General features: G+C 33.2%; 3 protein-coding genes across 3 annotated transcripts; 1 reads left to right on the forward strand and 2 right to left on the reverse strand.

The window, feature by feature from the left end:
• The first annotated feature begins 45,863 nt into the window (after positions 1–45,863).
• Positions 45,864–72,627, forward strand: LOC118185129 (lewis-type alpha-(1,3)-fucosyltransferase-like). Its single transcript, XM_085817092.1, has 2 exons — positions 45,864–45,964; positions 70,166–72,627. Exon 2 carries the CDS (start codon positions 70,198–70,200, stop codon positions 71,479–71,481), a length of 1,284 nt encoding a protein of 427 aa, XP_085673218.1. The 5' UTR covers positions 45,864–45,964; positions 70,166–70,197; the 3' UTR covers positions 71,482–72,627.
• On the reverse strand, positions 56,995–57,462 carry LOC118185132 (histone-lysine N-methyltransferase SETMAR-like). The gene has a single exon (XM_035354931.1). It carries the CDS (start codon positions 57,460–57,462, stop codon positions 56,995–56,997), a length of 468 nt encoding a protein of 155 aa, XP_035210822.1.
• Positions 72,628–73,776: 1,149 nt separating the features above from the next.
• Positions 73,777–116,846, reverse strand: Prp19 (pre-mRNA processing factor 19). Its single transcript, XM_085817091.1, has 13 exons — positions 116,690–116,846; positions 105,301–105,450; positions 102,499–102,575; positions 87,269–87,326; positions 87,072–87,155; positions 83,067–83,128; positions 82,898–82,975; positions 82,320–82,436; positions 81,976–82,161; positions 80,995–81,220; positions 78,257–78,513; positions 77,490–77,551; positions 73,777–74,121 (listed from the first exon to the last, which is right to left on the reverse strand). Exons 1-13 carry the CDS (start codon positions 116,706–116,708, stop codon positions 73,980–73,982), a joined length of 1,518 nt encoding a protein of 505 aa, XP_085673217.1. The 5' UTR covers positions 116,709–116,846; the 3' UTR covers positions 73,777–73,979.
• Between the last annotated feature and the right edge of the window lie 7,337 nt (positions 116,847–124,183).

A 124,183-nucleotide genomic window follows, 5' to 3' on the forward strand; every position in this document is an offset into this window, starting at 1 on the left:
AATAATCTCTCCCATAAAGCCTATGTGCGTATACAATATCTATAATGAACAAAAATTCTTCCTTATATAAGGGCTAACTGAAAGAGTAAATCTAATATGACAGAAAATAGAGGACGCATTAGTAACTAAAGATAAAATGGAAGATAAGAAATGTATCATTCGCCTTTCGAAAGAATTCTTAACTAGCTGATACGTCTATTACTTTAGGAAAATTCATTGTTATTTTTAACAGATAATTTAGAATATTAATTAAAGCCTTAGGTGTGAGAGAACAAAGTTGAGGAAAGAATCCCTAATCTTTGCTTTCATTTCTAAAACCTTAAATAATCTGAAATAATCCTCATTAACTTTACGCGGAATTCCTGAGCAGATTTTCAGAATTCTTTTCTGACAAGTTAAGCAAAGCATATCAAGGATGACAAGCCAAATCACAACAGTAGTGTGGTTGGAGGCAGAGGTAATCTGTATCCTTATAGGTGAAATTCAAGTCTTTATTCCTGTTATTATCTTTAATTACTTATTTATACGTTTCCTCTGTTAAAAATAAAATTTTACATGTGTAGAACGAATAGTGGTTTGAGACATGTGAGTAAAATAACATGTCAAAATCAAATAAGGGATATTATTTCAAAAGGAACGAAGACAAAATTAAGACATTTTTAAAAATAAAAATTCCCTTAGTAAGCATCGTATACTCATTTGAAACGTGTGAATAAGTAAAGGGGGCTGTTAAAGTGAAACATATTAATTCAAAGAGACCAAGATAAAATAAAAAATATATTCGAATTGCAATATCTTCAAAAAATTATGTCACTTACAATAATAATATTAATTTTGTAATTGAATGATGGTAAGAATCCTATTACAGCATGTTCCAAGGATGTGGTGAAGTTCTGAGAACTGTGAAAATTTAAATGACAGATAAGGTCACGATCGAGCGAGAGATGCAAGAGTTAATTGTATTTAAACAAGCAAATAAAATTAAGCGATAGTTTTAGAAGAATATATGTTACACATTTTATATTTATGAACTTCTTCGTGTCATTTGTAAAAGGCAAACAATGTGCAGTAGTTAAGGATTTCTTTGAATTCTGGTAGCAACTGATTTTTATTAATTAATTATGCTCTAGCTTTGCCTTCTAGCACATATTTTCCAATAATATTTTCTTATCTAACACAGAGAATATGTTAATGTTATTTGATAAATAATTCACACATTCTTTATTCATAGTATTTGCCACTGTTTCACATGGCAAAATGCTATTCTTTCTTGAAAATTCTAAAGAAAATGTAATAGAGTTGCCACCTCGCAAATCTTACTTTACTGCTTTATTTATAAGTGTGTAATAATTATCGCTCTATTAAAACATTCTAAAATTATCCTTCATTTTTTCTTTAGAGTTTGCCCTGCCAATGACATTACTGTTTCTGTCAGAAATCAGCCTCAGTGCCATTGTACTTGAAGTGAAGCGAAGAAGTGACAATTATTTTTTAACTGAACTTAATAGACAGTTTTGTTTATCATTCTGGAGACTAGCGTCTACATCCCAAAACGGCAGCCTATGAGAGAGGCGATTCTATTATTTTCATCGGGGAATAGGGGAGTTAGAATGGTTTACTGAGGAATGCAACGGCAGTGGACTATATGTTTGCTTACATTTGGAAGTTCAAAAAATTATTAAGGTGGATTGCCTTAGTTTCTATGGTTACTTACAGGGAAATATTAGGCAGTTTTTTCGGCTTGCTGATAGAGGGCAAATAGACAATTTACCTTTATAATCCGCGTTTGTCTATTTAAACTTCAGAAGATTCAAGATGAAGCGAATATATTTAACACAACAGAACGCAATCTTAAGACTTGTAAATCTTTTAAAAGACAACAGCAAATTTTTAAACATTACTGTAAAAAATACCTTCTCTTCAAATTATAATGAATAATGAGGTAATGCATGAATGAATGGTTAATTACTCGTATATGATAACTATGCATTTATAAAAAGTTTTTAATAATGAAGTATAAATAATATTTTTAATTATCGATGTATTGTTTTTTAAAATATTTACAAGTCTTAAGCTTTCGTTCTGTTGTGTTAAATATATTCGCTTCATCTTAAATCTTCTGAAGTTTAAATAGATAAACGCGGATTTATAAAGGTGAATTATCTATTTGCCCTCTACCAGCAAACCAAAAAAAAAACTGCCTAATAATTCCCTGGAAGTAACCGCAGATGCTAAAGCAATTCACCTTTGCAATTTTCTGAACTTCCTAATGTAAGCAAACATCGTGCACTGCCGTTGGCGTTCCATTCTAACTTTCCTACTCCCCGATGAAAATAATAGAATCGCCTCTCTCATAGGCTGCCGTTTTGGGATGTAGACGCTAGTCATTCTGGAGTGTGTGCGTGACTCTGTGACGCAGTAGCAATGCATGTAATCCGATCCAATGTATAATCCTTTCTTTTTGCTATCAATTAAATTTATTTATATTTAATGGATCTATTAGTGATCTTATATCACCATTCAAACAGTTGTTAAGCATCGGGTAGATGAGCGAGAGCCCCATTAGTTCTATCCCACATAGGATATATTACATTTTGCTGGCGCCCAATCTGTGGCGAATAGTTAACAACTGATTTTAAAGGATGGATGCTACGAAATTAATAACCAAGCGTAGGGGATTAAGGAAGAATTTGACTATGTGTTCCGATAAAATTAATACTGCACTTCCGAAAGAAAATTGAGATGTCAACGAACTTTCGGTTTTAGAATTGCAGCTCAAGGATAAGTTCCAACGACTGGCAAGCTGCCAAGATGAATTAGAAAACGCTACTTTGCAATCTGAGGAGTTTTCTGATCAGAGTTATGAAGATGATTTATCGAAATCCAAACAATATAGAGATACATATTATAAGCTGATTTCTAAAATAAAGAATGTACAATTGGAAACCAGGTTAAAGAATCGTGGACAGCGAGGGATGCTTCCGAGAAAAGAGTTTAAACTTCCAAAAGTCGAATTAAAGAAGTTTGGTATAGAAGCTAAAGATTTTCTCTCATTCTGGTCACAGTTTGAAAAAATACACACCGATGCAAGTTTGGCCGCAGAAGACAAGTTCCAGTACCTATTGCAGGTTGTAGTTCCGAAATCGAAAGCTGCAAGGGTTGTAGAAAGTTTTCCAGATACTACAGCAAATTATCCAAAGGCTGTCGAGCAATTACGGGACCGATATGGAGAAGACTTACTGGTTCAAATTTATGTTCGAAATCTCCTGAGTATGGTGATGAAGTATGCTACATCGACACGTTCTCAAATAAACCTTCCAGCATTATATGATAAGCTAGAAACGAAAGTTAGAGCGTTAGAATTGTTAGGAAAGACCCAAGAAAAATATGGTGAGTTCTTAACACCTCTTGTAGAATCGTGTCTACCTGAAAAAGTCCTTATTGCTTGGGAAAGGAGCAGAAATAGTGCTGATTCGTCGAAAACGGAAGGTATCTTTGAAGAGTTTAATGAGTTTTCTGAAACTGGAAGTGCAAAGAGAAGAGATAGTTTTACTCGCTCGTAGTGGTTTTGGAACTAATTCGAACGTTAAGAAAAAAAAAGCTTTAACAGAAAAGTATACTGGAACACCTTCTACTGCAGCACTGGTGAGCACAATGAATCAAATCAAAAGAAACTCAGTTAGGCGAAATTTTAATTGCTTATTTTGCGATAAAAGTCATTTAAGTCAAAAATGTTTTTTGGCTAAAAACTTGAGTCTTGAAGATAAAAAGAAGATTTTGATAAGAAAGGGTGCCTGTTTTGTTGTTTACGAACAGGTAACATGTCTAAAAATTGTAAATCAAAAAATAAGTGCATTCAATGTAATAGAAATCATGATATTCTTATGCGTCCTGAGAATTTTAGTTCCATAAAACAGAATGATTCTAAGTTGGATGTTTCCCTTCCTAATAACAGTAAAAACGAGAAAGTTTATTTGCAAACTTTATGTATTCTAATTATTAAAGTTAAGGATCGAGAGAGAAAAATTAAGATTCTCTTTGATTCAGGATTCCAACGATCCTACGTTCGGGAGAAAATTATGAAGCGAATGAAAGCTGATCCTATTTGACAGGAGAAGGCGATTCATGATTTGTTTGGGGGGAGGGAAATTGCGTCCGTAACCCATTCTGTTTTTGCTATTGACATAAGCAGTTTAGGTAAGAATTTTAGGTGTTGTTTTGAAGCCTTTTTCAGAAAAAAAGCTATGTGGATTTGTCCCGACAATTAAGGATTCACAGATTATAGAGAAATCGAAAAGCAAGAAAATTGAGGTCAGTAACACATTTTGCGAGGAAAATGAAATTAATTTATTGATGGCGCAGATGTCACTGGTGAATACCTGGAATTACCCTCTGGGTTAACTGCAGTTAAAACAAAACTGGGTTGGACGGTTATGAGCAAATAAAATTATACTGTGAGCGATAATGCCCTAAGAAGGCTTTCCCTACATATAAAAGATGCTTCTTTGAAATCTTTATAGGATTTTGATATTATTGGTATCGGGGATCCATATGAAAATACTAGTAAGAAATTAATGTTTTCCGATGCATTGTATCAATTCCAAAATAATTTGAATATTCTTCCTAATTGAAGGTATGAGGTATCGTTACCATTCAAAAATCAGACCCTTTTACCGAATAACAAAGAACAAACTTTGAAAAGACATAAGAAAATGTGGAAACGTGCCGCCAATGAAGGATATCTAGATAATTATATTTTTATATTTAAGGAATGGGAAATATTTATATTTAAGGAAATGGAATAAATAAATATATGGAATAAATGGAATAAATAAAAATTTTATATTTAAGGAATGGGAAAGGCTAGGAATCATTGCAAAGGTTCAATATGGGGGGTAAATGAATTCGGACACTATTTACCCGATCGCCCTGTAATTAAAGAAAAGAGCGTAACTTCAAAAATCCTACCAATTTTTGATGCCTCAGCGAAAGAAGCCAATCAGCGATCCTTAAACAATCTTTTGATTTAAGAACCAAACCTAATTGAGTTAATCCCCGATATAATAGATAGGTTTAAGTTGTATCCCATATGACTGTCGTCGGACATTGAAAAGTCCTTCTTACAATTAATCCACGACACAGGATCTTAGATTCTTTTTTCCTTCTGAAACTGAAGAAATTCATTATAGACACTGTAGAGTAGCGTTCGGGATTACAACAAGTCCTTTTCTCCTTATGGCATCTTTAAATCATGTGCTAGATAATGCCTCTGGAGAATATTCTGATGTCGCCTGTCGACTTCGTCATTCATTTTATGTCGATAACTGTGTCACTCGAGTGTTTAGTTTAGATGAATTAGAACAATTTGTCCCTCGAGCTCAACATTTACTGAAAAGTGCATGTTTGAACTTAAGAAACTGGGAAAGTAATATGCTTAGTTCGCATATCTGCAAATTTTCTGGCGATACTTCTCATTTGGGCATGATATGGAATTTGGATCGAGATACTCTGAGATGCTTGGTACCTACAACTGAATTTAAACCGAATCAGACAAAAAGAGACATTTTGTTTTTCGTACAGCAAATATTCGATCCACTCGGAATTCTCTGCCCTGCTACCTTATTGCCTAAGTTGTTGATGCAGCAGACAAGGAGAAACATACTAAATTGAATTGGGATAGCCCCTTAACTGTTAATAAGGAAAGTTCATTTCCAAATTGGTTGGTAAAACTGCCGATCTTGAATAATATCGAGGTTCCACGATATGTAGAAGTGAGTAAGACGTCTGAATTACACGTATGTGTAGATGCATTTAAAACATCGTATGGTGCTTGTGTGTTTATGCGCACAGAAGTTTCTCTTGGTGTCAAAATTCGTCTCTTATGAGCTAAATCTAGAATTGCACCACTCAAGGAACTGCCGATACCGAAATTAGAACTAATGTCATGTTGTATAGGAGCTAGATTAGCACAATCCGTTAGATTAGCTGTTGATCTTACTGAAGTAAAAGTTACGTTCTGGTGTAATTCCATGTTAGCGCTTTGGTGGATTTGAGAACGGGGAGAGTGGTCGATTTTTGTCTCAGACTGAGTAAAAAAGATCCACCAGCTGACCTCACTAGAAAATTGGCGACTTGTTCCTGGTGAAATTAATGTCGCTGATGTTATTTCTCTAGGATATTCACCTGAAAAGTTAATCAAAATTCAATGGAAGGTCCATCATGGCTCTTCGAGAATTCAGAGAGAATGCCATCTAATAAAATATTTTTTAAAAGGGAAGTAGATGAAGAAAACGGAAAGTTTCGCTGTTTTGTAGGTAATGCGCGCAGTGAACGTAAAGGTAGAAAATTTGGAGGACCTTTCATTGTCTGGAGTAGAACATTCAGAAAAAGTTCTAATTAAAAGGATCCAATCTGAATACTTCCCTGTGCCTAATAATGTATCTATCTGTAACGTATTTAAAGATGAAGAAAGACTCTTTAGAATTAAAACGTCAATAACCGAGCGTATAGATTCCCAATCTCTTATTTCGCCCATATTATTACCAGGAAAATGTTTTTTCATTTAAAGATTAATTTAACATTTTCATGAAATGAACTGTCATGCAGGAACACAGATTCTGTTAAGTATATTACGTAAAAAATTCTGGATTCTCAGAGGTAGGAGAGCTGTTCGTAATGTTATAAAAAACTGTATCAAATGTAAGTGTTATAATGTCAAAAGTCAGATTACAGAACCTGTTCCTTTACCAGCTGATCGAGTGAAAGACGCAAGAGTCTTCGAAGTTGTCGGGATGGATCTTGCTGGTCCCCTCTACATTAAACATGGAGATAAGTCATGGGTAGTTTTGTTCACCTGTGCCATTTATCAAGCCACTCACTTGGAACTAGTTACGCTGTTAAGCACCGACTCTTTTCTTCTTTCTCTGAGACATTTCGTTGCCACAAGAAGCCGTCCGAGGATTATATATTCTGATAATGAGAACAATTTCAGAGGTGCATTCAAAGATCTTTGTGAAATTTATTGGAATAAAGTCCATAAAGAAGCTGAGTTGTATCGAATTCAGTGGAGATTTAACCCGCCTACCACCACCTGGTGGGGAGTCTAGTGGGAGAGAATTGTTAGAATACTGAAAGCACTTTTGAGGAGAACCATGGGAAAAGCAGTTCTAACGTATGAAGAGCTAGAAACCATTTTATGTGACTGTGAGTCTGTGATCAACTCACGCCTTCTTACATATCTATCCGAGGATTCCAATGATTTGGTTCCTCTTACATCAGCGATGTTCCTTCTTGAAAACTCTGAAATTAAGGTGACTGATATTGACTTTATTCATGCCAATCATTACCGTAAACGTATCTGATATCGCATAAGCTCCTAAAAAAACTAAGAATGCGTTTTCGCAAAGAATATCTTGGCTTATTAATTCAACATCAAGGCAAGAAGCGTCATTATTTCAATGTGAAATAAGGTGATATAATTCTCGTTGGAGATGATTTTCAAAAGCGTCTTAACTGGCCTCTTGCCAAAATTATAGAACTCATACCGGGAAAAGACGGAAAAGAGCGGACTGTTAAACTGAAAACTCAATCTAATGTTTTAACCAGACCTATCCAGAGAATTTTTTGTTTGGAGATAACATCTAATGAATTTTTAGATTCTCTTTTACAGATTAAAGCTGTTCCAGAACAAACGGTGAATGCTTCTATTCCCTCTTCAGATGTCCAAAGTGAAGCTGTTCCAGAACCAACGGTGGTTGCTTCTAGGCCCTCTTCGGATGTCAAAACCATCCGGAAGAATTATTAAAGTACCTCATCGCCTTGATTTATTCAGTATCTCAGTAAAGTTTTGAGCCTCCTGCAGTAGACTTAAAAGGGGGGGGAGGATGTTGGAAATCAGCCTCAGTGCCATTGTACTTGAAGTAAAGTGAAGAAGTCACAATTATTTTTTAACTGAACTGAATAGACAGTTTTGTTTATCCTTCTAGGCTGTATGCGTGAGTCTGGGAAGCAGCCGTAATGCATGTAATCCGATCCAATGTATAATTCTTTTCTTTTTGCTATCAATTAAATTTGTTTATATTTAATGGATCTATTAATGATCTCATATCACGAATCGAACAGTTGTTAAGTATCGGGTAGATGCACGAGAGCCGTATTAGTTCGATCCCACATAGGATATATTACAGTTTCCACGGGAAAAAAGAAAAGAAAAAAAATTGTTACACTCCTTAATTTTTTTCAGAAAATGTAATAATTTAATTTTAAAGTAACTGATTACGTTACTTACAATTAATTAAAAAACAGGGAACTTCATGTTCCTATCCTTTTACGTTCTTTCGTGTTTCTTGTTCCTTCAGTGTTTCTTATGTATCAAAAAACACGGGCTGTTACTGTCATTTTCATTTTAGAAAAAGAATTTATATTAAAAGTCAAATTACGGAAAATTATTTAACTATTTCTCAAAGTGTAGCCATCCCAACAAATTTAACGACATATTGAAAACAAGTAACTGATCAATCACATTTCGACAACATGATCGACCTTCTCTCTTTCTCCAAATGAAGTAGTTTTCTTTGAAAGTAAGAGTACCCATAAAAGCGAAGAAGAAAAGTCTTGATTTCTCGGTTGGAATGTTTTTGCAAGCAGAAAAACGGAAATTCTTATTTGCTTTATTTGTGGGTGAAGATTTCTAAACAAATATTGAGGAGTCTCCCCCCCCCACAAGGAATAAAAGTTTGCTAGGCGCTCTCAGTTAGTTTACAGTAAACCCTTGCCAAACGCGGAAGTTACGTATTTAACACATTGCGCGTACAGTAAAATCGCGCTCCGTAAAGTTAAATTTCCATAGAAAAAACGGGTAAAGTATAGTTCAGATTAAGAAAAAAATGTATAATTTATACAAATCTAAATATTACAATAGTTAAAAGGACAAAATGAACAAATGTTAATTGAAAGGATTTCTGGACAATATCTGATGCAACTCATTAAACGTTTCTCGGTTTGAAAGAAACGTATTTTCTTCTTTTTTACATTTGAATTAATCTCCATTACAAATCAGATAGTTTATGTGCCATTTTTTAACAATTCGTTTAACTTCGTGTACGTTAAAAACTTTATATTTTCTTCACTGCCGCTGCTCTCACCGTCTGCTAGTGTCATAAGATTATCCAGCTCTTCATTTATCATTTCACTATCGTCATTCTGGACTAATTTTTCGATTTATCCTTCTTTCATACCTGAAAATCCGTCGCCGCTTGTTGCCTTTGCAATCGGGATAATTTCCAAGGCCACATTTTCGACTAATGGAAATCCTTTAAAATTCTTGACAACTTCTGGCCAGAGCTGATTTCAGCGAGGCTTCGTTTTGTTGATAAATTCGTTTGTTCCCATGCAAGTGAATGCAGAGTTGTATTTTGAATTGCGTCCGAAATCGTATATCGTCTAGTGCAGCGGTTCTCAACCTTTTGATTTACTCGCACCATCTAAACAAAAATTGAAAACCATTTAGTACCACCACTACAAAATATTACTACCACCACCACTCTTGAACAAAGTTCAGATCGCATAAATTTACGAGTCGCATAAATTTACGAGTGTTAACGATGCGATCTAACGATAAAAAACTATCTAACGATAAAAAATCTTTATCTAACGATAAAAAAAACTCAATCAGTATGTTGGGGTTTTAATTTTTGAATTTAATAGTTAAAAATACTTTGCTTCTTTGCGTACCACCTATTTTTCTCTTGCGTACCACCGGTTGAGAACCCCTGGTCAAGTGCTTAATTGACAGAGATGTAAACATGCCTGACATAGTAGGCTTTGAATGTTTTTATAATTCCTTGATCCATTGGTTAGATTAAGAAAGTGGTGTTCGAATAAAACCTTTACATTAAACGCAATATTTTGAAGGCTTCAACACCATATTCTGAAGTCTTATCGAGAATTAGAGTACTCTAAAACTCAGGTTTTGCTGTTCTTAACTATGTTTGATTTCAATGATGAATGAATTTTCAAACCAGTCATTAAAGAGGACTATCATAATTTAGCCGATGCTCTGCAGCGGGAAATTCTCACGTTGGACAAATTAAATGGAGACAACGCGTTCGCTAAGGGTCTACTGTGTATTTAAAGTAAGCAAATTAAACGCCTTATGCCATAAATATTGTAATAATAAGCTATAAAGAAAACTACTTGTCATATAAATCAAAGGTATTTGCTTCTTTCCTTGACACAATTTTTGATGTAAAAAAAATTCACAAGTATGTTGCACTTTTATAAAACGGGAAAAACTGCTATATCTCTCACTTTACTATATAATTTTAACAAAATTCGTATAATTAATATTCTCCAATAAATAAATGCCTTATAAAAACTACATAGGCATAAAATAAAATGAAAACATTATAAGAGAAGAGAGTGATTAATTGTTTATGGAAAGCCAACGAACAAAACTCAGTTAAATAATGAATCGAATTCAAAATTCGCTTTAAAACTCTGGCGTCATTAATCTTTTTTGTTTACCTTTAAATCGCATAAGCCTTTTACAAGAAGATGAATAGCGATTTTTTCCCCTGTGCATCTAAGTACGTTTTCTCACATTCTTTTTGCAATTCAAAACCTTTCAAAAAACTGAGAAGTCTTTTACATTTGCTAGCATTTCATTATTAATAATATAAGGTTACTGATAAGTAGCTCTTAAGTTAAATAAATTGCAAACAATGTAATGCGAGAATATGGGGTTTTATATCGCTAGTAATATTTGACACACCTCGAAAATTGTAGTGAGCCCTCTAAAATATTCCATTTTTTCGTTAAGTTTTCAATCTTTATAATTATATAAAGTTAAATTTCAAATTTATACTTTGTAGAGTCATTAGGATTTTTTGGAAGCCGGAGAGAGGAAAAATTAGCAAACGCCTTCGCTTGGAATCGAACCACGGACCTCTGAAATACTGGCTCAGAGTGCAGAACCACTACACCACGAAGGCACGCTAGGGAAGTGAGAGAAATACCTTATATACTCCCCTTTTTAAAGGGCGACTAGGGTTTTAGGGGACCTAGTCGCCAAATCCTGGGTGCGGAGAATCATCATCCACAACCCTTTTAGTTCGGACGCCACTTGTAGAGTCTTTAGGATTTTTTTTGGCAGCCAGAGAGATGAAAAATTAGCAAACGCCTTCGCCGGGAATCGAACCATGGACCTCTGAAATACCGGCTCAGTGTGCAGAACCACTACACCACGAAGGCACGCTAGGGAAGTGGGAGAAATACCTTATAACTTAAGGTCTGAGACTATTTCAAGTCCTTATCTTTCAGAGTTTCTTATTTTCGACATTTCTTTTTGATGCAAGAAATGACTACAGCAGCACATCTCAGCCGGGATTACCTGGAACTGTTATGTTCTGCGACAAACTGGGATGAGTTGGCTCATTATATAAAAACACAATTTCAAATCATTTTTGTTCTTAATTTCATTATCATAAGTTTACTACAAATTATTACATATTCTTATAAAACTCTTGGGATTTATAATAACTTGTCAGAGCATTTGAAGTACAAGGTGATTTTTATAGAACAGACTTGATTCGTTGGGCAGTAGCTTTGTTAAAAGCATCTGATTTTAATGCAGTTTGCTGCTAAAGATTCGAGAAGGATGAAAATTTAGAGGTTCGTCCCGTTTCTTGATGTGTAACGCAAAAAAATAAAAAATAAAAAAATAAATAAAAAAATAGAAGAAAGAACGAAAAAACGCGAAAAAAAGAACGCGAAAAACCGCGAAATTCCATACAAGAGGGACTGTATACTGTTGAAGTCAGAACAGTTTGACGTTTCGTGTCTATCGCAATAAACTACGGACACTGGACGAATTAAAGGCCAGCATTTCTAGGGAAATTGCAAATATCACTGCCGACACATTGCGGAGTGTTGCAGCCAACATGGAGCGGCGAGTTCAGTTATCCCTCCTACACCAGAAGGGTGATCATTTTCAACATCTGCTGCAGGGTTAAGTGATTACAAACTTTTATAACCTTTACAAACCTTTACTAGTCACGTTTGATATGCCACATGGCAATCAAAGTTTTTAACAACGTTTTATAGGCCCAAGCCATCCCTCCATGTATGGCATTTCGCAGCTTTCGTTATTTTTTATTTCTTCTTTTTTTCGGTGTTGCATATCAAAAACGGGACGGACCACTAAGCTTTCCTCCTTCCGGAATATTTTGCCGCAAACGCATTCAAATCGGATACTTTTGAACAAAACTACAGCTCAGTGAAATAGGTCACTTCTAAAAGAATCCCCTTGTATAATAACTGAAAAGAGCATTCAGCGACGATTACACAAGAATGATCTAAAAGTCCTGGGCCCCCCCGCAGTATTCTTTACACGTAAGTGCACTTCTTGTCTATGTTTCAATTTAAACGGTTGACGATGATTGATAGCTTATGGGATACGGACATTTCGTATCCTTTCAAATGGCAGGCACACTTCTACAGTAATCTAGTGACTTGTGGAAAGTCCCAAACTCTCATCACATGATGATAGATGAAACCACTCTGTTTTGATTTGGTAAATAGTATGTATCTTAATAAAAGTACAAAACAGCTGAAAAATTGAATGAAAATGTTAGAGACGTATTTGAGAATCACAAAAACCTTGCTTCGTAAATTTCGCTCAGAACATTACCGCTTATGCTATGTTTTACTCTGGATAGCTAAACATTAACATAAACTACCGCTAGTAACCATCAAATAATTTAAGCTATCTGAAGTAATACATGTACAGAAACATGAACTATATAACTAACTATATATCTGTACATAAAAGATGGAAGGTAACAATGTTTTTTTGACTACGAAGAGACTATCAGTGTCAAATATGTACTTATGTTTATCAGCTTTTAAAATTATTTATAGATATGGGATTATTTCTTGCATTAACGAAAATCTCAATGTTAAATCTTTTAAACAGGCATTTTTAATTCAATATTTTCTTCTTTTAATTTTTTTAATTTCATTAAACTTTCTGAAACGTTTGTCTTCTATTTAAACCATCTATCAGGAAAATTAATATGTCTTTTTTATGAACTTTAAAGCATAAAACAGAAAGAATAGTATTATTAATATTTAAATACAGTACAATCCTTGATGTAAGACACTGACCATAGACGACCACTTCTAGCCGTGGCTAGTATTTCTGAGCACATAAATAAATATCAACAGAAAATCATCGACAGTCGGTAGTCTTAGGAAGGTTTCATTAGGCAATAACTTTTACGAAAGTGGGTCTTCAAACAAATATTATTTCAAGGGTTCCGCAAGGGTAAATACGAGTAGTTTCTGAAATTCTCATGTAAAGCCTAGTCTTTTTATTTTTTTTTTTTGGGGGGGGGGGGTCACAGTAGGATATCAAATAACCGTCCAATCAGATCTTCCATACGACCTGGTTAATTGCTAATTCATGAGAAATTAATCAATTCGGCAGCGGTTTTGACGATTCTCAAACTGTGATAGCCTGAAACTTTTTCATTGAAGTGTCTTTTAAATGCTCTTTGTATTGTTACCTTCAACTAATAAAGTACTCCAAATATTTACTTAAACCAGATATTTCATACAGTTCCAGATTTTATTGCTTAATTTAGTTAACAGCATTTTCGCAAAGCGATGTGCTTGACCTTGAATTACCACAATACTAACGGTTTACTCGAAATACCCTTGAACTAACGCATTGAGTGAATTTCTGACCTTTTTGATGAGGTATGGTCGGATAAGAAACTGCCTTTTCTATTACTTACTTGGATGTTTCTCATCTAATAATTTTCCCTTTTCTCTTGTAGGGTTTATATTTATTTTAACTAACATTTATTTTAAGTTTAAACTATCTTTCCTGTTAAGTCTTACTTTCCCCTGGAATTGCCAATGCCAGAGTATGTAAATTTTAGTAGAAAGCGCAAAGTATTCAAATTGCCAGCGGAAGTAATTTGAGTTAAATAAAAGGGAAACGAGTTCGATAGTGTGCTTTCTTGCTTCACGAGCGTGGAGGTGGCTAGGTAGAAATTGAAGAACCGCGCGTTTCGGCCTGTGTGCTTGCCTCGGCAGATAGTTGAATCTTTCAACTTAATATTCAGAAGTTTGCTGAAATATCAGCTGTATCTCAGAACGCGGTTAGGTTAGTTACGTTTAGAGAGCCTTGTAGGTAGTAACTTGTTATTATTCATTTTTAGTTTCTTATTTTTTATTTTACCGCCGGGTCGGCGTAGTTTGTGAGCGTCAAGAGCACGCATCTGTAATTTCTAAAGTTGAATAAAAAGGGATTTAAACCCTTCTCAAGACTTTGTGTACTTTCCAGTTCATAGCAGTCACCACTATTGTTGCGTGCAGGTTGGGGCCGCGCAACATTATACTCTCTTCTAAGTTTCCTTGCTGCTTATCTTACTTTTCCAAGCTCTTTATAAAACTAAAAACAGTTCCTTCCGTTAATGAGAAAATACATACAAATGTTTATATGTTGGAGGAAAAAAAATTAAAAAAAGTTAAATTCTCTAAAAAAATTAAACTATACCTTGATAAAATGCTTAGATTGCTTTCATTCAATTTTCGAAAAATAAAAAATCAAGAAAACCGAAAATTCTTTTGAAATGAGCTTTACCAAAAAATTCTCTGTATTTAGAAAGCTATCAAAGATAACGTTTTACTGTAAAATTTAACTGTTTCCGGGCATGTACTGAGGTACTGTATATTCAACTAAGAATACGTGCATGCAGTTCATTCAAAAATGATATAAAGCATATCATTATGCATAAGGTAATGCAAATAACTTAGTACTACCTTTTTTTCTTCCATTTTAATTTTCTGCACCAAACTTTTTGCTTGTTTCATGTATTTATGCACTTTGATCTCAATGCTGGACATATTATTTGTTTGCAAATATTTTTTTAATTTTTATATTTGCTTATTCCTTACTTTAAGCTAAATATGTGTTGGATTTAAATATTTCTAATCTCTCAATATATTACCATTATATACTGCAACTTACAGCACGTATAATTAAATATAATAAAAGTCATATGCCCGTTTAATAAATTTCCCATACGCTACGATTTCCCACATTTAACATTTTAAAACGTAGTCGCGAAGAGGAAGCCGAAGTTTAACAGCATTATCCGTTATTCAATGCAGATGATATATTTGTGCCATCTTACTTAACTATTTACAAGGCATTATCCAAAGTTAACTAAATTCCACTGTGAAAATTCAAATCGTTACAAATGAACCAAAAGCGAGTACAAGGACTTTTCCTCGTACGAAGGTCATTTATTATCACATTATATTATCAACGCTTATTAAAATATTTTAGATATGAAAAATACGAATGTTGTCAGGTTCCTAAGAAAGCTTTCAAGGGATGATCTTTCAAACAGATGCATTTTTTCGTCCTTATAAAGGGGGCTGTCCATAGCTTCTCAGAAGAAAGAAGGAAACAATAGGGAAAAAAAATCATGCGCAAGACCAAACAGGAAGGAGCAATAATTCCCTCCGTCGGCTGTAAAAATGCGTCGAGGGACATAAGACTAATTTGACTCCTTTCTATTAGGAGCTGTGCTGTTCTTCGGGGCCGGAAAGAAATACGCGGTCTTTGGTCTGTGAATTAATGTCTTTATGTGCTTCTTGGCGTCACTAGCGGCGTAATGGTCACCATAAATTCTGCCTCCCGCATTGTGCTGTCCCTATGCCGCTCTAAATAAGTACGTCATACGGGCGACGAGAAATTCCTGCCGATGATTTGTAGTGTCGTGATCTGATTGCTGAGCTTCGGAATCAAACTAGTGTGAAAAACGATGGGAAAGAAGAGAGATGTAGTGGCGACATCTATCGGGGACTGCAGTCACTTTTCATAAAAGTTACCTTTAGGCATAAATCTCTTTGGATCGGGAAGACCTGAAAACTGTATCTTATCTTATATTTCGTTTTCTTGCTTAGAAGACAGAAATAAAGCAGTCAGAAAATAAGAAGGGTTTAAAAGAGATGCACCCTAGCATTCAGTTCGACGTAATAATTTTTTAAATGGTGTAACTGTGTGTTTTTTTAAATAATTAAACCTAAACGTAAGAACTATAGTTCGACATCATTCAAATGGAAAAACTACAAGGTATATTTAACTTATCTCGAATTTTACAAACTGGACGAGACAAAAAGAAGCTACTGCTCAGCGTGGAAGTTTTCTATGCTATGTTACGAACTACCAGAATCTACTTTCCTCACACAGGTCAGATATTAATGTATTAGCGGTAATGCAAATGATTTATATCAAATTCATCGTATTCTGGGTTAATTAATGGCAATTAGTCATGAGAAAGTAATTATTAGAGAGTGAATTAAAAATGCTTTTATTAGAAACTAAAGATGATCCTTAGGGCCATGAGAAAGACAAGACTAGAAATATTTAACATACAAAAATATCGAGCTAAATAGCCAGATGTTTTTGAAATACTGAATTCTTATATTTATATCTACGAATTTATTACAGGATAAGACAGTGTACCGAAGACTTTAAGCTTATAAAATAATAAGTAAGACAAATATGAAATAGGGTAAATGGATAGCTAATTATCGTGAATTGATGAAAAAAAATGGGAAGAAGAAGGGTTCAAAATCCATCCGCATAAAATCCATGGCTCGAACGAGGTTCTAGAAATGCTCTGAGAAATTAATCAACACAGTTTGAGAATAGACCCAAATTCTTTGATAGAATTTTTTTAGAATAAGCGAAATACTAAACCATTTTGCCTTGGAAACGACAGGAAAATATTTAACCACTTTGAGCTAGTAATTCCATTCAGTGTTAGATTGAAATTCTTACTACAAGAACTTTTTTTTTTCCTAGTGGCAGATGATTGTGAACAGTTACAGTGTAACCCAGTCCATTAATCTATACAAGGCCAGATGTGATGGTCTCTTTATCATGGAGGCACCTAATAGGTGGGCCATCATCGCCTCATTACAACCATGCCTTCTCCGGGATTCGAACGCAGGCCCTTCGATATCGCAATCAGGTTCCCTAGCCACTGTACCGACTGAGCGGCAACTACAATGACTTTGGGTTTAAAAATTGATGTCGAATGATAAACTTCATACATATATTACTCAAAAGTGGGCATAGTGGCGTTGTGAGTGTCCTCATATGAGAAAGATTACGGTTTCCAGATTTGTTCTGAACTCGACTTGATTCTAAAAAGATCCTTTGCTTCTCAGATGCAGTCAAAAGGCGCATGGTAAAGTTGTTTACGTAAAACTACTTAATAAAGAGCAAATTTCTTTAACTTCTGTTGTATCGAAATGCCTTTTGCACTCGTGAAAAAAGCCGTGTTGCACCCGTTACCTCGCCTTGAATTATTTAGGAGCATTACAAGCAATGCGTCTAGGTTCTGAGGTAAAAAATTTGTTTGATAAAAAGAAACGCTGGACAGTATTCTATCGTCTGGATTAAGAGTACCAGCAATAAGTGCAAATTCTTTATCGCCAACAGAGTTAACAGATTAGAAAGTTAGTAAGGTCGAAAGACTGGTTCTGTTGTTCATAAGCGATAATTCAGCAGATATTCTGACGCGTGATGTTCGAACTGACGTCCTTCTGAACAATTCAAATAGTAGTCGAGATGGATTTTCTAACACATCACATCAGGGAATTCACAACCGGGCTTGCCACTTGAACTTGCTGAAGAAGTTTGTCTACATTAACTTAAAAATAATAATGAACTTCAAAGCGATCCTTACTTAAGTTTAAGAACATGTGCATGATTGTATATTTTAATGATATTCTTTATTCGTCTACTAATTATACTAAACGTATTCGTAATGTAGGTTTCATTTTCAGATCAGTTGAAAGAATCTCAAAACAAGGAAGTAAGGAGCACTATCTTTAGACTACGTAAAAAGAGCTGAGGGATAGATTTTATTGAAGGTGCAGAAAAGTGACTTAAGAGAAGAAACAAAAAAACTAAGTTTTGAGTATAAGTTTATTTAGTTTGTTACTTGAACTTTAGTCCTACAAACCTATTAGACAAGTAGCGAGTTATCGCTATAATCGAAATAACATGACAGAGACTTGCGAAAATTTTACACAACCTTTATAACAAACTGAACGTTTTACAAAAGAAGCACAACTCGTGCTACCGATAAACAAAATAGAAATAACTTGTTCTACATATATAGATACTACTCGTACACTACATGTGGTGATATAAAAATAAGCAATAACAGACACTTAAATTTAAACATTGATAAAGTAATCTAAGACTACACAGGCAGTATAAATAAGCTATAAGGTGGCTCAGATAGTTTTACTATCGCGAAAATTTATAGTATAGTATCGTCTAAGAGAGAATACAAAAGCTAAGATAACTACATCTAAGATAGAGCTGGCAGAATCTAACAGTGTAGCGCGAGTGCCAGAAACCTATCTCTCTCTCTAAGATCCAAAAGCGCTTTAAATTTAATTCTTATTCTGGTGACGAATACAGATAGAAGAAGTTAAAATAAGGATCAAAATCATAACTAGTTACTTTAACATAAGAATCTTACAAGGAGTAATTGTCTTCATTCCAAAAGTAAATTAACGTCCCTGAATGTTTTTCTTGAAAAGGTGAGACTAATTAGAGCGAGCAAACAACTGTTCCATTCGGACCTACCCACTATTAGTAAATGCCTTATTATTTTACCAAATATACATCACTTTAGAGCATTTATATTTAAAGTACTTCCATTTAGGATCACAATCTCACATACCATCTTACCCATTTTATAAGGTAATTCTAGCGCCTTCTTGGCATGCCTTCGTGGTGTAGTGGTCAGCACGAGTATTCGAGAGGTTCGAGTCCCGGCGAGGGCACTGTACTTTTTTCATGTCTCCTGCTTCCAAATAACGTACTGTCTCTAAACTTTAACACCACTGGTGCTCATTTCTTGCGAACCATTGACCATAAAATTTAAGAGTTAACGTAAGGGAGTTTTTAACAAATTCTATGTTGTAGTGTAGCCAACCAGTGAGCATAAAAGCCATCAACTTTGGAACAGACCAAACTACCCAGTTCTTTATTACAAGCCTAACAGGCTTTTCCTCTAAAAGGGAAAAATAGCTAGAATAAGGGGTGATCATTTTAAAACTTTTCTTGGAAGTAATTTAAGAATCAAAATATTCTGAAAACTAGTTTAGCGGCCAGATGAGAATTTAAAAACGTTTTTGCTATTGAAGGAGTAAAGCTGAAATTCATTCTAGCGAGGTCACCGACTTTCGGTGGAATTTGTAAAGCCGGGTTAAATCTTTCAACGTTATTTGAAAAGAGTTGTTGGTAATTAGTGCTTAACTTTGAAAGAAATATTAATTATTTTAGCAGAAACTGAAGGCGTATTGAACTCAAGATCTCTCACTCCAACTTCAGATGACTTTAATAGCTTTAAAACTTTGATCCCAAGCCAATTTTTTGTTTGTAGATTTCTCAGAACTCTTATAGAACCACATTTATGCGACATAAAATAAAAATATACTTTCTAAAAATTGCAGAGAATTACTGAGTACACTCAAAAAAAAATCTAAAAACAATGAAAGCATGGTTATTTTAATAGTTTACAACAAAGTCATAAGTGAAAATTTTTTAAATACGACGTTCTTGTATTAATAAAAGATTAAAATTTACTCTCATTCAAATGTTTAGTGTGGAGATTAGCTGAGGTTTTTTATGGTAGGGATAACAGGATAAGAGTAGTAACTGCAAAATTGCCTAATCAAAACATTTTAAAACAAAATGTTCGAGATTTTTGTCTAGCAGCTGTAGAATGACTTTTGTATATCTATATTATAAACTAGGGAAAATTCATAGTTTCAGAAGGGAAATGCGGTTAGCCTGAGCACACTTGTCCTGGTGTGCCTTTAAGTTTAAATAAATACACATTATCTTTCAAGATTTGGAAAGGGAGGGGGGAGAAAATAATGATCTTGCAATGGTGAAAGGAGTGCATGGGGGAAAAAAGCTTGACAACCACTGTTATAAACACTTTTTAGAAGCTAAATTTTGAGTAGCTATTAACAGGTAATTTTTGAAGATCTGGGCTGTACGTGATTACGTGATTTAAGTGATTACCCAGTATTATAATTTGTTATTGTTAATATTTTATTGTAGGGAATTTATATTTACATCTTTTGTACTCATAACTTTGAAACTGTGAGTTTCAGAGGCGGGAGTGTTGTGTAACATATGTAACAGAAGAATATGTACTATCTAATTTTCGTAGCTATCATAAAATATAACTAGATCTGCTTAGGTGTTGTTCTTTGACAATTCTCTCACAGATGCGAGGATGAATACAACCAGGGAAAGGGTATACAAATTCCTTTGATTGGTCCCACACTTTTGAACAAATGGCACGGACTTAACATGCTTACAAACAATGCACCGACCACTTGCAGTGAGAACTTAAAGGATAATGTAATACTTACTATAAAAGCAAAGAGTAGTGCGAGACTACACAATTCAATTTAAACTAGCAGGTTGACTCAGAAAATCTACACCGGCGGGATGCTAACTTGATGTCAAGAGCAGTTGCTATTAACAGCTGTTAGAAACGAAAAACGTGCGTTCACAATAGCGAAATCACACTCTGCTTACCCTTTTCGCTCCAACGGTTTAAATACTCTTTTCCATTCTATTTAATTTACATCCTGGCGAGAAACGCAAGGGAAAATAAAAGAATTCAGGAAAGGTTCAAATAAAATAACTGTCAGTAAAAATAAACAGGAAAACCTACAAATATTGTCGCCACTTCGTCTCAGACAAAGGAGAACGTTGTAGAGCGGCACAGGGGCACTTAGTTGTAAGAGCCACTCAATCGTCTAAAAAATGTCCTTTTCATTTGTTTGATTTTTGCTATACTTCGTTTGAGTTTTATTGTGGTATTCGCATCGAGTGTGGGACGATGATTTCTGTAACTGGATCATAAGATATATTTTCTTGTGTGTTCTATTGTGTACGTAAGTGAGATGTTGAATACGCTTCGATAATGGCGCTATAGCGAAACCAAACATAAAATAAAAAGTAACGAGGATTACCTTTATTCTATAATGTGTATGTGTGCGTATTCACTTACGGAGCTGATTCAGACGCAAAGAAAAAATTTTGAAGTGGACAAAAGTCTTACCATATCTAACAAATATGGTGGTGACCAACCCAGATGGTGGTTCGGTCAAGGCAGTGAGTTAAATTAAGTTTGCATACTTTCCGTCGTGACAGTCAGTTAGCGTATGCTGCCGCAGTATTTGTAAGATGTGAATTCAAATATGGAATATCAGTACAATTACTACAGGCCCGACCAAGGATTACCCCCATGAAGTAGATTACAATACTAAGATTTAAACTGCTAGAAGCCACAACTGGAGCGGAGCTAGACCGCATAAGTCGGTAATGGAAGCTCTTAAATTGAAACGTAGAGGATATTTCTTTTGAACAGACTCGGACACGGTTCTTTCTTGAGCCAAGAACAGTGATCAGTTTTTCATCAATAGCAGAGTAAGAGAAATAAGACAACTGGCTTCCTCGGATATATGATCTGGAATTTTTTTTCAGGAAATACATACTTAAATGTTGAAACGTATGTTAACTTCTAGGAGTGGGAGAATGTCGACTATTGACAAGCCACATCTTTTGATGCCAATACTTAGTTTTGTACCGGATTAACAAGTGTACGTCCTTTTTTTTTTTTTTTTTTTTTTTTTTTTTTTTTTTTTTTTTTTTCTCGTAAGATAGCGGTACGTGAAACTGATAATGAACCTGCGATTTTCTATAAATAAATTTATCTTTTTATTACTCTTGTGAAGAGTATTCTTTCATACCACATAAGGTGACTCGGCAGAGTTTGTTTTCTTGAAAGTGAATGGTCGTAGTTTTCTAACAATACAGTATTAGAGAAAAGTACCCGAAGAAACTCTTTTCACATTAAGTTTATTCGCAGCTAATGAACAATAAATAAGTTTTGACAAAGCAAATTATTTACTATAACTAATGTAATAAATAAGACGAATGTCAGAATGAAATGAGTAATAATGCAAAATTCATGAAAATATAAATACAAATACATGCACATGAACGGTCAAATATAGAGAATGAGAAATATTGAGAGAACTATCATAGAGACAACTATAGAGAATACTGCAGATAATACTATATACAGCAACTATAGAGAATGAAAGGTTAACTATAGTCTATAATTTGCATGAATCACTTGCTAAAGTGATAGAGCTTATCCTAGTGCACATCGTTAAAGTTAGAATTGTACATTTCGAGACAGCTTTGTGTACATTGTTATGAAATAAATTAAGAATTGTTTGAGGTGGTTCGGGGTTGTTTCTCGTTTCCCTCAACAAACTTATTCTCAGTCTTGCCAAATTATCACTTTCCTTTCCATCAAAACGATGCTCTTTTTTCTTCATTAAGATGTTTGCTTAATATTTTAAAAAGTGACGTAAATGTAATGATTTTCTTTTCTGTAAAAAAGATGTTAAACATAAAAGTTTAGATTCATATTTACGATCACTTCTTATTTTTTAGTACTTTTATTAATGGGGGAACTTCCATTTCTGTTGCCAGCTACAGATATTGAAAATGCAACTTCGAGTTTTCGTAAAATTCCCTGTTAATTTTCTTTCTTTTTTCCAAACAGTGCCTGTTTTGTGTGAATTAGGCTTCAAATTTAGATCTTAAATCCTTTTCTTGTAGCAGGAGGTTCCAATTTACCAGATTTATTCTACTGAACAAAACAAAAAAAAGGGGGGAACAGTTACTGTTAATTTGCGCATGCTTTCTTAAATCCTATTTCAGAAAAACGTAATTTTCGTTGCATATATCGAACAAGTTACCTCGTTTGTATCAGGCTGTTCTTTTTTGTAACATAGTTATGTGAATGACATTTTTCATCAGTAATATATCAAAAGATAATTATTACATTACGTAAAATATGGATCCGTGACCTCCGCATGTACAATTGGACCACCATATATCACCATTTATGTCTTAGAATCATACCTCTCTGAACAAAGTATTTTAGAATTTGTAATCTATCAGTTCTAGAGTTATAAATAAAAACTTTAATTACTTTGTGGAATAAGAAATTTGAAACTTTGATATTTTTTCACCAGATTTTTATTTTATTTATTGTTTTTCAAAGGATTCTTGAAATATAAAAGTTTAAAATTTTTCTTTCGGGTTTTCAGGATATATATTTTTTCCATTTTAGAATTAATAATACCAATTACTAACGAGCGATAATGTCTGATTTATAGAAGTAAGTTATTCTTTAAAAAGTAGTATATAATTATTTCACGGGTTATTTAATAATTGCAAAATATTGTTAAAATCAATGAGAAAAATTTGAATTTGGGGCTATATTAAACTTTAATTCATGACCAAATGGTACAGTCTTAAAAAAATATTGCAGAATAGCTAGTACGTTAGATATTTCTATCTTAAGAGCTCCTAGTTACATGGTAAGAGCTTCAGCTTGGACGGTTTTCACGGGTTATTTAATAATTGCAAAATATTGTTAAAATCAATGAGAAAAATTTGAATTTGGGGCTATATTAAATTTTAATTCATGACCAAATGGTACAGTCTTAAAAAAATATTGCAGAATAGCTAGTACGTTAGATATTTCTATCTTAAGAGCTCCTAGTTACATGGTAAGAGCTTCAGCTTGGACGGTTTTCTAACAATTTTGAAGTCACTCGCAAAAGGATTTGTGACCATGGGGAGAAGTAAAAGCTTTCGAAAAGCTCTAAGATTCTGCAGTATAAAACATACCGACCCTCACACTCTCACTCTCTTTCTCTTCTCTCTCTCTCTCAGTAAAACAAACATGTATGTTTTATGTTCTTCTATAGGAGGTCTTAAAATGCATCAGCTAACGTTTCCCTTCAAGGAAGATATGGGAATGTGTGTGTTATATGAACTAATATAAAAGTGTATGATTCATAAATATTATAAATAACCTTCTTAGAATAATTTAAAACTGTAAACGTGCCATTCTATAACTTAACATAAAAATCCGAGTATTGATTAAGAAGTACTTAATTGTGCACTTTGAGGTCATAAATTAAACAAATGTCAAAATACGTGATAAAGAAAATTGAGTGAAACTATCGTAAAATGGAAGCTCTAAAATAACAGTGCATGATAAGTGGCTTTAGAAGAGCTTTTTTAGCTATATTAATATTCCAAATGTTAGTAATACTACTAAAAAGGAATAAATTCTAATTTTATTCATTCTATCGCAAAAGTTGTCCTACCTCTGTAACCGTAACAGTAACATTAAAAAGAATTCTAAATTTTGATTTCGAATTGATGCCGCGTAGAATTTCTGAGTGAGTAGTATATTTTGTAAAACCTGTAAAATGTGTTTGTAATTGCTTTATTAAATACTTTCAAAATATTAGAACGGAAAAAGAAAGCTTAAGGTAAGTATTCTCCGATTCTTTATTGAACATCTTTGGGAAAACATTCAGTTAGGAAGAAACAATCCACTTATAATTTCAAAGGTAAATCAAATAGTTCCTGCTGCGCAGAATGCACACAATTATCATAATTTGTAATTTCCAATTTGCGCAAATGATCCGAAAAGACAACGTAACATAACATGCTATGCTACGTTTTATGCCACATATTATGTCGCCTCAAAATTGGAAATGTCAATAAGTTTCATATTTTGCTAATAATACTACGCTGATGAGAGGCAGTTTGTATTTCCTTGATTTCAATGCATTTTTTAACCCTACAATGCATGAATTTTTGTTTTAGCACAAAAAATATATGCTATTAAAAAAGCTTGTCAAAAATATGGAAAATATTTTTTTAAATATTTCTTGCTTTGCGGGATTTAATAAGCTATTTACCGCTTGTTGATATTTGTCAACAACATGCATTCAATGTTAACTCATATCTCACTACTAGCACTTGTACAAACTGTAAACAAGTGGGAAATATAGCAAGAAAACGGATATATATATATTATGTTTCGTACATTTAAGTTCAGAATCTAAGTGGCTTAACGATGATTTCAGGAGGAATTTTAACTTTAGATGAAGTCAAGATAACAATATTTTAAGTTCTCTGAGGTAAAATGTAATGAAAATGCAAACCGTGAAATGCAATAAAGCAGTTATTGTTCTAATACTTTGTAATCTGCTAGAACCTGGTAGAATTATATAGCGACTATTCGCTAAGTTCTTGTGCGTAAATAGCAACTTCGAAGAAGGGTTAAAATAACCTTTTATTTGAAGTCAAGATGTTTACAGACGGCTCTTCTTGGGCGTACAGGAAGCTAACGCTTTTGTCTTGACCTTAAATTAGAAAATGTAAAATTAAACTAAATGAAAGCGAAATAGACTAAACAGCCTAAGTTGCACAGCGTTATTACCGCGTAATTGGCCCTTATCTAAAAATCACTGGCATAGACTAATAAGCAAGTAATAAGCATAGCCGTAACTAGCAAAGTTTAACTCGTACAACAACGCTGCCGAAAAGTGGAACACGCTCTCTCTTACTCTCACTAGCTCTCTAACTGAACTACCTCAAACAGTAGTTTCTCCCCTATTTCACATAAAACGTAAAACTGAAAACATTCTGGCAGGAAAGCGTAGGTAGGAAAATAAGGAAGTTATCAGAAAAATAAAGTAAAACCTTATAACTTCATTATTAACAGCGTCCTGATTTTAATGATAATGAAATAAGATTTAAATCAAACTTAAATGTAAATGTTCAATGTAATTATACACTATAGGGTATACCTGCAGACTTTGAAAAAAAATCGCATCTATTGCTCTAATTAAAGCAAAAATTTTCCTTCATTCGATAGTTTACAGTTCAGAATTAAAGTGTCTTAATGCTGATTTCGACATTGGATATATATAACTCCAGGTGAAAGACTTCGTCAATCGGCTAAGTGGAACGGAAGATATAGAACTGTAGCAGTTTTTTTTTTTTTTTCGCAGTGTGCATGAGTATGTCAGACAAATGAAAACAGTTATTGATCATTATTAACAGTTTCCTGACTTTAGTGATAATGAGATCAGATTTTGAGTCAAATGGAAATTTAAATTTTGAATGCAAATATATACTAAAGAGTAAATCTGAAGACTTTGAAAAAAAATTGCATCTATTACTCTAATTAAAAGGAATTATTGTCCTGCATTCAACGACAGAGATTATTATTTTATTCTCATTCTGTAAGTTAAAAACGTAATTACTTTCAGCTAACTGCTTAAGAAGTAAAACATAATTCTTTTAGCCGTACAAGATTCTGTGTCATATATGCAAAAAAATTATTTTCATAATATTAAATTTTTAGTATAGTTTATTACTGGTTGACGATGATAGTGTTGCGAGTTAAGGGATCGTTAATGTTTCTTTAAATTTCTAAAATTTCTTCTAATGAGTTCAAATAAGCAGAAAGAAATGAACAACTTATTATGGAAAATAAGCAAAATAAGCAGAACACGCAGCATAATAATGCCTGTAAATAACTGGAGGAGAGAGTGGGTATTTAGCAATTCCAACACACGAAATAAATCGTAAAGTTCCTCAAAATCACTCTCACTACTTACTAACCGCTAAAGTCTCACAGCTGATTTGCAACCGATTCATAATTAAAATCACTAGCTCTCAGACAATATTTATAATATGAAGCTGGGTTCTAGAAACTTCTGGAGGAATCGGTCATAGAAATTCGAAAATGTGTTTTCACAAATCTTCCAGAAAGTCATCAAGATGGCGAGAAATCGCCAACGGAGACAAAAATTGTCGCTGAGTCTTAGGCACAAAACTGTCCCTATCTCAAATTCTAATTAAGCTATATTTACAAAGTTATTTTACTCAGAATTAAAAGATCTATAATTCTATGAAACAAATAAGTACTTAAGTTAAAGCCTTGTGGCCACAAATTATATTAAATACAAAATAAATGTAAAGTTACGATTCTAAAAACAATAAATTAAACAATACAAAATATTACAACAATACCGGAAAAAAGAGAATCAATAAGTATTAAAGCCTTTACAAATATTTACAACGATAGTATTGCTTAGTTATTTAGGTAAGAAATTCATTTGGTGGAATAAGTAGGAAACAATCAGCCCCCTTATGGCGGATTAATTCACAGCGTTCTTTACAACTTTACTATCTCACGGAGAAAACAGCATGTACATTTTTCCATCTGACATTATTACTAAAGCGAAAACCATTCGACGAAAATATTGATTGTAGATGTCACTTGTGCTGCTTGACGCTCAGCCACTTTTTGCATTGGAACTTAACACGAGAACGGATTTTTTCTTGCATTCGCTGAGTGGTACGGTTTGCTTAACTACGCTGCCTATGTTCGCGGCGTGGTACAGTTTGCGTCAATGCACCTGGAGCTCTTTACCTTTACACAAGTAACCAACATCCTTGAACTTTCGACACCATCGTAGACTGCTGTGATGACTTGATATCTCTGTATCGTACTGACTTCGAAACGCACACTGCATAGTTAGTAACAATGGATAAATACAGTGAATGCTCTAAAACATAAAAAATATCTACTGTAACGGTGCTGTTTTAAAAAAAGAAGTGCTATCTGTTACATGGTGTATCACAAAAACTTAATTTATTTTGATTGTCACGTCATGAATTTAAAAATTTCTTTACTCGATAATCAAAAAGACATGCAATCCATAATTACAAGAATACTAAACCTCAGAAATCATTTGTAATAACCCTGTGTTTGCAATTGTATCATAAAATGTGTATTATATTTTTCAAATCTAATATGATTTTTTTCAGTTTTTTTTTACGTCTTTTAATTAAAAGTTGTTAATTATTTTTAATGGAAATTGTTTACGTTCTTATGCAGGACAAAGAAATTTTAGTATTCTAAAACTATGTTTGAAAATATTCCTCAAACTTTGAAAAATTTATGTTTTAACCAAAGAGGTAAATAATCAAATTTTAAAATAGGAAGTGGCATTTACTTTTAAAAAAATTATTTTTACATTCAAAAACAAATATATAGCATCACGCCATCACACTAGTTTAAGCCTTAGATCTTCCTCGTGAAGCAAATAAATTTCAGTTGAATTGTATTACCAAAGAAATACCTCGTGTATTTCTTTAGTAATACAATTCAATTGAAATTTTTTAAAGCTTCTTTTAATCTTCTTTGCTCTCTTCTAAGAATTACCTCTCCGAGTTACGTTTCTTTACTCTATTTTAAAAATGGCATTCAAACGATTTAAAGAAATACACATGAAATTTTAAATTTTAATAGTTAATTAATAAATTTTAAGCAGTTACAATTTAATATATTCCAAGGGTCTTTAATTATTGAAATATTCTACACTCGCCAGAAAATGCAGATTGATATAAAAGGAGAAAGAGGAACATTGTAACTGAATGAACTATTATTCCTGCTTTCTTGCTGTTGGACCTCACGGTGCTACACATCCGTTATGTTAGAATAATACATCTATAATAATGGATGATTACGTCTTAGACTAACGGATTAATACAGCTAGAATAGTGGATTAATACACAGGGTGTATCAGTACAGCGGTGGCAAACTTTTAGATGAGATTACACCTAGACGATGGGAAATCACATAGAAATGCATGGTCGGAAACGCTTTCCTGGAGCGGTAATGACAACACAAAGTCAAGAAAGAAAGGACACGAAAGAAGTCAAAAAACATGTTTGTTATTCGAAGTACAACGGAAAAGAAAAAAAAGTACATAAAGAGACAACGATCATCATCAAAGAAGGTGTTCGAAATTACGACCCGGTCCGTGATGCAGAAATGAACAATAAATAAGCTTAAATCTCTTACATAAAATTCAATAAATAAATGAAATACATAACAATACAAAAGTACGAAATAAGCAAATTACAAATAAATAAACACAGATATACAGATAACAACAATCTCCTCCTCAGACCCTTCCACAGAAAAGTTCCCATGTGCTAAGAAATAGGTTAATGTGTGTGTGTGTTGTTGTGACTTATCTCACTTGCCTGACAGTAGCATCAGAACAAGCCCACGAAATTCATTGTGGCAAGGAGGGCAAGATTGCGCCTGTCGTTGGCAAGAGCCTTGAACACCATACAGATGAATGTGACTTTGCTCAGTTTTGTCCCCAGTTTTGATGAAGAGCGTTCTTAGGGGACTGGCCTGAGGGTCTCCCACTCCTTTTTCCCTACGTTCGGCTCCCCGCATATTTAGAGAGTCCCCATGTCGAACAGACACTGTCCATGCCTTCTGCGAGGTGCGAACCCGGACCCTTCGGTACGGCAGACAGAGTCACTAATCATTATACTGGTTAAACGGCTGAATAAGACTTGAGCAGGAAAAACATATGGAATGTAACAGTAAATCGAGCATTTTTACATTTTCAGGACACTTCTATGTCTATATGGATTTTTATGTTTTCATTTTAACTTTGACTCGTGTATAACTAACAGCTGCAAGATAGGAGTGAAATGTAGTACTGTATTGTTAATTACATAATTTGTATTATTTTTATGTTATTCTAACATAAAATTATTCTTCTAGCCTTAGCAGTTCTCATTCCTTTACATCAGTATCTGCAAATGGATATGGATACATTTATAACTTTCAACACTACACAGAATCAAATAAATTGTTACAGATTATGTATGTAATTTCTCTTGTTCAAAAAATTAGTTAAATTATGCAAGCACCTCGAAAAATATCAAGCATTTACCTGACCCTTCCTCTCCAAATTTCTTGTGGCACATTTAATTTTCTTTTAGGAAACTTTTAGCAAATATTTTTAATGGAAGTTAAAAATAAATAATAAATAAAAAACTCTTTCCAAATTGAGGGTAACTACTGATGTATGCAAATTTGTAGAAAATGGTATGTGAAATTCTCTTAGGCGAGCTAATTGGGTTAATCAATTTTCGGCGCCATTTAATCTGGCTAGCTCATATCGTTAACTTTTAATCTCACCTAAGCTATTAAAATTAAGAGGTGCACGTGCGTCCGAGGAAGATTTTTCCCTTTATTTGTTTATTGGACGTCAATTTATTCTTTTTAAAGAAAGTGGTTCGGTTATCTGGGTTTTGCTTTCATTAGAATAGGATAACTCAATTTCCTCTAACTTTCTCCTGATGTTTGTTCAGAATAGCTGGCAAATTGTACAAATATTGGATCGAATTTTTTTAATGCTAATATTAAGGAAGCGTTTCAACTTATTGTATATGTACAAACGACTTGCAGCAGATTAATTAAATTTCGCCTTTTCTTCACTGCTAATACTTGGAAAAAAACTTTTCAAATATCATTGTTTTCACTTACAGAACATATACAGTATATAAGGACTAGTGCTAATCGACTTGGCTTTAGACTTTACATTTGTCTTCTAAATTATCACAATACATTAATTTTCGCATAAGAAAAGAAAGAATTTCAAAACAACGCTTTCCTCTCAAAATGTTTTGCTGTTTTGGGTGACAGCAGATTCTATTACCTTTCATGCCGCCAGCATTATTAATAAGCGTTTCTGTTTTACATATTATGATTATCTTCATTTTATTTCGCCGATGTGAAGTCCTTTGACCCGCTAACTATACGGAATTATTATCATTTAGATAGAACTTTATGTTAGCAATTAATTTCTTAGCTATATTACGTTTACAGACAATTATATGTCATACTAGGCTTATTTGTATTCATAACTCTACATGGCATAAATCTGTATGGTGTTTAATGTTACAGTTAAACAGTAGCAGTACCATGAATATTAAAAATACATTAAACTAAGGCACGTTATTGTAGATTATTACAATCATAGCATGGGTCAATTACGTAGCATTGGTTTCATCAACGGGAACTAGGTACGAAGAAAAATTGCCATTCTGTCTAAGACAAATACTCATAATCAGTGGGGATTGCCATCTTATGAAGTTGAACTCAATACTAATGTTTAATCTGTAGAGACATTTTTTTTTGGAAGCAGGAGACGTGAAAAATGAGCAACGCCCTCGCCGGCAATCGAACCACGGACCTCTGGAATACTCGCCCAGCAAGCCGACCACCACACTAGGAAGGCATGCTAAGAAGGCGGGAGAAATACCTTATAAATTATGTTCTCAGAAATAATGGCTAGTTTCAGAAGTAGGATGAATTTAATAATGCATAACATGGTCTGATAAATTTATGAAAATCGAATGACGAATGGAAATCAAAAATACTGACTTTTAATCGCGAAAATAAGCAACTCTTAATCGATTGATATCATACAGCTTAAACTACAAATTTAACTATTGCAAATATATATATATGCTCCCAGAAAAAATTGAGCCACAAGTACTAAGCGTAGCGAGATGTGTAAATGATTAAATTTGCAGCATTAATCAGTATTGTGCAGTGATATGACGCACGTCTGAAGTGCGTAGCTGGTAGAGTGTAAAAGGGCAGTTGCGGTGAGTGACGAGCATTTACAACCATGCTGACGGCATCGATACACGACATTGTAACGGTAGATGCCTTTAAGACGTATTCGACGGAGTTACGAACAGTTGTCAGACTTTGAGAGGGGTCGCATCATAGAGTTAAAAGAAACCATTAGTCGAACAGACGGATCGGCAGATATATTAGTTGAAGCGATATGGTCGTTGTACGTTGTTAGAATCAATGTCTCAACGAAGGCATAGTCAGCCACAGTAGTGACTCGAGACGTGCCCGGGCCAACAATGCGCAAGAGTATTCCGCGAGTAAAAGAGTTGTCACGTCCAAAAATTATGGTACCAACAATTATGGTATCATCAATTCAACGCCATTTGCCAAATCGCAGGGATCACGGAATATCCAGGCTCAGATCTTGACGCTTGCCATTGGTACTCACCATAAACAGCATCGTCTTGCATGGTGCCATTCTCACTCAAAGTCACTAGACAGTGTCCAGTTGGTGAAATGTTATCTTTAGCAACAGATCACGCTTTTCTCTCAATGCTGATGGCCGCCGCATACGTGTCTGGAGACGCAGAGGTGACCCGTTCAATGTACCATTTGTTACCGAGCGGCACATAACCAGAACACAGGGTGTGACAATCTGGGGAGCAAACAGCTGGAACAGCCATTTAACCATTAGTCGCGCTGCGAGGTACTCTGACTACTGGCAGATACGTTGACGACATTTTGCAGCAGATCATACTACCTATTCTGGCAGGCTGCCCAAATTATATTTTCAAGCGGGATAATGCTCGGCCACGTACAGCACGACTTTCCCAATAATGTCTTCGATGTGTTAATATCCTCGATTGACCTGCCAGGTCTTTTATCTGCCGCCTATCGAATATATAAATTCAGCCATGTACAAATACGTCCCAATTCGCTGACTATTTGGTCCATTTGTACCATAATCTACCGCAGAGGGACACAACTTAACTCCATGCCCGATTATCGGCTTGTATAGCTGCCAGCGATTGCTTTCCCACCTAATGATTTTCACATTCTTTGTACTGCTACTAGTAAATAAAACGTTGTTTTCGCTTTATTTTTTTCAATGTTTGTTTATCTACTCCAACACTATATTACTGCCGATTTTCGTAGTTGTGGCTCAGTTCTTTCCGGGTGTATATATTCTTTTGCAACAGGCTGTATTTATATCGAAAATAACACAAAACCAGCAAAACAGATCAATTCTCAGTGTGTATTGTTAATAAATTTGAAAGTGCATATTATTTTCCTTTGGAATGATGGATATGATATTTCATGTTTGTACATATGAGAACGTATAGAATTTCGTAATTACTTTTTTGTTTCTTTTAAAAGTATACAGTCCTAAAAGCATAATGTCGAAATCATAGGTTGAGCTATTGAGATCAGATCTTCAAATTTTGCTTAAGCATGCTCCGCAATAATCTCTTGTATGAGGAAAAACTTTTGGTACTGTTTCAATCTCCATAAATTAAACTTGGAATTACTGCCTCAGTATATTTAACTTTGAACTTTTTATGTATCACGAGAAAGCTTTCACGAAGAGGAACTAAAATATAAAACCAGAATTTAAATGAATTTAGTTTACAGAATCAATAATGGTAAAGAAAAGTAGGAGAAAAGCCGCTAATTCCTTTCTCGCGTAGCTTTTTCATTCTATGACACAGATTTTTTTTTTACCCTCTCTTATTCTCATGAAACCCCGATTACACTTGAATGACGTGTGCGTTTTCAAAAGCGGTAAAATGTTCCTTTTAATGCTTTATAGATCAAAATATACTTGAATATATTCAGATCTATTATCTTAGGGAACTAGCTTAGTTTCTTTAGTCTAGTGACGTCACGCCACTGGTTACATGGACCTTATAGGAAATAGACTAACTCAAATGGGATTTCTCCCTCGTCTGAATCGTTCCCGGCTATCACCTTGATCACATCCAGAGGGGAGCCGGTTTGGACAGTCGACCTGTGAAGAGCACGCTGCGTTGCGCTCCTGCTATTTTTCGATTTTTCAAGTGGAAGTTTCACAGTGCGTGTGATAAATCAAATTGTGCGTGAATGTGAGCTGAATCCAAGTATACATCGCATTAGTATGTGTGCATCGTAGTTTTCAAAAAATATGTGAAAAAGTGTGTTCAATAATTTTGTTCACCTCATATGCCGTCCTTGTAACGGAAGGGTGCCGCCCGGCCACCACGTGGTTGCCGTACTAGGCTTAGGAAGTCCGTCGAAAAAAATTATAGGTCCAGAAATCTGTGATTTCTTTTCAAAAATCAATATCTTCGTAATTAATGCACTTAGGATTATCGGGTTTTCGGCATATTGGTAAGTTCTTCATATACTATTATATTATATTTTCAATATGGCTATAACTGCATTATCTTCGATATTAGTATTTTAAGACTAACCTTTTCTGGAACCTAGCTAAAATCTGGACCCAAATAAACTTAATTTTCTGATTGCTGTCTGAAACTTTATAAAATATGCTAGTAACACCAAAGGGTCTGTTCATTGGGCTCGGAATACTAGTTTAAACATGATACTTGATTTTGTCGAAACGTTGTGAATTTCGACACAACTCCTTCACGTCGTCGAGTGCAATTTCGACAAACTCCTTACAGTGTATTCTCCATAGTTTTTAAGACTGTTTACTGTTATTTTAACTGTGTTATATCTTTCTGAGCCTTTTCTGTGTGCCTTTACATATCGTATACATATTTTTGATTGATTATATATTATTTTATATAATAATATATTATTTCTCTGTTTATATTGAACATTCATTATGTTTTACTGATATAAAGCATGTTAACGTCATTTGTAATTATATTATACCAGTCTGTTTCTTATGGGAAATTAATTACCTAGTGTGAGCTTATGTAATATTCACGCATCGCTATGCCCCAACAATCAGTTTCGTTTACGGATGACCCAGTGAATGACAACTTTGATCCTACTGCATTGCTTGCAACTGATAACAATTATAGTGACAAAGTTAATTTGTTATACGATCATATTCGTGCCATTGCAACTCTCTATCGAGGAGGAAAGTATACACTTCCTTTCGAACCACGAGAAAAATTGCTCCATTCATTGGATGCGTTACGGCAATTGGCTCTTCAGGGCCCGGATTACATCCCGAAACCAGCCACAATTGAGGCTGAGGTGAATACATCAATAGTGGTCTGCTGTGAAGTTATTCATAACCCACCTATTATTTCATCTCTGCAGCAAGTTCCTTTAGTTCCAAATCCCTCTGCTTTGCCTTCTCCAGCTCCTGGACACTCTTACGCACCTGCATTACAGCAATCCCTTCCGCCAGCTCTTACACCTACTTTACTAATATATCCAAAAGAGAACACAACTAGCAGGAAGCTTAGAGATAAACTTTCCCAGGAATTTCCTTTGCCGAAACTTGGAGTCCAAGTTAAACGGATCAAACCTATCCAACGGGGTGGATTGGCGGTGGTCTGCCAGTCGGAAGAAGATCGGAAAAAATTAACAGCTACTTTAACGTCTGATCACGCAGCTACATTTGTTAACGTAAAGAATCCCACAACAAAAAAACCCCTTATTGCAATTCATAATTTATCCCCAGATCTGACACAGGAGGATTTACAGCTTACCATACAAGAAGACTTTGGCCTCACTAGTGACGAAGTTAAACTTATATTTCGTCTAAAGCAGCGACGCAATGTCAAGTGGGTTGCCGAGTGCAGCCCAAGGGCATATCAAACCTTCATGTGCAACCCTCGTATCTACATCGGCTGGCAAGGCCACCTTATCACTGAGCACTTTAATGTCAAAAGATGTTCCAAGTGCCAACGTTTTGGGCACCTGCAAAAAGACTGCCGCAGCGTCCACTATTGCGCATTGTGTGCTGGACAACACGATACCAAGGACTGTTCGGCCGATGCCGATACAGCAGCATGCATCAATTGCATCGATTATAACAACGGCAGCAGATATCAAGTCCCGATTGACCACGCAGCAAACTCCAACACCTGTTACTGCTACCAAAGTAATATTGACAGAATCCGAAGCATCACCACCTATGAGTAGAGATGCGCAGTATAATGTTTCATGTAATTCTGTTCCTAACATCAAATTCTTGCAAATTAATCTTCAGAAAGCTCAAGTTGCAACTGCCCAGGCAATAGAGTTTGCGTTAAGCAACAAAATTGATTTTCTTCTCGTTCAAAAGCCATATACTAGACATGGCAAAGTGGTTGGTTTTCCTTTATTATGGACTGTATATCATCAAGAAAATTCAGAAGATCCTCCACGCTCAGCAATAATTAATTGTAACCCTCAATTCTCTCCATCAATTATTACTATTACTAAAGATCAAGTAGCACTTTTATTAGAATTAGAAAATTTTACTATAGCATTATTTTCGATCTACTCCAGTCCCTCAGATGATATCAGCACTACAATCTCTTTCCTGGAACACTATACAAGAGTTCTTGGTAATAAACATCAGATTATCAGCGGCGATTTTAACGCTCACTCTGTTGCTTGGGGATATCGAACAACAGACCCCAAAGGCCGTCTGTTAGAAGACTTCTTATCTTCTAAAAATTATGTATTACTCAATGCCACGAATACAATTCCTACTTTCGACAGACTATATGCTGTGGGTTGGCCGGACCTGACCTTTACATCCGCCAATACCTCTCACTTAACAAGTAATTGGACGGTCAGAGATGAGATTTCATTATCTGACCATAAATATATCACTTTTGAAGTAACACAACATAGTTCTTTACCTATCTTACCTCGTTATAATCTTCCTGGCAGGAAAATTAATCAGTTTAGTTGAAAAGTTCGTGGAACTCTTAATCGTCTTCGTCACCAAATCAACTCTTTAACCACATCTGAAGATATTGAACGTTTTTCAGAGTCCTTAATGCAAAATCTTCAAGATATTTGTCACGAAATACTTTCAAAGCGAACTACCAAGCAGCTCCATACTTTACATTGGTGGAACTCTGATCTTCGCATACAGCAGCGGAAGTGTCGTGCGCTTAGGCGACGATTAAAATCTGAACGACGCAATGGAATAACATCTAATACTCTTCAAGTTTTTCAAAGAGAGCGTGCTCTGTATAAACGGATGATTATGCAGAGCAAAATAGAAGCTTGGAGAAAATACTGCACATCAAATAGAGAAATATTTGGCTTACCCTATAAGATCGCTCGAGATACGCTTTTCCAGCCTGCATCAACGTATCTTTCAGAATCATCACTTGCTGGGTCTAGCCCAATAGAAAATACTATTAATGATATTCTAGCATCAGTTCTTCCTCAGGATGATATTACAGATGACTCCCCAGAGCACTTGTCAATTAGGCAGCAAACTTCTATTCCTAACACAGAGGATGATCCACAGATTACAATTACAGAAATTAAAACCACTCTTCGAAGTATTCCAAAAAAAAACGGGCCCCAGGCCCCGACGGGATTGACTATTCTATAATTCGTGTAATCATTAATTCCCACATCTTTTTCTTCTGTGATTATTTTAATAAGTTATTTCTTAATGGTGTATTTCCTCGTATCTTCAAAGCTGGAAGAGTGGTTCTTTTTCTCAAAAAAGGCAAAGATCCGCAATTATCCACATCTTATCGACCTATATGTCTATTATCTGCTCTGGAGAAAGTCTATGAAAGAATTATTGTCTACCGTTTAAAACATTATCTTCACAAAATTCACTTTTTAAGTGATCACCAATATGGCTTTAGACCAGGTAGGTCTACCCTACAAGTATTATCAAAAATTACAGAAGATATACATCGTAATCGCAACAATGGTCACCACAGTGCTTTCATCAGTATAGATCTTAAGAATGCTTTTGACTCACTGTGGTGGCCTGCAATACTGGAGGCACTTCGACAAGCTGATTGCCCTCAGAATTTATTTCTTGCATTTCAAAGTTACTTGTCGGAAAGAAAAATTATCTACTCCACTAATCATGGCATTATTACAAGACAACAAAACAGAGGCTGTCCGCAGGGTTTTTGTGCTGGCCCTGATTTATGGAATATAACATTTAATTCTGTTATTGCCGCAAACTGGCCAGCACATACCCGGGCATATGCGTATGCAGATGATACAGTTTTTATCATTCAAGGACGAACTCGAGAAGAGTTGCAAAGAAATGCTATTGAAACCTGTGATCTCTTTTATAACTTATGTTCTAGAATTAAATTAACAATTTTCGAACCAAAATCGCAAATTTTATTAATCCCTAAAAAAGGAGGATCTTTGGTTCGACGGCCTCGAATCACCATTCATGGTACACGTATACCTATCAAACCGCAGCTCAAATTTCTCGGCGTTATCTTTGACGAGAAACTGAACTGGATGCCGCATGTTTTGGAACTAAAGAGACGAACTGTTATAATTGCATGTAAATTGCGTCAAATGCAGGGTCGTGGATGGGGAATTAGTCCATATATACAAAAGGTTCTTTCTCTCACCGTTATCGAGAGAATGGTCACCTATGCGGCTGCTATATGGGCTGAACCCATGCAGGGTCGCAAAGTGCGCCACTTGCAAAGTCTCCAGCGTCAATTTCCCCTACAGATAACTAGGGCGTTTCGTACTACCTCATCCAGTGCATTAAATGTCATGGCGGGACTGATCCCACTTCATCTACGTATTCTGCAGGAAGCAGCAATACAATCCGTCAAGGTTTTGAAAAAACCTTTCATCCTATCTGATGAACTTTTCACACCATTGCACTATGAACAACCCTCACAACATTTAGATGTGCATCCAGTCCTTCAAGGAACAGGACTTCGGATTTTCCTTAAGGACGTAACACTGCCACCTATCCCAAGCATTCAATATTACACTGATGGATCTAAAATAGATCAACAGACAGGCTGTGCCCTTGTAGCCTTTCATAATGGTCAGTCAGTTTATCAGTGGCTGGGTCATCTCCATGGAAATAATAGTGTATTTCAAGCGGAGGCCCTAGCCATCCTCAAAGCAGTTCAACACTGTAAAACATGTGGTGCTATGGAGGCAATAATTGTCACTGATAGTCTTTCGTCGCTTCAAGCGATTCAAAACCCCAGACATTCTTCTTCGCTTATCTCGGACATCCAATGTGAACTTCGTAATCAAGTGGGAAATAACATCACGCTAGCTTGGACTAAGGGCCATGCTGGAGATCACGGTAATACTTTGGCAGATAAGTTAGCCAAATCAGCTGCCGAAAATACCGATGCCGAGGCTGAAGAAGTGATTCTTAAGTGGCCAACATCTCACTTAAAACGAGCTCTTCTTTTAAAAGTTATATCCCAATGGCAACTAGAATGGGATACTGATGAAACCGGTCGACGAACGTACAATCATATTACGTATGTGGATCAATGTCGTCAGATAACAAATCATCAACTAGTAAGATATATCTCGGGGCAGGGTCCATTTCCAAGCTACTTTTACAAGCATGGAATTGCAAATAGTGAATATTGTGTCTGCGGAACTCTAGGCATACCTGAACATTATATTACTACATGCTCGTTAACGGAGGAATTTCACATTCCTTTCCCTGTGGATAATCAACTAGCATTTAGTAAATTTTTAATTAAGCAGAAGTATCTTATCAGAAAACTCTCAAAAATTATGGACATTCTCCACAGTTATGGATCTGATCTATGTCAGGTTGTCTAATGTTAATGGTTTTGTCCTGTTTTCATAATACAACTGTATTCTTGTACACTTCAGTTGCATTCTTGTCAGTTTACATAGTGTTTTCATAATACAATTGTATTTTTGTACACTCCAGTTCCATTCTTGCCTATTTACATATTATAACTATATTCTTTCTTTTTAATAGTCCCAGTATTGTTACAAATATTATTAAAAATTGTATTGTATTTTAAATGCACTATAAGATATTGCACAATAAGTATTATACTCGCAACCTCAAACTATAGATATGGTATTACTATCTTACTGAATTACAAGCTACATATTAAGTATTCTAATCTGGTTATATATCAAAAATATTGTATCGAGCATTGTAATAACTATTGTATCAAACTATTAGCATTGTATCATATTTCATTATAATTACAATATACAATATTTGCACTCTAAGTACTGCATTATATTCTAACTAGTCTATTAACTTAATTTACTTATTATTTTAATTCTTGCATTAATTATTGTATTAAGTTGGTAGTTATGTAATATTATGTTGAGTTATAAGCTCTACCCTAAGAATATGTGATGCAACATATTGAAATTATGAACATCGTATCGCTATGTATGCTTTAGTATGGAACTGTAAATTAAATTCTTTGCAATACAGAAACTGGATTATTAGCTGGATTATTAGCATAACGTTATAAGTAGTCTTGATTCAACTTGGCATTAACTATTTTATTGAATTACGTGCAGAATTTTAGACTTTAGATTTTAGATTTAGTTTATTGATTATATTGAATTATATGTCGTGTATTGCATATTGCACAGAATTATTAATATTGAATTGATAATAAGTATTTTTTATACATTATATTGGTATAACTATATTGTTGCATTGTATCGCATATTGCACAGAATTAATAATATTGAATTGATCATAGGTATTTTTATACATTGCATTTGTATATTTATACTGTTGCAAAATGTGTCTTTTTATCCTCAGTATTGTACTGAAGTGTTGCTCTTGTGTATTGTATACAAAGTATTGCATTTAATTCGCTTTAGTTATTAAGAACATTGCCTTATAGGCAACATACTATTAAGAATATATATATTGCACTTCTTTTTATACCCTTAGCTACGTACTGAATTAAATATTGTATTAATTATTTTACTGAACTAGCAATTGTGTTAAAATACTGTATGAAAGTTAAAGTAGTATTTTAGTCTCTTTTTGCTTTAAATATTCCATTAAATTATAAATAGTATCATAAGCGTAGCTTATCGATTTTATACTGTATCATATGTCTTGTATTGCATATTGCATAGAATTATTACCAATTACTTGACAATATGTATTTTTCTACATTGCATTTGTCTATATACTGTCACATACTCTATTTATTTACTCTTAGTATTGTATTGTATCTATTGTTGTGTCTTGTATACTAACCCTGTAAGCATGTTAATTTACCTATTGTATCACATATCTTACGTATTTGCAGTACATTATATTATGTCGTATAACCGTATTGTATAATATATATATTAAATTGTGAGCTTCATATGGATATGTATCATCTTATATGAAATTGCAATGTTGTGAGCATCGTATACATAATAAAATTGCACTATAAGTCCCCTGCAATACAGGAAATGTGTAGTTGGTATCGTAATATAAATAATGTATCATTAATTTTCCATTAACTTTTGTAATTGAATGATATAGCATCCATTATCTTACGTATTAGTTGTAAATCATATTGTACTGTATACTGTATTATATAATATATACATTAAATTGTGAGCATAGTATAGATATGTATCATCTTATATAAAAGTGAATAATAATGTATAAAAGTGAATATTCCCTGCAATACAGTACTGTGTAATATATATTAAATTGTGAGCATCGTATAGATATGCGTCGTATAAAATTGCACTAATATAGGAAATATACAGTTGGTATAGTAATATAAATAGTGTTTTATTAACTTTGCATTAACTATTGTATTGAACAATATGGCTTATTGATCTTATATTGAATTATCTATCTTGTCTTGCATCTCGTACGCAATCATTAGTATCGTTTTACCTTGTATTGGTACATATTTGTATATGTGTATGTATGTATATATGTGTGTATGCGTGTATATATAGTTGTATAATGTATCCTCTTTACCTTGTATTGGTATTTATATAGTTGCATAATGTATTTATGTATTGTATCCTTGCTTTGTACACTAACTATTGTATTGAACTTACAATCAGTATTAAGATCATTACATCATCGATATCATACTATCAGCATTATTATCAGCCTAGTATACAGCAGCAGTAGCAGTTTTGTAATATTTAGCATTGTATCAGTTTGTAGTACTGTTTGTAAGTATTCTAGTAGTAGTTTTGTAGTATTGTAGTATGTAGCAGTAGTAGTTTTGTAATGGTGTTTACTCCTTTGGTTTTCTATTGTTATCGCTATCTGTATGTGTTTTGTTCTAATTATGTCTATGTGATTCTAGTATTTATTCAAAACTGGCACTTGCACCTTTGTAATCTTATGCTTTGTCAAAACTTCAAATGTACCCTTTATTTATCTATTTATTTTATTTATTTTATTTATTTATTTTTTTTTGAGCCCTTGTCTGGCCATGTATTTGTTGAACTTTGACTCAATAAATACTAGGCCCGGGCTGTTGGTGTGAACATGCTTCTGGGGGCTTCTTTGGTCTTTTGGACTGCCACCTGGATGGCCTGGTCGCTGGGTTTCGGTGTATGGTGCGAGGCGCCTGTGTGGCCCATCTGGCTCAAGATAGAGGTGGACGTGTTGCATATGCCAATTAATCATTACGGTAAAGGGATGGTGCACACGTCCCCCGTCAACTATCAACTATCAACTATCACATCCGGAGGAGTAGGGACGACTTGCAGAAATTTAATAGTGGTTGCCTATTGCAGCGTGTATAATTGTCAAGAAAAAGCTGTTTTTAACGCCTCATTTCACAAATTAGAATTTCTCCATATTTTTATTTTTGAAATTGAGATTGATTTTTAAAAATTTAGCATATTTATCAAGCATAATTAACGTTCCAAATAATTATAAAGCTATTGCATGCTTTCAGGGCTGGATATTTTTTTAGCTTTTCCTATGCTGTAAGGAAATTTGTAACTACTACTTTTAGAAAATAATTTTTTAAATCTGAACTAATAGAAAATTTCAAACAAGCAATTTTCTCTTGCAATTTTTATGCTTTTTATTGGTGTAAATAAGTAAAAAATACTAAAATATTTAAAAACGAATTTTTGAACGTTTTGTTTAAAATTCTAAATTGTGCTGCTTTTTTAAAATTAAATATGAGTATTATAGCACAATTTCTATAAAGGAATTTTATTTCAATTGTATTTCATAATACATCATAGTGATAAACACTTTTGACTCCTTAATTTTTGTACATTTAATTCTAATATTAAAACTGTATTTAACCGTAATAATTAATTTTGCTTGTATTCCATAGTGATTATTTTTTTAATTTATTTTTAGTTTTGCATATGATTTCTTTTATTTACTGTTAATTTAATTTATTAGCTCGAAGCGGCATTTTGCACTGTTTCACTATAAATGTCCGTGACTCCTTGCAAATATTAAATTACATGGATACATGTATGTTTCTCGCACTGTGACAAAAACGATGGTAGTATCTAGAGCCATCAAATTTTGAATAATGTAATACTCCACCCGAACATGGGCATCTGGACGGCCGAATTTCGAATTTGTTTTAATCTATACCATATTTTGTAAAACTTTAACAAATTTGTGATTAACAAACTCAAAGAATCCAAAGCGAGCAATCGTAACACTGTACGTAAAATATTTTTATCTTCAGTGCCGAAATTCTAAAGATATGCTGTTTTCAAATGTATGCGGTTTACGGGCGAAGGACATGATATTCAATAAATATAAGTAACACATAAAACGTTTAAAAAAGGTTCCTTTTCGGCGCAATATAAAATCTGAGTGCTTCTAGATTTTATTTTACTCTTTTTTTCCCGTTCATTACACTCAGAAAATTTTATGCTCCGAATTTTATAAATTGCTAAAATAAATATTCACTTTAATAAGTTAATGATGATATAATCAAATAAATGATTGTTTTGTATTGTTATTATAGCTTTGAAAATGGTCATTAAATTAAAGCAAAAATTATCAGATCTTGTTAAATTTTACCTTATTTATTTCAAAGCATCACGTACTATCAATCTTATTTAATTTTACGTTATTTGTACCCAAAATTAAGTTCATAAATTTTGTGCTTAGAGTTTTTAACCTTTTTACCAAAGTAAAGGTGTTTGTTTGTACAAGAATTTCGAGTGAAAAAAATACGCGAAATGCAGTAAAAAGTGCTTTAATGAGATATAATATATTCTATTTGGAAAAAAAAACGTGGCTTTCATAATCTCATCACTATACAACGTATCACATTTAATAATTAAAATGAGTTATGTGATACAAACGCCATAGGTTTCAGTGTTAAAGTAAACCATATCTTTCCTACATTTTCTTGCCGACATGTCGGTGACGCGCGCCCCGCCCACTGGGTTAGTCTATCCCTTATAAGGTCCATGACTGGTTACAATCCAACTTCTTAATTGATACAATACATTACCAATACAACCAACGTATAATATGATGTTTAATTAAATGTGTAATCCAACTATATTTTCAGAACAATAGATTACACATTGCACAGCAATACTAATTAAGCGCACTAATAATAAACTAAATAAATAAATAAATTTAACTACTACTATGCAAGCTAGAAATATAAGCAGACATACTTTAAGATTTTGCAATAAAATAACAAACATAGCAATAATTAAAGTCATAATTACTCCTAAATACACTAAACGTCTATGCCACGGGGATTACATATTGAGTTAGGGGAGAGTTTCTTACTACTCTCTTACCTGCACATTATCATTTGTTTAAAAATTAAAACCTAATTACAAAAACTAAAAGATAAATTGTAGAAACATACACTTTATGATCTTGTACTCTATTTTTTAATATTATTATTATTTCATTTTTGTGCTGAAGTTTTATTATATAAGATTTGTTATTATATAAGCGAATACTCTTAATATTTAAAAAGGGGAAAGAAATATTTTCATGCTGTCTAGCTAGTTTATACTTCAACGAAATTTTAAAATGTTTATATGTGAACAAACATTTTATAGAAAGAAATATGTATAAGAAGCATAAAATGAATTAATTGCAAGGTGTTTGGAAAGGCGTACGGATCATGGGCGCATAGCCGTTAGCAGCTCAAACTATTGATGGCGATAATGACAGTAGCTGAAAGCTTCGCTCGTGTAAAAGTAATAATATAGTGAAAAAAGCAACATTATATGATAATGCGATTGCGATAAGGCGGAAATACTGGGTTCAGAACGTATTAAACATTCCCTTGAAAGCAAAGTTCAATTACAGCATAAAAATTCTATATATTTTACATAATTTTGGCTTATAACACTTGGATTATAAAATTACATCATTGCAAATTTTTGTAATTTTTTATGAAACCTTTCATTCGTTTAGTATGACTCGTAAAACTGATAGTTTTTTACGCTTTCCATACAAACAAAAATTCAGTAAAATCACATTTAAATAGTCAACTTAGTTCATATATTTAGTAACGAAATATTTACAAAAACTCTTTAAAATGATCTGTGCTTAATTGAACGAAGAATATTGTTAATTCTGTGTAAAACAAAAAAAAAAAAAAAAAAAAAAAAAAAGATAAAAGGTTTCAGATTTTAAATTACATCCAAAGGGTCGTTCTTTTAACATTTTGTATGTTAACTTTATTTATTAAATATCATGTTCTCACTTAAACAATAAAAATCAGTTCAAGAGCAATATCGCAAAATAATTTTAAATTGAACAATCTTTAGAATTTCTAATACACAATCTCACGCGCTCGAGATAACAATGTTTTTTCTGTACAAAGTTGCCATTGCTCGCTTTGAATTCCTTGAGTTTGTCAATCAACAATTCGTTAAAGTTTTACAAAATATTAAATTGATAATAAAACAAATTCCAAATTTGAAATTTGGTCTTCCAGATGCTCATATTCCCACGAGGATTACGTTATTCAAAATTGGATGGCTCTAGGTACCGTTGTTTCATCACAATGCGAGAAAGATACACACATTTATGCAGATTCTTCATTATTTAATTTCTTTAACTATAAATACAGGGTGATTATATTTGTTAGCAATAACTTGAAAAGAGAACCGACATTTATAGTGAATATCACATATATATCAACGCAAAATGCCAAAATGAAATTAATAGTCTTTCTGGGTAAATTGCCCCTTTGGACTAATAAAAACATTTTAATAAAAAAATTAATAAGAATTTATTTATTTATATATTTATTTTGCTTCATTAATCTGAAATCTTGAAAGCCGAAAATGAGATATTTCTATGTAAAATAAATAGAAATTGTTTTAAGTTCGAATGTATTAAAAGAAATAATAACTCTTAAATTTCTCTCCGTTTACGGAAGGTCATACATATATTCCATTTCCCAGAGCAATAAAACATATCCGGATGGAACAAAATAAGAGCTTCATATTTTTCAGAACAATACACATCCGCGCACTGGACAACGATGTACAACATCCTGCGGATTTCACGGTCCAAAGAATGTATTGCATTGCTATTTCATTTTGATCAGGAACACTGTTGGCAGCTGATGACTTTTAAGGTAAGTGTTCGTTTCTTTAGAATTAACATCACTTTCGAGTTTATAGATGATAAAGAACCATTCTTTAAATATTCTAATATACATAAATATCCTAATTTGTTGCGTTTTACCAGATTAAGATGGGCTTTGTCTGAAGAAAGAAGTTTGTTGTTTCGCAACTATAGAAAAATTACTATCGTAAGCCATTTCAATAAACAGACATTATCACAATATTTAGGAATAATTTTTATCCACTATATTTCGTAATTTAATTGTGCATAATATGAAATGTATAAGCATTGATAAGTCATCCCTTTAAAAATAAGTGCCTAAATCGTAAAAATAAATTAAGTGTACATCCATTAATCTTCTGGTTTTCTTCTGTTCACTCCTAACGAATACGAGAATAGTGTAAAGAAAATAATTTATTTCTTGTTATGACTGCTCATTTAATTTACATATTCAAATGAACTTACTTGCTCTGCAGATTAAACCTACTTGAAGGGGAGGAAAAAGTGTGTGTGTGTGTGTTATTTTTAATTGCTTGCGGATTAACTGTAACTTTGAGTTAACCGTTTTACTATTCCTGTTAAAAGGAAATTTAATATATACCGTATTTGTCGGGGTATAAGACGCACCCCCTTTTTATACACCTTTTTTAAAACTTTATTATTGATCTTTATAATGAATTTTCAGTATTTTAAATATAAATACGAATGCAAAGTAATACTTTCTGAAAATACTCAATCTGTCTGGGAATAGAACACCCTTTAATGTTCTTCGTTAAAACCCTGACACTCATCTCTAGAGCTAAATGAAGAGTTACTTGAAGCCTCTTCTAAATCAGCATCTGAATCCTCATGCAACAAATTGTCCTCCGTACTATTCAGTGTACCTCTGTACTATATTCTGTACCTCTGTACTGTACATTTCTTAAAATGATTTAACCACTGTCTCTGTTTTCACAGCATCCCATGAAGCTTTGACCCATTCATAAACTTGCGAAATGCTTCTTCCTTCTTCTTGATGGCGTAACCTCAAAATTTGAAGACTGCATCCATCTGTTCCACTTCTCCTTCATTAATCCTTTTCTCGTTTTCGTTAATTAATGATGAATCGATATTAATCGAGAAAAGAAAGAAATGAATACAATCAAAAATTGAGTATCGACGTATAAGCTGCACCTCGTGTTTAGACCTATTCAAAGAAAAAAGTGCGTCTTGTACGCCGGCAAATACGGTATATAAGAAAACTGTATAACATATGGGTAACCGATCGTTGTTACGAACAAACGCATATATATCGATGGAATGACTAAACTTATAAATGAAGGCCCATACCGTTCAATACTTAAGGATTCCTCAACTTCTGACACTACGAAAGTTAAAACAGTTGTTAAGTCTTCTCATATACTCTCAGTTCAGTTTAGAAAAATCCCTCATACCATCTGTTCCTAACTGTGCTAGGTTTTATGCTTGCCCTAAAGTCCATAAAATTGGAATTCCTTTTCGGCCTGTAGTTTCTAACTTAACGACTGCATCGTATACTTTGGCCAAATATTTATTTCCTAGATTTTGTTCTTTACTTTCCAGCAATATGCGAAGTTTTAAAGTCATTGTAAAAAATTATTTTCAAGTCGTCGATAAACTTCAGAATATTTCTCCCCTGCCCACAATTATGGTTTCTTTTGATGTTAAATCACTGTTTATTTAACGTTCCAGTCGAAGAAGCACTAAAATGCCTTGAAACTAGGCTTCGCAAATTCCATTTCTCGTATACTGAAATTCAAGAGTTAATTTCTCTTACTCAGGTCTCTTTGAGTCAAACCCACTCGTTTTTCCAAAATAAATATTATCGCCAATTGAAGGATTACCTACAGCCCTAGGTCCGTCCTTGCTAACATTTACATGCACTATTTTGAGGTCAAATTGATTTAGTAAATATATCTTTGTCTCCAAAATCGCTGTGTAGACAATAATTTCGCACATTTGATTGCTAATGAAAAAGATTTATCCCAGATTTTATTGGTTATAAATTCGATTGATCCAGCCATTCTGTTCGCTTTTGAAATTGAATCTGACAATGCCCTTCCTTTCCTTGATAGTCTTATAATTCGTAATAAATAAATAAATGCAGCTTTCTTCGTTGGAGAATTTCCTATGTCCTGATGATAAAAGACCTGCACCTGTTGCCATCGAAGTCGATAAAATCTTCGTTAAAATATAGCCAAGCAGAAGGTTAGTACTTTTTCTAATTTTATTCAAAAAATATGTAATTAAAATCCTCTAGCAGTTTTATTACATCAGAATGGTGTTCTACAAATTGTGTTCTGCTTTACCCCTTTGTTCTGCGAGATAAACCTCAGAATTCCGCGAATCAAAAGAAAAATTCGAAAAGAAAATTATAAAGCACTCACGCTAGCTGACTAGTGATTATTAACACAAAGGTAAATTTAGTTACGGATCATTTATAAATATTACAAATAAAGATAAATTTAGTTATGGATTATTTATAAAACAATATGAGGTCATCATATGTCAAAGAAAATGACGGGCAATGCTTTACAAAACTAAACAATTTTCTACTTGAAAATGAATTGAATTTAGGTAGCAGTGTTAAAAATTAGACAAGAAAGCACCTTTTTCAATTGAAGAAAACTAAAGAGAATATTGTTCAGAAACCAAAATTAAGTATGGCTGGGTAAAGATCCGTTCGAGTACTACGATAAATCAAGAGGTTGGCCGGTGAAGGAAAGGGAACAATTTATTGACATATCCCCCCCCCCAAAAAAAAAAACAGATTCGACGCTAAAATCTAAATTTACGCAACAGCAGCTCTTAAACGTTCTGATTGCAGATTTATTCAGAATACCTAAAAGTTTCTCACACAGCCATTAAAAACATTTAAATGTCATCTGGAACAACGTATTTAAGTGAAAATCGTTCCAAACGTATACCCCCTCCCAAAAAAAAGTATGGAAATAAAGTAAATGCAGGATATGAAATGAGACAACAGATAACATCAATAGAGCTGTTTGTGTTAATGAGTAAATTACAAAAAACCACTAATGAGAATAGGTTATCAAGGACGGTTCGGTGAAACCTCTCCACCATGCCGTCTGACTAGGGATGTAAGGATGTCGTTTGAATTTTGTTAATGCCTAGTAGCTTGCACAGTTCTTTAATTACAGCTGATGCAAAATTTCTTCCTTGATCGGAATGTAACTGATGAGGCACTCCGAATCTGGAAATCCAGTGCTGCATCATTACATCTGCTACTGTGACAGCCTCTTCATCAGGAATAAGATACGCTTCAGGCCACTTGATGAAATACTCAATGATAACGGGGATTCATTTGTTGCCATCAACAATTCGTGGCAGAATTAGCAAGATGTCAAAGGCGATACGTTCAAAAGGCACTCCTACGTTGTAACTTTGCAGCTTGCCTAGGCTGCTTTTCTTCGGTCCTTTTCAACTCGCACAGGCATTGCAAGATCGGCATCACTTTTGCACGGTCATCCTTTGCATTACTCCAATAGAAGCACACTCTCGAACTCTCTGCAAGATCTCCATCATTCCGAATTAGCCTCCTGTAGGGCTGCTATGTAATTCTTTTAGGACGCCTGCGATCCGAGATCTTGGAAGTATCAGTTGCCATCGGAAAGTCTTGCCATCATCTGATTCGAGTTTCTGGTGCAAGACGCCATTTCGGTATAAAATATTTCTCCCGCCTTCTTAGCGAGCCTTCGTGGTGTAGTGGTCTGCACGCTCAGCGCGTAATTGAGAGGTCCGCGGTTCGATTCTTGGCGAAGGCATTGCTAATTTTTCATCTTGCCTGCTTCCAGAATACCTAATGTCTATACAGTGCCGAACTAAAAGGGTGTTGGATGATGATTCTCCTCACCCAAGATTTGGCGATTGGGTTCCTAAAAGCCACAGTCTCCCTTTAAAAGTGGAAGTATAAAAGGTATTTCTCCCGCCTTCTTAGCGAGCCATCGTGGTACAGTGGTCTGCACGCTCAGCGCGTAATTGAGAGGTGCGTGGTTCGATTCCCTTCGAAGGCTTTGCTAATTTTTCTTCTTGCCTGCTTCCAAAATACCTAGTGTCTCTACGTCGAATATGAAGTGAGTTCCAGAGAGCCCACTATTGTTTTGTCATTGGACTATAGATCGAACTGGTCTGCCAGGTAAGTTTTCTGTTTGAGGACTCCGTTAAATCAATTATGGGTTTAATGTCGCCGTCTTCCAGCTGGTCTTTTCTGAATTCTTTGTCACTCCATGGGTCTCGATCAACCGATGTTGATGTTGTAATTTGTCGTGCGACGGGATTAAGAAGTTCATATTCCGCTTCGACCCCAGAACAATATCGGCAGCTTTCTGGGCAAGGTCTTCCAGACAGCGTTTCCACGTGAGGTTCCCTTCTGATGATGGATAGTTACGTCCTCTGATTCTGAGAACAGTTTGTTGTTTTTGAAGTCTAAGGAGAAACAGTATTTCCTCAAAACGTCCAATCCGAGTATGTATGGATCTGTAATCTCTGCGACATATGCCGTGTGATGGTAGACGACACTTCCAAATGCGATGTTTACGTTTAACTTCCCACCAGTTATGGTTTTATCACTACACACAGTCTGAAGGGTAACACAGAATGGCGCCCAAATGAGTTTAAATTGTGGAGCTAAATCTTTCCGAATGGTAGTAACATTAGCTCCTGTGTCAATGATCAGATTGCAAGGGGCTCTATTTATACGCCCAGTGATGAATAGTCCATTACTGCTGCCACTCACTGCAAAAATCTTGAGCGCTTTAAAATGGGGTTTTTCAATTTCAGTCAAAATCAGCTCCGCGAGATGACCAATAATTTGTTTCCTACGTCATTGCATGGAAATGGTCTTATTTTACGTGCCCTTGGATGGTCTGCAATTCCTCCGAATATTCCATCACTTTAGGGTTTGTTTCTTGTCGCTTCTATTGTGTCTCAAGGAACTGATTTCTATTGTTAAATCATCTGTTTTATTTTCTGTGCCCTGGGGTGTTCCGCAGTTCCGTCGCATGTGGCCTTCAGTACCACGTTTCCAACACTTCAAAGTCAGTTTGTTCTCACGCCTATTCCGTATAAAAGCATTGACTTGTCTGAATAAATCATCTATGCGAGCAGCCATTTGATCCACTGGCTCTTGGAATTGCACATCTCTGATTTGGTGTCGGTCTCAACTAGTTGCTTGCTGGGCTGCCTCGAATTTCATGGAGACACCAGAGCACTTTTTAAGTGCTTGACATCCGCCATTCGTAGAGCCTTCTGCATTTTCGGATTCTGAATGACACCGATGAAGTACTTCAGGGATAGGATTTCCCTTGTTTCTCTCAGACACTCCGAAAAGGCGAGGGGAGACAGCCTTTCAACATGCGCGGTGAGCGGAGTGTTTCTGTGGGCTTCTGTTGACGGGATTTTAATTGAAGCCTGCGATAGTCTTTCAAACATTTCTCTCCAAAGTACAGCTCCAACGCGCTGGATAGAGCTTTGAAGTCTAGCCGTTGGCTTTCGGGAAGAGTCTGTAGGATATCCGCTGCGTCTGCTCTCAGAGAAGCGGCGAGATGACAGGCCTTAGCTTGGGAATCCCATCCATTCGCTTCCGCCACTATAGAAAATTCTGTCTCATACACGCCAGGAGGTCTTTCATTCATACGTGGTTAGCTTCAGAGAAAGACGAGCAAGCATAGGTTTAATTTTGAAACCATCAGTATTGCTGCCTGCCGTCGCTATGAATTTCTTCAGTGTGTCAACTTCTTTGGCGACTGCCGCAGAAAGTCTGTCTCCAATTCGTTTCTTAATTTGTTCTTGGACGGCAAAAACTCTTTCTTCAATTTGTTGTTCGATTTATTATTGGATGGCCGATTTTCCTTCGACTTATTTTTTCACAGAAGAAACTCTTTCTTCAATGCGTCCAGCTTTATTTTCAACATCGTCTATTTTGCTTTCCATAGCCTGAAATTTGATTTCTATTATGCAGGTAATTTCTTCTTGTTTCCTGTTGACCTGCTTTCATATCTGCTTTAACGGATTCTTCCATCTTATCTTTAACGGATTCTTTACCGGCTGCATTACTCTTGGCTCGTTTTCATTTATTATTTAAGAGCTTTCATCTCTGCTCAACCCCACTCCTCACATCAAAAAGTCGTTGCGGGCATACGAGTACGGGTTCGTAATAGATTGAATGCACAAGCCCGATAATAGGTTAATAAAATTTATTCTTATGAAAAGAAATATATCATAACTTGGAATTTTCCTCAGAGATATTCGTACAAGTGTTCTCAATATCACTCAGTAAGAATCAGTTACACTTCAACCCTCTAAAAACGTTAATTAGAACGCACCACACAACATTTTAAAAAGAAAGCCAATTCCGATATCTCAGTTCACGCGGAACTAAATAATCGCAATAACAATAATTAAGCAACTAACTAACTAAAACAGCTCCCGTTTCCTCTATATATCGAGCCTAGCTTTCTAGAGAAAGCTTTCTGCCGGTTGTCTTGTTTTAGTGTGCTCTACGGGGCTGAAAGTTCCCTGGATATGATTGAAGTTAAGGAGAGGGTGTGACTACTTTATCACGTGGAAGTGTGGAGCCATCCTACTGGCTGTGAGTTTTCAGTTTCAGTAAGAAAGTTACAAGTCCTGTTTGAAAATGATTCAGACTTTATGTTTACTAAGAGATGGAAAATAATCAATTTATAACATTAAGTGGGAAAATTCTTGTTTTCGTTAATGAAAAAAGCCACAAATGGTCTAAGGTGACGATCATCTACCAAGACTTCATAGTGGAAGAGATTGAAAATTTTCGTAAAATCTCAATTCCGTAAAATCTCAGTCAGTGATGAATTTTTCGTTTGCCTTGAGCAGATAGGTTTCAGTCGGTTCTATTTTCAGGTCGTCATGAAGGGTCTTGTTTCTTACGAAGCAGTGTGCGTTAGTTACTATGCGAAGAAATTTTCTTTGAACAACTGTAACAGATCAACAGCACCAAAAGAACAACTTGTATCAAATTATGTAGCGGCTGGCCAGGCAGGTGAGGCGTAAGTCATAATCAGACGGATTATAGGTAGGTAGATAAGCCTTTTCTTATTTAGGTCTAGTTTGGAGTATTTACTATGACAGGAAGTAAGTACTTCATAACTCTTAGAGATTGAGATCGAACGTGTTTAATATGACGGGTCCAAGTGAGATGATTATTAATTATAATTCCCAAGGTACTTGGCCTGTCGTACTACAGGAACTGGTTCGTTGAAACTAAAACAACTCTCTCGCCGACCTTTTATAGATTTCAACCGGTCGCGTGAGATCTTTCTAGTAATTTCTGCTTCTCGAGATTTCTGGAAAGCAAAACGAGTGTGGAATTATGGTTACAGCTAACACAGTTGTCAATTAATTTTATTCAGTTTCAATACAAATTAAAGAGATACATGCACGTGCTCTTGTATTTTTACTTTTCCCGCATAGCTTTCTCTTAAAAGTTGTCTCGCGCTGCATTGCACTGGAAAATACAACAATTTTAATTATAATTCTACTGAAATTAGCTATATAAGTACAAAATGCGTAGCAATATATTTATCAGTATGTTTTACAATAATCTTGTAAGAGCTTCGTTTAGTTTTTAACCAGTTATTTTACGTTAACTCACACCTTCCTATCCTCCTCATTTCCCTTTTCCGCCCAGAATGTAAATTTGTAGTTCGCAAATGAGGTAGAAAGGATATAGTATTTAAAGGAAGGGTTTTAGAGGATAGAATCAGAGTGTATTCTGCCTGCTGAAAGCCATGTTACTAATTTGATTCTCTTGACAGCTGTATTCTGCGGCCCCGCGTTGTTCTCGCCATTAGGCTTGCCACGCAACCTTTACGTCAGAGCCAACTTGCGCGTTACTCTACTTATGTAGCCGTTAGACTGACTTATTTTTACTTAGTCCAGTCAAACTCATTCTCTTTCATTTTAAGCCATAAATCCTGGCTACTTTTCTAAATGTGCCTGCTGTTAACCTTTATTTCAGTTAAATAAAAGGTCCTTTACACATTTTAATTGCTTGTGCGGTACTTCATAAGGCATAGTGATAATTTACGTAGTCTTAAGACTTCTCGCACAGATTATATTACCAAAGAACACGAGACGTTACAATCTCTGCATAGAATTACTTTTTCGATACCTAATCTATACACTATTAAAGACAAAAAAAGAAAAAAAAAGTCTATATGTAACATTTATAAAAATGAATTTTTTTCAATTATTAATGTTCTCATCTTTCGGAAGAATCTGCACGGTTTCTATAAGATGGTTATTTTAGAGGTTTAGACATGTATTTTTACTTCCTTGTACGAAGTAAAAAGGAAGTATTGTAATCGGGAAAAGTTTCAGGCAGCATATTTCAACGAAAGTATCTATTTTGACCGCTATCGAATGCAATTTAACGATGTTTTTGCGTGACATCTGTACGTAAGGAGAGAATAGCAAAGCGTGACAAAGAGTAACCCTACAATAGGAATATAATTTGCTCAGAATATTTTACTGAAAGAATGTTCTCTGTCGTTAAAATTCTTAAGCGATATAGCTGGCATGTTGAGGATTTTAAGAAGAAATTTCTGTACTTGGGATGTATGAAAGTTAAAGTATTTTTTAAATATAATGTAGATTAGAGTAAAATATGCTTTACTCTGTCTTTCTTCGGTTCAATAGGTAATGTTTGTATGTGGTAAAGTTATGTGTATTGGTAATACTCATAACTGTATTACGTTTTTTACAATCTTTCATTCATACGAAAAGTGCTTTGGCTAACAAAAGAATTACTGAAAGTAATAAACTATCGAAAACTGATATTACGGTAAGAAAATTATAGAAGCGGCTTATAATATTTACATTTCCAGAAGTAAATTAATGTTCCTTTGCAAAAACGGCAGATGTATAGCGATTTTTTATTATGCATTTTCTTTAAAAGCAGAATCTGTAAAATAAAAGTTTTCTACAGTGTCAAGAAGTAGAAAAAATCAAGTCAAGAAGTAGAAATAAATCAAGAAGAAATACCTGTCGTGAATAGAAATTGTCACAAAGCGTTTACACATAATGTTAATAATCGCTAGTTTTCTTAAAAATTATCCACACAAGTAAACCATAGAGTAGTAAATTAGCGCACGAAGAATTACCATAATTATCTAAAATATAAAAAATAACAGTACAAGGGGGTGCAAATTAACCTATAATATTGAAATGTGTTGTATATTAAATATCAGAAATTGTAAGAAATATTTTGGCATTAGTGAATGAAATAGGATATATGGTTGTAGAATTACGAATTAAAATTATGAATACGCTCAAAAGTAATCGAGATTTAAAACTAAACATGATGTTAGAAAACTCCGAAGACCTTAAAAATGTAATGAGAATTTCATTCAGCTATACACTCGCATTCAGATATAAATGATATTAAATTGTATCTTTTAAGTTCTGTAAGGAAATTTATGCGTAATAGTGTGTTAAATTAAATCGTTTAGATGATCGATTATGATCAGAGAATATAATAATTTAAAAATCATAAAGAAACGTCTGAATAAGCAGCAGATTATAACAATTCAGAATGTTTAAAGTCTAAAAAAAAATAAAATATTAGAATTATGAATGGTTAAAACTATGAAAAATGGAAGTAGTACTATAAGTAGTTAATCTAGAACTAGGAAATACAAACTAAGGGAGAAAAAAATATTAATGTAAGAAAAGTAATTAACAGTTACATACTTAAATTGCTTAGAAAAATATTGGGCAGTGTAAAGAAGATATCGAAGACATCGTTATTCGTTAAACACGTGGAAGAAATCAGAATACTGCATTAAATAAAAAAGCTCAGATTTTGAAAAATAAATGTCTTTGTAAAAATCGAATATATAACAAATACATTGAAATTAAAGAGCCTATAGAAAACTAGAAAGGATAAAAAATATCCACAAAGTTAAAAATTACGTTTTATCTGTAAATGATGTAATAAATAATGATTATGGATATGATTTGAAAATGTAAGAAATAAGTTAAAATTCAGAATATGTTGAAAATGTAAAGTTTAAAAAAAAGTGTGAAAGAAGTTAAAATATTGTATATAAAGTTAATTAATATAACAAATAAACAACGTATATGTGAACTGGTGTTGGTGTATTTAATTATGGCAAAGCACACTAGGGATATCTGCCTAAGGGAAGAGATGCCTTCGTAGAGGACTTTCTAAGGGAAACTGGCTCGTATATACGTTACACATGGGGAAAACTACGAAAACACCCATGCAGCCAGCCCGTTCGCGGGATTCGAACCTCGGACCGAACTACCAGTGTTCACCGACTTTACCACTCGGCCGCTGGTGGGCCGTATATGTGAACAATTACTTTCGTCGAGTACAATATGAAAGCTTAAAATTCAGAATATGTTGAAAATTCTAAATGGTATGGGGAAAAAAGTATTTGTATAAAATTAGATAACACGTTACAAATTAGAAACGTTAAACGTTTAAAATTACAGCAAATTAATACAAGGTAACCAAAATCGTTTTTGCCGTTTTGAACAGTCAGAAAGAAACAGTCATAAAACAAATAATAATCACCGCTAATCCTCAAAGTAATCACTATCGGCATCCAATGCCTTTTGCCAACGAGTGGCTAGCTGTGCGATGCCATTCCGGCAAATCTCTTGGATGCAAAGAAGTCCGTGAGGGCCTTTTCCAGGTCTGTCCGGTTATTGAAGGATTTTCCTCTAATACGGCTGTCAAGGGAATGGAAAAGGTAGTAGTCTGCTGGCGCGAGGTCTGGGGAGTATGGTGGATGGGGTAGTGTCTCCCAGCCCAGTCCGGCCTCCCGAGCCACATGCGGCCCCGCATTGTCATGGAGAAGGAGTACACCCTTACAATTGACCAATGCTGGTTCTTTATGTATCAGTGCCTGATGCACACATTTCAACTGCTGCGAGTACAGGCTTGCCGTAATGGTTTGGCCCACTGGCAAGCTTGTAGCGTACCACTTGGTGACTAGTCTACCAGATACAGAGCATGTTCTTGCGTGGATGGAGAAAAGGTCTCACAGTGTGAGTCACAGGGTCCCGTGCTGACAACCAATGTCTGGAACGCTTGAGTGGGTCATACTGGACCCACTTTTCATCGCTGGTGAGTACTAGATCAAATGTGGATGCATTGCGGTGCCGAGTAAGCAATGATAAACAGGCAGCGACACGCCTTTGCTTGTTTGCCTCAGAGAGTGAGTGGAGTACCCATTTGCTCAGCTTGTATGTATTTCTTATGCAGTGCAAATGGAGTCTGAACGTTTGATCAGATACCTGGAAATGTGCAGTAAGCTCAGCACATGTTTGACTGCTGTCACTCCCTATGGCTGCTCTCAGGGCCTCATCGTCCAGCGCTCGTGGCCGACCGCTGCGTGGTGCATCACTAATCCTCTGACTTGAACTTTTGGAACCATTGCCTAGCGGTTCGTTCGCTAACGGCATCGTCCCCAAAAGCCTGGAAAATTTAGCGACTTGATTCTGCTGCTGACAGGCCCACTTTAAAATCATACAGCAAACAATTCCGAACGAGCGTCTTTTTCCAACGCGTCCATTTCAGTCAGTCGCTGTGTGAGTTATGTTTGAAGTACCGATGCAACGCGCTTTCATACTCTTGGTCCTATCCTAACCACGTCATCTTTAGGTTTGGCGACAATTTTTATGCTGGGGTTCACTCTTCGAATGTAATATCAGAAACGGCAAGAACTTTTTTGGTTACCTTGTGTATTATGAATAAAAAATGTAGGAAATAAGTTAAATGAAGTTCATAGAAAACTATAAAGGACAAAAATTTCAAAATAAAATTAAGTAAAATTTATATTAATTTTTTTCAAAAAGTTTAATAATTAATAACATCAAGATCAAATATAGTGCATTTCAGCGATTCTATAAGCCATGCTCGCACACTCAAATTTTCAATGTCTTGGAAGTAAATATTAAAATCATTTTTAATTTTGCAAGCGGCTGGTTCCAGGACCATCTTAACTCATGGGCCCGTTGGGCATATGCCTCAAGGCCCGTTGGGCGCTCAAGGCCCGTAAAAGCAGCTTGGGAGGCCCTATGGTCATAAGGACGCCATGCTAATCCATTTACACTTCTTTTCTGTGAAAGGTTTTCGTATTAGAGGCTGAAACAAACTGGTTTGCCCAGAGGTCATAACTACATTAAGATATCATGTGGACTTTGCATTCTTCGTATTTTTTTTAATTGTGTTTTCTTTTATTTCTGAGTTTTATGTTTTTTTTTTTTTTTTTTTTCTTTTTTTTTTTCAAAAAAACATAAATATATTTTTAAAAAGCATTATTGATTCTTAAAATACATTAAATAATTTTTGCCCCTTACATTTATGTTATGATTCTTTCCTTTTTACATGACAAAAAAATAATTATTAGTTTTAAAATATTTTTTCGCTTTTGTAATAAATGGGATCACCATTATGTTGATCGATTACCCTTGCATATTCTGCTATCGACCCCTTTAATCATATCTGCCCGCTTTTAAAATTTCATCAAGCCCCAATGGATCTATATCGATCCCTTTGAGAACCTCTGATTTAGAGGGTGTAATTTGAAGAACGATATGTGAAGCGGCATATGACTGTGGGCGCAAACACACGTATTACAATGCTTAAATCCATGCATGAGCCTCATGATATGCATCTACATAGTCTTCTTCAGTTTGTAACTCTCTGCAGGGTATATGAAGACTTGCCAGCAAATCATCTTCAGACAGTCTACGAGATATTGCCTATTTCTCGCAGATTGGTTGAAGATGACCTTTGGTGTCCAGGCTAGGTGTCCTTTGCAAAGATTGTTCCTTAACACTGAACACCAATCCCACATGCTTGCAATGACGCCACACTTAGTTGCCTTACGTGATAAATAATTTAGTACGCTACTTAGCAACAAAAGTCGATTCTGTATCTGCAAGGGTCACCAAACAAATCTCTAAAGACGAAAGTTTATATTTTATCAGCGTGGAATTTGACTCGTATACTATCAACTATATCAAAACGCACTGACAGTACAGCAATATGTTAATGAGGTGCTGCAGATTGCTACCAGGAAAAATTTTTAAAGTAACCAGTAAAAATATTTCATACTAACTTAAGCGGAAAAAAAGGAACTAGATCTGAGTCAAAAGTACGAAATTCATATCCTCTTTTGTTTCACTCTCTTTAGAACATTTGAAAATGTTACTGTTTTATGTCTTAAAATTCAACATAAAACTGTAAAATTAACACATATCCGACGTATATGAAAAAAAAATCAAGATTCACCACATTGCTGTCTCTAATAAAAGCAATTTTGTTAAACTAATTAATTGTTAAGCAATAGTAAAATCTGTCATTTATGAACACCGTGCTTCCTGACGTATTTTCCCTCTTTTTCTTTAACAAATTTTATCGTCCAAGAATCGAGAGGTGAAAATTATGAGAATAACCTAATTTCTGAATGACGTGGTAACAGTAAGAATTTAGCATTGAAAAGCAGTCATGGATAAACTCCGGGTAATTATCACAATCTTATTTCGTTAAAAGCATTTCGTTAAACCTACATTCTAATCAGAATATATAGTAATATACTCCTGCTCAAAACATAAGCAACAAATGCAAAACACGGAATAAAACTAAAATTATTTAATGGATATCCCTGAAATTGATCCAAGAAAGTAGGTGTTCCAGATTTGCAGGAACTAACCGTTCTTCTTCCTCCTAATAAATTTAAAACAAAATAACTTTACATATAAAATTCTACAGCGTCATATTTATTTTCAAAATCCATAGAACTGCAAGAAACTACAACAAAAATCAGATAGTTGCCACTCTTACAGTGATAAACTATGTAAAGAAAAATAACTGAGGCTGGGTTCTAACAATACTCCCACCTTTTGATTGATGACATATACTTAATCAATCAAAACAAAATATAATAAAAAAATACTGTCCATACAAATATTAAGCCTAATTAATAAACAAAAGAAAAAATTAAGTTCTTAAATTTCTACTCTAAAATAACTCAAGTAGTGTTCAAGTTAGAAATCTAGATGGAATTTTAATTTGTCGTCCACTTCTAGTCACGACAGTCTTAATGTCCTTTGATAAATCTGCAGCTGAATTATTCTTTGGTAATTTTGAGATTAAACTGTCTTCACCCTGCGTCTCAGTTTCATTTGCCTCATCTGACTCCAAAGATGAAGGTATTTCGAGAGGGAATATTCTCTGGATTGGTCTAACTAATTCTCCAGACATGGTTTTGACACGAACTACTCGAATGTTGCCGTCCTTTCCGGGATATAGTTCAATTACTTTTGCTAGAGGCCACAACACCTTGCGTTTGTCATCACATTCGATAAGAACTATATCACCGATTTTTATCTGTTGAGAAATCGGCACTGTAGATGGACGTTGCACTAGCAGGTCGAGATATTGATTTCTAAATCTCTTTCTCAAGAGCTCTCGTAAATTCTGTAAATGTCTCAGTCTCTTGTTGAAATCAACTTTATCAAGATGATCCAAGTCAGGAACTCCAAAGACTGGAATTTCACCTAAAAACAAGGACGGTGTCAAAGGGATGAGATCATCAGAGTCCTCTGACACATAAGTAAGTGGTCTGGCATTCACAGTTGCTTCGCAGTCGCACAGCACACTCATCAATTCTTCATAATTCAGACATGACTGGCCTAGGACTCGACGCAAAAGCTTCTTAATCATTTGAACAAGTCGTTCCCAAAAGCCACCCCACCATGGTGCTGCGGGTGGACTGAACTTCCGGTCGATGTTGTTTGTGGCGGCTTCTATCTCAATGGTATTCCAATTAATCGATCTCAAGAGATTATTGGATCCGACAAAATTGCTTCCCTTATCGCTATAAATTATCGATGGTCTCCCTCTACGAGCAATAAATCTTCTAAGACCAAGTAAAAATCCTTGAGTTGAAATGGACAAAATCAGTTCCAAATGGGCCGCCCTGAAAACAGCACATGTGAAAAGTAAAATCCAAGCTTTTCTTTTATCCTTCAAAATTAATGGGCCAGCTAAATCAACGCCGACAATCTCAAAAACACGAGCCTCTCTAACTCTGTTTTCTGATAGAGAAGCAGGCACAGTCTGTAGTCGTTTGCCTCCATGTCTCCTGCACCTGACACATGCATATAAAGCTTTTCGAATCGTAGCTCTACTTTTCAGGATCCAAAACGTCTCTCTAAGTGTTGACATCAGTACTTGAGTTCCTGCATGAGACATAGAGAGATGTTTATCAATTATCAATTTCTCCACAATCTTATGATTCTTCGGAAGTAACATCGGATAAATAAAATTTTCATGGTCTTTCCTTTCAGTCAACCTAGACCTGACACGTAAAATGCCTTCGTCATCTTTGAACACACTTATTGACTTCAGCTTCTTAATATCATCAGATGAAAAAGAATCATGTTGAATAATCTTCACGATAGATTTCTCAGCCCTTATCAATTCATAAACGTTTAACTCTCCTGATTCTCTTTCTTCTTTCCTCTTTCGGGTATTTCCTATGAATCTGTGTAGCCACCCAATCATTCTAAGTATTTTCTTATACTTTGAAAAATAGCCAAAGAATTGTGAAGACATATCGCTAACATTGCTTAACGAAACTATAACTGCTTTACGTTTTTCAGTATCAACCTCTTCTTTATTATCGATTGGGATAGAACGAGGCCATTCTTCTTCCGGCAGTGCCAACCAAGGTGGGCCCTTCCACCATCTTGATTCAATGAGTTTCTTCACAGAGCATCCTCTTGATGGCATATCGGCTGGGTTTTCCGCACCTGGTACATGATGTCAATTTTCACGATCCGATAGAATTCTAATTTCTGGAACTCTGTTATTCACAAAAGTGCTCCAAACTTCTACGTTCTTTATCCAGAACAGTGCTGTTGACGAATCGGTCCAGTAATATTCCTTCGAAATTTCGGCCTTAAGGTTCTTCTTGACAAATGATGCTAATCGCACCCCAATAAGACAAGCAAGAAATTCAAGTCGGGGTACACTTATTTTTTTCAAGGGAGCCACTCGTGCTTTGGCTTGCACAAGGGTCACTTTGATTTCTTTATTTTGACTTCTCAAATATACTGCACTTGCATAAGATCCCTGTGAAGCATCGGCAAACGTATGCAAACTAAAAGATTGTCCTTCTGTCAATGAAAGTAGTCTGGGAATCTTCACAGAGGATAGCAAGAGCAATTCTTTGACCCACATCAAGAATTTTCTTTTAATATCTTCAGGTAGCTCTGCATCCCAGCTCAATTTAGTTTCCCAGCTCTTTTGCAAAGTATAACTTTGGAGGGAGTGTAAAAGGGCATGTGAAACCTATTGGGTCAAAAACTCTCTGTACAATCGATAGAACGTTTCGTCTTGTCACTGTGAGATCAATCAAGTTGATATTAGGGATGTCATAAAACAAAGAATCTTCATATTTATCCCACAGAAGACCAAGTACTTTCAATGGTTCGCTCATTGTAGATTTTCCACTGTTCAGTTCTGTTTGCTCCCACCCTCTTAAGTCAAAGTTAGCACTTAAAGTTAGCAAAGTTAGCATCTATGAAATTAGTGCTCGCAAGTGATAAGGGCATTAACTGAGTTGATTTTGCAATAAAGTATTTTGCTTCTTCATTCGAATTCACTGAAGTGACACAGTTGTCAACATAGAAGGAATTTTTCAATTTTGTAGCCACTTCCTTCAAAGAAGGTTCACATTGGTCTAAATGAGAGTTGATCACTGCTCCTAAAAGAAAAGGACTGCATTTTAGTCCGAAGACTACTCTGCAATGGCGAAATTTTCTTATTTCCTTTTGTTCCGAGTTTTTCCACCATAGGAATCTTATGAAATCACGATCAGATCTTTGAACAGATATTCGAAGAAAAGCTCTTTTAATATCTGATACAATCCCTATTTTTCCTTGCCTAAATTCAAGAAGCAATCTAGGTATTAATTCAATTAAATTTTGACCTTTAGCTAAACAGTCATTAAGTGACAGGAAATGTTTTTGCTTGCACGAAGCGTCAAATACAGGCCTTACTGCTGTTGTACAGTTATCTTTGAAGACCTGTCTCTTGGGAAGATAATGATTGTTAACTCGTTCCTCTTCTTCTGTTACTTCTTCTATTACTCCAGATTCGAGCCATTCTTTGAACACTACATTGTATGTTTCAAATTTATCTTTCAACATGAGCTTCTTTGTCGTGGAGATCAATCGCTTTTCAGCAACTTCTCTGTTACTTGGTAAAGCTTTTTTATCGTTGATCCAAGGTAAACTGACTTCACAGCCATCATCCACCCTCTTCAGAGTCTTGTGAAAGTGATCCCACACTGCTTCTTCTAACTCTGAGTCAGTTTTACTTTCTTTGGCATCTGTAATTCCCAGTGCTTCTAGCTTCCACAAGTTTTCCATGTCACTGCTGTGAGTCAACATCGACGTTATGGTTGAAAACATGGACAAGGAGTTTCTTTCTGAAACGTTATCTTTTATCTTTCCCATGATTGTCCATCCAAGTACTGATTCCACAGCAGTCAGCCCATTTTCTAATTTCTGAATTCTTCCGGTTAACAGAACACCTGCGACGTCAGCTCCAATAAAAACTTCTATTTTCAAATCCTTTCTTCCTACATCAGATGCATGGATATTCTTCTGTCTTAGTTCTTCTATCCATGGTCCAGGCTGTAAACTGACTATTGGTCCACTAATCTTCGACTGTTCCAACAAGATTAGTCGTCTAGAAAAATCACTTCTTAGGCTTCTAACGTTCACTTCATAGCGTTTGTGAACTTCTCTCTTTGTTGTTACTCCTCCAAAAAGTGCATGGATTAAAGATTCAGATCCAATTGCGTGGCACCCTATGTCTACAGCAGTCTTCTTTAATATGTATGAACGTTGCGATCTTGTATCGATAAGTGCCCTTACTGTCTTCTGCTTTTTGTTTGCGTCTATATTAATTAATAGTGTTTGAAGAAACACGTCATCTAGGAAATTAGTGCTCGCAAGTGATACATTTTGTGTTTCCTCTTCTTTATTCTTTTCAACATCATTGCTCTTTTGATTGGTGGGCAAATCCGGACACATGACACCCCAATGTCTTTTAGAGCATATCAAACATCGTACATTTGTATTGCATTGCTTGGCCCTGTGCCCAATTTTGAGGCAGAAGAAGCACCCCTTCTTTTTCTTAATTTCATCATTCTTTTGACTCAGAGGCATCTTCTGAGCAACATAGCAATCTCGACTTTCATGAAATTTTTCACAAATTATGCAAGAATTCTTCTCACTATAATTCGTTGCTTTATTTTGGCCTGAGAATAAATCATTTGCTGTAGGCACGAAATGTTCACTCTGGTACTTATCTTTTCTAACTTTCTCTCTTGGCACCCGAATCAATTAATTTAAATCCAGCTTTTGCCAAAGAAATTCTCTGCTCTCCTTCCACTTCATTCTTTAAAAACAATAATAATTGTTTCAATTTCTCAGAGTGAGAATTTTCTGCTATAATTATTGATGCATAATTTCTAATCCAAACTCGTAAAATTTCCTCGGGAATGCAAGATTCCACGAGCGGAAACAGCATTGCAGCGTATTTATCGCTTGTCATTCCTATTGACTCCAACGAACGCAAATACGACTCTAACTTGTCAAACAATTCTGATATACTGTATTTTCCCTTTTGATCAGTGACATTTTTAATAATCAAACCTAATAATTCCCGAATATAGAATTCTACCAACAATTCTTCCCTGCCAAACCTATTTTTTAAGCTTTCTATAACTTTTTCATAATTTTTGGCAGTTGCAGAGAAGCTGTTTACAATATCCCGTGGTCTCATACCGTGTACGTCGCTTGAGCGAGATAATGCATCTTATCCTCGTTTTGAATTTCTTTATCTTCATGTATTCGCCGAAATTGCCCCCAAAACGGTAACCAATCTTTAATTTCGCCACCGAATTGTTTTAACTCAATTTTAGGAAATTTAAGTTTCCGTTTGTTCGAATTCGGCGGAACACTGCCTATGGATCGTGTCGTTTGGCGATTGAAGAATAATTCCGTTTCTACTCGTATTAAATCTAATTTTTCTTTGTATTCTTCAATTTTCGCCCATTCACTTTCAAACTGATCATTTGAAGAAAATTCCGAATTTAATATTTGAGTATCAAATGCATTAAGTTCAACAGATAAACGTTCTAAAGTAACAAATTTCGTTTTTACAGATTTTGCATCAGGAATTTCCTTTTCTAATTCTTGCAAAATTGCATTAATTGTTCTCGTAAAAGACGCTCTGACAGGTTTTCGTTTCTCAATTAACGATTCCATTTCAATAAAAATAAATTCAATAAAATCAAATAGAATTAAATTCGATAAAACCAACAAAATTACCTGGACTTGTTTTACCGATCACTTCCGTCGTCACCAAAATTGTTCGAGATTTGCAAGAACCGTTCTTCTTTCTCCTAATAAACTTAAAATAAAATAACTTTACATATAAAATTCTACAGCGTCATATTTATTTTCAAAATCCATAGAACTGCAAGAAACTACAACAAAAATCAGATGGTTGCCACTCTTACAGTGATAAACTATGTAAAGAAAAATAACAACTGAGGCTGAGTTCTAACAGTAGGTATGGTATTACTAGACAGCACAGCAAACAATATAGCAAAGAGAAAGAAAAAAAAAATGTATTACGACCATTAACATCGTGAAAGACCAAAATGGTTGGAAAAATGTACAATGGAAGCATCACGCTAACAAGGGTTATGATACCCTCTAGCTGACATGCATGCTTGACAGCTGCGAAGGAAGCTTGCAACAGTGTCGTTAATCGCTTGTGGCAATAGCGTTCATGCCTGTAGTAATGCATGTCGGAGCTGGTGAAAGGTGCTTGGCGGCACACTATGACCTGCTATTCACCGTCCCAGACATGCTGTATGGAATTCAGGTCCGATGATCTTGCAGGCCACCGCAGGTATGTAATGATAACTCCACACCACTCGAGCTCTATGCGTGCAGGTGTCATTATCCATAAATATCGCATAGGTACTCACTGCAGCAATAAAAAGGAGCACAAGACGGTGCAGAATTTCGTCGCGATATTGGACGGCTGTGATGGAATCAAGTAGAGCTCGGTGTGGGCAGTTCGTTGCTATCCAGCCCGTATAAGCAAGCCTCCTCCTCTATAATGGTCTCTTTCGACAATGTTTGCATATCATTGTTGTTCGAGAATTGATCTGGGTGTTAAATCAAGCGCAATGCCAGCTGCGGTGCTGTTAGTGATCGACGACATTTTGCACATAGCAACAGGAAAGCGATCGTCTGCCGTTGTGGTAATCCTCCGACGTCCAGATCCACGTCTTCTATATGGGTTTTGATCCATTAGGTAACAATTCAACTACTGATTCAACAGCCTACTGATGACCCTACGATGCACATTTAGCTCTGTCGCAACAGCGGATTGTCTTGCACCATTCCGACAGCCCTCCAACGCATTTCATCGTGCAAATATGTTTTTGATTCATGTTTTCACTTTGTCTCCGATTACACGGAACTATCGCTGCTTGCGAACTAATGCATAGGTCCGGCATATCCCCTTTTAAAGAGATGTATTGTGACAGAAGGATTGCGTTTTATGCTAATTTTGGTTCCTATCTGCATTCGGCGATGTAACTTCTACCTCATACGTAAATTGAATATTTTAATTTCTCTTTTTACATTCATATCTTTCTTTTAGGGTTTGTTACTTATTTTTTAGTACGAGTTTTTGAACACATTACAATACCTACTAAGATTTCTTCATTTCTACTGTCCAGTAAATTCAATCTCGGCCGTTTTTATTGTTGGTACTGATACTTCTTAGGTCTCAAATCACCTGTAAATAATTAGAGAAGGGGAGCGCGCAGCTACTCAGCGAAATCATACACTGAATGTCAGCTCGTGTTTGTTTCGCTGTGATGGTTCGGTTCTTCTAGGCTGCGATAAATTTCCACAGTTTGAAGGGAAATGTTCGACATGACATTCGCAGGTAGTTGCAAGGGTTTGTCTTTCTTGGTAAGATGAAAACCATCACCCCGTGGATGAATACATTTTAAAATTTAGGAAAGCTCGTTCCCTGAACGCAATGAGGAAGGGAAAATTATAAGAAAATTTTTAAAATATTCTGAACTTGACGTGATAGCGAGGAAAATACGCGATGAAAAAAAGGATTAAAATTTGTCCTTAATAAAAAGAGATCATTCTTCGAGGGAGTCTGTAGATGCTATTTTTTTATTCTTATTCAGGTTCTCTGCGAAAAATATTCTTTCATTTATTACCGACGAATAATGAAAATACAACTTAACCCTTACTGATAATTTTAAATTAGGAATCATTTGTTCAAGTGGTCTTATAATATAAAAACAATCTGATTTGCATATTCCAAAATTCAAAATTACTAAACGTCTTGTTAAGATGTATTCTTTCGACACTTAATTAAGAACCAAACATAGATGGATTGCTGTTTCAGAAGGAAGAAAGTACTAGATCTGATGATAAACGTGTTGAAACACTTAAATTTATAAAAAATATTACTAGGTCTAGGGCAAGGGTAGTAATAGTGATCACACTGTTGGACAAGGATACCAACAATGATCATACTGCTGCTTAATCTTCGGCATACATGAAATGCTATTTTTCAGCATGAAAACGCATGACCACTCAGATAACATTCTTTGCATGCTTTGCAAAGCATTTCTGTGTTTCCTTAGCTAATACAGTCTCCAAATCTCTCTCCAATACAAAGTATATCTGTAGGATATTATTGGTTATAGAATTTATGCATTCGAAATAAATATGAACTTCAGCAAATATGGAACAACTTTCAGTGGATTTCATAGACTCTGCACATGATCTGTACTACTTAGACCAGTATTACAGTATTCTCTAGTTTAGTACCATACTGAGTAAATAAATGCATTGTTCTAGGCCCGGATTTAGATCTTCAGGGGCCTTAAGCACTTAAAAGATTTTGATGGCCTCCACACATGCTGTCATTCATAATAAAACCAGCAACGGGAAAATTTTGGGTGCCTCCTTTCTTGAATACCTAAGGGCCTCTTTTTGTGGTGCTCACTTTCCTTGATGCCCTAAGCACATGCTTATATTGCTTAATGGTTAATTCTGCATTGCATCACTCAACTTGACTGCCATGCTACTTACTTAAATCTGAGTATATTGAGTCATGGACTGACTACGTGAAACTATATGAAATTATAATTTTTTCAGAAAGCACTTCACTATTTGTGCGTCAGTTCTTGTCAAACATGATGCATTTTTCTGTGGTATTCCTTTGTGTAGCAGTGTATAAAATATGGACATATTACAATAATAAGCTGATACGCAAGCATATAAATATTATAAATTTCCAGTTAACTAAGACTATTTTTTAAATTTTTATCAAATAAGCTTTTATTTAAAACTCATAAAATAATTCAATTATTAAAAAAGTAGAAAAATAATTTATATATTTTAATGGGAGCAAAAAATTAAATAATATTCATAACAAAATTCATCTATAATTTTATATCAAGAATAATAAAAGCAGGAGTCTTCCTAGATAAATGTATAAAGTTAATTGCTTATACAATTTTGACTATGCAATTCGATTATTAGGTTTTGTTATTCATGCACCCACACTTCTATTATTCATGATATAAAATTGTAGATGAATTTTGTAAAGAGAATTATTTAAACTCTATTGTTTCTATTAAAAAATTATAAGTTTTTTTTTCTTTTAGTTCATTAATTATATTATAAATTTTAAATAAAATTATTCCATAAAAAATTGGCATTTTATCAATTAAACTATTAAACTGAAAAATCATTTCTCAACAAAGATTAACCATGCTTTTATTTCCAACAATTATTTTCGATCAGATCAAAAACAACCAGAGCTTTTGGAAAAAAGTCAAATTACTCTAGAATCTCCTGTAAGTTTCATTTAAAAGATTTTTTTACCCACTCTATCCAATGTACAAACAATAAAATTCTGTTCACAACATTTTATTTTTATGCAAAATTAAACAGTTATGTGTGCTATATTTTTCATTAATTCAAGATCAGTTTTACAAACATAACTATTATCTATCAGATTCTTTAGATCAACAATTTTTGCACTTTTGGGAGGCGTTCTTTCATAATCTTTGAAAATTTCAACACTTTATAATGGATACATTTTTGAATGTTAGAAATGTAAAGACATGTAAAACAATATATAATAATTGCATATCTCATTAAATTAAGGAAATCAGCTCTGAATGAATCAATCTGAAATCAATCATAAAATGCTAAGAAATTTGTACATAAACTGGAAAATGGAAAAAATTAAAAAATAATGTGGAAAATTTTATTATAACGAAGTAATATCGTAACTTCAAAACCATGTTTTCAAGCAATGCCAAAGGAAGAAAAAATTCTGTCAAATTAAGGCATTTTTTTAAATGTTGAAAATCGCCCATTAATATTTTTTATCATTCCTCTTTTAAAACAGGGATATTACTATAATTTTAGAAAAGTTCAAAATTTTGTAAATGATATATTTTTAGATGTTGAAATTTTAAAATCATGAATGTCAAACAGTCGGAAAAAAATCGAGCGGTGTTCGAATATGAGAAATGATGCGAATTTCATATCAAAGATATTTTGCAAACAATAAATTTCTGAGATTTTAGCTTATTTAAACAAAGATATATGCAAAAAAACATTTAAACTAAAAAAAAAAATTCAAACAAATTTTCAAAAATACCACTTTACCATATTGCATTGTCATTCACAAATAGTGTACATACAAAATTTCAACTCAATAACTTATCAAGAACATAAAAATCAATAACAAACATCATGAGTGAACTAAACAAACGCTTATAAAATGTATATTTTTATTTTTTTTTAAAAAAACTGAAATAATGTGCAATTAATTGCACAATCAAAATTATATAAAATTTTAAATTGCTATAATACAATGCAATTCTGAAAAAAAGACGTGTTTCATACAAAGCAGTTTTGCCACATAACTGACAAAGTCTTTTATAGAGTAAAATTATAATTATTAAATCTTTTATTTATAATTCTACATTATTTTCTTTTTTCTCAACAGGACAGTGTTCTAAAATCATAAAAATTTATGTGATGTTGCAAAGAAGAATAAAAAGAATCATATACTTTCTTTTACTTGGAAGTGCACTTTATTTCCTATTGAGGAGAAACCATGTTTGCTACATTATGAATTATGATGCCACCTTTAGCAAAACGAACATGAATACTGGTACACTAAAAAGTCAAACAGCTAGAAGTTTAGGTACTCATATTCCTATGCCAACAAATTTAAAAGGAAAAAAGTTACCTTTTCATCATATATTTGAATCTCGTGAAATAGGTTTTCCTATTGGCTTGCAAAATTCTGCGAGATCCACAAAACGAAAAATTATTCTATTATGGACACCATGGAATTCTATTCGTAAAACTATAAACTATTACTTCTTGCAACCAGGGAATAAAACCTTTGTTAAACACAACTGCCCTAATCCTAATTGTGTTGCTACACAAAACAGGAAGAATCTGCAAAAAGCTGATGCTGTTCTGTTCCATTTAATTGACACAAATGTTACTGATTTACCATTGCACAGGACACCTAATCAAATATGGATTCTGTACAATATGGAACCACCATGGCAGGTTAAGAAACATATGCTATCTGAAATACACAAACTGAAAAATATATTTAACTGGACTATGAGTTACAGAAGCAATTCAGATGTCATAGTAAAATATGGTATAATTATGCCTTTAAATAAAAATCAGCAGAAACAAGTGAATTTAGAAGAATTTGAACAAAAATCAAAAAATATTGTATGGTTTGTAAGTGACTGTTCAACTGACAGCAGGCGAGAAGAGTACGTAAATGAACTGAAGAAATTCATAGACATAGATACATATGGTAAATGTGGTGATCATAAATGTTATCCCTCACAATCAGCAATTTGTTATCATGCAATATTAAATCGCTACAAATTTTATTTATCATTTGAGAATGCTATCTGCAAAGACTATGTTACGGAGAAATTCTATAATATATTTAATTACAACATAATCCCCATTGTATTTGGAGGAGCAAATTATTCAACAGTGGCTCCAAAAGGCACATTCATTGATGCAAACGACTACCCACAACCTCGATTGTTAGCTAATGCTTTGAAAAACATTGCTAACAATAGAATGATTTACAGTGAAATTTTGGACCGAAAAGCGCAATTTCGAGCTTATCTGGATCCCTGGATGTGCAGACTATGTGATAAACTGCATACTTTACCACAACTATCTCTGCTAGCTGATGTAGAGAGATGGTGGCTAAAGGATGCTCAGTGTAAAAGGTGGAATAATATGAACCAAACTTATGTAAATACTAGTTTTTGATAAAAATAAATAAAACATTTCAATATCTTTTTTGGAATACAGCTGGAAATTACATCTGCAATTTTATAAATGACTATTTCTAAATAAAGATAACTTTTAAAAGCTAATTTCCTTCAATTTCTGATTAGACATAAGCATCTTAAATATTATTTGTTAAATTAGCATGTCAATCAGTAAAGCAGCTTTTATAACTTTTAATATAATATTATTTGGATTGATTCTCAAAAACAAGACTGTTAATATCATTTAAAATTCGAGTTTAGAAGATGTAGTATTTCTTTTAAATGTTTGCACATAACCTTTAATTTAGAAGCCTTGTACATAATATTAAACATACTAATGATTTATTCTACTAGCAAGGTAAATCCTATGCTGTAAAGTTTGATCAAGACAAATTATAAACTATATGGTAAATGAGAATACTTTTCTAAGTTATTGGGAGGAGGGGAACATTTATTTTTAAATCTTAGCATTATAAGTTGGCATTACATTATATTAGTGTTTGATTATGGCAAAACACTCAAGTGCCTAAGAAGAGAGATGCTTTCATGGAGGACTTGAAATAGGCTCTTATACATGTTATACATGGAGAAAACCATGAAAACATTCATGTTGCCAGCCTGTTCGCCTGAAATCAAACAAAGGTTGAATTACTAGTGTTCAGCAACTTTACCACTCTGCCACTTGTGAGCCCTTTCTTCTGTCGTGCATAACTATGAATTGTCTGTTGCTGAGGTAACTTTTAAATAACCATAAAAGATTGTTTGGAACGTCAGCTGTGTGCACAGCTTCGAGCACAGCAGGCCACCAAATCTGAAGCTCAGGAAACAGTCCAATGTTTATATGTGAAACCTCAACTGCACATCAGCTGGGTTTTGTTTACTTTGTATCTCCTGCTCATACACCCAAACGTATCACTGGAATCGGAAAGTGTTGTCTCCTTATGATGTGGTGATATGGGTAACATGCAGATGTGCATACACTTGCTTCTTGTCACCATAGAAAGAAGTTTTAAACAGAACCAGTGACCTGATTTTATGCAGTTAATATCTGCTATCACAAGCCTGAACAAGAAAAAGCAACAGCTATCTCTTTCCAGAGTGAAAGCACCTTATTGCATAGAAATATAAAACTGTTCTAAAACTGCTCTTGTCATCTTTATTTGCTAGATTCAATACATAAAGTATAGTTCCACTTCTAAGTTAAACTTCACCTCCACACACAATTTTGACAGCATGTTGGACACTAGCTAACATAAGAGCATTCCAGCAGCTCTTTCCCATAAAGGTATCTAGAAATTCTATTAACATGCCAACATAAGCATTGCATTAGAAGGAATACATGTAAAAAGAGAGCAGTTATAAAGCTTTCTTTTCAAACCTTGAACTCGTTATTTATGCATTCACAACGAAAATGTTGCAGGTGCTCTGTGCACGTAATTAGCAACCCCCCCCCAAAAAAAAGTTTTAATCAAAAATGCAAAACCTTTTATTACATATACACATTTTGGCATGTTCCTGAGGGGATTTGTACAAATGCAATTAACAACTTAAATTTTATAGAAGTCATTTTTAATTTGTTTTACCTAAATTCAAACACACTAACAGCATGGACATTTTGTGGTTTTGCCCATGCGTAACATGGATGTGAGACAGTTTCTCTTATAAAGTCCTCCACAAAGGCATCCTTCATCTTAGGCAGATAGTTCTCGTAAACTTTGCTATACTCAAATGCTAACCAAACCATCTTTGTATTATGCTATCCATGCTTGCATCTCAACTTACTTATTTACAGTTTCAGCATGTCTTACCCAAAAACAATATTATAGAGAAAATGGATTTAAAATATATCAGTATCACTTGTTTAATAATATAAAATGGAAACTACCATACACATTCAAATGCTGCCCACAATTTTTATTAAAAAATTTCAGTGCAAATTTCCAAGTGTGGACAATACACGAGTCATTCAGTTTCTAAATTCAATAAATTGCATTTATTACCTCAAGGAACATCCACGTTAATCCTTGAACCTTGAAGGCACATTCAAAAGGTTTGGTTTCGCTTATTTTGATAATAGAGCTAACTTAGCTCAATGAAGGACTGTCATAAACTTTCAATGAGTAAAAAAGAGCAACATCAGTAAAATGCAATAAAACGAGGTATGAAAGCATTATAAAAACTGAATAACTAACACTAAAAGAAATTACAGCTTTTATTTTAAAATCTTCATTCTAACATTCCAATTGCAAAAACAGATGAAAAAATAAAAGAAGGCAAAATGAAAACAAAAATGTTTTGTAATCAAAGTATATGAAAGTTTAATGAAGCATTCAATTTACAATGGCATATGTTATATGTAAATGGTATTACAATGGTAAATGTTTAATAAAACATGATTTTTATAACAAAGGGAAAGAAATGATAGATAATTCATACAATGACAAATCAGAAATTCTCTTCAGTATTTCCTAAAATATGTTACAATCACAGGCTGCTTTATAAACCATAAATTTTTAAAGTCCTATCCATGCTAACAGAAGCTACAAAATGTGCATGCTGTCCAAATCTAACTCCAGTTGCTAGAGCTGTGTGATCAGTAAAAGTCTTCAAATTATCCCACTGCTTGCATAGGTAAATCCTAATTTCATAAAAAATAAATTAATTAACCATTAGTATAAAAATTTGCACAAATAATAAAAAAAGTTCTTAACATGATAAACTGAGGAAACACTGCAAATAGCAGAAAAGGACATAATTTGTCCAAATGAATCATTATTCGGTATATATTATCATTTCAGATAAAACATACACTATTTCACTTTTTCAATACTTACTCCCAAAGAAGGCATACTATATACATGATGTAAATTAAACATTTTATAATTACAACTGCAAAATTATGTGATTTTGTTCCTTTGGTAATAGTTGTATTCAATTTATTACCACATAATTAGCTTTTTTGCACCCACTTTCATAAAAACAATTCTTTGCTAAAATCTAGGGTGACTTTATATTGTTCCTCCGATATCAAATATCCACACAAAACTTTAACTTGGTGTCCACAATATGAACAATTAAGTGCTAATTACAAGAACTGCTTAATACATAAAGAAAAGAAACAATATAGCACTATCCATCCAGTTAATCATCAGACAAACCATGTAATTAATTTGCAGTAGGAATCTAAATTTGGACTGCATTTAACACTTTCGTGCTGACTGTCGCACATACGTACCAACCAGAACTCGCTCATTTCCTGGCCTGGAACATTTTAAAGACTACTGGATGGCGTCCTCTGCCCATTACTTTTGAACTGAATATAATTTTACGATCCTGACCTTCAATTTGATCACATTCTGTACAACACTGGTGCCAGCTGTTGCAAGGGGAAAAGCAAAGCATAAACAAAGTTCGGCTCCTTAACACCCCATGTGATATAAACATTCACGTTTCTGATATCTCTTAAAATCCCTTTCTTTCTACTATGTAGGGTCTTTTAGAGTTACTATGTGGGGTTCTATTTCACTTTGTATTGCTTTTATCACCTATATTTCATGTACTTCCCTTTTTATTTGGGAAAGTCTCGACTTAATTTTATTATGTCAAGTAAGCATTATTTATCAGATGAAGGATATATTCAAATGGTAAACTAACCTATTAGTGACATGACTAACAGTGATGATTCATTTTCTAAAAAGAGAGCGATACTTCCAAGAGATTCTCATATAGACATTTTGTTAAAGACTGAGCTCATTGAGTGTCTGCCTTCCAGATTATTCCAGATTCCAGTGCCAGAGATTTTGTTATTTCTTCTTATTTTATTAATAGTCCTTCTTGTATTTTTTATTAATTTTAAAGCTTATTAATGTATTTTATCAAATAAAAATTTTGGAATAATTTGAATAGGGCTTCTGGAAAACTATTTCTCAAAGTAAACAATTATTTTTAATTATTTTAATATATTTTTATGTAAATTGAAAAGATCATGATAACTTTAGTAATAATCCAAAATTATGACCAAATTAACCAAAAAATTATAATGTTTGTGTTTTTGTGATACCCCCCCCCTAAAGTTAGGTTTAGTAGATACAAAAACCTCTTCCTGGGAGACAACTCTTTTTGACTCCCATCCGTCCCAAAAGAACATCTTGAACAAAGGTGTGCTGTCTCAAAAAGGACTATGAACAAAATTTCTCATCATGTCAAAACATGAAATGATTCAAAAGTATTTAATGCAACTCAAAAGACAAAATATATTACTTTATGCTCTGAATTTTCACTTAAATGCAAAATTTAGATATTGGCAAAAGTATAAGCAGAATTTTACATAAAGACAATGATTAAAAAAATATCTCGAAAAACATAAAGATGGGCAGGAGGGATTAAAATACACAGATTTTATACTAAATAGAATGTGTATGAGGAAATGGTGGTTGGTGTGGTATGAGGCACAGCTTAAGTGGTAAATCAAACAGTTCTGCTAACACAAAGTGTCATTCCTTATGCAGGTTTTGAGTGATATGCATTATCAGTGATATACATTTTATTTATGGGGCTACAGATGAAAACGAAACAGCTTCTCAAAGGAGATACTCGGGAATCTTTCTCTGTATCTCTTGTGAGTAACTGCTATATTTTAGCAGAATCTCATAGACAAAATGCAAGTCAATGAACTTCATATTCATATAGCAATGCACACCATTCAAAATGTGCACAGTAAAGGAGAATTTATGCTAACAGAAATTTCTGACCTACCACTCAATAGCACCCTGTACCACCTGAACATCCTCTTGTGCACACACATCCCATTAAAAAATCAACTTATTTCAGTTCCCTCTACCTGATTTTACATTTTTGCCAGATACCTTTTAATCACCCTGCATGCACTAAAATAGAAGAGCACACCTCTAAATTGTTGAAAGAAATTTCCACCTTATTAAACAAGAAGCAAGCTATACAATCAAGCAAAAAAAAGGGGGGCATTCAAAAATTTAGAAAATTTACTTCATGTTTGTGCATTTAACACATTTATTAATGATACTTTCATAACACAAATGAAAACAACTGAAGTTGCAGTTATCTCACACTATAAATTATATGCTAATCACAACATGAATACATTAATGAATTTTATATCTGCATTCAATCTAGCAACAAGAAAAGTCAGTTTTCTTCTGCCCTTATTTCACAGAAATGAATAATGCAGGAACAATTTCTTTTTATATGATTATTCTTAATATCAATATGTCATAAAATCCATGCATTTATTAAAACTGCTAAAAACTTTAAAGTGTCCTTGAACATTTCCAATTTTCAAGAGATTTTAATGAACTTTTTCATGACAATAGCACGTGTTCTTTTATAAATTTATTCAAACTTATATTCCAATAATAGTTTTACGTATAATTCAGTTACAATATAATTCAATTTTAAGATAAAACTGCATGTTACTAGTTTGATCAAATATTACCAGACAAGATGAAACGAATACAATTTAGGTAACAGAATCATAATATATTTTAATACACTATAAATGACCATTAGCTTAATTTTACACATTAAACTAGGCTAATGATAAAAAGCATAAAAAGCATATCAAATTAGTAGTATTATTCTCCACCCCAGCAATTTCAAAAAAAAAAAAAAAAAAAAGAAAGCATTGGTCTTTCATACCAGTTAAAGGTGTAGATGAATGTATCTTAGCAGTAATCGTTATATCTAGATGATAATAGACATTAAGCTTTTTTTATTTGAAGTATTAAATTTCTGGCAAAATTAAATTCTTAAAGATATTTAACAGAAAACTGAGACATTTAGCACAGCATCAAATGAATTATTGACAGTCAAATAAATTACTGACATAGTCGAATGAATTATTGCCAAATTTCAAACCATATACATAAATAAGAAGCTATAAGATAAAATATAAAAATTTTCTATCCCTAAGTTCTAAAAATCTTATATTCAAATATAATGAAGATAAAAATAAATATTTAAAATGCTTACCTAATATCAGACCCAGCCACTGCAAGGTAAGTTCCACTTTGATCAAAGCATAATGATTTAACCTGCAATATGAATAAAAAATTGAGTCTTGACATCTCTCTCTATATATATGTATATATACACACATACATACCTAAGTTCAAGAGCTAGCATATATATATTCATATGCTAGCTCTTGAAATACCAATCACAAAAGGGGGAAGACACGGAAATCTGTATTAAACAATGACATGTAATTTTTACATATGCACGTAAAGGAATTAAGAAATAATATTAAATTATGCTTTTGGAACTTTTGACTAAAGTTGTAAATTGCATGTCTATTATTAATAAGTATTGAGAATTCTATCAACATCATATTTGAAACACAACAACAAGATAAGTCTTCTATGTACAATATTTCTGTAGCAGTCAGCATTATTAGTTGTTTGGCACTATGTGAGAAAATGAGGTAGCACTATTCCAAATTATCTTTATTACAGAACATACGAGTTACTGATAACATCCTATGCTTCCCCAAAATAAATTATATGAATATACACCAAAAAGCAAAAATTGCAGAGATAGTTGTATCACTTTATAATATTTTCTTTCATATATTTTTTAATTATCCTCTCCTTCTGTAGGCATAAATTAATTTATAATAAACTACAACATAAACTGAATTATTGCAGAATATCACAGTAATTAAAAATCAATAATAAAATACATATTAGCAAAAAGAAAAATTGAAAAGGAAAGAAAAAAATGCATTATTGTAAACTTACTTCATATGCTTCATCAAGAGTAATAGTTTTAAAATTTTTCAATTTTCGTAAATCCCACAGTTTAACAACTGAATCATCAGCAGATGTAGCTAAATAGTATCCATTTTCAGAAAATGCTATAGCAGATATAGGACCAGAATGACCAGGAAAATTAGCAACATTAGCTCTTTCTTTTAAATCCCATATCTTAATCAAAGAATCCGACGTGCCAGTACCAAAAATTAAACCGTCTGGATGAAATTGTGCAGTTGTCAAGGCTACAAATAAAAAGGGAAAAAAATGTTCACCAATAAAATATTAGACTGAATTCATAGAATCCTCACATTTTTTTAAGGACAATACTTTTTTCAACATTCACCATCTTCACTAATTTCAGAAAGACAAACACATAATAACAGAACAAAACAAAAGAAACTACACATAAGCTATTATGATATTATAATCACATATCACAAGGTATATCATTTTATATTATTTCAAAATATATTTAAATAAACTTTATCTAGATAAAATAATGTAGACTTTTGTATGGTATCATATTTTAGCACAAAATATATCTGCAGATGAGCTCTAAAACTTACTCAATAAAAATATTATTAAAAAAAATACATTTAACATAATTTATGATTTACAATCATATACACTGGTGGCCAAATGGATAAGACTGAATAATAGTCATTGCACTCTTTTTTATTTCGGCATACAGGCTCATTTCACATATGTTTCAAGGTCTTTCCTCTGCAATAATGAAAACATCCACTCTTGACTTAAGAAAATGTTTGCAAATGTCTCTCTTCTAAGGCTTCTTTATTTAAGGCTCTTAAGATTTTATTATAATAAATTACTAGATAGTTACATAAATAAAAACTCATAAAATGCATATTAAATGTCATTCTGCTATTAAAAAGGGGAAAAAATGGGATACAGCATGCCTTTTTTCCTTTGCAAATAGCAATAACTTCTTTTGGACTTTTAAGGAATATACAGCATAGCTAGTTGGTTACTCTGGCAAAATTTTTAAGGATTATCTGACTGTAAGGAAAAATGCCTTCCTTAAGAACTAGTTCAAGAAAAAATATCTGATATTTAAATTGCACCGATTAAAATCAAAGAAAGGTCCATTTAGCTAACCCACCAGGAAATATATCCAGAGAGGAATTACCAGCATTATTCTACTACAGGCCCATGACAATTAAAGAATGCTTATAATAAGGAAATGAAAAACTAAAATACTTTACTCAGCTTTAAATTATAAATATCAGACAAGAAAAGTTTTGATTTATTACACTATTTATTCTTCCCTTGTGAAATAAATTAAAATATTTTCAAATAATTTAAAAGAAAAATTTACAAATAATATCTCAAATACAAAGAAATAATTATCTTATGCTTGAAAAATATCTTTGCCCTTGAATAATAAATAAATAATAAATAAAAATACTCTTTGCCCTTGAATACAATCAGCAACCCTATACATAACATCAGACATCAATAACATCCTCATATATAGCAATCCCAGAACATGGGTGTCATGTGAATATATAGCAGGGAAGGGTGGGAAAAAAATGACAACCGAAGTGAAAAGATAAGGGAGTCCAAGGAGTAAAAACACAGAATGTTAAGTTATAAAATATTCTTATTTATGATAACAGTATCCAATAAAAACTTATGAAATGAGAAATACAAATTTTAAAATTTAAGTTTCCAAAATACATAAATTTGAATTAAATATTAAAAAATACTACAAAGTTATATAAAGGTAGCAAAATATAATCTGGATTCATACTCCAGAACATGAAGAAATATGAATGGCAATATTAAGAGACCACAGATATCATGATGTGGATTATGAACAGTTCCCCACACTTGCGACATAAATACAAGTCACTTTCTTCACAAAGGCATATCTACTCTTAAGCAGGTATTTATAATGTGCTTTGCATTTATCAAATAATCCTAATTCTGAAAGCAAACCTTGGTGTTTAATCGAGAAGGGGTGCAATAAAATGAACCACCGAGTAGTTATATAGTTCAGATGCAATTGTTTGAAGTTTATTTTAAGAACCAAATTAATGTAAAATAACAATAAAATGAAGAGTGAAACAGTATTTTCTTCACAGTACACTACTTTACATCAATTAATAAGTAACTCATAGAATTCATTGTGCATATTGAAACATTCCACACATTCTCATTGTTGGTTGCTAGAAAAGTTTCACTCATTTCCTTGTCTGAAACCCAAATTGAAATGCCTGTGATTAGGAGTACATCACAGCTTCTACAAAGAATTATAAAGGAACTGATTTAAGGACAACTTCCAAGAGCTTTGAACATTTTCAAAAAATGTAGCAACCAAAGGTGATTATTAAAAAAAGAAAAATCACAGTAAAAATTTTTTACTGGTAATGCTTATAAAGAATATCTAAAAATTTATTAAACCTTCATGTTGTACTTAAATTATGGCGATACAGATTAGTTGAAAATAACAACAATAACCTATAGTTACAGGAAAAGGCTAACATAAACTTCAGCATGCAGAAATTCTTTTATTAAACCAAAAATAAAAGAAGATAGAAATACTAAAGTACAGTTTATATTCAGCATTTTAGATACACTGAAATGCTTACTTTTAATTACATTTCATAAAGATTTTAAGCTTTACACTATATTAGAATGTCATTATGCTAAAAAATTACACTAAAATTTAAAGAAAAGTTTTTAGAAAAAAAGTTACTAACAGTGCTGAGTTGCAGTATCACCAACTTTAGTCAATACTCGACCAGTACGTAAATCAGAGAATGCCCAATGCTCATCGGTTGAAGTACTGAGAAGATAATCTCCAGTTGCATGCAGACTAAGACCTGTAACTGGACCTTCATGAGCTCTGATAGCCTGTACAGTTTGGGATGTTGGCACATGCCATATTCTAATCATCGAATCTGGAGAAGCAGTAATGACAGTATCCTAAAATAATTAAGGGTTAAAATCAAATAAAATCTTTAATACACAACTAAAACAAGAAATGAATAATCTTCATGACTTTCATCAATTTTTTGTAAAATAAGTATATATTAATACACAGTGAACATCCACATCCTTTATTGAACATTAACTGGTACATATATGAATGTATCAAAATAAGATATTATTTATATATAGGAGAAATATTATTCTACAAACATTTGCCCATAGTCAAATTGGTTTAAGAGGCATAATTTTCCTCAGTACTATCTATTTATCTCATACAGAGGAAATGCATATGGAATCAGTAGTATAATGCATGATTTTGATACCTATTTTTGTTATTACTTTAAATAAACAAAACACAGTATGACTATATATATATATGCGTGTGTATACATTGATGCTTTGCTGATAAAAACCTGGGTAGGGAAAGAATAAATTTTATTAATCAAAATGCTTTTAAATACAAAGAAAATAAAATTAATAACATTGCAGCATTAGAAACACACAGACACTTCTAAATACATCAATCTCAATGTTATCATTCCCCAAAAGAATTTTATTAACGAGAACATCTGAACAAAATGGGAAGGAAAGAAAAAGAATCCTTCACGAGTACGAGAAAAGAAAAGCTTCTTGAAAATATTAGTCATTTATTTTATAAGTTTACATTTACACCTAAAACTATAAAAACATCTCTAAAAAGTTTAAGGATAAATGCCACATACATATTTTCCATTAAAGAAACTACTTACTTCTTCTGGATGATAGATTACAGAAGTAATTTTCTTTGTATGTCCTCTCAAAATAGTAATAACTTGTTCTGTGTCTTTGTTAAAGATGGCTGCATTTTTATCATTGCCACCAGTAAGTATTTTACTAGTATCTGTGGGGCAGACATCCATTGCAAGAATACCAGGTACACTGGCACTATGAAGACCCTAAATTAGAAAAGGAGAGAAGAAAAATCTATCTGAAATAACAACTATATGAAATTCTTTATTTTCACTAATAACTTTTCAGGTCACAAACTAATGTTTAAAAATGCCAAGCTTTTATACTCATATATTATTTTTCAAACTGTATTCATGATACGTACTGGATGAGATGCAAGAGTTTGAAACTGGCGGACTTCTTCAGGCTTTGCTAAATCTTCAGGTACAGATTTACCTCTCTTTTTCCTCTCTGTAGTAAGCAGTGTAGCTTTATCTTGAAGCTACAGAGGAAATCCAAAATTTGAAAATTAAGAAATAATGTTAATTATTTTGCAACATCCGAATAAATAACCTTCTTTAAAAGAAAAAGTTTAAAATATTACAAAAGTGTTTTAGAAAAGGATGAAGATATTCCTATTGACATAAAAATGTGAATAATGCAAAATCATCCATAAATGAAAATATATATTCAAATTTATCTCAGTTACTAATGTAGGTATAACTTCTTTAATTTGCCAAATTATTGTATTATAAGTACATAAAGCCTACAAACTTATTCTCAGTTTTCATAATATATGAGAAAAGTAAATTTTAAACCTGAATAATAAAAAAGTTCATTAAAAAATTAAAAACAAAATTATGACAATATGATAATAACATCCCCCCCCCAAAAAAAGAAAGACAAAATAATTATACACGAGATCAGTATCCTTTCTAATTCACCAAACAGAAATGACTTTACCTTTTGAATAACTTCTGGTGTCATTCCTGCTTCTTCCATAGGTTGATCAGCAACACCACCAGCTTCAACACCATATTGCTATAAAACAAATTAACACATTTTAAAATTCTGTAGATGGAAAACAAACTGTGAGACTAAACACAACATTCACATGAATCTGGTAACTTACAGGTTGTTGAGCACCAACAGGTGCAGCAGCAATGCCAGCCTGAGGTTTTAATGTTGCCAAAGCTGCAAAATGGAATTAAAACATTGAAAAATAATAATGATATGATTCAACTGATTTTAAAAGGAATACAATGAAAACTGTTAAGCACTGAAAAATAATGTCACTGACTTTAAAATGAATAAACTGTTGAAATCATTATTTGATAACCTTTAATGATAGAACACATAAATATGATATTAAATCAACTAACTCTATAACTTTTAAATTCATTACTATGAAAACAAATATTGCAGACGGACAAAATATTATAGATGATATCTCACTTAAAATGCTAATATTTTTTAACTATTACTTTCATATGTTGGAAAAATATTAGTTGAATGAAATAAATACTTTTCTACACTAAGCTTGGTTTTACTAAATAAAATATGTGAGTATTGAATAATTACATGTGAAATAAGAATATGACTGCACTATATGAAGAATCTTTATTTGAGTAAATAACATTTAAAATATCACTTAGCTTGATATGACCATTGAATTTATTCTGAGATTCCATACAGATAATACCTGCTTCAAATAGATAAAATTTAACCCTCAAATAGGTAGATGGTTTAGAATTACAGAAGTAGATAGGCACAACCCTCAACCACCCTCCAAAAAAATTACTCACACATTTTCCCATAGACTGTTTTCAGCAAATAAAAACTGCCATCAAAACTGCAACTGAGCACCAGAGCAGTAACAGACAACTATAAGATCACTAAACATCCATAAGATCTTTGCCTTGCTTTTAGGTAACCACTCAGTCAGACAGTTTAGTTTTTGTAACGAAGGGTATACATTAACTATTATGTCTCTTTTTTTTCCTTGCATTTAAAAAAATAAAAGGAAGGGGAGATTAAAATTTCTTACTTTACTAAAGATAGATTAAAATTTCTTTTCTTCGACAGAACAGTTAGCAGTGAAGAATTTTTAAATTTAGAGGGCTTATACTGGACATTATACTCAAAACATTTAAGATTTTGGATTCAGCAAAATAGTGCAGTAAAAAACCACAATGCTATTTAACTTCACATTTAAGGCAATCTGTGTTGCCTCCAGTTAACAAACAAACAAAAAAAAAAAAAAAAAAAAATCGTCATTTTCATTGCCAATTACTAGTTTCAAATTGTGCATATTTTACAGAAATTTAACTTTTGGGTAATTTTTCCCTCCTATCAATAAAATTCCCAGTCCCAAACTTAAAAACCCCATTCTGGATAGAACTCTTTGGGTACTTACAGGATTCCTTGCCAATGTGGTTTAATTTACACAGGTCAGACTAAGAGAGCCTTAAAATTTTGTATTAAAGAACATGAGGCATATGTTAGAAAAAATTGAAACACAAAAGTCTTCTGTTGTCCTGTGTTGCTGGTCCAAAAATCACACTTTCCATTTTTCTGCAGCCAAACTTATTCAAAAAAAATATATATATATATATTTTCCATTAGTGAATTGCATTTTCTGAAGGCATTTCACATTCAAAAAAATCTTTCTGTTCTAGTTAACGACCTCAACTTCAATCTATCTATACCTTCTGCCTTTAAGGAAATTATGTTTTAGTTTTCTTGTTTCATCAATAGATGGTGTCAGTAGCTTAATCTTGCCAGTAGCTGTCCAGCTATTCTTATCATCATATCTTATCTCATTCATTTGCACTTAAGCAGCTGAGGAGATGGTTCTGTAGTTATACCATCGAAACTAGTCCTGCAAAAATTTACAAATATTATGCTGATTCTTGTTTGACTTTCAAGTAAGCTAGAATTATATCGACAGGGCAGAGCAGTAAGAAAGCATTGTATTCATCTCTCTTTGTTTTCAGAGCTACACTTCTCTGTTAAAATTTTTTTCCATAGTGTCATACTATTTCTAACATTCTCTCTATTCTCTTTAGCAACACTTTCATCATTTTAACTTTTCCCATTGGTGTGCTGGAAAAAAAGGTGATTTTTGTGTTCTCATCTTTTGAAATAGTACGTTATACCGTATATTCAGGGCTTAAATTCAGCCGGAGGACAGCTGAGCTATTTCTTGAATGACACTATAAATCCAGCATGAGCCCCAAATAAGATAAGGTTTGATGTTTTATTTCTATTTATTGTAAATTTAATAATTTATTAACTTTTTACTTATATTGCTATATTTTATTGAATTTTAAATTAATTATTTTAATTATTAGTTGTTTGTTTTTATCAATTTATTAGTTATATCATTTAATTATTTTTTCTCTTCTTCCTGATCGCCTACCATATGGATCTGGTAAATCACATTTTAGAAATTAAGTTCTTGTTTGCAAGTCTTAAATCCACCAAAATTGGGCAATGCAACTGTGAAATCAATCTTTTCTTTTCCCACTGACTCACTACACACTACTCAATCTACATTTGGATTCCAGGTGCGAGTTCATCTGACATGGAAAAGGTTTATCTACAGAAAAATACACAAGAAAATTATTTTTACGATAGTGCTAGAATGATCGTGTGAGAAGCATCATGAATTATAGACACACTGAGTTACAGACAAGGTACTATAACTAGACAAGGTACTATAATAGATGACTACTACTGAAAGAAGGTTATTGAATGCCAAGTTTTAGTGCCAATGGCAAAGCATTTTTCTTGTGGATGATAATATTACACTTCACTGAATAGAGCAATGGAGAATCTCCTGGATAATAGGGATACCCATGGAATCAACTAACTTGTTTGTTACCTGAATCCCAACTCACTGAACACATATGAGATATTATGGGGAGATGAAACTGTTGCTTATAATCTGTTGCTGGAAGACAAAAAGATCTGATTCATGCTCTAAAACAGGATTTCTTAAACTGGGGGTCGTGGAACTTGCAGTAGGAGGGGTGTCGCCAAAATTCTTAGTAGTTTTGATATTTCTTTAACTTATAATAATTTCACAATTACTAAATATTTTTACACAATGTATCTAAAAATAGATAAAGATAAGACAATACAGACAAAGAAAAAAACAAAAACGTTTCAATGCATTCCTTTTATAATATAAATGTTCCTTTTCCTTGCTTTGCACGTGACGCGTGTCATTTCTTCTGTTACTTATTTAAAATTTTCACATTGTTCTGTCTTAAAATTAGAAATTAAAGTAAATGACCTAAAACTGCAATAGTATATTACAGTACAAGTGAAAAAATCGACAGTTTCACTCAAGCGTATGTCGGATTTGCGCAATACCTATAGGGTTCCACAAAATTTTTGTAAATATTACCGGCTCCTGTGGGTCACGAAAAAATCTCAGTGTTAAAAGGGGGGGGTTGCAACTAAAAAAAGTTTAAGAAACCCTGCTCTAAAAGAGAAATGAAACAATCTTTTTTAAGAATTCTTAAATCACTGAGTAACTATGCCACTGCGATTGTTGAATCGCAATTGATGGTGGCTACAATCCCTGCTGAGATGTTAAATTCTCAGAGAATGGTATGCATTTTCATCTATTCTTCACCAATGCCTAATTCTTATGTGTAAATTTTTAGTAAAAGGCTACTATTGCTACTTTAATCTGTTATGCCCAACAGGAAACTGGTTAATATCATGTATTAGGTTTGGAGAAACAGTTTGCGATAATTATCATGTTAGCCTTTTTTCCTTTATGAGTTGAACCTGCATAGTAATATATATATATATATATATTTGTTATTTTTGTTGTTTGTTATCAGTTTTAGTTATGATATCTCTCAAATACCTTCGCCTAAAAATTTAAAAAAAAACATAGCTTAAAAGACAGCAAATCCACTGGAGCATTTTCTACCCAGTACAAAATAGAATTTATAACCTTCTATACTTTTAATACTTTCACCAAATCATTTTATAAATGAGATGTGTTAATATAATATCATATTTTAAAACTTAAAAAGCACTATATCTCTTATGGCCAAAAAATTTAATAAAATTACATACTGAAGTTAATTAGAACATAAATAAAATAGATATTCACCTTCACGAGCAGCAGTGACTTCCTTAGTCAATCTAGCAATAACACGACAGGCAGCATCATGTTGATACAAAGCATGAGATAATTCTGTTTTAAAAATAAATATGCATTAAAAATGACTTAATAGTACACAAAATATATAATTATCAAAGATGGATTAAAATACAAATTAAGAAAATACAAGTAACCATTAAACTCACCTTGACGAGCAGTTTGCAATTGCTGCCTCAAAGTGAAACTGTGTAACATAACAGCATCCTAAAAGAAAAAAAAAAAAAATTAAGGTACTATAAATAAGAACACTGCATTCGTAATAAAACACAAAAAAAAAGGAATTATTTTTATCCTTTGATATCTCTCAAAGGATATGATATCCTTTGATATCTTTGATTGTTATGCTTTGATATCTCCCTCTAAATCCTTTGATATTTTAGGGGGATGATATAATTAACTACTTTAATAAAAGTAATTTGTACATGAACATAAAAAATGGTTATAAATTAATTATGGATACATTAAGATATATCTAATAATAATATCACTGACTTTATTTAAAATATGCACAAAGCAAAATTAATTCAAATTATTAAAAATAATAGTAATGAAATTTCAGAGATAATTTTTAGATTTCCTACAATATGAATAATTTAAAAAGTTCCATCTTACTCATGAGACACATAGACTTAAAATATAGTGCCTTGCACAACAAACATCTTGCAGATCGAATATTTCATATAATGAACTGCATGGCAATATCATTATAATGCCTGCTAAATGTTGAACTGAATTAAGTTTCACTTTTTTTCAAGGTTCTGCATAACATCTACAAAGAGAGGAGAAGCAGGTCAAACAACTGCGTTACCACTAAATGGCAAGCTCACCTTCAGCAAAGCATATGGAAGCAATGGGGCATTTTGCTTGAAGAGAACATGCCTAATGTAATTATTAAGGTCCTCCTCAAAAAAAAAGGAAGAAGTCTAGCCACAGCCAAGCAGTGACATACGAGTTAAACAGAGAAAAAGAATGGTAGACTTGCTCGAAGACAATAACATATACTAATTTATCCTGAGAAAAAAAGAGAAGTTAACCACTTTAAACAACCTCTTAAAACTTGAATCTTCCCCAAAAAGTAGACATGCAAAAAGATCAAAGGTAGGTGAGTTTTTTACCTCTAATTGAATACTGGAAGAACTGAAACTAAATTTAACTGAAAAATTTTGAAACCATACATACAAAGTGTAGTAAACTTTTTCATAAGCAAAGAATTAGTAAATTTCTAGCATTTTTTACCACTAGTGATGTCTTTAAAGATTCTTTTGACATTTTTATGTTGTTTTGAAATTCTGGATTACGATGGGATCCTTCCCACAGCAATTATGGGCAACAGCATTCCAATTAATAAACATCATACTGGAGTGGACTGTAGTCATTATGTCAGGTACTACTATACAAAAACATACATATTTTTAAATATATATATATACAGTCAAAAGTCGTTAATTCGGACACCCATAATCCGGACCTCAAAGCTACAAACTTTCTGCGCATGCGTCGCGTTGACGCATGCACGTAAGACCTTCACCGCTGCGAATTTGCATGTGCGCGTGCGCAAAATACGTTTACGAATGTGCGTTTAATGTATAACGGACGGGATAAGCTAAGCTAAAATTATCTAATTATCTATTTTCGTTAATATTGCAGATTGCGTTGTTCCTTAATCTTCGAATTGGATCCGGATTATTATTTTTTGCAGACTGTTAGAGCAATTTTATAAAAGTAAGCTTGAACTTTCGATTATGTCAAATAGAATTTCCGATATATATTTACTAATATGTAAAGGATATACAAAGCGAAAGTATCTTTCGGAGTCCATTAAACAAAAAGTGGAATTGCTGCAAAAAATGGATAAAAGTATATCCTTTGTTTATCTAAACTTTAACGTTTGTTTATCTAAACTTTGTTTATCTTTAACGCCGCAGCGGCGTGCAATGAATTGGAAGTTGATCTGTCAGCACTATCCTTATCTTAAGGGCAGATGTTTTTATTTTATTTGGCTTATAATTGCTTATTCACTGTAGTATTTCATCTCGTCTTTGATATGATTTAAATCAAATGCCTCGTCATTATAATTCGCTTCCGATAGCGAAGAAAGTGACAGAGGTTATTGAAAACGAAAAAATTTCGATTGACAAATTAGTCGGTATTCTCGACACAGCAATTATAGGACTTGAACAGCGGAACTTTGTAACTGAACAAGAAATTATGTCTGTTTATAGAATTAAAGAGAATGTATTATAACATAAAAAACGAAGCAACTTAAACAACTTACATTGAAAGAAATGTTTAATAAAGTAAACAAATAAATATTAAGCTTTTTTTTTTAATTTTGATAACCTTTAGATCATAATTGTTCTTTATTTCGCAAATTACGGTTTCATATTTTTAATTTTATAATTTCTGCATGCCATTTTACCAGATTTAAACTGATGATCTATAATCCGGAAAAATCGATAATCCGGAATCGCCGAAGTCCCGACGAGTCCGGATTAATGACTTTTGACTGTATATCTTATATGCATTTAGCAAAACGGCTTAACCGAAGTCAAATTTTGCCCATGTCTTAGCTATATACACATCATGACTGTAAAAATCTCTTAATCTTAGAGATGAAGTCAGAACTCTTTTAAATGCCTGGTGATCTGTTTGTTGCATATGCTGTTATCTAATAAACTGAAAATATTAAATCTATCAGAGAGAAAAGAATAAGGTCAGTGGGAGAAAAAAACCAAGCAACTTGTTTTTAAGTTAAATTAAACTAAAATAACATGCCGAATAAAGATTATTGAACATACTAAGGGCCAAGAATGAGTGAATTTTAATAAATTTGTCGGACTAGTTTTGAAATTAAACATTCTTCACCCACAGAAATGAAAATGGTGAAAAAGACGCCGGCGCTCACACAATAACAATGGAACAGGAAATTTAAGAAAGCTCCATTAACAAAAGAGGCAGGACTACTGGTGTCATCAATTGATTAAAAAAAAAAAAAAAAAGAAGAAGAAGAAGAAAAGACCTATGGAACAATTTCCTTAAAATGTTGAAGGCAAAGATGGATTGGAATTTGGATCATAAACTACACCTGAAAAAATTTTATGAATGTGAAACACCACTGGGAAATCTAATTCGCCAATGAAAGATGTTTCTTGAATCATTTTAGCACCAAAAAAATTTTAAATGTGATTTTTTACCACTAATGTAGAGCAACAGGAGATTTATGTTCCTATTTTCCTAACATTCACCTCAGTGCAAAACTGTAAGACTATTTTAACCCCTTAACTGCTGCAGAAAACTCACAAGATTCATTGCCCAGTGCCACGGTTTTTCACACAGGCGTGGGTAGTTATGCGAAGGGGGAAAATAAGTGCAAGTTTTACTTTCACAAAATAAAGAATAAAAGAAAAAAAGAATGCACAAAATTTAATGTTTATAGTAAAAGATGTAAGTATAAGAAAAATGATGTTTTTATAATAAAAAAGATCACTAAAATGAAGTTTCGATCAATTTATTTTTAGACCAGTAAAGTATAATATCAGGTTTCAGTGTTATACCTTGTGAAATCAGTATGCCTAAAAAAACATATATTTCTTCTGAACTGGTTGAATGCCACAATTTTGTTCTTGATTTTTCATTTGCAAGCTGTTGGTTCATATACTCGTCTACAAAACGGTTAGTTTCAGTAACAATATGAAGCATGAGCAGTTCATCAAAATATAATTCAAAAAAGATAAATGGGTTTGAAACATCCGTTATATCTTTCTTTATTCCTGGAACTTACTACAAAAAGTAGATGAAAACAGAGGACACAGAATAAAAAAAAAAAATATGTTTTTCTCAAACAACACCAGCCAATACCGCGCTGTCATTACTTTCCCCGCTTTAGACACATCCCTCTCTTGAATTTCTCCCCACACTTAGAAATAGTATCCTCCTTCGCATACTTTGTCAAGGTCATTGTGGTGTTGCATTCCAAAGCTTTGCGAATAATTTTACGGGTAGCAGCGCAAAGCAAATGGCAGTATTTTGGAAGGGCGCATATATATGCCCAGGGCAGTCAATGCATCAGCTGAGCAAGGCGTATATATACACCTGCGACAGTTAAAGGGTTAATTTTACCAATGTACATTAAGCCACGCTGGCAAAGAATACTGTATGCACACCAGGAATTCATATCCCAAATGTATGGAAAGTCCCAAATGTATGGATCTTTAAGTACGGAAATGGAAATTTTATTGTTAAAAGAAAAAATTATATAAAAGGTATATAAAATGTATGCAGTTTTAGAAAAAATCAATGAAGAAAAAAGAATGACTACAGAATTCTTATTAGCTAAAATGAGACAGTGCTCTTTATTATGTTATTTGAACATCAGACATCCAATAAAATTACATTCCTCGATATCTTGGTGACAATTCAATAGAGTGAGACCTCAGATTACAAATGTCTCAATTTATGAATAAATTATCCAGATAAAAAATGCATTGGGTGATAAATAGTGTCTCCAGTACAAACATTTAAGTTGGCAGTATATGATTTTCCAAGGTGTTTTGAGATAATCTGTGTCACATAATTACCACTCAGAAACTCCTGAAAACATGATTTTAATATTTTCCATTATGCTATTATCATGCACAAAGCCTGGCAGCAAAGGCCTTACAGGCCAGTGAATTTTACCTAGAAGAAATTATGGCCAAATGGGTTTGCAGGCAAAGACTCTGAGCACTTTGATACATAATTTTTATTATCTATAATATTGTACTACTAGGCAAAATGTTGTTGTGTTACTAGGCTAGGTAGTTAACAATGAAAATGTGAAGTTACTAAATGATGAACAAATGCCCCTAGTTCTCTGATCTATGAAATTTCTGGAAAATGAGGTAAAATTTTGAAATAAAGATTTCAGCCTGATACAGAAGTAGAAAGCTACAACATAAGCATTTTTAATGACACACTGCCTTGAATCAGAAGCGATCTCTTATAGTTAACTAATGTTAATTGCTAATATTTTTTACAAGTTTTGTGTTAATGTTTTTTTTTTTTTTTTTTTTTTGAATAAACTACAACATACAAATGCAGTGGCAGTTTACTAAATATACAAGTACAGTTTACAAATAAAAATTTAATTATTGTCCAACAACAAACAGCTAATAACCAACTGCTAATAAAACTCAATCAAACAATTGTGATTTACATTCTTCTGAAGCCTCTGATTGAATGAAGATGAATACATTTATCCAACTATCCTACAGCTATTGCATCAAAATATTGAGTTATAATGAAAGTTTCCCCACCATTGCAAATACAATCTGAGCAAACAAGTTTATGTCTGTATGTTAAATCATATTTTATTACATGGTTTTTGGCATTTCAAGGAAAGAGACTTACTTTAGAACACTGTGTTATGAAATTTGTAAAAAAATATCGCCATCATTAAGTACAAGGTATCTGAAAAGGAACTATCATGCTACTAGATTAAAACAATCATTTACTTCCAGTTCTGTTGCAAAAAATCAACTACAGAATGTCACCAAATCATGTGTACAGTTTTGGTACTAATATTATATCATATGACTCTGTTATGGTTTAGTACCGAAAGTTCAAAAACAAGGACTATGACATTCAAGAAGCAGAACGCTCTGGCTGGCCTACAGATGTTGATGAGGGCTGCCTGCGAGAAGTTGTGGAAGAAGATCAACATGCAACCACTCAAAAACTCACTAAGGAGTTAGATGTTAGTGCCATGTCCATTAGTCGCATTATGCATCGCACAACATAATGTACAAGTTCAGCTGCTGGGTGCTGCATGAGCTGACTCAAGCAGATAAGGACAGACGTGTTTAGGCCTGCATTAATCTGCTCAAATATCAACGCAAGGACAAAATTCTGGACTGGATAGTCACTTGTGATGAAAAGTGGATTTACTAACACAAGCCAAAAAGGAGGTTAGTCTGCACTAGGGAGCCTGTCAGCAGCGTCTCAAATCGCAACTTGACTAACAAAAAGATCATGCTTTGTATCTGTTTACATCTGGTGGGATTATCCACAAAAAGTAGCTGGAAAAAAGGTCAGGTTATAGTAGTAACAGTAAGGTGTACAGTGAGATGCTAGTCCATGCTGATGCTGCTATTGAGGAAAAACATCGAACTGAGTTTCAGCATAAAAAGGTAATGTTCCATCAAAATAATGCATGATCATGTGTGTCTGTACTCACCAGCTGGACTCTATGGGATTTTTTGCCACACCCAGCATAAATGGGTTGAGTGTGCTGCATTAACTATGAGGCCAATTGTTACTGGCCAAGAAGGTTGCAACACACTGGCATATTACATTACACCCACCATATAGCGCCGACATTGCTCCTTCAGACTTCTACCTTTTTTCACACCTGCAGGTACATCTTGTTGGTGAACTTCCATTATGCACAGGACGTCCGAAATAAGGTTGGTTTGTTTTTGGACTTGCCACCAAGTTTCTAGGGCAAAGGCTTTGAAAAACTACCAAAACGTTGACATAAAATCATAGATTTGGATCGTGATTACTACCTACACTAAAAAGCACCGCTTTCATTTTTTTCTAACCTTATTAAAAACATTTTTTGGTTAAAAAACTTTTGTTACAACCAGATAATTATTTCATTAGATGCCAGACATTAGTTTCATTTAGCCCTATCAAAATGCTGTTAGTAATGACTTTTGGTAACTGTTGACTATATTCAAATGTTATAACTTATGGGTTTGGAACTGTGTTAATGGCAGTTGGACGACAAACTGCTATTGACAGTTACCAGCAGTTATTAAAATTCAAAATTTTTCTCTACATATGAATAAAATACATACTATTGTGCATAAAATCTATTAGAAGGATTGCAAAAAATACGCTTAGAATTAAATTTAACAAATTCTAAATAGTCTTAATTTTTCTATTATTATTGTAACACGATTTGTCACACAGGATGTGATGCATTCAAATATTATACAATACAAAGTCCGTAATCCGGACTCGTCGGGACTTCGCCGATTCCAGATTAGGGTTTTTTCCAGATTATAGATCATCAATTTAAATTTGGTAAGATGGCATGCAAAAATTACACAATTAAAAATATGAAACTGTAACTTATGAAATAAAAATCAAAATTTACAAAAAAAAAAGCTTAAAATTTATTTGTTTACTTTAGTAAACAAATAAAATTTTTTTCTAGACTTTCTGAACAAAGAAAGACTTACATATTGAGAATTTAACACATTTATGATCAGAGTTGAATCATAAATTTCATAAATAAACCAAAAGAACCATCAATATTATAGATTTTCACTAATTTCTGTGAAGGAATAGCATATTCAGAGAACAAGTTTCATTTATTGGATTTTTTTATGTAACTCACAACATTTTGTTGAATTTCTATTAATATTTCTATCAAAAATGTTTTTAGTCTGAAATTTCAAGAATGTTACTTTTTTATTAACCTTCTGGTAAATATAAGTTTACGACTATGTATCCTCCAATCGCCAATAGATGGCAGTAGTGTTTATTTGTAAAAAGAAACTGTGATGTCATAATTATGTATATCTATTAGTTCGTCAATACAAGTTGTATGGAATAACGCTCTCTGTTTAGTTCTTTAAATTCTAACCAGTCTGATTTATAATAGACTTACATATATTTTGCTTATGGTGCCTCCATACCGGGGTTGTTACGAACCAGAAAAATCGGCAGACTGAATATTTCAAAAATGAAGGGTGTTCTTGAAAATTTGAAAAAGAAACGATCGATTGTAAGGCAATTAAATGTGAAACTGATAACCAAAGTCGAAGCAAATTTAGCAAATAATATTCTGCTAAATGAAAAAATTGAAATAATCGAGGATTTGTATGAACAGTAAATTGAGAAAGATCAATGAACTGAAAAGTTTAGATTCCAAAATCGAAACAATAATAACTTCGGAGGAGATTGAAAATGAAGTTACGCTCAGTAAAGAATACCATGATAAAACTGTTATATGGAGAGGAAGAATGCAACGATTTTTGAAAAAGAATTTGGAATCTTCTAGAACAGTTCATCAGAATGAAATGACTAATGTTGTACTTCAAGATGAAACGAAAGCAGTGAAGTTACCATGTCTGCAAATCGGAACTTATTACGGAGATCCATGTAAATGGTTGGAATTCTGGAACTAGTTCGAAAATACAATTCACAATCATAGTGAATTTAGAAAAACTGAAAAATTTGTGTACCTAAAAATCCATACTTAGTAGTAATGCTTTAGCTGCTATTTCCAGTTTCACCTTAAGTGACCAGAATTATGATTCCACAACAGAAAGCCTGAAAGAACGTTTTAGAAGACAAGATGTTGTCATCACTTCACACATGAATAAATTATTATCTCTTGAACCAGTGGGGAACATTTCAAATGTTAAAGAACTGCATAAACTGTACGATGAATGCGGAGTCGACATTCGAAGTTTAGAATCGTTAAATGTTACTTCTGGAAGTTATGGAAGCAGGATTTGATATAAAGGAACTTATAGAATTCTTAAAAAAGGAAGTTAACTGTCGAAAAGCTGCAAGTTTACTGAACTATGTGAAAACGAATCAGAAACCATACATTCATCAACATGAACAACGCACCAAAGCTTATCCGAATTATAAACCGAAAGTTCCAACTGCTTCAGCTTTATCAACGATTGGATACAAATGTATATTTTGTGATAAAGAAGACCATACAAAATATAACTGTACAGAAGTGAACTCTGAAGAGAAACACAACATTTTGAAACGTACAGAAAGATGTTTTCTGTTGTTTTGGATGTAAACATTTGGTAATCAACTGTAAGAACAAGCAGTTTTCATGCACAAATTATTGCGGTAAACATCATGAAAGTGTTTGCATAAATCTCACATCAGCTGTCTACAGTGTAAAAAATAAGGAAACCGAAACACTGGCGGAAATTGTTCAAAATTCTTCTGCCAAAACTGGGTAGAAAAAAGAATTGTATTTTGAGGTGTCTTCTTGACGGCAGTAGCCAAATCTCTGCAATTCGAGAAGATTTATGAAGAAAATTACAATTACCAGTGGAAGGAGAAACTGTTTTAAAACTGCATACTTTCGGTGAAAAGATCAGGAAGCACTGGCATCGAAAGAAAGTTGAACTTACTCTCTGAAATATTAATGACCCTGAAAAATACATAAATCTCGAAGTCATCAAAGTACCTGTCATAACAACAAATGTGGATATACGGGTACCAGATGTTGAAATAAAATCTATTTGTCATCACTTTGACAGACTGCGGTGCCACCGATGGAATGAGTCATACTTCCGTTTTAATCAGCGCAAACATTATGTGGATAATAGCAAGCAAAGAAATAAAAATATTAAGCAGAAATGCCCTAGCAATGAAAACCTTGTTTGGGTGATGTGTACAAGGCATCAGACTTTCAAATCCATGATGCATGTTTAAACGAAAGAGCAGAAGAGAAACTTCTAAAAAGTGTCGAATTGTTTTGTTATATTGATTCTATAGGAATTACAAATATTTCTGATGAAGAACAAAATGAAATGGCCTTACAGATATTTAACAATTCAATTACACAAAAGGGTGATAGATATGAAAATAGACTTCCATGGAAAGATGAGAAAGTGACAATTTTAAGAATGCTGAAAGATAATTTTTAAATCTGATCGAACAATTTAAATCAAACTTGAACTTTTATGTGCAATATAAAGAAGTGATTGACAATCAGTTTAAGGAAGAAATCATAGAAAAGATCAATTTTGGTACGCCATGTGGGAAACGAACTTATTATATTCCTTACCGTGCTGACATCCGTGAAGATCATAATTCTAAAAAACTTTGTATTGTTTATGATGCTTTTTTAAAGGGAAAAAAATCATTGAATCTCTAAATCATAATTTACTTAAATGACCAAATCTTCTTCCTGAACTTTTGAAAGTTTTAATAAATTTTCGATTGCATCGAACTGCATTTACGTCAGATATTCAGAAGGCATTTTTGCAAATTTAAGTTGCACCTGAAGATCGGGATTCAATGCAATTTTTGTGGATTGATGAGAATTCAAGTTTATCGGATGCGTCGTTTAATTTTTGGAGAAAATCAAGTCCATTTTTGCTGAGTGCTTGCATTAAGCATCATTTAAAGAAATTTGAAAACATCTATCCTAGAATTGTAGAAAAGTTAGAAAACTTCATGTATGTTGATGAGTTTATTTGTGGATCTGATATGGAGAAGGAAGCTATACAAATATATCATGAAGCCAATGATATAATGAAAAGGGCATTAGGGACTCTGACCACATGGAATTCAAATTTGGATACTTTAAAGAACCAGTACAAATAAAGTAACAACTTCATTAGCTCCTGATTGTGATTCCCCCTCAAAGATTCTTGGACTTCAATGGGATACTAATACGGATACCTTCTGTTTTAATGCTCAAGACATTATTGATTTCATCCTGTCAAATGACAAAACAAAACTTGTGTTTTGAAAGCCGCTTCAAATATCTTCGATCCTGTTGGGTTTCTTGCTTTATATGTTATTCAAGCAAAAGCTCTGTTTCAAGATTTATGGCTGAAAGGTATTGACTGGGATGAAATTATCCAACCAGAATTGCAAGACAAGTGGAACAAATGGTATAGGCAATTATGTGATCTACCTAATATCCAGATACCTCGGTGGTATTTTTGTGATGTTGATGAAGCACCTGAAATACTGGAACTACGTTGTTTTTGTAATTTATCTCAAAGTGCTTAAGGAGCAGAAGTGTACGTGAAATTCCGTAGCTTAAAATATCCTGAAGCAAGTTTAGTGACAGCCACGAGCAGAGTGGCTTCCCTGAAAAAATTATCTTTACCAAGATGAGCTTATGGCAGCAGTGTTAGGTATAAGACTTGTAACAAAAGTTTGTATGCATTTTCCTCAAGCTAAGATTCATTTATGGACAGATTCTCTTATCGTGCTTCACTGGATAAATAACTCACCACTGTGATAGAAAACACTGGTACAAAATCAAATGTCAGAAATTCAAGATAAACCATCCTCGAGTACATGGCATCATTGCCGAAGATCAGAGAATCCTGCCGACAAAATCACAAGTAGTGTTAAAGTGAGTGAGCTTGTAGTAGATCAAGTGTGGTGGCATGGACCTCCATGGCTTCACTAAGATGAAATAAATTGGCCTAAAGTGAACGAGCATTGTAACATAGTAGATAGTGCTGAAGAAAGAGTTGTGACTCAAGTTACCAGCAATGTTCAACCTGTGTTAAAAACAGAGAACTTTGGTGACTTAGTTAAACTTTTAAGAGTCACGTCATATGTAGTTAGATTCATTAAGAATTTGAAGTCACAAAATAGAGTGATTGGTCCTGTGACCCAAAAATGAAATACGTAATGCTATGTGTTATTGGATTAACTTATCACAAGGTGAGTATTTTTTTGCAGAATTAAATGATGCTAAATGTAAAAAAACCATTGTCTCAAAATTCCAAATTGTTTGGGTTAAATCCAGTATTGGATGAAAAAGGTTGTGCAAGAGTCGGAAGTAGATTAGTAAAATCATCATTAGATGCCGATGAAATTTCCTCTAATATTACCAAATAATTATTTTTCGTTTAATTATTTTAAACTCTCATGAAAAGGTACTTCACAGTGACACAAATGAAACTTTAGTGCAAGAGGGAAATTTTGGATTTTAAAAGCTAGACATTTTGTAAAATCTGTGTTACATGATCGTAGATTTTGTAAAAAATATAATGCTAAAGCTGGACAAAAGATATTGGCTCCTCTTCCTGCTGACCGAGTGGAGAAGGCTCAACCATATGAGGTAAGTGGCCTAGATTTTGCTGGTCCTTTGTATTTAAAAGATTGTACAAAATAGCACATCTCATTGTTTACCTGTGCAGTGACTCAAGGAGTCCATCTAGAATTGTTATCAAATTTAAGTACAGAGTGTTTCATTCAAGCATTGCATAGGTTTTTTGCATGTAGAGGTATATGTAGAGTTATTTATTCTGGCATTCTAAGACTGCTGATCATGAATTAAAATATTTATATAAATTGTGTAAAGATGAAAAGGTTCTAAATTTGCTTGGAAAAAAATGGGTTTGAATGGAAATTTATTGTAGAAGGTGCTCCTTGGTGGGGTGGATTCTGGGAACATTTGGCAAGATCTGTAAAAATTTGTTTAAAACATATCTTAGTTAAAGCTTCTTTATATTATGAAGAACTGTATACTGTTTTAGTTGAAGCTTTTAGTAATTCTAGACCTATAACCTATGTATACAATGAACCAAATGAGCCTGATCCTCTTTCACCATCTCATAACTGGATCTAGATTGACTGTTTTACCTTCACCTGAATCTAAACTAGAATCTACAAGCTCTCAGTTGATTAAATGACAGATGCACAGGCAATTACTATTACAGCATTTTTGGAAAAGGTTTGATAAAGAATATTTGTTAAAATTAAGATCAGTCATGTTTTCAAAAACTCCAAAAAAATCTCCTGTGTTTAAAATTAATGATGTTGTACTTGTACGAGAAGATAATGTGAAACACTGTAACTGGAAGTTAGGTAGGGTTAAGGAATTATTTCACGGAAGAGATGGTAGAATTAGATCTTGTGAAATTCAGTTGGATAAGGGTGTTATTAGAAGACCAATTGAAAGACTATATAATCTTGAAGTTCAGTAAAATTGATGCATTCGTTTACAGACACATGGGTGGGAGTGTTAAATATAAGTTTATGACTATGTATCCTCAAATTGCCAATAGATGGCAGTAGTGTTTATTTGTAAAAAGAAACTGTGATGTCATAATTATGTACATGTATTAGCTCGTCTTTGGTGTCTGTCAATAAATGTTGTATGGAATAACGCTCTCTGTTTATTACTTTAAATTTGATCTAGTCTGATTTATTAGAGACTTGCATATATTTTGTTTATCCTCTGACTGCTCAAATTTTTTAACAAAATTGTTTCAAAAATTGCATATTTTTTATTTCACATTTGAAATCTACACACCAATTCACTAACTTATCCAAATATATGAAATTTGGGTGAAAATCAATCCCATCTTTTGGGAAAAAAGGGCAATTTAATGTCTAAACACTGCACAATATGTAGTACTAACAGTTAAACATTGAAACAGCATGACATGCTTTTAACACAGGAAAAATACAAGCTCACATATTATCATAGGATGAGCAAATGTTGCTACATTTATAGAAATCCCACAATAAGCAGTCAGAGAGTTAATTATATAAAAAAGGTATTATTCATTGAATATATGTGACTACATACCTTTATAAATCCAAACAATTTTTTACACTTTCTTCTCCACTACTTTTACATTTTTATATCACGCCACAATAATTGTTTCCCTTTTTCTCCCTTAAACACATAGCTTCATAAAATACTTTTAAATAAAGTACTTTTGTGACTTTATTTAAAAGTATTTTATGAAGCTTATAATCCATTAAACACATTCTGCAAATACTATAATTAAAAACTTCTTAGTTACGGAACGCTAGGTCTAAAAAATAAAGCTCTCGTTTCGTGTTACAAATATTACAACTTCTTATGTAATATGATGAAAAATATCTACAATTGCAAAATTTTAAAAGGTACACTCCATATATATATATATATAACACTTTATAATCAACTTAGCATCTAAAGTTATAAGTAAATTGGAGTCAAAGTAAGGCAATTCCTTGCTATAGTGCAAGGACAGGTATAATTTTTTTTTTTTTTTTTTAATTTTTGCCTTTTATTAAGTTTCTTTATGTATTTATGTAACACTTTATAATGATATATATGTAATCAAGGTATAAAAGTATCAAACACAAAGGTTGAGTGGATTTTTAGCGAATAATACATTTCATTCTAATAAAAAGAAAGGAATAAATATTACATAAGCCTCAGTTAAAACTTATTAAGTTTATAACTTGAATTAGAAAATTGGATACTTTCTGATTACCCTCACACCTTGAAAAGTATTCATGAGGCGATGCACTATTTCCCAAAATAAGCAACCCATGACATCATCAAAATGGCAACCCAAATATGCAGATATGTCGCAGAATGAGCATCAATTATCAGTGCTTTTGATAATAGTCATTAGTGTTGTTTTATTATTATTGAGTGCACTTTTCTTTTCCCTTGTAAGGAATCATAATGGAACAGTAAAGTTTCCCAGCTCATGAAAATGAAAGCATTGATCATTATTCTGAAACATGGAGTTGACCTAACACTAGAGAATGCAAAAATTTGCATTCCATGAAGCTGTACTTAACAAATGCTAAAATTTTATGGATCAAAATTTGCGTGCTGATAACGAGTTTGTGCAATTCTTTGATGTTGTAAGCAAAAACAGATTTCTTTCTGTAGTGTTTTTGAACTAAAATAGTTTGCTGGGCACATGAGAAGATCAGAAAAAAATGATAAGCATATGGTAAAAAAGGTAAGTATTATGGATATTTCTTGTATTTTAAATTTTGTTAATTGGTTTCTGTTTTATGTAATTCCTACTGCATCATCATTTTAGAAAATGGCTGTTGACTTTTGTGTCTTAGATGAGCAAAAAATTATTAACCAATGGTGGGGACTTTTCAAGAAGAGATGAGGTTGATCAAAAAATACAAAAAATTCTTGCTTTCTAATAAAATTCATAAAAATGAGCAAAAGGAGGGTGTTAAGCAGAGTAATTAAAATTTGTGAACTAATAATTAAAAAAAATACTACATGACACAAACCAAGAACAGCAGCATAATCAAATGTGTAGCATATATTGTATAAAGTGTGATATAATGTAACTTAATTGTAGGGGGAAAGTAGTTAAATGCAAGCATTTTAAATCTGATCTCTTTATTGCTGATATTTTCACAAAAAATTTGGACCAGTATGACTTAAACTCGGATTAATCTCTTTTTATTCCTTTAATCATTCTCTTTCTTTTCACTGACAGATATCTTACATAGATATTTAATTATCTGTAAAAAAAGATTCATGACATAGCATCCATGAAAACAAACATCATTTATAACATAACAGAAACCAAGCAATATGTAATGAGATTTAAGAGTACAAGCATGTTACTATGCGGATATTTTGATAGTGGAAGGAAAAGAGTTTAAGGAAAGTACATCAAAGTAGTAAATAAAACTACATTTAAATCTATTTCAAAATAGAATTCTGGAGAGGGTAAAATTATATTTCATATGTAAAGCAAAATTAAAGTTTTTAATAAGAATTCTAGAATTTTATCATCATTAAAATTTTTACACACTCATCAGATTTTTAAAAATAAGATTATGAATTCATAAATTTATAATTATTTATTGCAATATACATATATCATACCCATTCATCTTGTAAAGTTTTTAATATAGCTGGTATACTAGTTGCAGATGGAGGACGAGGTTTTACAGCTGATGGAGCTGAAAGAAAAACAATTATTTTAACAATTTTCTGTTACTATTAAATGATTCTAATTCACATAATAAAATGTAAAAAAAAAAGTAAAATAAGTAAATCCTGGTAAAATAAAGTCTTCCGCATGTTTCAAATAACTTTCCAATCCCTAATAAATAATTACAAAAATAATAAATAAAATAGAGGGGTAAGAAATTTCAGATAAGCTTTGCTGCAACAAAATTCCTAGTTTATTATAATAAGGTAAAAATTTTCTGTCTTAAAAATTTATTACATTGATATATTCATGTTATTTCTACATTTGAAACAAATTTTAACTCATATTTTTCTAATTAAAAAAGCATTTAGATCATGAACACATTCATATATTCTCTTAAAAATTATGATGTTCATTCATGTTATTTCTGTATTTGAAACAAATTCCATATTTTTCTAAATAAAAAAAGTATTTAGATATACAATACACACACCACTTAAAAAAATACAGACTACTCCCTTAAACACATATTGCACATCCAAATATGAATAGAAACACATAAATGTACAATTTAAAATAAGCATAACAGCATAACATCCGGGAAATTTAAAGCCATGACTTGAATAATGGGAGATCAGAATGCTAATGCCTAAAAGACAAATGAAAAATTTAGGCAGGAACCCCAACCGGAAATTTCAACTGAGATAGAAAAAATGTTTCTACATTATTTACTTGACTAAAAAAGTCAGCATAATATAAAACTTCTTTAAAATATTTTATAGCCAAAAAGATTTATAAAAACTGATTTTTATTAACACACTATTTATCACAACTTTTCTCTTTCAAACAGTTACACCAAAGAAATCACATACTTGCCTTAACAAATTACTCATACCAGGAAAAGAAAGAAGTGTAGCATTTTATTCAATAAATTTGAATTAATTACAGAAAACTGTTATAAGCACTCTACATGGAAAACAGGTATTGTCATTACGGAGTCACAGTAAAAACCAAAGCTTACAGCTTCAAAAAACACTTAATAAAGCATGTTGTTCATTCAATATAAAAATTACAAAACCTTATATTTATATACAGTACAAAGTCTGTAATCCGGATGTCCATTATCCGGAATGATCTATAATCCGGACCTCGAAGCCACAAAAATTTTTTTTTCTATGCTTTACGCATGCACGTTTAATGTTGCGCATGCACAATTAATGTTTACGCATGCGCGTTTAGCACAAAAAAAAAAAAAAAAAAAAAAGAAACAATTTACATTGAAAAGAAATGTTTAATAAAATAAACAAATAAATATTAAGCTTTTTTTGGTACATTTTGATACCCTTTAGATCATAATTGCTCTTTATTTCATAAATTACAGTTTCATATTTTTAATTGTATAATTTCTGCATGCCATCTTACCAGATTTAAATTGATGAAAACCCTTAATCCGGAATAGGCGAAGTCCCAACGAGTCCGGATTACGGACTTTGTACAGTCAAAAGTCATTAATTCAGACACCCATAATCCGGACCTCAAAGCTACAAACTTTCTGTGCATGCGCCGCGTTGACACATGCGCGTAAGACCTTTACTGCTGCAAATATGAGTGTGCGCATTCGCATAATACGGTTATGCATACGCGTTTAATGTATAATGGACGGTATAAGCTAAAATTATCTAATTCAGTTAATGTTGCAGATTGCGTTGTTCCTTAATCTTCGAATTGGATCCGGTTTATTATTTTTTGCAGACTGTTAGAGCAATTTTATAAAAATAAGCTTGAACTTTCGATTATGTCAAAGAGAATTTCCGATCCTGGATCCAAAGGATCTACAAAGCGAAAGTATGTTTCGACGACAATCAAACAAAAAGTGGAATTGCTGCATAAAATGTATAAAGGCATATCCTTTGTTTTTTTAACCATTCCGAAATCTGTTTATCAATTTTACGCTGCTCTGGGGGGGAGGAACGCCGCGGCGCACAATGAATTGGAAGTTGATCTGTCAGCACTATCCTTACCTTCAGGGCAGATGTTTTTATTTTATTTGGCTTAAATTCCTTACTAAGTGCAGCATTTCATCTCGATGTACTCCGTCTTTGATATGATTTAAATCAAATTCCTCGTCATTATAATTCTCTTCCGATAGTGAAGAAAGTGACACAGAGGTTATTGAAAACAAACAAATTTTGATTAGCAAATTAGTCGGTATTCTCAACACAGCAATTATAGAATTTGAACAGCGGAACTTTGTAACTGAACAAGAAATTATGTCTGTTTATAGAATTAAAGAGAAAGTATTATCACATGAAACGAAGCAACTTAAACAACTTACATTGAAAGAAATGTTTAATAAAGTAAACAAATAAATATTAAGCTTTTTTTTTTTTTTTTTTTTTTTTTTGCAAATTTTGTTACTCTTTAGATCATAATTGTTCTTTATTTCATCAGTTAATGGTTTCATATTTTTAATTTTATAATTTCTGCATGCCATCTTACCAAATTTAAAGTGATGATCTATAATCCGGAATCGCCGAAGTCCCGACAAGTCCGGATTAACAACTTTTGACTGTACTGTATATGGTTACTGGAATTCTGACATCACACAGTTATATGTAGTTAGAATAGAAAACAAAAAGCAGTAGAATACTATTTCCATCCAATTGTTAAAATAACCATTTTATGTTTGAATTTGAGACTCACTGCAAACAAACTAGACTTGTTTAAAAAAACATTTAACAAAACAAACTTACTTTTTATTTCTATTAAACTTTCCTCAGAAAGTTCTTTTCCATTAATAGGATCTGTTCCATTTTCTTGAATGTACTTAACTACAAGCCTTTTTTCAAATATACTTCCAGATACTGGAGATACAACTGGCTGCTCTGGAACTTCATTACTCACTAAAACAAAAAAATAAAAAATAATAAATCACTTTGATGGGCATTTTTCTTGATGCATAAATACTTTCTCACATTAAACATAATTAATTTTAAAAATTTACTTTTATTACTCATTACTATTTAGCTACGAAATCCAACTGCTGATTATGAATGAATGATCATCTAATTTTATAGCAACAAACATATGTCCAACTAAGACAATATCTAAAAGTTATATTCCTCTATGCAAATCTTGAAAAATAAATTTTGAACAAAAACGATAGATACAAGTTGATTTCCAAAATTTCTGATGATTTTTCCTTTAATGAAATAAATACTATGATTTTAAAAGTAACAGCTCTAAATATCTGTAATGAATTGGAAATAAAGGAAGCTAACACATGACTGTGCTAACATTTTGCATAATTTTAGTCTTCAAAAATGAATGTTAAAGGAAAGCTTACATCTCTCTAAGCTAAAACTAACAGATTGGGATAGCAACTATAATGATCATAATTTCTCTAATTTGAAAGGAAAAGGATGGCCAGTATATTGTAGCCTTGGCTACTAATGTTTAAAATTAATTTATGACTAGTAACAGCATGAATTATAAACAAATAGCTAAGTTATTGCATTTTATTTTCCAGCTATCGAAATGCGACGCTACGAGCAACGTTTTGAAACCAAAACCTAGCAATCATGAATCAGAACTAGAACTAGTTGCCATTCAGCATAAAGAAATTTAAATATAAATATGAACTACTTATTGGCATTTAGCATAAAAGAAATATAAATATGAATATTAACAAAATATTAAAGTTAATTTTATAAAATAATTAAACACATGAACAAATATATGAAATAAAAAATAATTATTTCTCATGCAATAACTGGGCCACTACACTACTCCCCCACCAGTAACTAAGTTACGTTACGAAGATGGAGAAATAGGTAGTAACTAGTATTGCAGTGTTAACCACTATCAAAATAATTTAGTCAGTCCTTGAATCTAACAGGTAAACGTATAGTTCTGCCTGTGCGAGAATGTTTTTGATTCACATCCGAATTTGAGTCCGGTCTCTGCAAATTAGTGTAGTTAGGTTGTATCAACTGAGAATTTTCCTCAGCTAAAATATATGCTGGTTTCAAGTGATCCAGGGATACATTAACATGTTTTCCTTTTATGCTAATAGTAAAATATTTGTCCTTGCGATCAATAACAGGAAATGGTCCTTCATAAGGAGGTTCCAAAGGTTTTTTTACCCGATCTATTCGCTGAAACACATGAGAACAAGTTTTTAAGTCTTTATGGACAAATATCTGTTCAGATGAATTTTTACGAATTAGTCTCGGTCCAACAACTTCCATCTGTTTCTGGAGTTTATTAGCAAAAGTCTCCGATGCTGTCTGGATACTTGGTTCGCTGAAAAACTCTCCAGGAAGTCTGAGACTCTGGCCATAAACTACTTGCGCGATAGAATGATTGGTATCTTCTTGAATAGCAGTACGCAAACCCAAAAGTACTGTTGGTAACGTGTCCGTCCAAGATATGTTGTTGTGGGCTTTGAATGCTGTTTTTAATGTTCGATGAAGGCGCTCAACTTTGCCATTACACGAGGGGTGGTAGGCAGTAGTGTGTTGTAAATTGATGCCACAGATTTTGGACAAAGCTCGTAATGTATCACTTTTAAATTGGGATCCACGATCACTAATGAGTTTACTTGGCGTTCCGAAACGCGCAATCCAGTTGCTATAAAAGGCTCTTGCGACGTTCTCAGCGGAAATATTTTCTAAAGGAATTGCTTCCATCCAATTCGAAAATCTATCTATGCAAGTAAGACAATAAATATTCCCTTTAGATGGTGGAAGTGGTCCTATGAGATCGATATGGATGACAGAAAATCTTCCTGGTGGTACTTCAAACTCACCTAATTTTGTTTTGGTATGCCGACTGATTTTAGCTTTTTGGCAAGGAATGCAGGTTCTTGTCCACAACTGTACATCTTTTTTTATGTTAGGCCAAATGAATTTTGATGTCATTAATTTCATAGTCGATTTTATTCCTGGATGTGATAAACCATGAATTCGTTGAAAGAAGTGTTTTCTGAAAGCCTGAGGAATATACGGCCGAACATGTTTAGTTGATGTATCACACCACAAATATTTCCCCGAAGGTAGAGAACATTGCTTGAAATTCAAGGAAGTAGTGGTTTGCAAACTCTTCAGTTCTTCATCTTGAGTTTGTTCATCGGCTATTTTATCATAATCTATCGATGAAATTTCATTAACTCTAGATAATGTATCCGCCACAATATTATTCTCACCTTTTACATATTTGATATCAGTCGAAAACTGGGAGATGTATTGAAGTTGGCGAGCCTGTCTAGGTGTTGCTTTGTCAAGTTTTTGACGAAAGGCGAATATTAAGGGCTTGTGATCTGTATAAATTGTAAATACTCTTCCTTCTAGATAATGCTTAAAGCGTCTAACTGAAAGATATATGCTTAATAGTTCTCTATCATAGGTGCTATATTTTTGCTGAGTATCACTTAATTTTTTAGAAAAAAATGCTATTGGCTTCCAGGAGGAGTTTTCATATTGTTGCAACACTGAGCCAATCGCCGTATCTGAAGCATCTGTAAATAACGCCAGAGGTAATTCAGAATTGGGAAAAGACAACAGTGCCGTGTTCACCAGGTCATTCTTGCACGTTTCAAACTGTTTTTCAGCTTCTTCAGTCCATTCGATTTTACGTTTGTCCCTCTTTTTAGCTCCCTTGAGATACGCATGTAACAATGCTTGATTCTTCGCTGCATCCTTTATATAACGACGATAAAAGTTAATTATTCCAAGAAAGGTTCTAAGTTCATGAATTGTTTCTGGTCGTTTGTAGTTAGTAATAGCTTGAACTCTTTCTGGCAAAGGACGGGAACCTTTAGGTGTAATTAGGTAGCCTAGAAACTCGATTTGGGAAACAGCAAAGACAGATTTTGAAACATTAATTCTTAACCCAAATGTATGTAATCTTTCGAAAACTAATTTAAGGTGATTTTCGTGTTCTTCATGGGTACTGGATGCAATGAGTATATCGTCTAAATAGGGAAAAACGAATTCTAATTCTCTAAAGACTTCATGAATAAATCTTTGGAACGTTGCAGGAGCATTTTTTAAACCGAAACTCATTACATTAAATTCGTATAAACCGAAAGGAGTGATGATAGCCGTTTTACATTTGTCTTCTTCTGCAATGGGAATTTGAAAATAAGCTTTGAATAAATCAATTTTAGAAAAAATATTTGTACCTCTTAAAATATGATGAAAATCTTCAATGCGAGGAATTGGGTATCGATCAGGTATCGTCTGAGCATTCAATCGTCGGTAGTCTCCGCAAGGACGATATGAACCATCCTTTTTCGTAACAAGGTGCAAGGGGCTTGACCACTGGGAGTTTGATGGACGAATTATTCCATTGTCAAGCATAAATTTAAATTCCTCTTTAGCTATAGCTAAGCGTTTTGGATCGAGCTGTCGTGCCTTTGAATAAACGGGTTGACCATCAGTCGTAATAAAATGTGTAACACCATGTTTAATTTGTGTAGGAAAAAGGTTAGGTTTAGAAATTTCGGGATATTTCGACAGTAAATCGAAAATTTTTATGGATTTATTTAATGTGGTTACTGAGTAATCACTGGAAATAGCAGCGACATCACACTGGACACAAAGCTGTGTTACACCATCAATTAATTTTTTCTTATTTATATCGACAAGCAATTTATATTTGTGAAGAAAGTCAGCTCCTAAAATACCTTTTGTGACATCAGCAATTATGAATGGAAACTGAAAATCACGACGTAATCCCAAATCAAGAGTTAGCGTTTTTATGCCATAAGTGGAAATATGTGTGCCATTAGCTGCATACAGTTTATATTCAGTTTTACATTTATTCTGTGAAGTAGCAGGAATTATGCTTACGTCAGCTCCGCTATCAATAAGAAAGTGAAAATTTGATCTTCGGTCACGAACAAATAAACGAAATTTGCGACAATCCTTCATATTTTCTGCAGCAGCGTTTGCCGCTGAACCTACTGCAGATTCGAGTTTTCCTGGTTTTTGAAATCGTTTTTTACCCAAGCACACGGAGGCTTGCATTTCTCTGGAATGCATTTTGCTCCAAAACGAAAGTGATAAAAACAAAATTTGCCAGTAGGGTCATATCGTTTACGAGATCGGCTTCGAGATCGTGAACGTGAATTACGTAAATCCGAGTCCCTGCGTCTTGAGCGAATGGTTATTTGATCAATTTTTTGTTCAAGAAAGGTAATTCTTTGCAACAAATCATTTGCGGGAACGGAAGGAGCATTAGTACTAAATACTTCTGGTTTCCGATTCATATCACTAATTTTATCTGCCATAGACGCTAACTTGGTTACATCTTCATCACTAACTAATAATATATTTTTTATGGAGTCAGGTAGCTTCTCCAGCCATAAAGTTTTGATTAGATTTTCAGACACATCTGTAGTAGCAACTGATCTCAACTTCTGCAAAAGTTGGCTTGGTTTCATGTCTCCAAGTTCGATACCAGTAATCAAACGTTTAATCCGTACATTTTCACTTTCTTTGAATAAATGTAATAACCTAATTTTAGCATCCGAATATTTTGTGGCACTATCGTTCGTTACAATGTCCCAAATATTTTCGACGAACTTAGGTTTGAGCTGTGAAACTAAATAATTAAATTTCGTTTCTTCTGAAACGATATTACTAATTTTGAACTGAGCTTCAACTTGAAAAAACCATATTTCCGGTTTATCAATCCAAAAAGGAGGCATTTTTACACTCACCTTATGAAGCTCCGGTGACTGCATCGTATCTTTCATAGCAGTTTCAGAAGAGTCATTTGTTGACATTTCGAAAATTAATCAGGGTCACCACGATGTAGCCTTGGCTACTAATGTTTAAAATTAATTTATGACTAGTAACAGCATGAATTATAAACAAATAGCTAAGTTATTGCACTTTATTTTCCAGCTATCGAAATGCGACGCTACGAGCAACGTTTTAAAACCAAAACCTAGCAATCATGAATCAGAACTAGAACTAGTTGCCATTCAGCATAAAGAAATTTAAATATAAATATGAACTACTTATTGGCATTTAGCATAAAAGAAATATAAATATGAATATTAACAAAATATTAAAGTTAATTTTATAAAATAATTAAACACATGAACAAATATATGAAATAAAAAATAATTATTTCTCATGCAATAACTGGGCCACTACAATATCTTTTTCCTCCATTTTCACAGCTGAAAAAGTGAAATAAAACATCAAGCTTGATCTTTTTCAAGCAGCTCTGCATGAAAGATTTGGTTCTACTTTATTTTCCCTTTTTTATTTTCAAAGATTCAAAATTCTTTTAAGGGTTCTAAATTTTAAGAAAACTGAATGTGCTCATTTTGCTGAAAGGTTAACTTTTCCTGAAGAGAAATATTTTAAATATTTCACTGTTAAACTTTGAAAGATGTAATAAAATGCTGGTTTCGGTTGTGTTTTATATGTCTTATCATTAAATTCAGTTTTTTATAAGTACATAAACATCTGCTTTTTTTTATCTAATGAGTTAAGAGAGGAAAGTAAGCATCCATATAGAAACAAATTACCTAAAAATTCAAATAAGCATACATTACTTATCTAGAACAAAATAACAACATACTGAAAGATGAATAATGTTCCTAGACAGAAATGTCCTCAAAGGAAAATTTAATAGCTAAAAATAATTTTTTCTTTCTCTTCATGCTATCCTAAATTTAATACATAGTTTTTACATCCTTAACATTTAATATTAGGCTTTTAATTATTAAGTAAATGTTTTTACTACCAAAAAAATTAATATTTTGGGTTAATTAAATTTTACTTATTAATAAACTGAAAAGTAATAGCTTTTCAATAAACACGAAAGATGATATTCATCCAAAAAACCTTCAGTTGTGATTCTGTAGAGACATTAGATATTTTTTTTGGAAGCAGGAAGGATGAAAAATGAGCAACGCCTTTGCTGAGAATTGAACCACGGACCTCTGGAATACGCGCCCAGTGTGAAGACAACCACACCACGAAGGCATACTAAGAAGGCAGGAGAAATACCTTATAATTCGATGGGTATAACTATTTGCTTCTGGTGCAACACCAAATCCATTTTATCATACACGTCAGCAAGAAATCCAGAACTGAGCTTAAATTGCTCTGCAACCCATTAGAACTTAGTTCCAGTACTTCTTAATTATTTGACATAAATTGAACTTTTAATTGGAGCACACCAAAGCCCTAAGTAAGAGGGCTCCTGCACTTTGCTTAACCACTATTTCAGCAGAGAATACTTTTGATAAGATTTTTTTTTTTTTTTTTTTTTTTTTTTTTTTTTTAAATAATAAGTAAGACTTAAAATTCAATTCTAACTTCTGAATGCTTTCCTGTCTTTCCCTGGAAAACAGATCCTTGGACAGGATTTGACTCAGTCTGAAGGTGTGCCCATGACCATCTTAGCCAAATCAATGCAAGTAGTCAAAATCAATGTTAGTAATGTCAAAAGTAATGAAACTACCCAGTGCAAGATCCTCATACATATTAAAAGGGCTGTGGAGTTGGTAGGGAAAATGACTGACTCCAACTCCTGGAATTTTAATGACTCCGACTCCCTCACACACACACACATACATATATATGTAAACATATATATATATATATATGTGTGTGTGTAAACATATACACATGGGTTTATCATTAATTTAATAATTTAACTGAGTTTATCTAAGTCTTTATTTATCTCTTTACAGTTAACTGAATTTTAATTATCTAATTAATTTATCATTTCGAATATTAACTAACTGATTACATTATTAGTTATTTAATTTACTTTTGTTCCTCTTTGTTAATGATTTTCCATAGAGCTACAGAACATTAGACATTAAGCACTGATCCAGAAATAGTTCCTCTTCATAATAAAAATTAATGATTTGCAAATAGATAGCTTCAAAGTTAATAGTTCTCCATCAAACTGTATGGTAACCATTTGCTAATTTCACACTTTCTCCAAGTTGGCACAAATGCCAATACACTGCTCGACAAAATTAGGAAAGCATGTGATTTAGTGGGAATAGAGAGCTGGTAAAATGCAGCAAAATATATAAAAATACTTTTGAAAGAGACAAGAAAATAAAAAAAACTGAATAAGTAAAAATCATATTTAATGTGAATCAAGTTATACAGTCAAAAGTCGTTAATTCGGACACCCATAATTCGGACCTCAAAGCTACAAACTTTCTGCGCATGCGTCGCGTAAGACTTTTATGGCTGCGCATATGCATGTGTGCATGCGCATAATACATTAACGCATGCGCGTTTAATATATAATGGACAGTATAAGCTAAAATTATCTAATTATCTATTTCAGTTAATGTTGTAAATTGCGTTGTTCCTTAATCTTCGAAGCGGATCCGGCTTATTATTTTTTGCAGACAGTTAGAGCAATTTTATAAAAGTAAGCTTGAACTTTCGATTATGTCATAGAATTTCTGATCCTGGAGCTCCCAAAGGATCTACAAAGCGAAAGTATGTTTCGACGACCATCAAACAAAAAGTGGAATTGCTGCAAAAAATTGGATAAAGGCATATCCTTTGTTTCTCTAACCATTCTGAAATCTGTTTATCAATTTTACGCTGCTCTGGGGGGGGAGGAACGCTGCGGCGCGCAATGAATTGGAAGTTGATCTGTCAGCACTATCCTTATCTTCAGGGCAGATGTTTCTATTTTATTTGGCTTATAATTCCTTATTAACTGTAGTATTTCATCTCGATGTACTTCGTCTTTGATATGATTTAAATGAAATTTCCTCGTCATTATAATTCGCTTCCGATAGTGAAGAAAGTGACACAGAGGTTATTGAAAACGAAAAAATTTTGATTGACAAATTAGTCGGTATTCTCGACACAGCAATTATAGGACTTGAACAGCGGAACTTTGTAACTGAACAAGAAATTATGTCTGTTTATAGAATGAAAGAGAAAGTATTATCACATAAAACGAAGCAACTTAAACAACTTACATTGAAAGAAATGTTTAATAAAGTAAACAAATAAATATTAAGCTTTTTTTTTTTTTTTTTTGTAAATTTTGATACCCTTTAGATCATAACTGTTCTTTATTTCATAAATTTCAGTTTCATATTTTTAATTTTATAATTTCTGCATGCCATCTTACCAGATTTAAACAGTGATGATCTATAATCTGGAATCGCCGAAGTCCCGACGAGTCCGGATTAACAACTTTTCACTGTACAAGAAATCACCTGTTATTACAAGAAATTAGCTGGGGCCATAAAAAATCCTCATTACCCATAGCTTTTACAGAGAAAAAAATAGACACTTATGAACTTTGTCAATTGTCTAAGGTGTGGAGCCACCTTGAATAGCTTTACATCTGCAACATAACGAATGAACCATGCGAATTAGCCATAAAGAGGAATGCATGCCGGTATTACATAATCTGGGCACATTTTTCATGTTAAATACCTTGAATGTAAATATATTGATGGTTTGCAAAAACTAACATGCAGTAAAAGTAAGTAATATAAATGCAATTTAATTAAAGTAAGTTTTACTTAAGAGTTGAATTTTCACAATTTGTACAAATTGAAGACATGCTTAAAACATACGTGTATGTCACATAAAGGCATAGCGTTTCTGACTGCCTTGCTGAAGAGCCCAGGTTCAAATCCCACAGAAGGCATGGATGTTTGTATATGTATAATGTCAGTGCGGCATGGCAGCACTCTAAATATGCAGCGAGCCGAAGTCCTCTCGTGTGGTTTGGTGGAAGGGAAGAGGGGTGAGTGACCCTCGAACCCATCCCCCCCCTGGGGTGCTCTCCATCAAAATTGGGCACAGGGGTAGAGTAGACTTTAAGGTACCCCTTGTATTATGGCGAAGTTGTTGTTTAATTTATCGCCAAGTTGCTGTTTCATTTATGGTAACCTGAGTAGTTGAATGTTATGGAAACCCTATTTGTGACGTAATCGGAAGAATGATTCTGGGAAATTGTGAATCATGGGATGTTTTGTAAGCGTTTTTGTGGTGAGTGTTGGTTTGATTCTTTAGACGGTAGAATGGCCGAGTGCAGTAAGATTAATTTGAAGTTTCTGTACGATTTGGAGCGAAAGAGGAAAAGAGCTTTAATTGACTGGTGTGTAAATGAAGCTTTACTTAATAGCCATTATAAGTGTCCTGTATGTAGGAAGGATATGCATCTAGTCAAACGTAAAAACTGTTTAGACGGATTTGAATGGGTTTGTAGGAAGAAAGGTTCAGATGGTCACTATGTGAAGCGTTCGATCAGAAAGAGTACCTGGTTTGAAAAAAGTCATTTGAGTATGATTGATATTTTGATTTTTACGTGGCTCTGGGTGTACGAAGCGAACTCGAAAATCATGGTAAGTGAATATTTGCTTTTGGTAGTGCTTAAATGTATAACATGTTTTTTCTTTTCTTTGTTATAATATTATTATTTGGTTTAAACAGATTTTATTGAGATTATGTATTTTTTGTTTGCCTATATTGTAGACTTTGGTGCTTCTTTAACTTTTCAAGTGAAAATATATCGATGTGCACATGGAACAAGTAAAGGGAGTGCGCAATGCAAGTTTGTGCAATTCTGAGATTTTTTTTTAAGTGAAAATAGGTCGACATGTACATGGATAAAGTCAAAGGAGTGCGCAATGCCATTTTTGTGCAATTCGGGGTTTTTTAAATGAAAATAAGTCGATGTGTACATGGATACCGAGTTTGTGCAATTGTTTGTCTTGTTATTTTGGCTTTGTGTAAAAATCGCCACTTTGCAAGCCAAAATAACGAGTCAAAGCATTGCTCAAAATCGGTATCCATGTACTGCCAAAAATCGCCAAGGGATACCCTAAACTATACTTTTACCGGGCACGGAACTGAGCTAATCGTACTGTCATCTGAATGGTGCTCAAGGCAGGCATAATCTAGCACTCCTTGCCAGAAGGAATTTTGTGGGCTTTTGCAGACTTCGTCAGGCGAGTGAGCATAAACAACAACTCATAAAGGGCAGCAATATTTAGATTTTTGATCTTCTGTTGGGGCATTCTGAACCCACTTCATAGCAGGTTTCAGCTACCTTCATGGGTGGCTCATTGGAATTTCAGTTAATAATTTTTTTTTTTTTTTTCAGATAAGCTTTTTGCATCTTTTTGTGACTTAGTCTTCCAACAGCTTAATTCCTAATGATTTTTTAAAATGTCTCCAGGTTCTAAACTCTAACCGTGGATCTTCGGAAGACATAAGTATTCTTGAGTTTATTGAAACCACATCTAGTATCAAAGATATTTACCATAAGCCAGCTTCGGTGTACATGGATTCTTGTCAAATATTTTTGGTTAGAAACTTTACGTTTTTACCATCTAAATTTTTTGTTTTTGTTTTGGATTTTTGGCGTAAATTGTGTGTTAAAAACGTATGGAAACCACATTTTTGCAGACATTTTAGGCTTAAAGTTTGAAATTTAGATAGTGTGTATAAGAGTAGTTCCATGTTTTTTATCTTACATATATATGCATATATTTACTTTTATTTTTTATTTTTACTCCAACTGATTACCTGCCTTAAGACTAAGTTTAAAAAAAGTCTGAAGTCCAGAAATATCAAAAAAATTAACACTGTTTTGTTCAGTTCAAATATATATTTTGGCCATTGAAAAAATAACTTATGCAAAAGATATGCTTTACATGCACAAAAATCAAATAAAATTAGGGGAAATAAAAGCATGAATATAAATAAGTCAAGACACAAAAGCGGTCAAACAACATATTATGCATCGAATGAATGGAGTGTGGTCTCCCAACAAAAATAAGCAAGTTTCAGAGTTCAGCCGTTTTATCTGCCTCATATATCCTATATACACAAATGAGAAGACAGCGGGCCCTTAAAAATCTAAAAGTTCGTCGCTATAAATTTAAATATATAAATGTATATCAGCAGGACATCCCAGGGACCCCTAAGCCTTCGGGCCCCTATGCAACGGCATTCCTTGCATACCCATATTTACGCCGCTGCAGATAATACACAGAAAAATAGTAACTTATCTAAGACAAAACAACAGACTGAAGAGGTTCACACGAGCATTAAAAGGAAATTAAAATGTTTAAAAGATGACATTTCAAAGCTATCACAAAATACTTACATGCGCAACTAAGAGACATCGTATGTTAGAATTTTTCTTTTATATTTAGATCACTAAATAAGCAAAACGTGCAATTTAAAGTAATTTAATACACGCCGTTGAAACTTTCGCCGACACTAGACTTATTCTTTGTTGTTGCCATACGTTTAAATGTAATACTTTGTAAATAGAAGTTCCATGACATGGGTGAAGTTGTTTCCACTCTGAAAATCAACTGTTAAATGAGAAAAACTTTTAAGTGAACGGCACAAAAATGGTTAAACATATATTATCCGAGACTGAAATGAAGTTTTATTCGAAGCTAACATTTATTACCCCTCTCCGCTTGACATGCTATTGACTCTTTCTTTCCTTCTCTCTGTGCGTATATATACATATATATATATTACATATATATATATGTAATTGCTTCAAAAGAATAAAGTAACGTTAAATTTAATTTTAAACAGTTCTCTTGCGCCATTGCTGCAAGAAATGAAATTTGAATTTAACAAACATTTTCTATTCGTAAAAAGCAAATTTAGAGGTAATAAATGTAAATGAATTTAAAGTTAATAGTTTTTTTCATGTGAATTTTAATTGCTTTAGTCTTGTATTATTATTTATACTTGGTGTTACTTGTGTAGTCTGGAACTGCAGTATCAAATGTACTTTAAAGCATTAGCGAATTTTAATTTTTCTCTTCTGTGCAAAAATATATATACCGGGTGGCCATAATTAAACTGACAGTGCTCACAGTGTTCCGTAGCACGATCTATTTGCGAGAATAATGCCACATTTTGTAAGAAGATTAAACACGACGGGGGACGAAGGATTCCGCGAAAAAAAATTAGTTCTAAAAGTCACCGCTAGGGGAATATTTGGCGCTGTGTAATAGAAAATAGAGTGTTAACAAATGCAAATTAATACGGAATAAAATTTATCGTAGGTCCATTCTTCTATGAGAACATTACCCCGACAGGACCGGAAACGTGTTCTGTTACCGGAGAGAAATATCTCCACATGTTGAACAGCTTTGTCATTCCGACACTTCAGCAAAGACAATGCCTGGGGGAAATCATTTTCATGCAAGATGGAGCCCACCCCACACGTTGCTGTACGGGTGCAACAGATGCTACGACAGAAATTCACAATAGAAAGAGTCATTAACCGCTACTTTGCAACTGCATGGCCACCTCGGTCGCCTGATCTTACCCCATGCGACTTCTGGCTATGGGGTTATATTAAGTCCAAGGTCTATCAAGGAGTGGTCCGGGACCTGGCTACGTTGAAGGATAACATATCACGGACTGTACGGGAGATTCCTGTAGACATGTTACTTTCTGCTGTTGTGCATACTGTGCACAGAATGCAATATGTGGTCCACAAAAACGGCACTCACATTGAACCTCATTTGAATGCAAAATAAAAGGTAATTTTCGTATTGATTTGCATTTGTTAACACTCTATTTTCTATTACACAGCGCCAAATATTTCCCTAGCGGTGACTTTTGGAACTAATTTTTTTTTAGCGGAATCCTTCGTCCCCCGTCGTGTTTAATCTTCTTACAAAATGTGGCGTTATTCTCGCAAATAGATCGTGCTACAGAACACTGTGAGCACTGTCAGTTTAATTACGGCCACCCGGTATATATATATATGCAAAATGTATTTTACATTAGATATATATATATTATTAGATATTTATCAAATGGATTGCAGGCTGAGCCATTTTATTGTGATAAAACTGCTTCATTATATGATAACTACGTGATTATTAAAATAAGATTGCATTATTAGATGAAATAAGATGACTTGTCGAGAGTTGCAGCGGAGTGGTGTTGGAGAGGACTTCATCCTAACTTGTAGACTTTGCTGCGTAGTTAGAACGATGGATGCATAAACCAGAAAAAAAACTTGAAGACATGGCCTAAATTACACAAATGATTTTATTTCTTCGATAATGCACATTATCACTATGGTTGCGCTATGCCCCCCATAATTTGTTCAGCTTACATCTTAAACAATTCTTAAATTTAAGAAAGGAAACTTTGCTTAGCCAGCGGCACAACGGAAAGTAGCGGAAGAGACAAGCGAGAAGAGGGCGTTCCGACGTAATTACCCTTTTTATAACAAGGACGTTAGAATCAAGGCGGCTATTCTAACCAAAGAATCTATAGTGAATCTATAGAGATTCTTTGATTCTAACCAAAGACTCTATAGTGAATCTATAGAGATTCTTTGATTCTCTATAGATTCTATAGTTAGAATGGAAGGAGGAAGCGTTCGCAGTTTCCTCCACTATCGGGGAATGAAACCCTACCTAACATGCGGCGTCCGTGATTGTTCTGTCAATGCATTGCATTACGGCAGTGAAACGTACGTGTTTCTAAGCTGTTCCGTGCATGCATTTTTCAGTAAAAATATGTTAAATTTATATTGAAATGCCTCGCTATTGTTAAATTTTTGTTTTAAAGTAATAAAGATGATATCCATAATTTACTATGTGCAGAAAATTATTAATAGGTAGTTCGAAATCTAAATGCATGTGCATAACCTTAAAGTCTTTAAAAATGAAGTTTCTGCAAGGGTTTATTTAGGTTTTATTGGCAACCTGTTGAGTGTGCTTTCCAATTTTTCTTTTAAGAAGTGATATTTCTGATTTAGTCCCAATACTATCATAATTTATTAAAGAATCATTTCATATGCAAATGTTTAAGAGACAGGAAAAAAAGTTATTTTACTTTCTTATACTTAATACTTCAGCTACTTGTAATACACTAAAATAGAAATTCGCATATTTTTTATTGTTTATAGCAGCTGTTGAAATAGCTAATTTCAGGAGACTGGTACTTGATGCAAATAGTATTTTTTTTCTTTTTTTAAAGCATTTATTGGCATACTTTAAAAATTTAAATAATTCTTAATTGCTATTAATTTTTTTTTTTTTTTTTACTTTTGTCCATTTATCAAATTTAAGAAGTATTTTTAGGGAGGGGGGGAGATTGTTTTTGTAGGAACTTGAAAAAGTGTTAATTTTGTTTCAGTTACATTAAATAAAATAACTTCATGGAATCAGGAAATCTAAAATGCTAAACAAATAGAGATAAAAATAAACAGCAACTAAACTTGCATGATACGTGTCAAACGCAACAGCTAAGTAAGAAATAGTGGATTTAGATGGTTGCATTTCCAAGTGCCCTTAAAAAATTTTAAATCTTATTTAAATTCTATTCTTACTTATTTCTCACGCTTTCCCGATCAGAAAATTTCTACCTGTAATGGAAAAATGTATGTTTGGTATTGAATAAAAAATGCAACAGCGAAAAAATCGTTCCCCTTTTTATTAAAATTGCAACAGTACACACAATACAGCAGTACAGCTGTTCCTAATAAATTACAAAGGTATCTAAAGATGTTTATAAAAAATAAATTATATTCAATTATAGTTCAAATATACCCTTGGCCATTTAAGTGAAAAAATGATGATTTAAAGACAATTAAGAAGGAAACTCTGCAAAGGGGCTAAATATCCTAATAGTTTTACATACAAAATAATAAGCCTTCAGAAAAAACATAAATCAGTAAATTTATAGCATTCTGAAGCAAATTCTTTTTCCCATTGATTTAGAAACGTTTGTAACACTTTCTTCTTCATAAAACAGTACATAGGTATAATAAGATATTCATTATAAATATATTTATCATTTCTAGAAATATGCAACCTAGCATTTTGGTAGGGTACTATCTGCGCGAAATTTGATCGAAGATCCCCTTCCCTCTCTTATCTAATCCACGAACTGCAAGACGTTTCCTGTCCCCTCTTTCTGTCCCAAGAAGATTGGGTTCTACAAAAAGTTACTTATCGCCATTAATGGGACATTTTATTGAGACTGCAAGCCTCTATTTTCGTTTATGAATATTGTAAAAATTGTGCATACAAAACAAATATTAATTTAAAATCTGGCGTGTGGTAAAGTAAAAATGCATTTCTTTTACACTCATTTTAAAGTTTTATGATGCTTAAAAGAATGATGAGCCATATCTTTTTTATTCTCTGTAAGAATTAAAAACATTCCAAGTTGTAGATTTTAATCGTTGATAGACATATATCAGTTTTGAATAATAAAATTGATAGATTAATGACATACACAAAAATGCTATATAATCAACCTATCCAATATCGGATTTGTAGCGCACTGCAAATAAGTTTCTTGTCTAGATAAATATTAAAAATCTTCTTAGATAGCAGAATGGTTTTAACTTTCAAATTTACCATTTGAGGTAAACAGTTCTAATTTAATTTAAACAATTCTCTTTATTAAATCTAAACATTGGACTTCTTAAGTCGTTCTAATTTCACACTATTATTATTGAAATATATTCCCGTGTTAGGCTTTCCATTTTAAATCATTAAAGTTACTTTAAGATTATTCAACTTTCCTACAAATTCCATATTTTGATACTAGAAACGTTTAAATACTTATTCTGTTTTGCAGTTACTCTCCCTGATGTACTTTGGCATACATTTAATTTCTAATACACATTTAATTAATAAATTAATAATTATGAGCATCTACAGAATTTTCAAAATTAACAAAAAAATTCGAACTTCCTTACATTCATATCTTGGGATTTTCAGTTTCTTTTAATCCATTCCTTTTTCACATATTTGTTGCACTGTATTCAAGTTTTTATGTATGTAGAATTTATATATTTTGTATTGTATTTTTACCAATTTATACTTAAATGATAATTTTTACAAATTCTTGCATCATAACTCTAGTTAACAGAAGGTGTTTCTAACACCTTGGCAAAGCTTAATCTTCAGCATGCAGCTTATTTTCTAACCTAGTTTCAGGCTGAATTATTTGTAAAGTTAATTTTGAAATTATTTGTTAAAAAAGACGGTCGCAAAATCACGCTAATAATATTTCTAACTGTTGTAATTTATAATGCAACGAGTTCATTTGATTTATAATATAATTCATTTATAAATTTTTCAGCAGTATTGAAATTAATAGCAGATACTAATAATGCTATACATTTAGATTGTCTTTTACTTCTTCGCTGATGCCTTTATGCTACATTCCTAATACTTCATAATGGCATATAGATAGGTTTAACTCATTCACCAAAGATGTAAATGTCTAATTCAGCCCACTTTTGTTCTTACGTGTGCTGTATCATTTATTTTCTTTAATGTATTGCTCAGCCTAATTTCAAAAGATCTTATGATCAAGCGGAGAAGTCACTAAACATTGGTAGTTCGACCCCAGTTTCTAGTCCCAGAGATCCCCAAGCTCTTTCTTTTTTTGTACATATTTACTATGTAAAAATGTATCGTAAGAATTTCAGTTCATGAAGTAAAAATACTTTTTAAATTTATTCTTTAAAAGTATTGCAAAAGTTTTCACCTTTGCCTTAGCTTATCTTTTTTACAAATCGCTCTAATAAGAAAATATAAGGAAAGAAATTAACTCTGTTCCGGTGATTGATACCTCAGTGCAAATTATATGTAACATTTTCCAAAAGCATAGAATTTATATTGGATATCAATAAATTAAGGATTATTTCTCCATCTAATTTTCTTAACATTTTTATTCCAGAATTTTCTTTTCCCATTTCAGCGCTTAACTTTATGAGTTTTCTATAATCATTCAATTTCTCTAGCTATGGCAACTTTGCATACCTTCTGACAAGTAGTTATGTTTTCAACCACTGTATTTTAATTCCTGTTGACTATCAGTACATTATTCACTTGTTTCACAAGTGCAGATTTATACGCAAATCTACGTAAAATAGCAATAAAACTTCAGTTATGCGGAGCTTCTGATCGATCCCTTGTTTTAGATTGAATGAAATTAAGCTTAATGTTACTGTTGATTAGCTTGTCATTAATTTAATTATATGTTTCTAATTATTTTTATGTTCAGATATTTCCAAATATATTACACAAACGTTTGCTTCAAAATTTTTAGTTTTTGTTTAAAAAAAATAAGCTATTATTTATTATGGGGCCTGATTGATTATATTAATTTCCAGTACTGTTTATCTAATTCTTTTCTTCTAGATAAACTTTAGAAAAAACTTCTTAGCATAACAATTTAAATTTATTTACAATTTATACGTCAGTGTTCCAAACGCATAGTAATGTTGTTATAATAGGTCTATAATAATAATATAATTTGTTATAATAGATTTCATGCTAAGCTTTTTTTTTTAAATTTAACTATTAATTTTTGCAAATATTTACATGATTACTTTAATTAACAAAAAATATTTCTAGCACACTTTAACACACTTTGATACGGAAGACATCACGAAGATGATTGCAGGAAAAAAAAGATGCCAAGTGTTGGGATAGAAACAATGGTATCCATTATCTGCTAGTAGGATTTCCTTATATTTCTTCTATGTATTAGGCAGGATTTTGTGTATTTACTCAATTTTTAAATGCATCATTAAGTGGGAAAATGGCTTTTCTTTTACTCGCGCCCGCATTACTGCACACTGATGACTGTTTGGCCCACTTGAAGTACTGAGTTTGACATACCTGGTCTGCCGTACTGAGTCTGAAAGTTTGCAAAGGCAATACTTTGTGAAATCTAAAGAGTAGTTTTGTTACAGGCAGCTTTAGGCAGTTTGGCTTGGGGGGGGGGGGGGAATTATAATCTGATGTAGCTTTTATGCAAACTCATAATCCCTTTTTATAGTCAAGCACTTTCTTATTTGTGTGTTTTTAAAATTGAAAAATTTTTAGAACATTAATTATGTTCATTCAGTTTTTTTAAATATCATTTAAAATATCATCAATATTATCTTAAATATCATCAATATCACTTTTAATAGCATATATCACTTGCTAATAATTACCTCAAAGATTTTAAATGACAGTGTTTATTTGATAATTTTTAACTTTTAAAATGAAGATATGAAATGAAATTTAACAATGTATTTAAAATACATCGTTTTCATTTTTTAGCTCAAAAGGACGTTAATCCAGAAGGGCTATTAGTCTCCAAATGGCATTTTTAGTCGAAACATTAAAAGTGCTGAATCACTTTTAAAAATGTTCCAATATTATCGCCCTGTATTATATTTAAAGAAATGAAACAATGAAGAAAATCTGCATCAACGTACACGGGTTTTTCGCATTACGAAAAAAACAACAGCAAGTAAATCCATCAAATTCTGAATAACGTAGCTGTCAACCTTAATATGGGCACATAGAAGCCCGAATTTTGAATTTCGAATTTCTTATATTATCTGTTTCATATTTTATAAAACTTTCACAAATTTTTTATTAAAAAACTCAACCATTTCAAAGCGAGCAGTGGAATAAATAAAACATTTTTATCTCCAGCGCGGGAGACTGTCTGTCGGAAATTCTGAAGTTATGCTGTTTTTAAATATTTTTAGTCCAAATTCTCCCGAAATGTGTATGTGTGTGTAAATGGGTGGGGGAGAATCGCCCATTTGGGCATAGTATAAAATCTGAAAACTTTCAGATTT

The sequence above is a fragment of the Stegodyphus dumicola genome, chromosome 5 (genome assembly GCF_044657685.1).
Source record: "Stegodyphus dumicola isolate Sdum_Otavi_A_Nest chromosome 5, ASM4465768v1".
NCBI lineage: Eukaryota > Metazoa > Arthropoda > Arachnida > Araneae > Eresidae > Stegodyphus > Stegodyphus dumicola.

Coding starts and splice junctions, on each gene's coding strand:
- LOC118185132 (XM_035354931.1), bottom strand. CDS start 57,462: ATGCCGTTAGCGAACGAACCGCTAGGCAATGGTTCCAAAAGTTCAAGT.
- LOC118185129 (XM_085817092.1), top strand. CDS start 70,198: ATGTTGCAAAGAAGAATAAAAAGAATCATATACTTTCTTTTACTTGGA.
- Prp19 (XM_085817091.1), bottom strand. Junction 87,327..102,498: donor AAACTTTACAAGATGAATGG/GTATGATATATG, acceptor TTTTTCTTTTAG/GATGCTGTTATGTTACACAG. Junction 81,221..81,975: donor TAATCTATCATCCAGAAGAA/GTAAGTAGTTTC, acceptor TAATTATTTTAG/GATACTGTCATTACTGCTTC.